This window comes from Centruroides vittatus, unplaced genomic scaffold (assembly GCF_030686945.1).
Source record: "Centruroides vittatus isolate TY-2023 unplaced genomic scaffold, ASM3068694v2 contig_742, whole genome shotgun sequence".
Lineage (NCBI taxonomy): Eukaryota > Metazoa > Arthropoda > Arachnida > Scorpiones > Buthidae > Centruroides > Centruroides vittatus.
The window spans coordinates 367,869-497,639 of NW_027122478.1; the positions used below are offsets into that span (position 1 = coordinate 367,869).

Below are 129,771 nucleotides of genomic sequence, written 5' to 3' on the forward strand. Positions count from 1 at the left end.
GTTGATATCGGGGCCGTGCCATGCTACGATACGGAGAGGTGGCATTTCGAAGACTTCATTCATACCGAGAAAACATACCGCACGGCCCCAGTCGATATATTCAAAACTTGATAAGCAATTCCACGTTTACTATTCTTGGAGAAAGAATGAAGCACTGAACTAATAAAATTTAGCATATTGAATAAAATAGAAATGTGGAATTGCCATTGAATAGGGTAGTTTGTTGTAGTATGTAAGAATAAATTGCAATAAAGTCTCTTTTTGTGGAATGCTGGTTAAGAACCGCCAACGTACAAAATCTGAAGTGAATTAAGTATATTTCCTTTCTTCGGATAGAAAGGAAATCGATTTTTTTTTTCACTTTTATACTCAAAACTTATGTACTTATAGGTGTGATAAACTATAAATTTAAATGATTTGTTCATTTTTCTTACCTAATATACAATTAGTAGTTTTTTCCTTTTTCTTTTTTTTTTTTAATTGAAATAGCTGTCATCTTTAACTGAGTTTATTTGTGTGAAGTTGTTTATTTTAAACGTCATTGAGGTTTTTCGTGGATGTTTGATTTGTGTGATTACTTAAATAATAATTATCATTAATATATAATTATGGTAATTATAAATTATAGTAGTTTGTGATTAATTTAAGATTTAAATTTAAAAGACTAAAGAGATTCAGACAAAAGTTATATAATATTTAAAGTGAAATGAATTGTCTGCAAAATTTTTTTATGCCTAACTCAAATTTTTTAGTGAATGATTATATATTATTTTGATTTTACTAATATTATTATTTTTTTAACTATAATATACTTTTAGAAAATGCAATTACAATAACAATTGAAACAATTAAAATTAATTTAATTAATTTAATAACCTAAATTATTTTATTATAACACAAAATTTAAATGTTTTAGATTTTTTTTTAATATAAAAATGAATCCCATATAAAAGTTTAAATAATATAGTAATATACAACTTTACTTGCAAATATATTCTGAAAGTGATATATTATTAGATCACTGATTTTGTAAATAGTTTATTTACCTTACTTTCATAATACTTTACTTTCAAAATATCTGGATACTTGCTATTATATCCACATTTTAATAAAAATTGATGATAAAAAATAAACTCTATTGTTTTAAGTACTTGAGATATTTGAATTTTGACTATTATAAAAAAAAATGATTTATTGGAAAATTAAGAATGGGACATTTTTAATTGAAAAGAAAAATTTATGAACAGTTTTTTTTAAGATCCCAAATACATTTTTAATTTGAAATACAAAATTCACATAATAATATATAAAATATATATACAGGTACTCCTCATTTTACAACCTATCTGCTTAACGACCAATCGAGTTTCGACCTGCAATTCGGGGAATTTCCTTTCTCAGCTTGAGTGTCGATCAGTGGCGAATGGTGACATGCGCACTAAGCGTACTTTAATAGGCTTGTGCGTACTAAAATTGTCTTATAGTACTATAATAGGCTAATAACGTACTATAATGGTCTTTTTATGAATAAATTTTGAAGTTTGTTGCATAATTTGTATAATTTTGCAACGATCCTATATTCCCGGTGCAAGCTCCTCACTTATCGACCAATTCGCTTAACGACGTAGTCGCTGGAACGGAACTCTGTCGTAAAGTGAGGAGTACCTGTATTGTAAAGGCATGTAATTTGATTTTTGTTCACATTGTATGATTTGTGGTTGACTTCTTCAAAATTCAGATTACGACTAAAACAAAATATTCTTATCTGAGTTTTGAATAAGTAAGAATTATATTTAAATTCATTTTAAAGTAATGAGGAAAAGAGGTAACTAACAAGAAATTGTCCTTTTTATTTATAATAATTTTTGAATAAGAAAAAGTAAATACTTTTTGAATAGAAAATACAGATTTTTTTTTATAAAATAAATTTTAACTGTTTGAGAAAAACAACAAGAGCATTATTTACATGGTTTTTCTTTTAGTTTATGATAGATTATTTTTAAAATTACAAAGACTATTTTATGTATAATGCATTTTATAATCTATTTGAATATGTATGCATTAAAATGGATATTATTTCTAACAGTTTTTGATGTTCAAACTGTTTTTGATACCTCTTCAGAATAATTATACTGAGTGATGATGTCCTTTTGACATAGCAGCATTTACACTATGTTGATGTGCATATAATAAACATGTAAACAAATGCATATTAATAGTAAATAATGCACACATAAGAAGAAACCAAAAATAAATAAATAATACTGAATTACACAAAAAAAAATCCAACCTACCATTGCATAAAAAGTTGAATAAAATTTGTTTTTTGCATTGAAAATAGATGCTATGTTGAAGGACTTCCAGATCATGCAATATAGGAGAAATTGTAATATATATATATATATATATATATATATTAAAATGTTTGACTTTTCTAAAGTATGAAAGCATTAAAAAAATTATTTCAAGAATTGTTTAAAATTTTTTTTCTTGAGGTTTATTTTTGGCAGATTAATTTAAAAAATCCAGCAATGAGTTGCTTAACTTTCCTAGCAACATTTGATGGTACCATCTACTATATTTTATTAAAAATTTTTTTATATTTTTAACTACTACAAAATGGCAAAAAGCTTAACTTTGAGGGTAGGGATGGGTTTTATAAAAAAAATTGTAAATGCTAATAGCAAGTAATATTGTCATTAAGTCTGACCCTACTGGAGATGCACATGACCCCCTTTATCTCCCCATCCCTTGACCTTAATCACCAAATTTTAACAGCATCAATCCCCTAATGCACAAACTCCCTAATACCTCCCTGCAAAATTTCAGAAATTTTCAAACTCTGAACAAAATCATGCCCCCCACATATATGCTAACATCATCCATGCACCCCCTGAATATTTTTGCATTTCAATGTTTCAAGATCTGGAATGCAAAAATTAAAAATCTGGGGAGGTTATTTTTTTGACTGATTTCCATACTTTCCCTCTGTTATATATAATGGCCAGGAAAGTAAAATTATTTCTTTCCTTTTCAAAAGTTAATTTAAAATGAAACTCTGTATTAAAAAAAAATTCCCTTTTTCTTATTACACATATCTTCAATATATTTTTATGCATTGATGATATGGTTTCTGTATCCATTTTTGTAATATTGTCTAATATTGCTATATTTTTTTTCAGTTCATCATTCATATGACATTTAATCTGAGTGTTGTGATAGCTGTGCATAGCACTTTTAAAAAATTGGATCTTTTTTTTCTGTGGCATGTTAATTTTTCACAAATAATAATAAACAAGTATTATAATATGAATATGAAGTATAATAAAATTGATATGAAGTACAGAATATACATGTGTGATATTCTATATTCGAAAATATTTTTATGTTCAGTGCATTGCATTGTTAAAAAGAATTGTTTTGTTTTTAAGACATTTTATAAGTAAAGATGATTATTTAATTAAAGTAAAATAATAATATATTTATGTTTCCAAAAAAGGAAGACAAGTCGCAAATCACATCTAAACACAGATTTTCCAGCAAATAAACGTAAAAAACTTACAGATCGAACGTTTTTGGCCACAAATGATTTGCGACTCTATATGTACTGTTCCAGTTTTTGAAGAAGTTATATTTAGTAAAGGAAGGCAAATAGCTTGTTTTCCTTTTTTTCATTTTTACTTTTAATGACAGTTTTCTTGCAAGATAGTCTCAATGGTTAACCTCATCTTGGATCAACTTTTTGAAATTGTTGTCAGAAGCAGAGGCCTTCCTTGTTTTCAAGATATTGTATATTACCTTATAGAAAAAGTTTATATTTTGTGAATTAAAATGTTATGAAATTATCATAAAATCATTTTAAATAAGGAAAATTTAGCAGTTAAATTGCACAATGTCAAGCTGTAATTTTTGGTCATATTTTAATTTGAAAATAAACTTTTTGTATCTGGTTTCAATTTTTATGTATCTAACTTTATCCTTGAAGTTTTGAATTGAAATCATATGACCCTCTGGTTCAGACTGGAAGTTAATTGGGACTTCCAGTCCATAAAGTTTTCATATCTGGTATCTGTTTTTATTTAACTTTTTTCTAAAGATTAACGAAGGACAGACAGACAGATGACTGTTAGAATGTATAATTCTACAATTTGAAAATTGCAACCCAATTCAGAATCAACATAGATTTATTGTGTTATTTCTGTAATACAAATAAAATCTTATTCCACATTTTTTATTGAGTAGTTAGTGTCTCAAAATATATAAACAGCTAATGACCTAATAATAATAAAAATTTTTAACTTATAAGTACAAAACATGTTACATTTATGCATAGCATTATCATCAAGAAGTAAATTTTAGAACATTATTATTATTATTTTTTAAAGGCATTTTGATATATTGATTCAAAAGTGTATTTTGCTCTTTTTAAAAACATTCTTCATTGTGGTAGATTTATATTACAGGTTTATTTCATAAACGTGCAAAGTTGATATTTCTTGGACTGGACAATGCTGGTAAAACAACTCTATTAAGTATATTGAAAGATGATCGAATGGTACAACCTGTGCCAACTTTACATCCTAGTAAGTTAAAACTTAAATTTAACAAAACGCATGGTGTGTTTTGCTGCTAACATTTTATGCATTTTCAAACTGCCATTTGATGTTTGTTGGCAAAGCATGATATATCAAAAAAACTCAGCATCTGTCCATCACATTATATTAATTTTATGCTCTTCCTCCTTTTCACTGTTGTTGCCATTTAATCTCACTGCATGATTTTTCCTCCTTGCACGTCCAGGACTTTGGAAAAAGAGTGGTAAGCTGCTGTTTCTTGGTCTTGATAATGCTGGTAAGACAACCTTATTACATATGTTAAAAGATGATCGAATGGCTCAACACGTGCCTACATTACATCCTAGTAAGTATATCATTTATTATTAATCATTGCTTAACTGTTGACAATGTAGCTTTTTCTCTAACATTTCTTTTCAATGGCATGTTTTTCTAATAATTCTAGCTTAATAACAGCCTTTGATTTCTAAAAATAAATTTAATATTCCATAATTAAAAACTAAACTTTAAGTTAATCATAGTTTTTTCTTTTTTAATAAATACAAAACTTGTTTACTTTATTGCCATTATGTTTTGCTAATTTTAGCATCAGAAGAATTATCCATAGGAAATATGAGATTTACAACATTTGATTTAGGAGGGCATCATCAAGGTAAGAATACATTTAAATAAAATTTAAAAAAATAAAAATTAGGTAATTTTATTGTTATATTTCAACTGAATATTATATTTATTAGCGAGAAGAGTTTGGAGAGATTATTTTCCAGCTGTTGATGCTATAGTATTCTTAATAGATGCATGTGACAGAGAAAGATTTCCAGAGTCAAAAGTTGAATTAGATGTAAGTCAGAAAGTTCTATATATGCTAAACATTTCATTTATAACCTTTCTAGTTATTACTTTTTAGAGTCTACTAACAGACGAGCAGTTGGCTAATTGTCCAGTTCTGATACTTGGAAATAAAATTGATAGACCTGGTGCAGCTAGTGAAGACGAGCTAAGAAATTATTTTGGTTTATATGGACAAACAACAGGAAAGGTTAGGACTTGAATATATTTTGTTTTTATTTTATACATTCCTTAACGTTGAAATTGCAGTGCCATGAAAGAAATGTTCAGAGTTATGAAATTTACAGGAAAGATAGAGGTGTCTGATAAATGTAAATGATCAAAGAAATGAACATAAAAGATGCCAAATAAGATTATTTATTTAATGATGAGCATGTATACCACATGCAATGATGAGTCTATATGCTGTGACATACTAAAACAAAGTTGTCAGTGCTTAGGATAGAAGGTGCCATGCAGCATTTTATGTGAGTGCACAAAACATTCAGATCGGAAGTGGGAAGCTTCTGATGCAATTGCCAACTTGTGTCCCACATACTTAATGATTATAAATTACAGGCTTTGGACCATGTTGTCATGACCATATCATGCAGATTGTTCATAGAAACATGAACCATATGTAAACAGGTGTTGTCTTGCTGGAAGACAGCACTGAGAACATCTTCCAAAAACAGTTTTTTACTACAGGATCCAAAAATCAAATCAATATATCCTGATGTCGTCAAATGTCAGGAATGTGAATGAGAGATGCTTACCATATTTTATCATCTCCATACCACATTAAGAATGTTGGGACACTTTAGTATTCCTTGATGAAGGCTTCATCATAGTTATAGGATGTTGCTCCTAAACAATTGGTTCTTAAACTTTTTAAAGAGATAGAAAACTTTTAATGTAGAAAGGATACACCTTCAACACTTTGTGTAACTCCATACTAGCCTACATTTTTCTTAAGATGTATTTTATTGTAATACAGTGAAGATTTTCTTTAGTGTTTTTTGAAAGTACATCATATGTTCATTTTACTTTAGTTCAAAATGTAATTAAGGTAATTACTTTTTAAATTAAATCAAACTTTGATATGTAATGACTATATTTCAGCCTTAATCATAATAATTTTGTGTCCTACTAGGGAGGCACATCCTACAGTTTTGAGAACCTAAATTTTTGCTCTAAACCACTCTCTGGAATTGCTCTGACCTTAAGTAGCAGGGGAATTCATTAGTGAACAAAACTTGCCTTTATATCCAATACTGTTTATTCCTACATCAAACCAAGCATTGGATATGTTGTAGTGTTAATGATATGCTTTCAGCAGGCCAAAATATTTTGAGAGAGGCTAGGTGCTAACACAAATATCCCCTAATTGTGTGATCAATTTCAGCATTAGTGTGCTGTGAATGATCTCTGATGATTGTAGCAGCAAAAGTGGTCATTATAGTGGATTGAAAAAAGAATAAATTTTGGAAATTAATCACAGATGAATTTTAAAAAATTGTCATTCTTTTTTATATCAATTTTTATTAAGGTTTTGCATCTGCAAGAGCAATTTAGTTTTTATTTTTGAAAAATTACCTTGCACCATGTTCTTCATCTATATTATGGGAAGTATATCCCAAAGTATAAGCTAAAGTTAATTTGATGATCAGATTTATTATCATATTTCTTACTTTATGATTATGAGTCAATTTTTGCTAGAAGAGAATCATTGCATAACATCACTCTAGAGCGGTGATTCTCAAACTTTTTCGATCCACCGCCCCCTTTGTTCCATAAAGTTATACCCAACGCCCCCTGTGTGAGAAAGGATTGGAAATATTCTTAGGAAAACTTTTCTATGAATCTCACACTTTGTGCCCTTGCCGTACATTGTTCTCGACATCTGGAAACCATTAAACGCAATGTTTCCTCTTATCCGTTTGACAGAGGAAAGGGAACTTTTACCTTTTGATCACTGTTCAGTACCCTGCCTCCAGTGCCCCCCTAGATTAACTCACTGCCCACAAGGGGGTGTTATCGCCCACTTTGAGAAACGCTGCCCTAGAGTATAGATTCTTTGCAATACTTCAGTCACAAGTTTAATGAATTTGTCTGTCCTTTGATGCAGCATGAGAATTTCATCACAAAAACTTATTTAGACAGTTCTTTTGTCAGAACTTCAAGATGGGCAGGTAATCTATATTAATCTTATTGTAATTGGTTGAATGAGATGCTCTTTTAAATATTGAAGGCATTGTATCATACAGTTCCTCCACTCCATATTTTCTTCAATCTTAAGGTGATTTTCAAATAAATTGAATTTGAATTTCTGAAAACACAGTAATCTTCCAATGTTTTAGTGTAATATTCAGTGACAACTCATAAGCACTGTGGAACTGCAGCACCTCCAAAGAAAAATTGCAAAATAATGTCACAATTTTTATTTCATAGTAATTATGTAAATTTTACATAGTTTTATTTCATTAGTTTTGATAATTAAAATTGACTAGTTTTGATAAACTGTTTAATCAATATCTAATTTGGAATTCAGCATTAATTTTGAATTTTTTTTTCTGTGCTTTCTCTTGACATTTATATGATTATAAGTTTGCATTCTTCTCTGCGATCCATTTTGTTCACTATATTAGTGATACTCTTTCTAATATCAGTTCAACCTTTTTAGCAACTACTTTTAACAATTTATATATTACATTATTTAGTGATAGTGATTTGTGACCAGATGACTTTCAGGAATATCAGTTGCAATACCAAGTAAGGGATATTTCACTTTTTTTTAAGTCTTCAGCTTTGTCTTTCTTATTGCTTTACAATGATCGGTTTTCTTTTTAACCTATTTCTTTATTGAATCATTGTTTATTAGAAGAAATAGAAACTAGAACCATATTATTCCTATAGACTCTTATGAAAAAGTCTCAGAGCTCCAGTCCTGTAGTCAGGAATAAATCATTGAGGAGGCTACAGGGCAAGCTGAAAAATTGTGACTTGTATTTTACTCTCTTCCAGCCAGCACTAGTCGTATTGACTACAGTCAAAGTGTAAAAAAAGTAACAATGATCTAAGTGTATGTGATGAAAGCAAAAACATATATTAGCAGTGCCCATATGCAGTATATATAAGATTTAGCAACCTTTTTTATAGCCTGGTAAGCTTCAAATACTTTTATGGTTGTATTCACCAACCAAATCTCAAAATGCAATTCACATGATTTAAGGTTCAATCAGTCTGAAGTCCATGTCTTGTCTTAATGTATGAAAGTATATTTTTAATGCTAGCTTAACTGATTCTTCTCTCAAATCAATGAATTTTGTTAAGATTGATGTGATTTGATCAAAACAGATTGAGATTTTGTCATGTATTTGCCACAGTTTAAAGGGAAAAGCATGAGCTCTTTCTTTAGTAATTGTTATCTATTCTAGCAGCTTTATTATTGAAAAAAAATTTTACTACTAGTGGTAAAGAATTATCATCAGAGCATATTCAAAAATACAAGAACATTTACAGAGAACAAAAAACAAATGCTGTATCTAAAAGTATAAACTGTACTGACTTGTTCCTTCTCACTTTGAAGCAGATTAATATATCTGGTAATTTATTACTCAGCAGCAGTTGGCTAACCAGCTTATTCAGAAAAACTCAAATTGAAGAGCAATTAATAATTGCTCTTCTCTGGTGATAAACACTTCATTGTAAACTTCCCTCAAAAGTAACAAAAGTTTTTCACATAAACAAAAATCAAATCTCTGTTTAATCAATATCTAATTTGGAATTCATCATCCAAACTTTTTGATTCTGAACAGAATATTTTTTTTTTCAAGTGATGGTGGCAACAACCATATATAGGTTAATATTATTACTTAATTTATGTAATATTAAAAATTCATTTAAAATATCCATGTCCATCTTATTTATTCAATTAAATTTTACTTATGTATGCATTAAGCAAAAAGCTGAAAGTGCATTGAGGTTTAAGTTGCAATTATTGACAATTTGAAACCCAGTTCATTTTCAATAACTTCAGTCTTGAATTATGTTATGGTTAATATGAAAAATGGCTTAAAATGCAAATCATTGTTAAAACTCATTGTAATGAATATGACAATAAAATTATTGTATATCCTTAAGTTTGCACACGCCTTGATTGAATCCTGGAAGATAATGAAAACTCAAATTAGCTTTTTCAGGTGCTGAACCTTAATACAAATTGATATAACTTTGCACACTTTTACATGAAATGACAACTGACTTTTACTTGACTCTAGTTAATTTGAAAATCACTCCACTCTAGTGATCACACACTGCCATGTTCCTGATGTATTGATTCTTTATTCTGAGATTTATCTTCATGTACCACTGCCTTGTTAGCATGCTCATAGGTGTATTTGAATCCACTGTAACATGCAGCATTGCTTAGTATCAACATTAGCCCAAATGATTGACAATGGTGTGTGGTGACAAACTGATCTCCTTCAGTTTTGATAATCCTGTCTTGCATGCTTGTGATCAGATGTAGTATACCTTGTCATCACACTCTGGGCATATTATAAGCATCTGACAAGTCATTCTGCATTTCTTTTTTACATTTCATGAGAAAATCTTGCTATGTTTTAGTATGTTATCCATGTCACCATTCACTGTGATTACAAATGATCAGTTTTTTCCCTCTGACTTTTGTAATTCTGCACCATTTTTTTCTTTCATGCTGTTGCAGTTTACAATTGAGGAGTGTAGCTACAGCTGTAACCATTTAAGTTTTTTTATTAAAATTTTTCCAGGGAAAACTTCCAAGATCAGAATTACCTGGTCGTCCACTAGAATTATTTATGTGCAGTGTTTTGAAGAGACAAGGTTATGGCGAAGGATTCAGGTGGCTTGCCCAATATATATGATGATTTAAAACTAAATCTATAGATTACCCACCATCAATAACCATTCAGTAAATCCATTCTTGTTTTATAAGACTATAATTATACATAGTATTATGATGCAAAGGAATCTTTTCTGGAGACTTCCATTATTTCTGCATATTTTGATTTTTTTTTTTTTTTTTTTTTTTTTTGTTTTTCCTTAAAAATCAATTTATATTCTCAGGATTTTGTAGTATTTCTTCAAAAAATGAAAATACTCCAATGAAAACAAACTTTTTGTTTTTCTTTAAAAAAAATTGTGAATTCAAATTTTAGAACAATATGCATGTTTATTATTTTTCTGCACAATAAGTCCAATTTAACAAGCTTTTGTTGCATGTGGAATGTTCTCTTTGCATCAGTTTGGCTGTAATAAAAATTTGGAGAGATGTTAAAATTATTTATAGGGGAAATAAATATTTGTATAATCTTGTTTTTTCTGTTTTGTGCATGCCAGTTTATTTACATTTGTGTGTTAATGTTACCAAAGCAAATAACACTGTACATAGGACATTTCCCTTCTGGGCAAAAATTTTTCCATAATAAATTTTGTTTTATAAAGTGAGTTATCCATTGTTCTGTTTAAAACTAAAGGAAATAACTGACTTTTTTTACAATAAAAGTTCATCTCTGGTACTATTTTTATTCCTGTAAACAATCTATAAGGTTTGGAATGTAGATCAAATTTTCAAAACATTGAGCTTAGAGGTGCAGTTTTTTATATAATTCTCTTGTCTTATCTGAAATTGATTAAATTGTATTAATTCGTTCATCATAAAACGAATGTGACTCTATTGAAAAGGACATCACTTGATGATATAAGAAACTGGCATTATATTGAAAAAATTCTTTATACCATAAAGCTATTGTGAACAAAGTTGGGATAGACATTTTTAGCTATTTTAAAATATCTTGAACATACAATCTAAATAAATTTTTAAGTATAACTACAAAAATAACCCGAGTTTTGAAACACCTGATATTTAAAAACATTTTTTCCGCATTCTTGGATTTTCCAAAAATTAAAACAAAATAGTAATTTTCATTTAAGTTCTTTTTTACAAATTTTGTTTATATAAATTATGGTTGTATTTTTTTATGTGAAAATAAAAATTTTGAATAGAATAAAATCTCCTTTTTGTATTTAGTATTAATTTATTTATCAGAATTTTAAAAAATATAATAGCAACAAGTTTTTCACTTCCTCTTTCAATCCCATAAGCACCAAAGGGGGTTTTTCCCTTCCATACCCATCACGGGTTTGTTTGTGTCAGGATCCCCAAAAAATTGAGGTCACCCGAATTCAATCCTGGGTCCCCAAAGCAGTAGGCTGTGACATCTTAACCACCTTGGCCATGAAGTTCTGCATAATATCTTTCAATGAAAAGTCTATTACCATCTGAAAAAAGGTTAAATGTTTTTCAATTCTAGTTTTGTGACTAGAATATCGTGTCATAAATGACAAGTTACATTTTAATACTTTTTTGTAATTTGGGCTACTTATTTGAGATGTCATTATTATCTGAAGTGCTTTTTGAACATTAAAAATCTTTTTATCTAAGATAAAGCAGCTAAGACACTTTTTTAAACATTTGCGAGCAACATGTGGCTCCCAGGGTTTAGAAACAATTTTTCGTTTCCTGCCTTGTGCCATTATGCAACCCTTTTTAAGCTGATATTCATGATAAACATTTGAAATAAACTTGACAAGTGAAAAGATGAGAATAAATCTCATCTTTTCACTGGTCAAGTCCTATATTATTAATGCACATTTTAGTAGCTAGTGTACTGTAGGTTATCAAATATGTTTGTACTCAGCAGGCTTAAAATTCTATAAGAAAAATGCATGCAACCTGTCTGAAGCCTACAAAGTCCACTTGTGGCCCACATCCAGAAGAGGTTCTTCACTTCTTTGAAAACTGTCCCTTCCGTAATAAGTTTTCTCTTTTTAGCATGTATACTCCCAGCTATAATCTAAAAATCACTACAATTCACTATATAATGAAAGAAATAAAAAAAAAGGCATGACAATTTCTTTTAACCAATGGAATTGACTTAGTGATTATCTGATAACTTGTATCATAATTGTTTGATTCCCTCTGATCCTCATGCTTTGAGAAATTTTATCTACTTTCCAGTCTGTATTTTATTTCTGTAATAGTTTTTCCCATTCTCAAAAATAATAATAATTTTTAAAAATTTTTCATTGTATTATATTGAAAAAGAAATCAGGCTGTATTTATATTAAAAATATCTTCCCTAAATGTCCAAAATGTTGGCCAGAATTGGCAAACATGAGCTTCCAACAGGGTTTAATCATTTGAAAAAACCAAAAAAACAAATGCAAAGTAGTTAGTGTATTTATTTTGTATCTGAAATTTAGAAAATAAAATTTTAGCTTTTTAAATGCAATTTGCTGATTTTAATTCCAAAAATAAACAATGTAATAATATAAAATATATTAAAAGAAAAATTAAAAATCAACAATTTATAAAATTTTTCTATTAATTATTAATAACATAATAAACATCTTATATTTTCAAACAATAAGCACCTACTAAATAGGTGTTTTCTTATCACAACAAATGTTCAGTGTGGTTTTTAGGTGAAAATTATTTTTGATTTCTAACAAGTTTAAATGTGCCCTTTAAAGGGAGAAGGAGTTCTTCAAGTATATAATTAAATACTATGAAGAAGTTACATTCTTAGAAGGCAAATGTGTACTTGGTTGTATTTTTGAGATTTCGTTAGTATATGCGTCAATACTTCCTTTATCGTAAAGAACAAAGTATATTTGTTTTATCGAGCTGCTCATGACGACCACGAAGTAATCGGCAATAGTTTGCATTATTATTTGCGCAGCTTCTCTCTTTGGAAAACCGGCACTAGAATAAAAAATTCTTTGTAAAATTTAATAAATAAATCCGGTAATTAAACATTTTATAAATAATAATTTACGTTCCGCTTCCGATGGATGGTAAAGCCAAGGATCTTAAATTATTTTTGTCGGCTAAGGCCAGGCAATTTTTAATAGTTTTTTTTAGCACGTCCACGGCAGAACTGTCGTAACGAGACGGTCCGAAGCAATGAATGACTTGTCCCGCCATAAAATTGTGACCGGGACAAATTTCGACTGAAAATAATAATAAAATTGTTATTTTAAATATATTAATTGCTAAATTTTATTTTTTCAATGTTTTATACCTCCTGTTTGTTGTAAAGTGGTTTTGGATCTTAATTTATCTATTTCTTCTTCAAATTTCTTTCCACCCACTTCCATAAGTCTTTTGCCTGAAAGGAAACTCAAATTATTTTTGTTTTTTAAAAATGTAATAGAACAAATATTGTTACAATTCTCTCACCAACTTGTCCTCCCATATAAAATTTATTATTTGTAGGATTCACAATAGCATCTGTTGTCACATCAGTAATATCTCCTTGAATTACTGTCAACTGAGTAAATATAAATGGGCCAATTTATCATTCAAGCCTTATTTTTATTACGTAAAACTTTGAATAAACCTTTTGTCCTAAAAAGAGTTGTTTTTCCGTTAACACCGTAACCTTCGGCATATTGCCCAATTGGCATTTTCTCACATTTCCTTGCGGCAACTGGACGGAAAAAACAATTATCTCGGAAATCTAGTTAAACCAAACAAAAATGCGTTTTAACAATTAAAAACATACGATATTTGATTGGAGCACCACAACGGGATTTTTCATAGGTACGGATTGCTTTTTTACAGGAACACCTTTCTTCTTTTTCACTGGGATTTTATCTTTCTTTGGCTGAGTCTTTGTCTTAGGAGTCAAGTCTAGAGTGGAATCTTTTCTGGCTAATTTTTGTTTCAACACTACGCTGCTCTTTATCAAAAATGCATAATCCGGAACAAATCCCGCAGAAGGAATCGTAACGTCCTTCAGCATCTGTAATCCCGTAAAATGCCACATTATTGATTTATGTCTGTTCTTGTGATTTTTCTATTGTAGAATTATCAGACACACTCCCTCACTTCTCTGATCTCCGCATCATTAGCAATTGCCAAAAGAATATGGCGAGGATTTAGTCTCTTCTTCATATTATCTCTAGCTGCATTTCCTGCCAGTTCAAGAATTTCAGCTATCCAGAATAAACGAATAAAATTTGAATATTTTGGTAAGAATATACGAAAAAACTTTTTAAAAACTGTCAAGATTTTCTTTAAATAAACACATTTAGATGGCAGAGGTTACATTTAGTTAGATGGAAAATTGACAAATTGTTCCCTAGTTTATGGTTATTAATTGTTTATAATATATTAAGGATGCTTAGCTATTATTAAGAAATTAAATGCATTTTTTAAAAAATGAAATTTACATGTGAAACAGGAATCGACAAAAGATCCGTCGCCCTCTAGAGGAACGAGTTCGAAGTCAAATTACATCGATTGAACCTAACCAGAAAGTTAAAACGCACCAAAGACAATTAAGTTACTTTTCATCCGAATCAACAAAACAAGTTTTCATCTCTGAAACGCGAACGTCGAGCGCCGCTATCTTGTAAGCGGCGCTCGACGTTCACGTTTCAGAGATGAAAACTTCGGCCATAACCTCTCCATTATCACTTAAATTGCTAAGGAAACCTCAGGTCAAACTCAGTAATAGGGGATTGAAGGGTTTACAAAGTAGGCACACGTTTAGGAACCGAGATAGCTGATTTCGTGGAGCTCTGTTAACTTCCAACTACAGTAATTGTTTTACAAACTAACGAAACTTTAATCGAGGAATAAAAGACATTGTTAAGTTAAGAGAGTGCTTAGTAAGTCTAGCGAGTTTCGTTGATCCGCAACTTAAAGCTGATTTTTAGAAGGGACGAACTCACGGGATTTATAGCGATGTCAATTTGGATAAAATGCGTAAAAATGACGTACGTTTGAATGAAGAATAATACAGATGATGATAGCACGCTTGAATGTAGAGAAAATGATGATGCAAAAATAATTAATAAAATTAATGGCGATGACGTCAGCATGGAGAGAGTGACACAAAGTAAAAAAAATGGGGCTCGATTCGGAAATGAAACACTGCATTGGATAGCTAAGAGAGGGATAACTAAGCACAAGAAGTTTCGCTGATTCGCGATGAAAAGTAACTTAAGTTATGTCTTTGGTGCGTTTGAACTTTCTGGTTAGGTTCAAGCGGTGTAATTTGACTTCGAACTCGTTCCTCTAGAGGGCGACGGATCTGTTAATCGATTCCTGCATTTTGCCTGTTTTACGTGTAAATTTCAGTTTTTTTTTTTTTAAAATACATTTAATTTCTTTATAATATATTAAAAATGCTTAGCTATTACCAATTATATCCACTATACACGAGCAGTTAATGAGCATAAACTAGAGAACATGTAACCAAATGTCAGCTGTATCCATTTAAACAAATAGAAAGTTTGTAAAAATATAGTTTTACCTGTTATGTATTCCAGTACAGCTGCCAAATAAACTGGAGTTATGCCACCTATCCTGAAGTGATGAGTTCCTTTTTTCAAATATCTGTTAATTCTCGCAACTGGAAATACCAGACCAGCTTTACTCGATTTCGACCTGGTCGTTTTCTTCTTCCCTTTAGCACTACACATTCTCCTAATTTTATTAATTAAGAAATATTTGAATCAAGTTCTTTCTTATCGGCATACACCCTCGTTTGCCAAGTGAGGAAATCGACGTATTTTCCTATGACGTGTGTACTGCCGATGTATTCAATGTTTACCAATCAGAATCGTAAATTAAATTAAATTTGTTTCGTAGTAAAAAATTAATTACTGATAATTATAATTGCGCGAATAGATTTTGTTTCTCTGTCGAATTAAAAATTTCAGCCAATATTGGATATTTCGACAGACTTTAGTTGCGCCGTATACTTCTACAAATAACCGCCATAGATGATAAGGCAGGACTGGTCTAGACCCGTGCCGTCGCGGCTTAAAATCGTCACGCCTCGCCGATTTTTATTTTATTTTTTTAATATGTAGACTGATTGATTAATAACCCCAATAAATCATATTGTTGATTATATATATATAGATAGACAACGAATACACACACACATATATATATATATATATATATATATATATATATATATAATCGAGACGAGTTGATAATGATGATGATAATCAGTGCAGAGTCCAAACAGTTAGGAGTTGAAAGTTGGAATTTGGTGCACAGGGTACCAAATTTAAATACCAAAGTGTTAAGTTTTTTTTTTTTGTAACTCTTTCCGCCCAGTGGGCACTAAGAGGGCCTCTTATAGCAAGCCCATTATGGGTTCGGCCAGGCCCACAATGGGGCGGCCGGGTGGTGAGGGACGGGGACCGACATATCCGGACCACCCCCCGAAAAATTCCTGGGGATTTCAAGTGTTAAGTAACAATGGAGAACAAGAGAAAGCGACGTGCAAGATTTACGGGCTCTGGAAAAGAAAAAAGGGTAATATGTTAAAACACATTCGATTTTCAAATTTAAACAGATTAGTTTGGTTTTTCTCGACCTTTGTTCTTTAGAACATTCGATGAAAATCGAACGATATAATCAGAACACGTCGTGAAAATTGAACAATATTAGAACATTCGATTTTCAAATTCGACCTTTCTTTAGAAATACTTAGTTCGTTGATGAAATTACTCTTTTTCTTTTGTGACTATAACGTAATAATCTCAATCTTCGCTATCGTTACTTTTGCCCGAGCAACGCCGGGCCTACCTGCTAGTAGTAATATATTTGTAATTGGCAACATGTGTACTTCTCGGGTTATGTAGAGGTGTTTAGTTCCGGGTCTGTTCGTTCCGGATTCGGAACTACTAAGAACTGTTCTGCGCCGAGTTTCGAGACAGCTCCGGTCGGAAGTACTAACACTTTCTTCATTTTGTACTTTTATGAATACGATGAATTCATGAAAACGTACCGGAAATGATAGATTCGTATAGTGTAATGGTAAGAGAGAATAAGACTTTTGATCGGGTGAAGGCGCAAAGTAAACAACGCAGTTCTAAAATTAGCACAGATAATCCGATTTTGAATTTACGAGAAGCTCGTAACATAACAGATAAACATTCTTTTCAAAAGAAAAGTGCTAGCCAATATGCACACCTAAAAACTGAAATCGCAACACTACGAAGGAATGCGCGTAGCCACATACAAATTTCAGTACCGGTACAGGTGACGGAGATATGCAAGCGATTAAGTTTGCATATGTATCGGGTCATTAGGTACCCAGTTTCGGACTACAAAGACCAGCGGCCGGGTCGGGCCGTAAATGTTATCGGCGACGCTTCGCGACAGCCGAACTTTCGAAGAAGCGTAGAAAATGCCTTGAAGCCGAATGCCACCAGTTAACGGCTGGCGAACGAGACCATATCCTGGAGTTGCGCGACCTCGGTTCGTTGATGCGCGCATTTGCCATGCGTGTTGGCGAGACATGGGTACCATCCGGCGATGTGTGACACGATGGATGCAGGAACATTTGCGAATACTCCGAAGAGGGAGTGGATCGCACTGGCGCACAACAGAGCGCGCACACCGGCAGATTCGCCGAACGACCCGTCGGGACCCGTTCGCCAGGGTACGTAACTTCCGGACATCCGATGCCCCCTGTCACCGTCAATGGGTGCATCTATATCCATCCAAACTATTCGCAACAGATTTCATGAAGTCTGGCTGCACGCACAGCAACCAGCGACGGAGGTGCCATTAACAATAAGAATTATCGCTTTTAACCCATTCAAAATAAATATGAAATCGAAGAATTCTTTATTCGTTTTTCTGAAGCTTGTGATTCAACTGGAGAGGGTTGATAGAGCTTGTTCTGTTAAAGTGACTTAGAGGACAAGGCTACGACAACGGAGCTAATATGAAAGGAGTAAGAAAGCGTGTACAAAATAGAATACTTGAAAAATATCCAAGGGCGTTTTATGTGCCATGCGCGTGTCATTCTTTAAACCTAATTGTGAATGATTCTACAGAAACAACAACTTTTTTTCCTATTGTACAAGAACTTTACATTTTATTTTCTGGTTCTACAAAGCGTTGGGAAGTGCTAAAAAAATGTTTCTCAACTAACTCCAACACCATCGATGCTACTGGAAGGTCAAACAGAATAGATGCGTCAAAATGCATTGCGAAATCTACGATACATTATTCCAAATAATAGAAGACGTCAACAGAGATGCGGAAATTAAAGTTAAAGCAAGAGGGTTAGCAAAAACTATTAAAAATTACAAATTTATATGCGGTGTAATTCTTTGACATGATATTTTATTTGAAATAAATTCAGTCTCGAAGCTATCGCAATCTGTAACTATAAATTTGTCAGATTGCGTAAGGATGTTATCAGAAACAATACAAAAATTTCGAACATTTGCATCATACTGAGAAAATCTACCGCACGGCCCTGTGTAGCTAAGCGCGTTCAAAACTTCGTGGTGTTTCGTGTGTTACTCAACAGTGAAACTTTTGAAGAGTGTATATTTACAGCTCAACCTCGGGTGCTAAAAACAAAAACTGAAAACACTGTTTTAGTATAAGATTTTATTTATTGTGGTTTTATAAAGATTTGGTTTCATTCAACGAAGTAGGAAACGAAGGATTCCAAAATTTTGCAGTAAAATACAAAAAATTATCTCATATAAGAAGGACGTTTTTAAAATTTTCCGCTCTACGGACCTTAAGAGGGCCTTTATATCAAACCCATTACGGGTCCGGAAAGGCCTAAAATGAGGTGACCGTGTGGCGAGGGCAGGGGCCTGACATATCCTGATGAGTCTTTCACCCATCCGAACTGTCCTAAAGCGGTAAATCCCACCTTAACTGTTTGGACATCCGGCCGTCATGAAAAATGATTAATCAGGCAGAAGTACATTTAAGATGATGTCACTGAATGAGCTTTATATATTCATCATCCTTGCTGATTAGATATTCTGTTTTCACACGCTCCAGTATCAACACAGTTTCTTTTTCTTTTCTCCGTCCATTTATAAATCGCACTCTCGAGATCACTAAATAGTGCTCTGAGATACATTCAGCTCCTCTTATCATTCTTGTGTCCTCCACCATACACCGCAATCGCTCATCTATATCACAAAATCTATCATACAGTACACAGATCCACGATAAGATTTTCCCATATGTATTGATGGATAGCTTTCTTCACACAAATCTTAACATTCATTCGGGATCATAGTGGTGGGGGGAATAGAGAAACACTCAGGTGTTTCTCTATTCACACCACCATCCGTTCATGTTCTTGAGGAACACATGTATTCAGTATCAACCACACTTATCCCAGAGCTGGTACTTTTCACAGTAGATTCCATTGGTACATAGTCAACAATCACAATTACTCAGCATTTTCACGTGTTCTCACTCATCAAAACGTTTTATACCAGCTTTGGCTATCTCCTTGTGCATTCCAGATCAGATCATCACTTTGCCATTCACGTTATTATACCTCGTGTTTCTCATCTTTCTCACTCGTACAGATGATATCCATTCTACGTTTCACACACTAATTCTACATCAATATTTCTTTCGTATGTGATAAGACTGTCCGTTCATTATACTCATACACAGACCTATATATGTTAAAACTTAACGCAGAAAAATTATTTTGAGGGCAAAAAATGGCACGATAATTCATAATAACGTAAGTATTAAGGAAAATGCACGTCCGCGGCACATTGTCGCTTATTCAATTAAAAAATGGATTGCATAAGCGAAAATTACAACACAATTGCTCCACTTTGCACTCGTGCACTCACAAATGTAATTTACGTAACTTACACCCGTGTAAGTTACGTAAACACATTTCTATATATACACTAAGTTTTGTTAATCGTTTAATAGTAAACCTTTCTATTCTACGAGACACTTTATTCAATAATAATTTCGAGTATTATTTATATTTTAAATTATTGTTAAGAGCTTATCAAATTTATCTTTTTATTAATAATTCTCAACGTTTTATTTAAACCATAATCTGTATTAAATGTAAAATATTCCTACCTGAACAGGAAGAATTAGTATTAAGCTGTTCGACATTGCTCATCGATGACGAGCTACAAATTACTTTTTAAACTTAATCCTGAGAATTAAAGTGAAATTTAGAAACTTGATAGGCTTTTATTCTTACATTCAGACCAATACCGTGCAAGCTTTTAAACATATTTAAGCAATAAAACTAAATATGATTTATGTTATTTTACAGTCTTCCAGTTAAGTACCGCATTTTATTATAATTAAGGGATTGAAGTTAGAAATTTGATTTTCAAGTAACAAGTAACATCGATTATTTAAAACTAAATCTCGAAACAAATGGAATACCGTAAGCTATTTTCTTGATATTCGAATAAAATTCTATTCTTCTCACAGTAAAGTGTGTGCCTACTTTCATCTTGATCTTCCTCTATTCAAAAAGTATTAATTTATTATATTAGTCACGCTCCGTCTCCGAATTTCCGATTGTTTCTTCTTTTTAATTTATAACTTAACTGGTATAAAAAAAAGTATAGAGCTATTGAAATCCGGATATTCCCAAAATTAAAATTCTTGACCTATTTTTTCAAGCGTAGCAACTGTTGGACTCCAACTTCCTCGCGAAAATGACTAATATCACGGCTACATCTGTTATCTACTTTCATTGTTATCTATGAAATCGCATCCTGGTTGGATGTAATTGCCAAAAATTGAATTAAAGGCTATTATCTTATTCCGGATTGCGCTAAATGACATGTAACAAAAAACGTATGGCGAGATCGAAATCTCTAAATCCCGGTTGACTAAATTCAGAGACGATTTAGCGGTACGACACGTTAATAATAAAGGAAAATTTCCAAAAAAATATAAGGCAACAAAATAATAAATCTATTCTTAAAAAGTGGGCCAATAATTCGATATTTTTTTACGTTTCTTCGAAGGTTTTAAAGTGTACGTTAATGCGAAAGTTTACTCTAAATTAACGTTGTTTCAGTCACCTTCTATAGTTTTAGTGCCGAAACCTTATTGGTTTCGGCACTAAAACTAAATTCGAGTGACTGAAACCAAGTTTTAGTTTTAGTAAACTAAAACTACTCTACTCTAAATCTATTTCAATTCGAGAATCCAATGATATTTTGGCAAATGGCTCTTGTTTAAAGTCGGAGATGAATCAGCTGTTTCTAGGTTTATGTTTATTTTTATATCGACTTTCTCCGTTGTATGTAAATTGTAAGAAAATATTTTCTCGTAAAAATATATTTAATTATTCTCTTTAATTCGTTCGTCAGATTTAAACAATTTTAACGAATTAAAATTTATTAATAATTACAGTTAAAAAAAAAAATTAATTGCTAATAAAGCTTTTACAGTACGTTTTTGGAATGCGTGACGATATTTTAAATGGATTGGGAGGGCTTAAAATGGGACTAAATTGGCTGTAAAAATCTAAAGAAAAATAAATATAAATCAGTCAGATTATATGTCAACATTATACATTCGCTTATAGAAATATTTAGATTAAATTACGGAATATAATTGTCTAATACTAAAAGGGTGTTATAGCGATAACGATTTAGTACACTTTTATATGGCTACTAAAACATTGCAGTGCTCTAAAGGAGTATTTCACGTATTAAAATGTAGCTGTAACTTCATTTTAATCAACTACAATATTGAAACTATAAAATTGCTACTAATGTACTAAAGAATGAATACTCATCATTAAAAAGTGTTGCGAACGTGTTTCTTCTACTATAGCCGCTCCTCTTCCTGTAAATTTATCACAGACTTCTTCCGGATCCAACTTTTCAGCGTGGACCTCGCGCACATTCAAAATAGCCAAGTGATTCAATGAAACAAACGGCAGAACAATATCGTTGAAGTTCGCGTCCACGCAAATGATTCTAAATTACGTAGAAATGGATTATTCTTTGAGCCCAAATTAATGGATGGGGTCCATAAATCCATATAAATGGGCGCTACTGATTATAGCTGCTATCACTTCATTTTATTCTTCTCATAGAAGGCATTTTTATATTGAACTCGATCGAGAATTGCTATCCACTCTTTATTATCAAATTAATTGATTGATTAATATGTATAATAAATGAAGAAATAGTGTAAAATTCAATAAAAATATGCGTTATTTTAACAGGAAAGAACAAAATTTACGTTAGGAATTCGGCAGTTTTCAAATTCACATCCAATTTGAAATTATGACACAGATCTTAACACTATGAAATGTAGGCCATGTCAAAATTACACATTGACTATTTTATGAAAAGTATACATCATCGGTTGACTATTGAAAAACTGAAAAGGAAGCGAATTCTGTGTAATGTAAACAAGTTCGGTACTGCAGCTTTGCTGGATAATTTGTATACACTGTCAAATTATAAAATACGTTCTAGAAGCGGGCTTATTCCTTATGGGGATACAGATTTAGCGTGTAATGTACGCTGTAGTGAGTCAGTACTTATTTTACACTCGCGTCCCATTTCCAAATTCAGTTTGGAGATTCATCTTGTTTACTCATTTGAATTCTTATCAGAATTTTACCTTATTGGTAACAGACAACTAACATTATTTTCTTAACTTAGGGTGTGTGGATAAGGTCTTAAATTCCTCCCAAATCTGCATCCTGCATTGTAATACTAGTACCCAATTTTGACGATAGAATGTTATAATAGTATAAATAAGAAATGTTTAATAAAAATTGTTAAAAAGAAATTATTGAAACGAAGTTTTTGAATTCACCGCTTGAGAATCTACAAATTTCGAAATTGAACGTTTAGTTCTGTATTTTCTCTCCTTTCACACATTAAATTTGATTTATAATTTTGATACCTTGAATAGAAATAATATCCTGTATAATAAAGAATCAAACGATATAAAATTTATTAATATTTTCTTTTAAGTTAACGTGTTTTGCCTTCAAAATACTGTTTTAAATTCTTATCGGCGGTCTCAACTAGGTAACATGCCATTTAGCGGCGAATTACCCAATAGGCACACTAAGCGTCCCCCTAAGGCCTTGTTGTATCGACGAGCCTCAAGAATTACATAGTAGAATGATAATATGCTTCTAAAACTTTAATGAACATTTAAAATGAATACGTTTCGCACCTGGCAAGAACAGTAACTCATAAATTGACGATTTAATTGTCTTTTTAATATATAAAACACTTTTACAAAAAGGATCCTATAACAAAATTGTGCCTAGAACCTCGAGGAAACTTTCCGCTACTGACTAGCACATTCGGGGGATAAAGGCATTTGCACCTGTCGTTTTTCGGACAATATTACTTAGTTACCTTAAAATTGCTTTATTTACCTAGCCTTGCCTAATTGAAATCTTGCCGTATGTTATTACATTTATTTTTTATGTTAAAGTAACAAAACTGATTGCTTCGGTATCAAACGGATGCTGCGAGCACCCCATTGGATACGCCTCCGATTTACAGTGTTTTTGATTACTTTTCTATATTTTAATTAAATTTTTGACAATGCAAAACGGAGCAATAATAATTAGCATTTATTACGCAATATTGTATTGTCTTATTGTTAAATTGAAGAAATTAACCTTCTGTTCCGTAGAAGAGTTCGATTCGGAAACAGAAGATGGGCAATTTGTTTTCAAAACAGTATGCAGATCTTTCGATTCATTTTCCCCGAAGAATCAAATAAATTAAGTAATTTCAATACTTTTCAGATCGATTACTCAAGTTAAAGATGCGGGATCCGTTTGGGTAAGTTGTGATTTTCATTCAAATTTTGAAAAAAATTGTTACGTTTAAACACAGATATTTAAATTTCATCTGAAGGAAGATAAATCAGAAATTGCCATGGAGCACCATGATTCTAAAGAGGTAAGAACACGTAATACGCGCATTGCAATTTGAGTGGTAAGATTCTAAAGTAGTTCAGAGATGAGAGGATCCCAGCATTGTCGACCACCCGTAGACCAAAAAAGCCAAATAACCATAATTCGAAACGTAACCTTTCACGAGTCATACGTCTCCAAAGAGGGATCAGGGATTGACAATCTTGAAAGTCCTCCATCTCACTCAAAGCTGTGTACTATTCAAAATCCCGTGAGCAATGAATTATTAAAGAAATTTATAACTCGACATAGTAAATTATTTATTGTTATTTTACCGTCCGAATATTGTTTTTTAAGGATCCTAAAAACTAAGCCGAGGAACGATCCGCTGAAGAAATTTGTGACTTTGAAGATCCTGTTTCGAGTGTAACCGAAATAAAAGAAATACCACCAAGGGATATATCGAAAGAACCTCCAAAAAAAGAAGGAAAGTTCAGGTGATTATTCAAGATTCCGTAAGTTATTTATACCAGGACCCAAATTCTTTCTAAATTCCGCATTTTTAAATTTGGTTTTCAGGGAGAAAAAACGATTTAATGATACCAGAAGTTGCATCGACATTAAAACAAATTATAATTAGAACTAAAATTTGTTGCATAATAAATTATTCGTAAAAGAATAAATCATTTTGAATTTAATTTAGGGTTTTATTTTCATTAGTTTACAAAATTCTTTTTGATGATATAATAAAATAATATTAAACAATATTTGTAACGTATTTTTATTTCCAAAGTTATAATTATAAATACTCTTTGAATGAAAAATAATATCTTTATAGCATTTAATGGCTTAATATGCTTAACGCTTAATAATTAACAATTATTCAGGTAACTAGGTCCATTCACACACTAAGTGTATTGTTCAATGTGTAGCTCTTGAAGAGACCCCGCTTCAAGATGAAAGTCTGTAGAAATTAATAAGAAAAACCTAATGTTGCGCGAAGTTGACCCTAAAATATGGGTCCCCGTTCAGAACGAATCAATTTTTACTTCCCGGTTGTGTATTGTGGGAATTGGTGCTATTAAATTTTGGTGATTAAAGGTCGAGGGAGTAGGAGATAACAGGGGGTGGTATGTATCTCCAGTAGGGTCCTTAATGACGATTTAACTCGTTATTAGCATTTACAATTTTTATAAAATCTATCCCTACCCTCAAAATTAAGCTTTTTGTCTTTTTATAATAGTTAAAATTATAAAAAGTTTTAAAATGAAATATGACAACAGATGGCCCCACCAAAAATTTTAAATGTTGCCGGGAAAGTTGAGCAACTCGCTGCTCGTTTATTTGAAATTGATCCCTTCTGAATGTAGAAAACGAGCGCTCATTTCTTTTCGGCAACTTACCTCTTTAGTCACAGGAGGTGTAAAGTATGAAAACGTACATATACTCAAGAACGTATATACTTCCACATGGACATACTTACGTATCTTACTACTCTTATGAATACTTACATATGTAAATATGCTTAATAATTTTAGGGAAATTCTCACTTTTCTGGAATTATAGAGAATTAATTCATAGTACTCATTGTGCCATTAGGTTTACTTCCACATGATTTTTCAAAGACATTACGCTTCATGAAACAAAGAACACCGTAATTAAATGTTGATCGATTGAAAAAGAATAAATGATTTTTTAAGTTTGACTTATGTACTTATTTTTACTAATTCTTCATCGCCGTACCACCGACAACAGCGGTGGATTACCCAATAAGTTCACTAGGCGCGCGCCTATGCCTGATCATCAGGAGAAGCCCCAAAAATTGCATAGCAAAACGATATGCCTTTAAAAATTTAGTGAACGCTTAAAAAGCAGTGGCGTGCCGTGACATTTGATGATAGGGAAGCTGTGTTTCTGTAAGAAGCCGACTTTCAGGGGCAATCAATTAATTGCGCATCAGGGCCCGTTCGTATTCGTTTGTTCGATAAGCCAGTAAAAACCGTATACTTCTTTAAATGTATATTTAATAGATTATCTGACGTACTTAATAAATAAAAAAGTTCAATATAATTACCTTCCGTTATTAGATTCAATAAATTTCCTACGCCCTCTAAATGCCAATTCTCGCTTTGAGAAAAAACATATAACATCTATTAATTTAGATATATCTATTAATTGTAATTATCTTATAATTTTCAATATTTATTTTATATTGTCTATCAATGTTAAATTCTATTCCTCTTTGATTTCCAAATTGCTTCAATTTTACGAAAGAATCGTCATTCGTCATAAATTTTATCGTCAAAATGTCGAAATTTTTTTGTTGACGTATTTATATTTAATTTAGGCATTGGTCTTTCTCTTTTAATAATGTTTTCTTTTTCATTATATGGTCTTGAGCCAAAACTTTTTTAAAATAAATTTTTGAATCACTAGCCACGATATAAGGGCTAATATTACAATTATCAGAAAAACTTACTTGGTAAAACAAAATGTGTGACGAATACATACCTAGTACACACTGTACTGAGCAAGTGACTGGTTCGGTTAAGCTTTTGTTTAAGTAAAATTCTGGCTCTTTCAGTAGGGTTTTATTTATGTCCCCATTCCTAATCTCTTAATTATTTAACTACTTCTTAGTAGAAATAAGTCAAAACCAGTTACTTTGTACTTGAATATCTGTAATCTTGGGAAAACATTGGAAAGACAAATTTTTATGACAACCGATACTTAAATCGTACATTTAAGGAAAATAAATTCTAGAGCTTTTTTTGTACCATTGTACGTCTCATTCATTAAATTTGGTTGTAAATGATGATGCCAAAGTAACAGTTAATTTTTTAACATTATACAAGAATTGTACACGTTTTTTCTCCATCCCCTTACAGATGGGACATACTAAATCGTAATATCACCGGTTTAACATTGAAACCCGTAAGTAATATAAGATGGGAGAGCAGACTAAATACAGAATAAATATATCAAATATTTTAATGGATTTTTTAAAACTCCTGTCAACTATACAGAACTATCATAAAAACATGCCAGTAAACTCCTATCGGTTGGGTTAAGTTATAAATCTAGTCTAGGGTGGGCAACCTTTTTTATAACACGGCCAGAATAAATTTTACGTTTTTCCGCGGGCCGTAGTAGTTAATTGACGCCTTTTTGTGACTCGTAATTTTTTTAGTCTGCAAATATGAAATAAATAAATAAAAAGTTTATACTACATTTATTTCTCTTATCGTTTTCGAAAATTACAAAGAATTGGAAAATTAACTATTAATTAGTTATTTTTCCAATTTAATAATCTATTAAAGATCTCGCTGGCCGGATAAAACTTTTCGCGAGCCGTAGCTGGCCCGCGGGCCGGGGTTGCCCGCCGTTGATCTAGTCTACTCGTGATTCACGTAATCGGGCTAGGGCGGCCGAATATCTAGCAGGCAGGCGGCTAAACAGCCCACAACCGGTCCGGGATATAAAATTAGAAGCTTTATGTGTGAAGCATCCACCAGCTAAACCGGGTGACGTTGGTGTTCTGTAAAGCGCATGCGCCAATGCCTATAATCTGGCTGCTTGGAAGTTGACAGGCAGGTGGCTAACAGCCCACAACCGTTCCGGGATATAAAGCTGTACTCTTTACGAGTGTGTCGCTTCTACCAGCTAAACCGGGTGAAGTTGGTGCACTGTAAACCGCATGTGCTAATGCCTATATAATCTGGCTGATTGGAGACTGACCCGGTTTCGACATTCCTTCCGCCACCGAATTATTCGAATATACAATAGCAATGTTATCGTTTTTTTCATATGTAGTATAGAAATTTGTAAAAGATACATAATGCAGTTATAATAAAATATTAATTTTAATTAATTCAAAGTACGTTAAAATATGAAAAATTTATATTTTATAAAATACAAGGGAAGGTCATTAGAAGGTGGAATCGGCGCTTCCATCGCTTCCAATGACGGCACGCCACTGTTTAAAAAGTATATATTTTTTGCATCCCGGCAAGAACGGCGACATAACTCGTAAACTCGATGATGTTTTTTGTCTTTTTAATATAAAACATTTAGACTACGTAAAGGAACCTTATAACGAAACTGCGCCTAGGGCCTCAAAGAAACATAAACCGCACTGCATCTAGTGGCAAAATTTATAATTATCCAAAGTAAGGTTATGCTCAAGGTAACCAGACATTTCGTCATAAAATACACACTTTTACGTCAGCTCGACGTCATTATTTTAGCTTGTTCATTGTAAAACTGAAGAAGTGACATTAGAGTGTACACTTTTTTTGGACCAAACGAACAGGACTAAGGTGTAACCTAAAGCTCTATCATACAGAACCAAATGAATAAGAGCCTGCTATTGGCTACTAAACTGAAGTCATCGCAGAACAAAGCGAGATTACGTAAGATTACTACTGCTTCATTGAAATAATTTTATTTTACCTTATTCATTGTGTAAGTTCAACTTTACGCATAATAATTGATAAGATATTAACTAATTTTGATAAAATAATGATAAAAATGAACGATTTCGATGCAAAAAATTAAATGACGCAAGAGAAATTAAATTACAATTATTACAAATATATTATTAAAGTAGTTAGTCAATTGAGAATTTGTTCACAACATAATACTTTACTTGGACACTTTGACAGTATTTTTTCATTGATTTGTGGAACATCGAACAGAGGATCACGGAGAAAGGATAACATGGTTTATATCACTTTAATATTAAATAGCCTGTTTATATACATATACGTGAGATTAATGAATTAATTACCTATTTTGTTATAGACAAAAAAGTTATGAATTCAGATTTGTCCAATTATTAAAAATCTAAATGATTACAGTTATGCATACCAGATAATGTCACCGAAGTGTGTTAAAATTCCAGTATTTTATAGGAAGGCTCGCAGAGGCTCATCCTGTTCACAATTTTCACTGTACTTAATGTTGGAAGGCCCTTCGAACGCCAGGCATGCAATCAAACATAGAGGCATAAAACTGTGATACAATTTTATTTTTCAAAATTGTTAAAGTTGTTCGGTTTGTGCCAAAAGATAAATGAACATTAAACTTTTTCGTCATTCCTCTTTCCTTCTTTGCAGGAACAACAGCTAGCGTGTACCTGGAAATGGAGCTTTTTACAGCATCTCCACTGAACAAGTTGAGTGATTTTCTAACAAGATGGTGCATCACCCATCACATTGAGGATTACATGTTTCAGACTTTCTCAATGTCACATTTCCTGACAGAGGAATTGATCGTGACGGTTCGATGTCCCGGCTACCACGAATGCCGAAATAATTCCTTTTAATTTTCTAGAAGGCTACGTCAAGGACAGTGTGTATTCAACGTGTGTACCTGATGTCGAGATAATGAGAAACAGGATAACAACTGCTATTGCTTCTGTCTCTGAAGAGATGTTGAAGAAAACTTGGCAAGAAATTGATTATTAATTAGATACGCTCTATGTGATCCTGATGAGTATGTTTGGAAGTTTACTAATAAGCTACGTCAAAAAAACTTTATATATTGTCTTACAGATACAATAAACCAACAAACCGATTTTACCTGAAAATAATACACTCAAACCTGTTTTTGGGCGATTTGTTTTGTGCAAGTTTTTTTGTGCGGTATATCAATTTGATTGAAATTCATATACTGCACAAAAAAATCGCACAAAACAGGTTTGAGTGTAGTAGTTGTTTAATACAATTTTATAATAAGGGAAAGACAGCTGACGGAGGTTTTTCCCCTCTGCTCCTTTACGTGTCAGGGTAACGTATACATGCAAAAGAGAAGGTACCGTTAGGAAACACCATGGCATCCTGTGCGAATTAGTAGTCCGGAAACATCATACCTAAAGTTAAGATCAGCATTATACTTTATAAAAAAATATATCGGTGATGATTTGATCTTATGGGATTCAGCAAAGATCAGATTCACAGACATGGTTAATTCAAACCAATTTGGCGTAACTAAAGATAGAGTAGATAAGAAACAACACAAAGATGCACCATAGACAGATTAATTGCTACGTGTGTAACCACAGCAACCCGCCTCTAGTACTGTACCCTTTTCCCAGAAAAATAAACCACTGATAGTGGGCATGCAGTAGACAATTAAATCAAAATAAAAAAAAAAAAAAAAAAAAAAAAAAAATTCAAATACACGGCTGCCAAACTAGTATATAAATATAGTCCCACAGTGTATAATCTGTTACGACAATGGGAAAGACCCATAAATACAAACACGAACCCGGAATCTATAAATATTCATGCACGCGGAGGAATGAAAACAGAGTAAGCATATACATAAGTTACAAGGCAAGAAATGGAATCTACTCACTACAGTTAAAAATTATCAATAGGATGATTTTAAAAAATGTACGACGTAGTCTCCGATCTCCGGGATTTTGAAGAAACCAAACTCCTAAAAATTGCTGAACCACCCCTATATTGGTCGAAACTGAATCTTTACCGGTATAAGGGCGCTAAATATCTCTCATGCATCATCCAAAAACATGCACAAAGCTTATCAGCAGCTTGGAAATATATTGTATAAGGTTGCAAGCGATGATGGCTGAAAAAGAGAGATTTGTTTCGATAATTGTTTCTGTAAAGGTTTTTCTCTTTATAAGGTACTATACATAATAGAAGTAATAGAAGAGCAGGCTACCTTAGCTGCTACATCAGTAAGCTCATTACCTTCTATTCCGACAAGTCTTAATATCCAGCAGTAATTACAAATTGGCGTTCCACAAGATTAATTCTTATGATATTCACAGCCGGTGAGTGAGTCACAGAATACAACAGTATGATTTGATTTATTTTGAACTTATTTTTTATCCATGACATATTTATAGGTACCGAACAACAAAAATAATCATTTTAGTGTATCCAACGTGTTAGATGATGATAATCGATCTTCACAATACAGAGAAGTTCGGAGAATGATCAGAAGTTTCTTTTTCATTTGCATTTAACTTTTGTCCTATTCTTAACACCCAAATGTCTCGTCATCAGACCAGAACATCTTTTTTTTTCCGTCAGTTGCTTCCATTTGTCATCTTTGCTTGCTGAATGATATTGAAATCTCTTCTTTAAATCATATTCAAACCACTCCATTAATTTCTTTTTTTTATTACAATTTCCAAAATATCGTGTTCCCGAATTTACCCATCCATTCGTTTTCATTATCATTTTCAAGCCTTAATTTTTTTGCCTCATTTCTGCGGTGTTGTAAGTCATACTCCAAATATAAAATTTTATAAATCTTTCCTCTCGGGTCTGACTTCCATACAAGCTTATTATTATTTTTTAATTCGTCATTCCTTATTTTCGTATTATCTTCGTATCTTGTATTGCCACTTGTCTTAACTTAAATGCGTAAATACTTTCACTTGATATTCTGTACTGTTCAAATTTTAATCTAGTCTTATTTCCAAGTTTTCTGCCTCCCTTCACTGCATCATTATTTATTTATTAATATGATGATTACGGAGAACGTGGTTAAAAATAACTTTGCGATGTTTTTAATGGCACGTGGTGGATAACCACAAAACATAGCAAGATGAATCATCCTGTAATCTAATCTATTATAGTTCGGTTCTTTACTTATTATAGATGTGAATAGAATGCTTTAAGAATCGAAAGGATGGAATATAATTGGTTTGTTTTGGAATGCAAGAATCAGAATTAGTTATGTCATATTTCGAATTACATTCGGCATGTCCTAGAAATACACTATTCAAGGACAATTCGTGTAAAGAACTTTTAGATAGAAAACTTTAAATAATTGTGAATTCGAATAAAACTGCAAAGATTCTATATTCAGAGTAAGGACTTGCTCCAGAAATTTTAAATGAGGAATAGACTACTTTCGCATAATTATAACGTCGATAACAATTACATATTATATAATGAAATTAATTCTTTATTTTTTGAATTTTTGTGATTAATTATAAAACTTAAAAAGATTCGAGTTCGTTCATTTGAAGTAAGTCAAGATGTAAATCCAACATGTAGCCAGCTTTACGATTTGATTTTTAATGTGTCATGGCGCAGTTTAGCCTAACAGTTTGTTAGATTTGTGCCAAAAATAATAAAGTAACTACAAGTCTAGTAAGTAATTTAATAATGCATAATGTTGAAATTGTTTAACTATTATTTGTTATAATGTTGAAAATGTTTAAAAAATTTCAACATTATGCATTTATATTCTTGCTTTTTAGGTATTAATCGCTGAATGCCTGACAAAGATCTAAAAAATAAATTACGTATTATAAATTCGTAATCATATCGCAGTGATCCACCGTACAGTATCTACATTCGTTATATCATGTATTACCCATGATTTCCTTTTTTTTTCACAGTATATGCATATAGAAGGGGTCCGAGGGCCCCGACACCCCTCCAAAGAAAAAGGAACTAGAAAATTTTCCAACATCTTTTCCTAATTAAAATTCATTTTTCCATTATTGTGTACGATCCAAATATAGTAAAACTTAAGAAATTACTTAACAATTTGATTAAAATCTAAACAAAATCATTATTACGAATTCTTAGAATTTAAAAAAAGTTATGTTTCCAATAAAATGTGCAAGTATATTTTGATATTTTTCGGCATTCTCGTCATCCAAATCCAAATCGAAAAGTAAGAAGTTCTGGGATGGGTTCTTTAAGCCATTGAAGAAATATTCCGAGTGTAACTTATTTAAAATTCGAACAACAAAACACGACAAAATTATCATTATTTATTCGATAAAAATAGTGAAATTATTACGTTAAGGAGTAATAATGATGAATCTAAAACACATTGTTATAAACTATTTATTTTCTCATGCATGGCAGTTTCTAATTAGAAGACTCATATAAACTGACTATTCTAAATTTTCAAATGTTATAAATTAAGAAAATACAGCAAACTCATTCATACATTTTGATCAATTCAATACAGGAGGTATATAATATACTGTATATATATTATTTTATATATATATTAAACTTGAAGCAAATTTTGCTGTGCCATTAAATGCTATCAGGGAAGACAAATATTGCAAAAAATTTTTCATTTTAACAATTAACATTTTTTAAATGCTAAGACATATTAAAAAAAATATTTTTTTAACATTTTTTTTTCTTTCATGATTATCAATTATGAACAAAGCTTAGAATTGGTTGACATTTTGAAGTCAGACTAGCTTTATTTTGTAATAATGTCACTGTCATATTTGCAATTCTTGGAAGAAGATAGATTGATATGTCTGATATAAAATAATTTAGAAATGATGATACTTAAAAACTATACAATATAATACACACATACATGGCATGTGTTACTTATACTGCATAAATATATATAATATACGGACAAACTTATAGCTGTCTTAATTAAGAAATTTTTAAACATTTTTCCACAAGTTATAATATATATATATATATATTCATATGTTTTTTCCTTTCTTTTTTACAGAAAAAAATTGATAAACTATATTATTAAATAGGAACTGACAAACAACTCTTCCCATAATTTCAGCAAAATAATTTCACATTAATATCAATTAATTTAAAATTTCTACACCAAATGCAAATGCCTGTGTATGTACATGTTCCTCTGCTGCTGGGAAAGCTGACTTGTTGGGTGAAGTGAGACGAGGATACTCGATTTTATAAATAATCTCTTGATCTGCATTCCGCGTTTCTCACTTGACCCACCGAGCCATTTAGCACGAACTGAAGTGACCACAATATATTCGAGCTCCTATGTACATATCTACATTCACACAAAAGGATGTACTACCACAGGCCAACCCAAAGTAACAGCTTCCAGCTTCTGAATAAATGTACAGTCAAATGTACTGTATACTTGGCAGTGGTTGACAATTTTTTTTACTTGAGATGCAAAACAAGTAAATTATAAGAATATTTATTGTCAAATTATTAAGAATTTATCTGTGGTCATAGTTGTGGCAGAAATGTCCAAGATTGGTTTTGCATAGCTTGAGACTAGAAAAAAATTTCCGTTGAGAGCACTGAATATGTCTGTTTAAAAATATGTGTGCCCGTCAACAATGAGGTTTCAATTACACGGAATGTTACACAAGTTCTCAAAAAGTTTCAAATCTCGACTATTAAAAAAACACAATAAATTATTCTGGGGATAACAAGAATTTCAACCTAAATAAAAAATAGGTTATTCTTGGATAACATTAAACATTTCAAATTGCAATTACATCATGTTCACAATAAAAAGCATAATAAAGGATATTATTTGATGAAAGAATTTAAACAACTGACCAAAAGAAAAAAAAAAGGACAGCAATTATATACTGAATCATTAATTGATTGTTAGTCATTTTTTCATTAGACAAGATTCTTCACTAACTGTTATTCAACATATATTATAGACTGGAAATCGTTCTCATATTACTTTTGTTAATGAAAAATCTTGACTAAATTTATATGAACACAATTAATTAAAACATATAAACTTATGACATATATGTTATTAGCACAATAAAATAGAAAAAAAATGCTAACAGGATGTACATATAATAGAAGCAGAAACAGCATGACCTGAGAATAATCGGTCCAAGAAAAAACTGGATGTCGATAGCCTGGCAGCTTCATTACTCTGATATTTGGACATGTGGAAGAAAGACATCTCCCTTTTATATGGGTAGGATTCTGTGCAACAGTTATTTCCTACCACAATATTGGAAACAATGGAAGTTACAGGCACAATGTAATGGATTTTTGGCTGGTATACAGTCCATGTTACCATTGTGGCCTTTTATTTCTCACATCAAAAAATTCTCTCACAACTGTCTATTTTATGTACAGGTTTCCTCAGTTGTAACTCTCTAACCTCCTTTATTAATCTGCATGAACTCGACATGCATACAAGTTTCCATCACTAAATTACAAAGACAAAAAGCCTCTATTGATTCCTTCCTTGACTGATCATAGTTAATATGGGTAGAGATCGCAGAGGAGTTTCTGTTGATGTTCCTGGCTGAGATCCCAATTCTAAATCCTATAAACAAAATGAAAAATATTTATTACACTAATCTCTTAACTATTAATTAAGAATTTTGATATAAATAACATTTATACAATATTTTACACAAAAATCAAATTCAGTTGTAAGATAAAATGTAATCAACACAATTATCAACACAAATATTTTGTTTTATTATAATATCAGCTAAACTTGCTATACAAGTCCTTTTGTGGCAATATTACTATATTTTTAATCAATTGCAATTATTATTATTATTATTTGTACAATAATAAGTTTCACTTGATTAAATTTACTTATTTACTTCCAGAAAATGAAATAAATACCACACAATATCCATAATACTGGCACTCAATATCTAGAGTTTAAAGGTTAGTTACAGTTTATATGATATAAAAATATTAATTCAACAAGAGTATATTGTAACATTATTTAAAATTTTATTTATCATTTTTAGATATTTTAAATATTGGAATCCAGAGGATGTTTTCATATGTTTAAACTGAAGTTTAAAAAAAGTTGAATTTAATTAGAATATTCAATATACTAAATATCTTCAGAGCATTAATTTTCTATTATATATATATTCATTTGCACTTGCTACATACATGCACATACAGCAATTGATTCAACAGATAGGTAGCATTGATACGAAGTGCCAACAAGCAATTTATTTTGTACTATTCTACTTAAATTGTGACATTATTCTATAGTGCTATAGTAAATCAAAAAGTTGCATTTATAATGTGGATTACAATAAAACAGTTATTATAAAAACTATTAAAAATAAAAATAAAATATTAATTAGAATTTACTTATATTTAAATGCTGTTGTAACAAGTGGAATATATTTTTGCAAAAATGTAATTATTATGTCGTTTATTTTAATAATAAAATAATTTACATCATACAGAATCTTACCTTAACTACATGTAATAATTTTTAAGTAGATGAATGTAAATAATAATTCCAGGAAGTTTTCCAAGATTTGGGACATACCTAAGGCAAAACCCTTTTGTTAGATGTTAGAAAGCATACACAGAAAGTTATAAGTTAATTTTAAGTGGAAAATAGTAAATTAAAAAGATAAAGTCACAAAAGAAGATTAGAATAAAACAATTATATTAAAAGCTACAATAGTTTTTGAGAAATTTTAATGATATTGAATTTACTTTTTAACAGATCTAATAAAACAAATTGATAAAATACATTCACAATATTTTTAATTTCAACATTTTATGTCCATTAAGAAGCATTTACATTAGATAAAAATTGAAAAACAGTTGCCTATTCTTATTGTTATGTAATTTTACTCATTTATATTTATTCTGATTCCATTATTACTACTAAATTTATGTATGTTTGTTGATTAATCAATTGCTAAACAATGATAGAATCAAATCTGTAATTTGCAACTATTTTATTACACAACAGAAAGGAACAATGGTAAAATAATCAACAAAAAAAAAAAAAACACTATTAGAGATAAGTTATATATTAAAATAAAAATATATATTGTGGAAACTGTAATAATTGTAATTACCTATTAAGTAATTTGATTATAGTAGATTTAAGACATTATATAAAATAATAATTTATCAAACCAGTTTTAAAGAAATAAATAAATTAATTTTACTTTTGCCTTATTCAGAAGTGTTTCTAAATGAAATAGAAATTGATCCATATTTTAATTGCTGAATTTTCTGAATATTCTATTTGACACCCAGTGTTGCATAAAAATAAACACAGTACTTTTTTACACAGACAAAAATAACTACAGATAATATTCCTTTTCATAAGTTCCACACTTTATCAATTATTTGAGAGTATATAGGACACAGGCTAGCAACTGCATGACAAGACAATGTTCATCACTCTTGTTCATTAATACTTGTCCAGTTAAAATGCATTCTTTTTAAAGTAGAATTAAATCAAAATCAGAAGAATTTTTCAAAAATATAATTCTTTCGTTAATATTTAATTTCACTGAAAATAATAATTTTTATCTCAGTATCATTTGATGTATTTATCTATTTTATAAAAATCAAATTATCAGTGCAATTTACTGATTAAATATAATGTTTTAACATTAATAAAATGCTAGATATGTAATATATGTAAAAAATAAAATTTCTGAATATGGATATTTTCCCCTCGTATCTAACATTTATTATTCTCATTATGTATCCATATTTTTGATTTAATTTTAGAAAACATTAAATTGTTTCTTTAATTTCATGGTTTTTATAACAACAATGACAATAATATTTTTGTAATATTCTTATTCAATATATTTAAATATTTTAAAAAATTTTAATTAAAAAATTGTGACAAATCTAAATTATTTATTCCACAATTACTCTTATTTTTATCAAATTTTCCATAAATTTAAACTACTATAATTTAAATAATAGTAATATGAATAACTAAATTAAAATTTCTAATCTTCTATTTATTAATTAATTTATTATAAATCAGCAAAATAAAATTTCAAATAATGTCAAGAATTATGAAAAATTTCACTGATAAAAGGAGATATTTCCTGTAGATTAGAAATTATAATAAAGAAATCTATGATATCTAAAGTAGCTTTTTAAGCAACTAATTATTTCATTTTTTACATAGATTATCATTTTTATTAAGAGAAAGAGAAAAGTTTTGATGTTTATTTTTAAATTTTGTTTGTTTAAGGATTATTTGCTTCTTCAAAAAGACATTTTATAATTATTTTCATTATATATATGAATTGACAAGACTCAATCATATTCTGCATATTTATAGTTAATTTTAAAAAAATACTTGTTATCATTTATAAATTATACACTTGGTGTCTACAATAGTAAAATTTCAAGATTAAAGCAATTCTATCATTATATATGAAGAATTATAAAAATTCGTAATAAATAAAGTTAATTCAAATGTAAGATAATTTAATTATTTCTACTTTTAAGTGGCAGAAAATTTTAAACATATTAATTACTAAAATGCTTCAGAAAGATTCTATTACAAATTTGACTTAATCAAATAAACACCTTAATCTGAGAACAAAAATTCATTTTTTGGTATACATTTTTAAAAATTTGGTAAATATTTTGAATGACTAATCAAAACAAAAACAGCAGCATTCTGTTAGTTTTCTACATATTCCCTTCCTATCATCTCAGGAATGTCAAATAATAAATGTGTTTATCCATAATAATGTTATTTTGAAAATTAGATTATAGTTTTTCATTAATATTACATTTTCAAATAGATGAGCAAAAATGATAAAAGGTAATATATTCATGAAACTACTATTGACCAAAAAAGTTATTATCTGAAACTTATCCAGAGTTTTATTATTAATTAATTATTAATAAGTTGAGTGCATGTTAATTTTTTCAAAAATTGTATTTAAAGATAAATTTATACTGATGGATTAGTTTGTTACTTTTGACTGTTATTCATTAACTTCAAACATCCAAAATAAAACAGATTCTAAAAGTGGCAAAGTTGTTTTATATATATTTTAAAATAATAGCGAAATAAATTATAACACAGTTAACAGAAAAAAAAATAGTTATTATTGAAAGTAAAAATACATGTTAATATATTAATTTTCGATGTTATGGAGATAAATATTGCCTTTTTTCCCCGTTACTTACTAAAGCCATATTTAATGATGACCAAATGAATAATATCAAATATAATAATATAATAAAACACAGAACAAAACAAAAATACAATAGAATATAAGTAACAAATATAATCATACTTCAAAATAAGTAAACCAACAGGAGGATTAAAGAAACATGAATGAGGAATAAGGTTTGTAAGATTCATTTACTTTGAAGAAAAATTTGTAGATAAGAGAAAATTATTCTAATAGGAATAAGAGATTATTAATGCAATCTGTGATAATTTTGTATCTAGATGACAAAAAACAAATTATAAGACCATCAATGATTTAAGCATTTTTTCTGCAAGTGAAAATTTCAATCATAAAATACATATTTGAAGATATAAAGTTTATTTTAAGAACTTTTGTAAAACACAAAACTATAATCATCATCTAAAGCAACGTATTAAAATTATCTAATTAATTCACTAAACTTCTTTTAAACAACATGGATTAATGTTTCATATAAAGGATACAACAAGAGAAATATCAGATTTATAAAATATAAAATTTTTCAAAAATCTTAATCTCATTTTGAATTAAGTTCTAACACACACTTATTTAAAATCTAAATATAGATGATCTATAAGAATAGTAAATACTTCTTTTATAAGGGCATTCAATATTATAAAAATTTATGAATGCTCTAATTTTTAACTGGTAACAATACCTAATTTCATTTAATGACCAATCAATTTTCTTTACTAACTTTTCCTTCTTCCTCACATAATGCATTTGATAACATAATATTCAACCTAAATAACTAAAAGTGTCTATAATTTAAGATATATTGTTATTGTGGTTTTATTATACTACTGGTCTAAATTTACTTTAAATTTTAGATAAATCAATTTTTCCTCTTCTCTTACAAACTACTAAAAAATAATTCCAGTTCTCAGTAGTCTATAAATAACCAAATGAATTAATCAGTACCAAAGAAATGAATTTTACATACATTTGTTGGAGTAGTCTGTCTGTCTGATGAAGAATGTAATGATTGTGAACCAAAAGGTTTGCGTTCAAGTTCTTCTATAATTGATTTTTCTTTTTCTCTTCTTCTACAAAGAATATATGAAATATTAGTAATACATTATTAACTGAAAATAACTTCAATACTATATTTAAAAAAATATTATAAGCTATTATAAAATCTGATATATTTTCCAAATTCATGTTTAATTTATTTAAAATAAAAAGAAAATAAAAGCTAACTTTTAGTTCATATTTTTCTCTTAGTTTAAACTTAAACTATATAAATTAAGAATATCTATCCTGTCTTTTTAGTTTAAAAGTATATTTTAAAAATAAATAAAGATAATTATGATTACAACAGAATATTTGCTTAATTTGAAAAAAAAAAAACATTTAATTTATTATTGACAGTCATTAACAGAATTTTAAAATTTATATCTTTTTAATGTATAATTAATGTAATTAAAAATACTCAGGTTTTCTATTTCATATAATATATATATAATTTATTAAATAAGCAATGAAATTAAATTCCATTGATTATCCAAATTTTATTTTCTTCGAGAGTAATGGTCAATTAAGATATCTAATATTAGCAAGCAGATATTTTTACTGTCAAGGTGAAAAATAAACAATTTAAATCTCCAAGGCTCTTTGACATTCTAATTTTAAATATTTCTTGAAAAATCAACAAAATAATCATATAAATACATTTATATGTAAATTATATGTATATATTTTAAAGCATTATAAGGAAATTTTATAAAATTTGCATATTTTAAAATAATTATATTCCAATAAAATTTTAAAACTGTATCTAACTTAGTAAAACAAAACTTAAATGGTATCATCAAAACTTACCTGACATATACATAAATTACTATTGAAATGACAACAATAATAACAACAGCAAGAGAGACTCCACCTGCAATGCTTGCCCTTTCTATCATAATACTCTTTCTTACTGCTGTATAACAAAAGATAAATATTTTAATTTAAGAATAATTCAAATCATTTATTATATTAAAATAATATGAAATTTCAAAACATGCACAAAATTTTATATTCCTATTGTTTGAAATTAATTTTTAAAAGTTAAACTGATAAGTAAATCTATAAAATGAGAATCTGGAAAGTTTCATTTCTAATGATATACAAAGTGAAAGAAAGCAACTGCTGCTGTCTCTAAACACACTCTAAATATTTAAATGCACTTGGCTTAACTCCAGCATCAAAACAAGGAATTTTGTGTAAGAAAAAATTGTTGAAATACGATATGTTTTTTGCATGAAAATGTAATTAGTCTATCATTACTTATTTATGTCAGTAGAAAACAGAAATTTAAATAATTATACAAGAATTATATTAAATCTTTTATAATTTACTTAATCAATGTTAAATAATAAATTCATATCAGTACATGTATAAATTATATTCTATTAATGTTCTAAAAATCCTATTATTTAAGTTCGTAATTCAAAAATATTTACTCACGAAGATATGATCCAGCTAAATCCTTAAATTCACAACGTTGGCCAACAAAGCCATCTGCACATCTATAAAATCATCAAAAGAAATATTTAAAATATTTAATTAAGCTGTATTCATAATAGAATTAGCCTAAAAATAAAAATGGAAACTTACTCGCAGTTATATAGAATAGATTCTCCAATTCTTACAAAAAAGCATGTGGCACCATTAAGGCAATACCACTTGGCATAATCTTCAGGACAAGTATACGTCTGGAATGTTATATTGGGCCTCATTGTAGCCGTCGGCGGACGAGGTTTGGGTGTGGAACGCGACGAACATGCTCCTGAAAATAAAGACATTTGTTTCAATGTTTGTTTTTAAACTAAGAAAGTTTGTAATAATTTTAAAATTAATCTGTTTCAATTAATATAAAATTATTTTCCCAATATTTAGTCAATATTATTAAAAAAAATTAGGAATCTTGTTCTGGACAGTTATTAACCAAAATGTTTATCTCAATCAGTTCAATCAATTACATGAGAATTGTCAAGGAATACTTTTCTCACTAATTCTTTTAATCAAGTATCACAATTGTAATAATCACATTTTTGATAAATTAAAAATATATATAAATAGCTAATTACTTTTTCCTTAATCTCTTATAACTGAAAAAATACACATCAATAAGCCAAGAAATACTTTTTATATATATCAAAAAAGATTAAAAATGATGGAATTGATTTTTTTTATAAAATTTGTTTGTATTGTAATATCCCCGAGAAATTCTTCTCTTTCTATACCATCTTACGAGGAGTTAAAACCTTTTCACTATTATAGAAAGTTAAAATTAAAGATTCAAATGACACATATTTTAAAACCAGCAGAAAAAATCCCTTTTAATAAGCTATATTACCATTGGAGGTGACAGAGAAGAATTTCTCGAGTACATTATTGAATACAATTCAATTTTTTATAAGAAATACTTTTATACTCAATATATAAGTTTTGTATACAATTAAAGACATTTTTTATGTATGAGGCTTGACAACTATAGTTATCTCTTGAATTATGGAATTAATTGGTTCAAGAAAGCATTACATAAAGTGAATCACTAAAGTGAGTGGACTTTTATATGGGTTAAACAGAGATACATTCCCAAAATAAAAAATAACTAAATTTCTGAATTTTAGATATATATTTATTTTTTCCAATCACTTCATCTATAACTAGTAATTTAATTGGAATATGAATCAACTAATACAAAAACTGAGTCTGTATCATCCTTTCTTCACTCTTTTGAAGGTTCTAGATTGATAGAATGAATGTTTCTTTGACAAACTTTAAACTATCTAAAAATAAGGATCTATTCTGATTAAAAGCAATTTAAAACAAAATTATCACTTTGAATACTTATAATACCATTGCATATACAGTAGTTGAATTGTAGATGAAAGTGCAAGATAATTTAATTCAGGATCTATTTTGATTTTTGAAATTGAATAAAGTGAGATCACACAAGATATATATACCCATATATTCTAAGACTAACTTGTAAATCCATTACAAAAAAAGTCTATATCTAAAAAATAAGATATAAATAAATTTCTAGTAAGAACACATCAATCATTACATATAAAAATCTTTAATATCATATGTTATATTGTTCAGTTGTTATGATTTGTAGCGACAGATCATAAAGCAAGCATTAAATTTTGTGCAACATCAGATAAAAAAAATGTTGACCGAAATCTACATGCTAACAAAGAAAATGTGTAACAACAATGCCAACTGCACGTTTCAAACAATTCCTGATATTTTATATTTGTCACAAGTTTTTGAAAAGACAAATATTGAAGATAATCAGAAATGATTCAAATTTCAAAAGTGATCAAAAATATTCACAAGCAGATTCCATCGATCATCAAATGACTTTTCAAACAATAAAAGGTTTAGCTCACATGAAGAAATTATTTATAAAACTCTGAAAAATATAAAATGATTCTTGCTGCACAATTCTGAACTGCATTATTCCAAAGTAATGGATTAAGAAGTTTACGATAATGCATAATATTTAAGAAAAAAATCATTCAATTTATTTATGCAAACTATTCCTTAAAATCATATCAACACCAAAGAGAAAGCAATTTGAGAAGACAGAGATCATCAAAAACAACACAAAAGTACACAGCTTTTTGAAGAAATTACTTTAAACTATATTGTTTTAATATTGCAAAATATAGATATTCATTCTAGTACAGCATTTTCTTTAAATTTAAATTAGTGTGGAATTTTAATTACTAAGTTTTTTAAACACAACTTTAGAATATTATGCTTCAAAAGAACAGCCAAGTCCAAAGACAAAAGATAAGTGAAATTCCTTAAATATAAAATGTAAAATTTACAAATTCTTTTTACAGTAGATAAGACACTATATGCAATGATTCTTTGAATTACGTTTATTCAGAACGTACGAAAAATGTGTTTTCCAGTAAATATGAATTCGCAATAAAAAAGAAAAAGAATTCTTTTAAAATAAATATTCTGCCACGATTTAAGGTTTTTCAAAAATAAAAACCACATCGTGGTACGAAAAATCGATCGCAAAAATTTAATCTGAATTCACAATGGTTTCGTTGATACAGCATAATTAACGCCGGAAAAATTCACTATCAATTCTTATCACCCAAACCAAACCCAAAACGAAAATTATTTTCATCACAAAACAGATAGCCACTTAATTATATTATAATACATTTGAGGGCAGGAAAAGAACATCTGCCCCTAATTCTCCTATCAATCTCAATTCATCACTATCACCGCTACAGAACAAAGTACGCGGTGAAAAATCCACGACATAAAACCGGACACCCAAAACGCCAATTCGACCAACCTAAACGTCGATCGGGTTCACCCATCGTCGATCAGTCAGTCCGACCGACTGTAATCTCAACCGTCAAAATATTCGAACGGGAATATTTCCCAATTTCCTCCCACTAATAAAGATAAAACACGTAGCTTCTCACGATAAGATGCAATCTCCGACAATAGACGCTCGGACCACTCGAACAAATAAGAATACAAGATACGCCCACGCAGAGAGAGATTTCTACAATTACAGAATACAATAATAGGTGACACAGCAGAAACGAGAAGCGTTTTTCTATCTTTTTTTAAATAACGTTTTAAGTATCGTTTTTGTAACATTCAAGCCAGTAGAATTACATAACTATAGGCAGTAAAGCACTGTAAGGTGGACGCTAACGGAAATGCAATGAAAGTAAATCTGAATAGAGAGGAACGGGAAACAAGGTCCGGTGACTGCCGGAAGTTCGACTACTGTCCAGTTCTACTAGACCGCGTACAGTCACGTGACGAATCCACGTCGATTTCGACGGAGTCGATTAAAACCAAAATGGGAGAAATTTTGGACGGTTTTAAATCGCCAAGATCGAGACGGCCGAGCAAACACCTGACGGGATATCGACGGGAAGGGCGGCAGGGGCGACGGGCAAACACATCTGTCGACGGAGGCCGAACGCGCACGTGCCCGATCCACTCCCCCACCTGCCGTTTTTCTTTACAGCTGCGTGCCCCGGACCCCCAGATTAACGTACGAGAGAGAGAGAGAGAGGAGCATTACGACCGACCGACGAAGGGGTCGAATGGAAAGGGGACCGACGGGACGCGATTGCTTACGGCGTCGCGTTCTTCCGGTCGCGCGTCACTTCCGATCGCATTTACCGCACCGGAAGAAAAACGGGGGAGGCACAGGATATCTAGTGTGGCAACGGGAAGCGGGTAGCGACACAGGTGTCGACCGGTTCCACCAGCTGCGACTCGACATCGTTCCGAAACGTCGTCGAGCGACGGCGCAGCGCGTTTTCACGCTCCCGTTACCTTCGTAATTCTCCATCGGCTCGTCTTACTCCATTGCCGACTCCACGCGGCAATCATAACCTCGGAATAAAAAAAGAACATGCCGGACGAAGACGCAATTATATCGAAAAACCGTTTTCTTTAAATATCAAATTCGACGGGATACGGACGAGGGAGGGAATTTGTCCGCCGACGGTGAAGCGTCACGCACCGGACCGTCCGTTCCGGATTGGGGAAGGGGCGGCGCCCGTCTCCCACGGAAAAAAAAAACATACGGCGGGAGCGGCGTCCGCGATCCGGCGATTTCGTGACAGGAAACTCCTCCCACTTCACGTGCGCTTCACGCGCGGCCGACAGCCAAATAACCGCCGTAAAGACGAGAGACCAAAGGCGCATCACCTACCTGCTATCCTGAACAGTGCAGAAGCCAAGAGGACCAGTAGTAATAAAGGCGGACACGTGGTTCTGGGCATGACGACCGGAGTGCGAAGTGGCCACCGAAGAAGCCAGCTCTGACCTGTAATTAAAAACGTCGGACGATTAGCGAAGGGAGCGGGGGGGAAATCCGAGAAGAAAAAAAACACCGGCAGTAGTAGTAGTAATAGAAATTAATTACACGCGCTAAACGAAAGCGTGACGTCGGGCGTGACGAATCGGGATTCCGGGCCGGAAAGGACGCGAAATTTTGATACGGACGACGACGATCGGAGCGCGACCATCCGTTCGACCCCCGATCGGAGAAAAAAGCAAAAGCGAGAATGGAAGGGCGGCGCGGAGAGGCGCAGCACGCCTCCGACCGTTGGGCCGGGAAGAGGACCCGGGAGCGAGGTGACGGACGACGTCCGTTAACTTCTCCTCCGTCTCGATAACGGTTGGGCCGTCGGGACACGTGTCCGATCCACTTTCCGCATCCGTCATTAGCACGTTTAATTAGCCAGGGGGAGGCGTCGGAGGCGCGAGACGGAACGCGATGGCGGGGCGTTCCCCGTCCGAGGAAGAGAAACGGTCGATCGACCGAGCGGGTCCGAACCCTCGGCCGCTGGCCGGTCCGCCCGGTCGGACCGGGTCGAGTCGAAACCGGAGGCGCGACTTCGTAAGTAATGTTTAAAAGAGCGCTTACCGTTATGCGTTCGGCCCGCGAGCGGACCGTCCGTTCCGGGCACGGCAGCACCGGCATCTCGCGCGAGATGGCGCCGCGTCATATCGGTAATCCCCAGGAGAGGCGCGCACGATCCGACCGCGCCGCCGCTTCCCGCCGACTGAGACCGAGAGTAAAGTCGAAACCGGAACTATACCGGGCCGCCGAACCAATGGCGAAGCGTCCGCCGTCAGCCGCGGCCACCCAGGGGCGGCGGAGGATCGCGTCACGTGACGGTGGCCGCGTCTTCCAGGTCGGACGGCCGTCTAGAAGCTGGCAGGTGGGGCGCGCGCCACGCGCCACCAGATGGTTCCCCCTCTCGGCGGCATCCGGCGCGGAGAAGCCGGAGGCCCCTCGGCCTCTCGGGCCCGCTCTCCTCCGCCGACGCCCGGTCGGGCCGTCGATCCGCATCTGTCCGACGACAGCTGTCCGACGTCGTCCGCTCCTCCGATTTAAAACCCAGATTTCTGCCGCCGGCATTCCGTACCTCGAACAAAAAGGGGAGGTAAAAAAATGGCTCCGCGCGGGTCGGTCCGGTTTCCAGGGGAGAGCTGGCAGCTGGTCTTCGATCGGGGGAGGGAAATCGGCGCGTGCCGTCGGCTCCCCTCCGATGCTCCGGCGCTCCGCCATAAGACGGCACGAGCCCGCCACGCGCCTTCCGGGACCTCGGTCGGGCAAAGAAGCGTGCCTCCTTTCCCCGGATTACTTTGGAAAATCGGCGATAAAGGGACGCGTTCGACGATTCCGAGCCGGGAAAACGTCGGAATTCCTGGCCGTCCTTTTGGCTTCCCCCAACCGGACGAGGAAAGTCAATTTGAACAAATTCCCACCGGCAGAACGAGTGAAAGTTTTCGAAGGAAAGAACCAGACTCGAGGCGAGATCGTACACGCATCCGATGAAGTCACTTCTATTCATAAATGTTTGATTCAGCGTCCGGTAGGAAAAACCGAATGCTTGTATAAACGATGAGCGCTACCAAATTCTCGGAAGAGAAGAATTGAAAATCGATCCCGAAACCAACACGAGTTAAAGAATAAAGAGTCGACAGAAATCGAATCCGGACACCTTTTATCGTTACGACATCGGAAGCCGATCCTCGCCACTCGTTCTCCCCGAGTTTGTGGCGACGGCCAAACGATACAGAATAAGTAACAGAGGAAGCGGGCTTAGCCCGGAACGCCGATTTTTGCGTGTTCTATAAACCCATTTTTTTTCTTTTTTTGTTCGTTGGGACGGAACGACCTCGTCGGGTCCGAAAAAAGGAAAGCGACGCATCCGAACCGGACCCGTCGGACAAAGCACTGGATTCTCCTACCTCTACCTTGGTTTTCCGAGTCCGGTTGCGGCGCGTGGCGGGCTTACCGGGCGACGGCGGCCGGGACGGTCGGGCCCGCCGACGGAAGACGACGAACTCGAGCGGAAGACGAACGGAGCGAAGCAGAAGCAACCTCCGTACCCTTAAACCTACGCCGAAACAATAGACGGGACGACGATCGCATTGTTTACGAGAGCCGGGGCGGAACGGACGGCGCGTGCCACGCCCGCATCTTGCACCGTCACCCGGAACAAAATGGTCCGCGCGCCGTGACGACTGTAAGACGATTTCACGGTCGGAGAGGTGGTCTCGGGCCCTGGCCCGGGGCGCCTTTTCTTCCGACGCGCGACTCCTGGGTGGAAGCCCGAGACGTCGTGCCCGTTTCCGGTGGATTCCAGACCCGTTACCGCAGTCCCTGGCGCGGTGGAAGTTCCGTACTGCCACGCATCTCGTTTTTGCACGCCCCGCGAAAATTCGAATTTCTTCTCCGACCTTCGGCCCACTCCTTCTGTCCGAAGGTCAAAAACCGTTGGTCGGCCTCGACGTTAGAGAAACTTCCGGTCTTTCGTCTCTCTCTCCTCTGATCTTTCTTGTCGAAACTCCCGGAGACCGGACGAAAGGGGTGGAGATTACGGCCGCGTAGAAATGTCTCTGCACGCGGTCTCCGGTAAATCGCCGGTAACGCGACCGGTCCGCGTTTACCTTAATTACGGAACGGGGGGTTAAAAATCGTTGGCGCGGAGCAATGTCCAGATGTTCGTCTCGAGCAGGGCCCAGATGCCCCGACAGCTGCCGAAGACGACCCGGTGGCGGCCGGAGCGACGGGTCCCGATCGAGTCACGTGGTAGGCGCGTGCTCACCTGTCCTCCGCCAAAGAAAAGACCGAACGGTATCTTTTGTGTGCGCTACTCGGGGAGATGCCCGCGATCCGCAGCTGCGAACCGCTCTTAACTCTCCGCGGCGTGTTAATGCCGCACCGCGGTGCTTTTCTCTGCACGTTCGGTTCGGCGTACCGATTCCGGTATGCTATTTAAAAACCCGTTAGAAATCCGTTAGAGAAGAGAAATCGCTAGAAAATTTCTTTCGGTCGCCAGTAAACGTCGAAATAAAATACTAACGAAGGGATTAAAAAGAAATTCGGCCGTATCTTTACGTTTCGGTGGCCTATGTGTCTCCCGTACTTTGCAATTATTATTAAGATAAAATTTCCTGGAAGAACGTTCGTTATCGATTTTTCTTAGTGTCATAAATCATGGAAACATGTATGGAGTTCGAGCGTCGTTAATTTTTTAAACTTATATCCAGGCTTTTATTACGTGAAACTGCGTGAACAACCTTCGTGGAACAGATGGTCGCGCAGTGAAAGAACCGACAGAATTCGAATCCAATACGGACTCCTATAATTTATTACGGGCACTACGGGTTGAAGCATCGTTCTCCATCTCCTTGCCGTGCCGATCGATCTTATTGAGGGTCGGACCCGTCCGCAACATTAATCGACCGACCAATTCTTTAATATTTCATACATATTGACAGTGTTAGTCTTAAATGGAAGGCCAAATGTCTATCTTAACGAGACTATTTCGCCGATCTCTTAACCTCTCGAAGAGTGATTAAATTCGACGCTTCTTTCACCGGTTGCTAATAATGACAGAATTACGTCGTTAGATCGTCGTCCTCGTTTTCGAGTAGGCCCAACTGTTACGGAATGACGCTTCGCAAATTTCGGTAGTCAATTATCCATTGTGGTAAATAATACGAATTACAAAGCTTGTAAAAACCGTAGGGTATATTCTTGCCTGAGGATGGATGTCCCAGACAGTTACAAACTGTTATCGATTGTCGTTCTCGTGGCGGACACACCATGACACGATGCCGCATGGTCACAACGGGCAGACACCAAAAAACAAAAAAAGTAAAACTTAGGGTGTCGCGTATTTTGCTTTCGTTAGACGGTGCGGTAGATTTTGCGGATGCCGTGGTTATTAACGCATTCGTTTCGTTAAACAACATACTTTCTATTTTAAAAAAAAATTTAACAGGAAGAGTAATTTCTAATTTCTATCATTTTCTCCACTTTCTTTACTACAACGATTATCTCGAGGAGGATTGAGAACTTCCGCATCGAAAGGGCGTTCCCGAAACGCCCAGCGGGTGCGAAAGCGATCCGCGTCGCGCGAGTGTTTCCCCAGATGTCGGTCGCCTTCCTCCGGATCGTATAGGAATTTTACGAAACCGAACGATTTCGATGCGAGAGTTTGGCGGAAAGACTTTCTTCAAGAAACTGCGACGTCGCCTTTCCAGTCCGGCGCCTCTGTTCTGCCGTCGAAGCTCGATTCTCGATGGCTTCCGAACCGGAACGGCAGGCAAATTTGAATACCGATAGGCAGTGTGGATAGAACGAGCCTTCCCGTCTGGCATCTGGGAGATGAGCGTTTTGGTTACCCCACGCGTTAACTAAGCAATTATAAAGAAACCATCGGATACGACGGAGAAACAAGAAGAGAATGCAGACGTCCCCTCCCCAGCCGTCTGCATTCCTTTCGTTACGTTATCTATTTGCGACCATTTTACTCTTCTCTAAATAGTTTTGTACCTGTTGGTCGGATATTTTCTTCACTAGTTAAATCGAGCCGTGTCGAAGTTATCGTTCCGCAGAAACGAACGATAACTTACGTACGACGGAATCAAAGTGAAAATTTTCGCCTACGAATAGTCGATACGTTAACGTTCGAACAGAAACAGACAATGGCAAACAAGTGGCCTAACAGTTATTATGTGACGGATTATACGATTTCCGAAGTTTGGAATGAAATGTTTTGATCTTTTATTCGCGGAGAATGTCAATGACTAACGTGACACCCGCTGTGGGCACTGTCGCCATTGCGAGACGGCCTACTAAAGTTAAAAATAGTGATGTAAGCTTTACACTACGCCATGGAATTATATCGAAGGATGACTTACCAAAAGAATGACAAATATATATATATATATATCGATGGCTGGTGGAAATTTACTGTTCCTAATAATGCTTAGCTAAACACTAGTAAATCCGTTGGCTAGAAATATATAGTTAGTTTACATTGAAGTCACGTGGTCGAAAACAGGTGACGACGCAGTTTAACCTTTCGAATAGCTGGCCGAGAGAGAAAATAAACGATGCTATATCGCTGAAAACTACAATTTTCGAACCTACTAAGACTACATCTAGTTGGATCGAACTACTTTCGAACAGGGATGGAAAACACACCAAACTAGAATGGGATCGATCGGATTCTATTGGGAAACATCCGAAAGAGAGAATTTATCCGAAACCTAATCCCAGAAAGGCGTGAAAATCGTGCCGACTTTGCCCATTTTCTACAAAATCCCGAAACATGGGACGATACCTATCGGTCGAATATTGCCACTAGTAGTAGTTAGCGAATGCCAGTTTCCCACCCACACGCATAGACGTTGAGGTTTTTCATCTCCAGTTGATCTATATTTAACCTAGACAAACCCAGACAACATGTGATGCGAAGACAGAGACCACTTGTTAATACTGAGACGACAGCAACAACGCAAACTGCAATCAGACAGCAGATATAACAGATTAAAAAGAAATGATTTCAAAACCAAACAAAATCAAAACACGAGCCGAGATGCGGTCTCGAGCCTTTAAATGTCTAACTATCACTGTAACTTTCTAAAGCTCGTCTAACCATTAAGAAGCACTAGAAATCACGTTGGGAAGCGGCTGCGTATATAAAACTTAGCGTAAAGTAGCCTCGTACATAACGTCGTATACGCGTGAAACCTTATCGAGTGAGAGAACCCCGACCCCGTATATCCTTACCGAAATCATCGACCCAATTAACGCCGAAATTATATGCATTTGACAATCTAGTAAAATGCGAAAATCGGCACGTAGAACGGCGAGAACCTCCTTTCATCTATTGTTTTCGTAAGAACCAAACTCGACTCCTTAATTGTCTCCTTGTTATTTTTGGAATGCACAGTTACGCCACGGGGTGAGACTGAGTTATCATTTGACAATTCAACTTTGCGATACTTTCAAGGATGTTTGGCAAACTCCGACCGGTTCGGCATCGGTAATATTAGAAGGTATATATACCTATGCGTTTATCTACTTTAAAAAACTACGCTACAACTATTACTACTGCTACTACTACCACCACCATCATCATCACCACTATTATCTTCATACTTATCGATATCTTTTCTGGTCACGTGACCAGGGGGCAAAGATTTCTTCTCCAGCTTGCGTAGCCTCCCGCACGTATCCTGATCCCGTAACGACGACTCTGACGCATTACTGAAACACTCCCGAACGTCCGAACGAACCGAATGAGGGAATAAATTGCGATCTAACGTAAAATACACATGAAACAATTATGACCCCGATACGCCAACCGGTGGCCTACGCGTTACATCACGTCACGCGCAGTTTAAAAATTTCGTCACTCGACCAATTATCGGTCGATTGGTGTAATACGTCACGCATAAATTAAAAACAAAAAAAAAGTTACACGTAAGTGGCATATACACAAGTACCGTACACACAAAACAATAAAACTACTAAGGATTATTAATCACATAACTGTTTATATATATTTTAAGCGCAAAAAAAATAATCATTACCTCACTATAATAAATCGGCATTAAATACGATTCGATTAAATACATACGTCACAATACACGAAATTTAAATCGAGCCAATTACATAAAAATAAACAAGTCTGAACACGTCACACATCCAATACAATACAAGACTTATCAGGTAAATGAATTTTCTAGTGTTATTCGCTTTAATCGATTACCGAATACGATCGCGGCGTAAATTTCCCATTAAAGTAAGAAGTGGTGGTGACGAAAGACAGAAAATCGCCGGCATCTTTATTAATATATTTTGGCAAAGTGAATTTTTAAACTGACACGTGCACATCATTCGACGGTCAAGGAACCGCCTGATTTTTCTTTTTATTTTATTTTATTTTTTTCATTTATTTAGGTCTAATTTCGTCCTAAATACCTTTCGTACTTATCATTTGACATCCGCGAGAGTTTATACCACCATTTTTTCTTTTTTGTATTAAAGTACGCTCTCACACACGCCCCGGCCTTTACTTTTCCGATTTATGGGAATTCCGATAAACAGTCCCCTCGAAAAAATAAAAAAATTTCCGAATTTTCTAGGCTTAACTTTCGAAAAGAATTCTACTCACTTTTACGGCACATGACCTTCACGTGCGCTACGCTTTTCATTAACGTCGATGTTTCGCTTATTGTTCGTTTATCCTATTAAATCGTCGATGTCTTAATTGACTTCGAAAAACCGTTTTAAACTTTGGATACGTCGACGACTATCGTCTGCTTCCGCCATCTTGATAGACGACCTGCCGCGCATGCGTCACCTGGCGGTCAAAACTGAAAGTTCCGGCCCGATGAATAAGAGGTGCCGCCCTTCACGCACCTTTTCTTTCCTCCCTTCCTTTTAATCTTTAAAAAAAAAACACAAAAAAAATTCTGTTTTGTTTCTATCCCGGATTTTGCTTCGTCTAGTGGGAAATATCGTTAATAACGATTGAAACCGAAGCGAAATTTACGTATATTTTTGTTTTCCTCCTACGTCAAAAAAGCATTTTCGTCGAATGGGTTCAGCGTCCTTTCAATTTAGTGCTTTTCACACTCCATCGAAGTGTGCAAAATCATTAAAAATAACGAAAAATTCGAGATTTAATCAATACTCGACCTTCTTTTTTCTTCTCTAATTATTCACTAAATTAAAAAAATTTAAAAAAAAATCGAAATCTTCAGCCGGCAGAAATCGTTGCCGTTTTAGAACGCGCGACTAATAAAATCTTCTTCTTCTTCTTAAATTAAAATTTTATGTAACAGTTTAATTACATTTATTAATAAATTCCGAGATCAATGATCGCTTTATCATTAGCATTTAAAGGCTAACCAGTTGAAACACCTCCAACTGTAGCGGGAGGTAAAGTCAACTGGAAGAGTCGAGGTAGAGAGAAACGTTTTAGATTCATAAATTTAATAAAATAAAATAAGAAAAAATTATTACGACTATTTCCTTCGTGTTTAAAAGCTCGTATTAACCTAATTTTTAACTGGCCTGAATCCAAAATTGAACATCTGCTTATAGAAAAATGATACATCTTGATGTAATTATTAAAAATTTAAAAAAAGAAAAAAAATCGATTTAAAAGAAAAATCAAGCCAAAATGTAGAAATAATAATTATTATTTTTTCTTCCGTCCTTCTTATACAGTCTCCGATTACATTTGCAGCATGAAGTTTTATTAAAAACAAATGTTTGTAATCATAATTACAAAAAAAGGATTGTTTTTCCCTGCTCTATTTATATTCTTAATTTTGTTCCTATAAGCGCGAGGCACAAGTCTTCTTTGAAGGATTTTTTTTTAAATGTTAATTATTAAGTTAACTCCTCAAATTAGCAATTCTCAAATAAAAGTAAAATAATTTTATTTAAAGACAATTCAATCGAACGGTTTTCTCTCCAATGTATTTTCAACGTGTTCTATACTGTATTTTAATTATTATTATACTAAAAGGAAATGATTTCGTATTCAAAAAATGTATATAAAGTTATTTTCCTGGAAGTTACACATTTATTCCCTGGAAATAAACGTTGTAACTAAAAAAGCGGCATTGCGCGTTATACACGGTTACTTGACATTAACCAGCGGCAACGCGTGCTGCATTAAAATCTCGATCACATCATCAAACTTGATATTTTACTTAATACGAATTAAGACGAAACAGTTCTAAGTTTTAAACAGAGCGTGTAATCCCGTTCGCAACGTTAATCATCTGTAATTAATTATTTTTTAAACATGGTTTTGCATTTAAGAAATAAAAGAGTACTGGGAAAACGGGCGCGCAAAATGTTTAACTCGACCGTCATATTTATCTAAAACTGTTTTCGTCTTTAGTATATATTTGTTTAGCAAATAAAGCGAAGGAAATTAGCATAGTTATATGCTCTCTTGATAAATGCCGCTTCAGATAAGATCGGATTCGCTCACACGAAAGATCAAAGTACCGTCGATGCACTTTCCTGAACATTTTTCCAAATAATTCTGAAATGTGATCGTATCGAGAAATCTCTTTCCCTCTCTCCTAATATGTAAATAAACGAAATCAAGCGGAAATCAATTACACTTGTTGGGGTTTGCTAAATATTCAATTAAATCCACGCTTAACAGATCAAGAACTTCGTCATTTTTGGGCAAAAACCTATAATAATAAAAATTAAATTTGGGTTAGGATTCGTTTAGTCTCTCGGGAATTACACAGATGATTCGCTTTTCAGTAGGTCAGTAGTCCATTCTACTGACCACCATCTGTCCTTCACAATAATCAATACGTCAACAGGAAGGGTATAATGTCGACGAATGTGGCCAAGGTTAGAAGTTTCACAGGCTGACGGTTCTCACCTGGCATGGTCCACTCAGGTGGAAATGGCTAGCTAGTCAAGGTTCAAGGACGTTCAGTATTGACAGCTGCCTTGCTGCTAAGTTCTTGAAAGCATTATTATTATTTTTTTTTTTCAATTTTTTGTTTTATTGTTTTAATCATGTCACTACAGTAGTTCTATTATTGTAATTACGTAATTATTAACTTTTTAAATAATAATTATGTAAGTTTCTTTTATGTCCTTAGTTATTTGCGTAATATGTAAGAGTCTAGTGGAGTTCTATTTAATAAAATTTGGGAATTTTCGATGTTTCGACCTTGAATGATAAGGTGGAATTTATTATACATAATAACCAGAGGGGATTAAAGATATGAAGAGTGGCATCAACCGATTTTGGCCATTTAAAAATAATTTGTGAAATGCGCGCTTGCGGCTTTTGCTGATCTATATATACTTGCGGGTCTTTTTAGTTTTTTTTTCCTGGTTTTTTAAATTTATACGAAGGACAGGTGTTGCATGCCATAAGTTTCGATGCATTGCAGGAAGCCAAATATAGGAAAATAATGCAAAAAATCGCGTTTTTGCACCAGAAACTTTCAAATTTAATAATATAAAACGGATCGCAAGGTTACGAATTTGGGACAAGAGTTATTTTACGCTTCTATTCTCATTATTACGAGTGCAAACCGTAAATAACGCCGCCTCTTGCTGAAGCAGGTAGAATGTATAGTTGAAGAGGAACAGATAACATTTCTGAAAGGGGTGAAATACTTAGCTAAGATGGATAATATCTCAAGATGAGTAAGTTCTAGTTATGACATACAATCATGCTTCCATTTTTATACTACGATAAAGTAAGTTGCATCAATTTATCTTTTTTGAGGTCGTAAGGACAGGATTAGAATAGAGTCCATGTTCATCTGCCAAGAACGAAATCTTGATTGGAAAAACAGAAATTTCATTAAGTTATTGTAATTTTTACATAAAATAAAAATTATTTTACCAGTTAATATACATATTAATTAAAAATATGATATAACGTACTGTACATATTAAATCATCATTATTCTAAAATAATTAACAGATAAATTTTAAGTTTGTCAGATTTATTTCTGTGCATATGACTCTGTTTAACAAGAGAAGCAGAGTAAATCTTTTGGATTTAATTCTTTTCTAGTTTTTTTGTGTGTTTCATGGGTGTGACAGCAGAAAAAAACAGCAGTGGTTACTAAATATGGGATCCAGTTCAGACACACCACATGACTCAGTGCAAAGAATGAATCACAGGCAGACATATTTACATCAAGGCAGATGGGATACTGATTTTTGTCTTTAAAATATTTTATAGTGTCAAAATCTCAGCCAGGAATTTATAAAAATATTTATCTTGTCAACTAAAATTAATAACTTTTTATAGCTGTAAATGTAAACAGGTTGAGAAAAATCTTTAAAATGTCAAACTATTTAAAAATAAATAAATAGTTGGCTTCATAGCAAATAAATATTAAAACAAATGGACTGAATTATTAATATTTAATTGGAAGTTTTAGTTATCTTACAATATAATGTAAGAAAAGCTTTATGACAATATATTTTCTAACATTGCATTAATTAACATTGAGAAGACAATGATTACTTCAGTAATAAGTATAAAATACAATTTTGGTGACATAATATAACAAAATAATATTAACAATTATAATCTAGAAAAACTTTTGAAAGTTTCTTTAGATACAAAGGCAAATTCTAATTTAATCATATACTACATCTTCACAGTATGAACACGTATTATGGTCTCTCAATAGGTTTTAGTAAATAAATATAAAATTATAGCATTACTTAACCCTTTGAGTATGTTTAGTACATATTCAATACATTAAAAAGTGACTTAAATTCATAGAATATTCTTAAATAATTATAAACTGTACAAGAAAAGAAAAAACAAATATTTCTTTAATGTGACATAGCTGAAATTAGTGCAATTTCAGTTAATTAGTCATTTAACTCTCAATCACTACTTGAGCCAAACATTTGTTTACATTAGACAAATGCCAAAATATATGTACTAGTTTCTCAAAGGGTTAATAAAGTTATGAAAGCAAACAGCTTTTTAAAATTCAAAATCTACAGAATATAAAATTAATACATGAAATTTTACAAATATTCATAATTTATATGAATAGCAAAGTATTTATAAATTCCATTAAAATTTTTTTAACATAATTCAATCAATTTTTCTAATATGATACTGATTTAAACATATTCTTATATAATTTTCATTAATTTTTAGCTATACAAAAGTTCATCTCAACCCAATTATAATACATTGAAATTAGTTTTGAAAAATTAACTGATTTATTTTTAATAACAACAGAAACTTTTCAGTTTTTATAATGGCATTTAAAAATATTTAAAATATAGTTTAATATTAACAATATATTTTTTAAAATAAAACAAACATCATCATTGACTATTAACTCATATTGTAAACAATTTTTTGAACAATAAGTTTTAACTGCTTAATTTTTCTGAAAAATTTTCAAGCATATAACATGATAAAAACATATAATAAAAGTTAAACTTTAAAACAACAGTAATTTATTTAATTATATAATAAATAAATAATTTTTCATAGAATAAATAAAATAAAATTCAACTCACTGAAAAATATTTTTTGCAATTACATAAATAAGACATTATACCAACAAAAATTAATTTATTTAAAAGTAATCATCATCTAATTTAGAACATATTTTTTTAAATATTTCAGATTTTCATTATAGTTCAAAGAACTTGAGACAGATAAGATATTAAAAAAATTAATTACCTGATTATTACATTAATCAAAGTACTAATTAGAACATAGAATGAAATTTCCATTAAGTGATTAGTAAAATCTACAGCATTATAACATTCTATCTATATAAAAGCTACTGTGCTGTGTGGTCATCGTCAAAATTAGCTGAGTGAGTTTATGTATTTTAAGAGTGTTCTTTTCGACTGTCATAAAAATTTAATTTAGCACTATAAAAATGCATAATTTGAATACTCTTTTTCTATTTTAATTTAATTTATTAAATTAATATTTGTATAATGTCCTTAAAGTGGGATAGGGCTGCAATTAAGTCATTATTGTACACTAAATGATATTTTTCTACTGGTGCATTTTTGATTATGATCCTCAGATGGCTTTGCTTGGCAATTTTTGCCAAACCTGTATAAATATTTATATTAATGTTTGGAAAACACCTTTAATTGCTGCATAAAAAAATACATACATCAATTTAATTTTTATTTTTTATAATGTGAAATATTTTGTTAATATTCTAATTAAAATTTAATACTGCACATTCAGAAAATATATAAGTACTTACATTTAATAAATTAAATCTGCACTATATTTTATAATTAATAATTATTAATAATATTTCATAATAAAAATGTTAACAAATAACTTTTAACAAAAACTTTATATTTTGAAAAAGTCATTTTTTCTGATTTAAAAAAATTAATTTTGCAATTTTATCATATTTATGTTATATTCACTAAAACTTAAAATTAATTAATTTAATATAATTTTGCATAAATTTTATCAACAATTAGATATTTCCACAAAAAAAACATATATATAATTTCCTTAATTTGTTAGAATTCATCAAAATTACTTCCAATAAATAAGAAGGAAGTGATAAATGATTATCCTTCTTGTAAAATTTAAAATTCAGAAATAAGTCATACAGATTTAATGGTTTTTTGATAGCATCATGTTAAATCTTGATGATAAACTATCTGTTCCAAGAATCATTGATCGTCATCAAATATATTCAGCAATTTTAAATTATTTTTGGATTAATTTTTATGATAAAACAACAATTATTTTTCCTTATTAAAAAAAATAACAATCTAAATATTTTATTAATTTAGTGAAATCATTTTATAATTTTTTTAAACAAATCTTTTTGATAATAAAAGAAACTCTATAAATAATTTATTTACAAATGCATTGGTAAATAAATTAATTATAAATACCATACCATCTGGATTTAGAATAGTGAATTAGAACAATTAATTCTTCTTCTTGTATTTTGAATACTTGAATTATTCAGTATTACTTAATTACAGTAGCAAAATGTTTTCATTGTAACAACTATTGCAACACAAGTAGCAATCTCATCCATAAATGTAACAGTAATAAATAGACTCAACCTTAACCATCAATAAATGATATTAAAACATCTAAAATCCCAATATTAAAATTGTTCCCATTGTTAGTAGGTCTTAATAAACTTATTCAATAAATATACTACAGGATAAAAAAGAAATAACACATCAATTGCAGTAGCATAATTAATGTAACTGTAAAACTAAACAATTGGTGTATGTGTGTATGTAGAAAAGATTCATTATATTTTCTGAATATGCAGATTTTTCTTTTGCAAAGAAAAACAAAAATGCTTTAAAAAATCCTAAAAAAATAAATTATACAAAAGCTATCATTATTTTCATTATAATTAAATATAACAAAATAAACTTTTTTATCTTAGTTTTTCATATTAGAAATTTACAGCCAGCAGATTATTAATAATCTTGCAATTATCATTCGTATTCTTTATTGATTTGATAAATGATGAAATTATATAACATATTTTAAACTATTTCAGTATATAAGCCAGTCTAACAACAATTTTTATATCATGATATGCATTTAATTGTTAGATAATTGTTTAACTGCAATGTTTATAAGTATCATCAAAAATATTTTGACATTCAATTAAACGAAGTATTAAATTATTACAAATAATTCAATTTTAAATTAATCAATAAAGCATTATTAATGCTCATTAAACAATAATTGTATTTTAAAATCTACTTGAATACACGAAGACTTAAATTGAAGACAAAAAATTATTACGAGAAACAAAGTTTGATCTATGGCAGTTATAAAAATTTTTCGTAATTCAGAGGCACATTTATTATATGAAAATCTGTTTTAGGGAATAGACACTTCATAGCACAATACTTTTATTTAAGTATCCAATTAAGAATTTTATAAACTCATATCACACAAATTACAAGAGCAGTTTCATAAAATTTATCCACCTACTGTGGTTATGTAGAGAAATGTAAGAAAAATCATTTAAACAGACTTTATTTTTTAAAATTCTATAATATCTATTTTCCTATCACATTTAGCAGCTTTATACAGAAGCTATATTTTTTCCTTTTGTTCAAAAATAATTTGTGAGTTAAAGTATGAAATAACTAAATTCAGTGGTTTTTTTTTTTATACAAGCAATTTCTAAAAATGATGCATACGTATTTACTGTCTAAGCATGTGCAAATATATTGAGAAAATTATATCACTTTTTGTAAATTTCAACTGTTGTCATATAATATATATATATATATATTTTTATTTTTATTTATTTATTTTAGTTATATGTAAGATATCAAGCTTATATTAATCAAGACTTCCAATCTCATTCAATATTCAAATGACTTATCTAATTTGCAGTTATAAAGACTTTCAAGGAACCTTTAATAAATTTAATACTTTCTGTGCTTTGTCACAGATATTTGAGTTGCTGTGATCTGTTAAAGTTGTTATATCATCACAAATGCTTAATTTCTGCATTTCCAATTTCATCATTTCTAAAAATAAAATATTAATACTATACTTTGTCATCTTATAAATACATTTATTAATTATTACTTTTAAAAATTAATATTTAAAAATGTTTATATTGAATAAATATCAAAATACCATACCTGAAGAAGCTAAAACAACAAATAAAGCTAAGAGTTTATCAAGTATATCCACTGAATCATTAGAATGTTTTAACAGTTGATGTGCCATTTTTAATAGTTCGGCTTCTCTCAACATTTTTTCTGCTTCAGCTAATTGTAGGGAGAAATTAAGCAAAAATAAATATATTTTAAAATTATTTTATTAATTATTACTACAAGAATGTTTTATATTTTAATATATATATAAATTAAAAGTTTTAACATTCAAATTATTACATTTTCTTATATTAATAATAGTTGAAATAATTTTGATATACAATTAAATATAATCATTCAATTCATTTTATTCTTTCAACAATAGAATTGAAACAAATCATTCTGGGTAACTTTAATTATACAACCAGTATTTTCTATGTAGTCTGTCAAAATAGGAAGAACTTCAAAAAGTTTATTTTGGCATCTAGACAAATGTAAGGGAAAAATAGGTCACAGTCCTTGAAAATGCTGTTACAATTTGTTATTTTTCCAATAATGAAACATATTTTAATAAAATGAAGTTTTCATAAATATTTTAAACAATAATATTAATTAATAAATCATAATAATAATATTAATTAAAAGCAACTAAATAAAAATCATAACAAAACATAATGAAAGAAATTTATTTATTTCGTAAAACATATTACTTTAGATATTTTAACATAAAATAAAATTTCTTAAATCCTGAAAGTTTCTTATTAAATATTTACCTTAATCTAATAAAATACTATCTTTAATGACAGATAACTAGAGATAATACTGAAGAAAAAAAAATTTGAAAAAAATCTAAAATTACAACAGATAATGAGTTCAAAGTACAACGAATACATATTGTAATTAAAAAAATTATTATACAGTAACTGATATGACTTATGAATAATTTCAAAACTGCTGCAACAAAATATAAATAAGTTCTTTTAAAATATGTTTTGTTTTGAATATTTTAAAATGTTTACTATAATTGTCTGTTTAAAGAATTAATACTTATATATGTTTTAGTAAAACTTTACATATAAGATAACAGGTACTTAATCTCTCTAAATTATAAGAATGTATTTTAAAAATAAATTTAAGTAAAACTAATTTGAAAAATATTTAAGATATTTGTTGCCAAAATATTTTATCATAACAGGAAATTTAATTGATAAACATATGAAATGAATATTTATATTTATCTGTTTTATATATCTTTTGTAAACTTGTTTTACATATATTTAACTACATTGAAAAATAGCATAAAAAATGTACAAGCTTTAAACTTTTTTAATTTTCATATTTGAATAATTTTAAATATGTATTCACATAATCAAAAGATTAAATATGTGATACAAAATAATGTTTGCAAATTTATACATTGTAATAATTTTCAAATTGTCAATAAAATTTAAAATATTCGTTACTTAAAAATTTTTATAAATTTATGTTTTCTATATTTATTTTTAAAGTTAAAAACTTAATCTGAAAGCACAATAAATTTTATCCTATGCACAATAAAATACAAATTTAAATATGCATTTTATAAATTATTGTAAAGAAAAAAATCAAACAAAATCAGCTCTAATATACATTAACAAAAATACAATCCAACTAAAGATTGTAACTAGATATTTTGGTGAAAAATACATGCATCTTTTAAGAAGCTACTATTCTAGAAATAAAACTACATAAATCTATTTCTATGTGTAATTAAAATTTTATTGTATTTTACCTGTTTATATATAGTAACCTGAATTTCTTTATATAAAAATTATACGGAGTTCTCAAATTGTGTTTGAAAGACATGATTTTAAAATAATTTAACAAAAAAATTAGTATACATTGCTTTAAAATCTAATAATGATTCAAAATTATAAGTATAGTACATAAAGCACACTTATGTTCTTTGATTGTTAATGGTAATCTTTACATAACACACTGTTCACCAACACCAACCATTTGAAATTTGTATAATGAACATCTTAAATAATAATTAAATTCTTCAACTATTCTCTTGATGTGGTCTGTGATCACTGATGAGTTGATACAAAATTTTCCTTAACCTACTTTTAGTTTGAAGTAGAAATCACGCTATGAATAACAAATAAAATTTTAAACTCAAAATGTTGAAATAGAGCTAAATTAAGTCTAATAATTCTCTTTTTTGTCTATGGAATTCAGCTCTTTTCTTCCTCCTTCCTTCTCAATTTATACCTAAATTTCATCATCTTGTGTTTTCAAGGACATTTCAAGAATTAATCTTTTCAGAAAACTTCTTTTATTTGTTCTTAATTTTAGCTTATCCAAAATATTTTCATTTTATCGATGTTAAATGTTGTAAATTGAAACTATTTAGTAGTATAATATATCCCATCATTCATATCTTTATTGTTAGCAGGGTTAAACTCACATGCAGAGAATGCAACTGTTGCATTTATCATCAGTTTAAATGGCAAAATTTAGTTCAATTACGTAAAATATAAGATGTGTGTGATTTCTATAGAATGAAATTCTTGCATAATTTGAGAACTCCCTGTATATGAATTTTTTATGTATATACCACAGCAGTTTTAATAAAAATACTACAAAATAATATTTGCATCTATATATATTGTCTGTTTATATTTTATTTATACATATATGAGTTATTTTAAATCAAATTTACTTTAATTCAATTATTTCAATGCAATTCTTAAAATACTTTTTATTGTATTTCTTATATTATGTTAAAAAAATATGATTAAATAATTCAAAATTTAATTTTCTAATACTGACACAAACATTTTAATATTGAGTTTTTTAAGTTTTTATTGTTCATTCATAATAAAATTTGAATTCTTAAATTCTGCAATCATCATTCAAAATTGAAACTTACACAATACATCAGAGGCCACAATAAGTAATGCAGTAAGGGCTTCATTTTGCATGACTTCATGCTCAGAATTCAGCATATTAACAAGATATGGAAGAGCATTTTCTTTTAGCAAATTCATTAATACTGTTTTGGAACTGCAATTTTTTACTAGCCAAGCCAATAATCTTGTCGACTCACCTGTATATTAAAGTATATAAAGATTGATTATTCTTAATATTCGAGCAAAGAATAAAGTATTCGTTAACATCTAAACATTTCATTACTTTATTTGGAATCAGCAGTCTTAAGTTTTACTAAGTTACATCGGTTTAGTTTTTAAATTCAAAAGTAAGAAATGTTTTTATTGAAACTCAATAAATCAATTAATGTTTCTATTTAAAATTACTAAACATATTTTCATCTATTTATTTGCTATTAAATATTAAAAAAAATTAATACCCTTAACACCAGGATGATCTTCTGTTGTACACCAACCAATTAATCTTTGAATAAATGGAATGTTTTCACCTAAACTATTAGCAATTTTATCTGAAATTAAACAACAATAGTTACTAATTTGAGACTAAAATTTTAATAATTAAAATGAGGATTGACACACAGAAAATGAAAGGTAAAGAACCAAAGACAAGTACACATAAACATTTGTCTTTGGTAATTTTGGAAAAACTGTGCTGGCAGAGGAATATGTCTGGGTGCACATAGAATTTATCATATTTTGTAGAAATGTTTTTGGAAAGTTTAGACAAAGAGAAAGCTATCTACTGTATCATAACTGCAATTTAAAACTGGCATATAACCTACCCCATTGCATAATCTAAACCCACTTTCAAATTATCTTTTAAACAAGGATAACCTGAAGGGTATCTACACAAAATTACAATAATAATAAAGTTGTTAATTAATTACCTTATTTGATGTTGGCTGAAATGTTTTAAATTTTTTTAAGACAAAATTCTGTTTTGGATTATCTTAAATCTCTTATCACAAGTTTAAAGTAAAATTTTTAATTACTTTTCTTATAGTCATTAACAGTCATTAAGAATTTATTGGAAAGATTATGAGAGGAATTGAACATTGTAAGTTCCAACTGAAGGAAGTCTAAAGAAAGCCTAAGAAAAAATAACACTGCCTGAAATACATTTTTAATTCTGTTTTTGGGGTTTATTAAGTCCTCACAAACAATTTTCTATTGGCATCATGGATTATTAATTAGGCATTTTATCAAGATAAAATTTTTTAAGGGGCCAATTTTACATTTGACTTTGCAATGGCTTTTGCCATTGAAACAAAATGATATATCAACAACCACAATCAAAAGATATAGTAATGGAATGTATTTAAAAATTCCAGGTATCCTGTATATATAACTTAATATGTTTACAGATATTATAGTAATGCAAGTGCTCTCCTACTTACAAACAGGTTCCCAAGATTTTGACAAAAGTCAAAAACCAAACTAGAAAGTACATTTATACACAGAATAACCACTTATTGTTAGTATTTGCTTCTTCAATTTACATAATAGAATACATTATGCTCATTTTCCTGCTTGCTATTGCTTATTAGATGTTTCAAATGCACTTTTTTCACTTAACACATTTAAACTAAACTTAAACTAAATGTTTTATAATTCCAGTTTAATTTCCATGGCAATGAAGTGACACTTGTTGCATTTCTCCCCACTGCTAGATTTACTATTACATTTTTAACACATTTTTGAAGCAGTAATCATAAAAGCTTATAAAAAATTACAAACAATAGGGAAAAATGCTGTTACCCCAATATTACCAACTCTAATGCTGCCTCACAAGCAGCAAATATTGAGGTTGGATCTTCAGAATTTGCCAAAAAGAAAGCCACTCAAAAAATTATGATATGCAATAGAAGTAAGCCTACATTAATTATTTATTGCTGTCTAAAGACTGACTTTAATGCCACCCCACAAGTGATAAGAAAATTTCAGAATTCATATAAAATTTAAATTTTAGATATACAATCAAATTGTTTGTAAATATGAAAGTTTGTACATTGAATGTTCATAAGTAGGGATGCATCTGTATTCCTATCAGGTGATTTGATGAAAAATTACTTTATTTCATAACAAAAATAAAATTTAAAAAACATATTGTCAGATGTTTTTACTTATTCTTGCAACTTAAACTTTTATGGAGCTTAAAAGTACATAATATTTGATTTCTTAAACGAAAACATTTATTGCTTTCATGATTGTTAGATTCAATAAATTTATATTTTCCATCTGTATGAGAGTGAAGAATTTTTTCCCTTACAGAGTAAAATAATATATTTACTCTGTAAGGCAAAAAAGTTATATGTCAAGGATAATGCTTATAAAAATCAAATGAGCAAACCAAATGTACAAAAAATAGTATTAGATGCATCACATTAATCAAATCAGCTATAGATGCACCAGCGTGTCTTAGCACTAAAATCTGTACAAAGAAGGGAGATGCTACCTTTATATTTGAAAGTTGCAATAACTGAAGCTTCAGGATGTACCAAAGAGAGAATCCTTTCAAAATATAGTAGAATCTTTCAAACCTTCAAAATTCATCCAATGTTCAAAGAATCAATTATAATGCAAAAAACTGATTTAACACACATCCAATAAAATAGCCTTTATTCGAAAAAATTTTCATTTTTTTAACCACGTACATATAAGAAATATCTGTACTTGAATTTATTCAGTCTCTTGATATCACTATTCTTTATTCTACAGAAACACCTATGTTACAAGATTGTATATTATGCCACTTGTGTGTACAGCAAAGCTGACATAAACTGTATAGGCCTATACTATAAACACAAAAAGAGGCAGAGTGCATATGCTCATCAACAATTCAACTGACTTCACAATTTTGTTAAAAAACTCATCCATCTTGGTTTGTTTCAATGCTGCTTTTCTGCTTATTGAATATAACAGCTGCCTGATACTAGAAATGTCATGTACAGCCTGCTCATTCCTGCTAAAACACATCAGGAAAGTCTTCACAAGTTGGAAGGACTCAATGGGCTCACTAAATTTTGGCACTACACTTGGACCACAGTCAAAACTGTTCACCAGGTGGCTACTCCTCAATTGTATCAGCCCACTGACTCTCTTCATATAATTCTTCAATTGTACATATCCCATATGTAACAAGTGCATCATCAAGCTCTACAAATTCCCAGAAACACCCAAATATTAATTAAATAATGAAAAAAATGCAAAGTTTACAATAGATGAAACTAGAAAAAAAATCTGTTATTCCAAGTTACGGATCTGCTAAAAGGAGGTTAAATTACGTTGATTTGGTGGAATCTGGGAAAAAAGATCCATTATTTTGAGAAATCTTTTGTTCCAGGGTCCATTAAAACAAGATTCTACTGTATTATTGCTAATGTGAATTCAGTCTGTTTGCTCAATATCCTGAATACAGGTTTATCTAGATAGAGAAGTATTGCTGTATTCTTCTGATAAAGTACAGTCTATTGGTCATTTTCAACATTTTAAGAAATATTACAAGTCTAAAAGTGTGAAACCAATAAATGTTTTTGTCTCAGAAATCAAATATTATGGTACTCTAAGCATCAAATAAATTTAAACTGTAAGATTAAATAATTAACAATACATGACAATTTTAGATTTCATTTTAATATTTGTTAATAAATATCGTTAATGCTTCACCAAATGGCTTGGCAAGAATATTGCCATCTATAAAAAGATTGGATCATTTGATGAATGGGGTCATTCAAATATAATATCTGCACTAGGGAAGAAGATGTGTAATACATTTATTATAATTTTATAAGAATATATACTGTATATCTCGGCAGATAAGATGAGGTATGAATTTTCGTTGGAAATTTTATAGTTTTAGCATATATCTGTCCTATAAGACGACTCCTAAACTATCAATGACCTATGAATTTAGCTTAGATCAGCAACCATCATCTGAATAATAATACTGTATAGTGTATACAGAATTATGTCCTATTTCTAATTTTTCGAATAAACAAATTTTATTTTCTTGCATCTGGCAGCACTGCCTTGCAATTGTTGCAAACATTTGCACTGATTCAGAATTTGGGTAATGACGTTGACTATTCACATTGTATGGGCTATTCTATTTTGTGCACATACCCTACTCTCTACTAGTAAATAATTACGGTTTGTCCATTTTTTTAATACTGGTTTTAATTTATATAAATTTTAATCTAATTTTTTTTTGTATCTGTCCTATAAGACAACCCCGGATTTTGGTGGCCTTTTTATATGATTCAACTATTGTCTTATCTGCCAAGGTATACGGTAATTTTGTGACAAGGATATTAGTAGAACGATGTCCAAAAATTTTCCTATTTGCAATAATTTTTTACCAAAATCATTATGCAAAAATATTGTGATCAATGATTGCACAATTTAATTAAATAGTTTAACTTTAATAGAAGAGCTTTATTAAATAAGTTTTGTTGCAAGCACTCAGTTAGAACTTTTAAAAATATGAAAAAACAATGACAATAATTTAACCTTAATTAATCTGTACAATTACAATTACAGATAAGCCTAAGCTTATCTGTAATTGTAATTGTACAGATACCACTGAAAGATATACAGATACAGTGAAACAGTGCTTAATGAGCACCTCTCATAACAAGTAATTTGCATAACGAGCAAAACAAACTGTAAAAAAATGACTCGCTTTACAAATGACGTTTCGCATAATGAGTGATGAGAAGAGGGGAAGTCCCGGATTGTGCACCTGTTAGAATGCATGTTAAACACAGACTGATGTGGCAGCATCTTAGTGTTGCTTGTGATCACACATTTTTCCAAACTTGTGTTCAGACGTATTATGTAGAAACATCAACAACCATAGCCCCCATTATACAATAAACATGCCAAAACATATGCCAAATCCTTGGGCTATGTAAAAGCTATAATTAAATATTAGAAATTAATTTATTTGACTACAGGTAGGCAGTTATGCTGCCATCTTGTATTTTTTATGACCAATTTAATGACCAATTCCAAATTAAATTTTAGAAATGTCTAAATAAAAATTATTTATTTATAATTATTAAGTTAAATGTAAGATGGAAGCATAACTGCCTACCTCTAGTCAAATTAATTAATTTCTAATATTTAATTATAGCATTTGCATAGCCCAAAAATTTGGCTTATCATTTGGCTGTTTATGAGATATATTTTTTCGATTTTTCATTTTCTGCAAATCAAATTTGCATTCAGGTTGGTTCGTTCCGCACTAGAAGAAAAGATGATGAGGATTCACAATCCTTGACAATGTATATTGTATAATTTTCTTTGAATAAATGTTATATATAAAATATTTGAGTATGTTTTTTGACATGGAACACATTATCGTATTTTACTTAATTTATATGGGAAAAATTGTTTCACTTAACGAGTGTTTTGCATTACAAGTAAGATTCTGGAACAAATTATGCTCGTTAAGTGAGATTTTACTGTATATAACAAATTAATTTTAATCTAGGATTACTTAGTACAATGTCATTAGTCATCAGACTCTTCTTCTGTGAATTTCATTTTTTTTTTCCTATTGACCTATTTTTAAAATTAGCTTCATTTTGACATGAAATATGAATAAATTAATATACTATTAATCTGTTTTACAAAAATACTCGATTTTAATATCAGGAGAGTTGAAGATAATGTGTGATATCAGTATGGCGGTGTCTAAAGTTTGGTAATAAAATGTGAGAGGGAGAGGGTAGGTCATCAAAAAAATCTTAAAATTAATGACATCATATTTGAATGACTCCAATTCACTTTTTTATGCTGTCTAACAATAACAGTCTGTATATAAACAGCATGCTTGCCTTATATCTTTTTTAACAAATAGCCTGTAACATATACAAAGAAAACAAAGTTAATAAAAAAAAAAAAAAACAGCTTTAAACTTGAAACTGAAGTTCTGAGATAAAAGTTTTGAGATTTAATTTAAAATTTATTTTGTATACTAGTACTTTCTATATATTAACAGGTGAACTAAATAAAGAACATTATTTTTGATCTGTAAGACTAAATATCTGCATCCATATTTTCCAGTATAATAAGTCCTGTTAATATATAGAAAGTACTAGTATACAAAATAAATTTTAAATTAACTTAAAAAAGGACACAAAGGCATAATAATTAGTTTTGAGATTTAGTTTGGAGGATAAACATAATCATAATAATTCAATAGTACTGAATGAAATTTTTGTTTGTTTATTTTCTTTTAATTTTAATCTCATTCTTTTAAAATATATTTGAATTGGAAGTATTTTATTCAAAATATTTTAATTATAAATACAGATATACCATTAATTTTTCTGGCAGTTGAGAATGTGACACTTCCTGTAATCTGAACAAAATTATAAGAGAAATTGCACTTGAAATTCCTGCAACTGCCAGAGTCAATTATTGGATAATCATATATGGCATTGCGTGTGGTGAGTGTTCTTTTAGGACAGTTTATTAATGCTTTAAGTAGTCACTTTTGAGAAAATTTTCTTATAAATAATAAACTAGTGAATTAAATTGCTTGCTAAAAATATTTGGATTAACAAGATACAAATATTTAGTTTAATTCTTATTTTTTCAATTGTTTTTACAAAACAGAGTATTTCTAACAGTCTATGATGCTTTAGAGACATGAGATGCACATAATTAATGGTCAAAGGTGTATTACTGAATCATTATTATGTTATCTGCTGATAAAGCAAAGCAAACTCTGAAACTGAGGATAAAAGAAAAATTGATGGTGTATCTATATTAGGATTTCTGTTTATTTTATAAAGCTAATTTATCTTGCATCCTATTTCTTAAAATTTTTATACATTTAATTTTTTTAAATTGAATATATTAATTAGTATAATTACTGAAAAAAACATATATAAACTGGCTTCCATACCAAAAAAAATTCTCAAAAATGATAATGATATTATGCATAAAATACTAGTAAAAATAGGCACTTAAACATATATTTTTAAGAACATCAACATTAAAATTTATATAATGATATAGAAAAAAATAATAATAAATTATCAAATATAAAAATAATTCTTATTAAAACTGATATTAAAAAAATAAGTTAATATAAAAATGGTTAGACAAAAAACTGGCACACAAACTGGAACTATAAACTAAACAAACAAATTCACACCTAAATGCTAATTCCAGCAGTAAATGAACAAGTAACTTTAATGCTCAAACACTTTCAGCCGTCTTTCATAGGCCCTCATCGGGAAAAATGCACAAAACAGAAAAAACAGTTCTATCTTTTGAAAAGTTTTAGCTTTCGAATATAGCTGTGTTCTAATTTTTTAAACATTTAACCGATGTTCAATACAAAGATTGTTACATATTACAACATATAAATAGATTATTTTTTAAATAAAGCTATAAATAAATTCATTAATAATATAATATATGGTGTTGTAAAAATTAGCCTGATGTTTTAACATATAAACGATGTTCGATAAGGAAAATTGTTTCCTTTACAATGCCTAAAGCTAAATGCCTAATTACACATCAAAAATTATCATTATGCTTTGTGGCATTGTAAACAACACTTCCACAATTGTGGAACCAGAATATAGTCAGAGTTAATGCAACCTCCCTTCATGCCAGTTATATAAATTTCAAAAGCCTCCAACGAACTTAAGTCATGTCAGTCAATTAGCATTTAGGTGTGAATTTGTTTGTTAATAAAAATGGTTACTTCCACAGTTTTTAGTATTTTTTTTTCAATAAATGCTTTGAAATAACACTTAAATGTTGTTTATAAGATGTACAGTACTGTATAATAACTCACTTAAAGTAATACGTTCCTCAGATAACTGCTTTAAGTGTGAAAAGGAACTACTCTCTAAGCTCTAAACTCTATGACACTCTAAAATATTTCAAGCATGCTCACTGGGAGTAAAGTTAATAAAATGAGATCATATTAAAGTATTTTTAGCTGGGCTTCAATTCAAAAGTAATTACAAATTTTGTCTAGTAAAATTTACTGTGAAAAACAAATATATTCAGATAAATATACTATCATCCTTAAACTGTATGTTTTAATTAATAGGTTAAAGTCTAGATCAAGAATTTATCAAAAACATTGTTTCTTGCAATAAATTTATTGCATAAAGAAGTGTGTGCATTTTCAAAATGTATATAATTAAAGACATTTAATTTAAGTACTGTTCAACTAATTTAGCTCATGAAGATAGACATTATTCTGTAAGATGAAAATATTGGAATATATATTGGAAAAAATTCTATATTTTCATTTGATCTTTGGATTTTGCATTGTAACACTATTGTAGCTTTTGATATGCTTGCTGTTAAGAAATCTTTTAGACAAAATTTGAGTATTCACTGTATTTATCTGATCTGATTTCTAAAACAAACAATGTCACAAAGAGCATGCATATTTCAGGATAGCTATATAGTTATTTAAAGAAATGCATGACTAAAACAAAATATTGCCAAAAATATTACTCTGAATGATATTTATGGAAGTATTTCTCTAATTTTCTCCAGAGAAGCCACTCCTAGAAACATTTTAAATGACATCTAAACTTATTAGTAAAATTTTAAATCACAATTTCATTGCTTATGAATACAAATTATGTAAAATAAGCATAAAATGGCATGCTTCTTTCTTGGACCGATGGATTGACAGAACAGATATCAGAGATTTCCTAGTATAAAAATTATATTGGCAAATACTACTGTATATTATAAAAGATACATACAGTAAAGTGCTTATACTGAAAGATTAATTAAAATACAATTAATTTTCAGTTAATTATTGATTTTCAAACAGCTTATTCCTTGATACCAATTATACCTTGTGGTTATAAATAAGGTTGCTCTTCATTATATCTGAGATTTTTTGTTAAAGTCACACAAAAATTTTTCTTTGTGGAAAAGTTTAAATGAAGTCATCTGATTATTCATTCTAGCTTGAGTTTGAACATCTTCAAATTCTTCAAAGTTTACATTTTAGTTCATTTATTAGATAATATCCTGATCAATAAATTTCAGTGTAAGTTCTAGATTTTATATCCAAAATTATTCCATATTAATTTGTCACTGATAATGAAAATCAGCTGCAATAAAATTTTTTTTGTTTTAAATATTTGGACATTTTTTCAGAATTCACTTTGATTTTGAATTTATGGAAAACAATATGTAACAATTAATTTCCTGAAATTTTCTGTATAAGTTATACTATCTCGCAAATATTTTCTAGCATCTTTCAAATAGTTTTCTTGTGCAGCAAGAAAATTATGTTTGATATTAATGATAGAAAACCATGTTTACTGAGTCAGTATTTCTATTGCTCAAACATTTCTAAAATTTTTCTTAATGATCTTTGGAATGGTATAAAAATGTATGGACTTTCAGAATAGTGTCAGTTTTGGAAAATTATGTAAGGTCAGACCAGGTGAATATGGTGCATAATCAAATTGTCTAAAAAATTCTCTGACAGCAAGCATCAAAAACTACAATACAATGAAAGACCCAAAGAGTAAATTAAAAATTTTGGATTTTATCTAATATATATTCCAATAATTCCAAATAATATTATTATTTGCTTCTTCATTTTGTTCAATGAACTTAAAGATAAATGTCCTAGTGTTATGGCTCTTGTGCCAAAAAACATCAACATGGTCATATCTTTGATTCTTAATCAGTGCACCTCAATAGAAAGTAAAATATAACAAAATAATATGAAACTAGATTATGTACAAAATGCAACAAAACAAAAAATATCCCAACCAGGGGAAAAGAGTTATTCATGTAAAGATATAACAACAAAGAATGATCAGAAATTAATAATTCTCTTAATAAAAATATAAATAATTTAATTCAGTTCTCTTCAAATTTTTTAAAATATGTATATGCTCACTGTACTTCTAATTGATTAGGCAACTTTCTGCAATAGTAACAGACTTGTTATTAATGTCTGTCAATATTAAAAAACATTTGCATATTTTTACTTACACTGTTTCAATAATCTATTAATCATTTTTTGTATGAAAAAACTACATGCTTATATGCTTATTCAAACTCCATCAATGCATTATTGTCATTGTCTTACTGTCTGATTTACCTCACAAATTTAAAAGATGTAAACTCAGACATTACTCACTGTTGTTTTTTTATAACTTGATGGGACATTTTTGAGAACATTCCAAAAAATTCAATGAAATTTCATAATAAATTCATATATATATATATATATATATATATATATATATAAATAAAAATACCAGAATGATATTTTTATTAATACATTTTAATAATACATTTAATAATTAATATAATTTATTAATACATAAATACACTTCAAAACATTCATAAAAATTAGAAATGCTAAATTACCTTTATGAATACAAGGTAATCATAAAGTAATTTGACCAACTAACAGCAATCATGGTGTGCAGAAAGCAAAAAAGCTGTTGAAACTCTTGCAGGATAAGTAGGGTGATATGCACTCATGATAAACAAAATATAGATAGAACACATGTCATGATTACTGTTAATACAACTGTAGATCAAAGATTTCCAATATAATGTCATGATGTCATGAGATTCTGCATAAGGCATTGGAACTGTATGTAGAACAAAAAACAACAGATACATTGGTGTTTGAACAATGGGAAGCAGGCAAGCCAATACCTGCAACAGAATACCTGAACATGTTCACAGATGAGGGAGAAAACGGGAGAATGCATTCTTTGTTGAATTCCATTTGACAGATACTTTTATACCATGCAGGTGACATCACAGTAAGCTTCAGAATTCATTGGCTTGCCTGATTGTTCAAACACCAATACCTCATTTTTCATTTTACACACACCATACCAATGCCTTATGCTGTTTTCTGCTGCACATAATCTCATGATATCATAAATTTCTTGTGTTTGTATTAGAAATTTGTGAGTATGGTCATATTAACTGTAAGTACATGTGTTCTACCCCTATATTTGTATATCACAAGTGCATATCACCCTATACTTATCCTGCAAAAGTTTCAATGGATTCTTTGCTTTCTAAACTTCCAAGATCAGCCTTAGTTCGTCAAGTTACTTTTATGATTATCCTGTAAATTAAAAGCATCATCACACATACACACACATACATATACAGTAAGACCCCCTCTTAACGCAGGGAATGCGTTCCTAGACAACAAAGCACTAAATGAAACAGCATTAAACAAGGTCATTTTAACATAGAGTAAATAGGGAAAGGGAAATACACGACCAAAAATAAACAGATTTTACTTTAATTTTAAGTTATTTTTATATTAATTTGTATAATAATATACAGGGTGTTTTTTTTTTTTTAAACTGACGGTACTCAAAGACATCTGTAGAACAATCTAACAGCCAGACTGTTGCCAAATTTGGGAGAGTGACTAAGGATGACATGGGAAAGAGATTCCACGAAGAAAAATGGTAGTACCCAAATTCGCCAATAGGGGTGGATTTGGCACTGTTGTAGCGAAACAGCTAAGAATTTGTTGAAGGTTTACAGGGGACCGTTGCTGGTAGTAGCAGCGCCTGGGGAGTGGCACGACAATTGGAAGTTCTTTAATGGTATGGCAAGTTCTGTGTAAAGTTCTCAAGTTCTATCCATACAAGATAAGCCACCTGCAAGAATTAAAACCAAATGACCATGCTACACGGTTGACATTTGCTCTGACATTTTACCTAAATTCAGGTAAAAATGGCCCTCAACTCCCCAGAGAATTATCCACGGCCAAGCATCTATTCCTGGCAAGAAATGTCAGAGCAAATGTCAACTGTGTAGCATGGTCGTTTGGTTTTAATTCTTGCAGGTGGCTTATCTTGTATGGATAGAACTTGAGAACTTTTCGCAGAACTTGCCATACTGTCGAAGGCATCATTTCCAATTGTCATGCCACTCCCCAGGCACTGCTACTACCAGTAACGGTCCCCTGTAAACCTTCAACAAGTGCAGTCTGTGAACCTTCAACAAGTGCAGTCTGTGAACCTTCAACAAATTCTTAGCTGTTTTGCTACAACAGTGCCAAATCCACCCCTACCGGCAAATTTGGGTACTACCTTTTTCTTCGCGGAATCTCTTTCCCATGTCATCCTTAGTCACTCTCCCAAATTTGGCGACAGTCTGGCTGTTAGATTGTTCTACAGATGTCTCTGAGTACCGTCAGTTTAAAAAAAAAACACCCCTGTATGTTAAATAACACATAAATGTATGCACACAGAAATGTAAAGTTCATTTTTTGTGATGAAGGTCCTGGCTCTTCTGAAATTCTTGTTTTTGCAATAAAGTCGTATAGTTTCATTTGTCACAGTTTTCTTTCCTTAAGTAAACGTCGGTAGCAGGAAAACACATCCAAAATGCCTCGTCTTGCTTTTGCACTCCTTTCAAAATCTGGATCATTCGCTACAATTTGATCAACAATTTTGATTATCCTTATCAAACTTTTACTAAGGAAATTTGTAGAGAAATTCTTTGGGTTCTTCATTTTCAAAATCTCCATTTTCCAGTTCTACATGAATTCTTTGTTCTGCCATTTCTTGAAGGTCATCGTTGGTAAGGCTATTGCCAGAAACCTGCAGCAATCCTGAATATCCTGCTTGTCTACATCTCCTAGTCCTGCTGTATCAATTAGGTTGACAATTTGGTCAACCTAAAGATACAGCGATAGGCTTTTCTTGTTGAGAATTCTTGGATACCTTCAACCATAACTTCTTCCACATTTCGTTCATGCATTTATATCAGTTAATTCTTGCCAAGCCAAGTCAATATTGCCTATGGCATATGGCTATGATGTTATATTTTTCCCAAAATGGCACCAAACAAACATAGATTTAGAGGAAGTACAGTGCTATGATGAATTGCCACCTTTTGTGGATTGGTTCGTGTTTGGGAATAATCAATGAAATGCCACGATAATTTAAATCAGTGTAAATTTTGAGCTTTCTTTTTAGGCTTCAAGCAGACCACGTAATATCAAATCAGTGTTAAGTGGAGTCTTACTGTATATATATATATATATATATTTTTTAAATGACACAGTACAATTCCTTCATTACCTTGTTTGTCAACTAACATTCGAATAGTTCCTAGTAATTTAAATACAACTGGAAATGTTTCTACATCAACCATTGGAAGAATTTTTTCCACTACACCAAGTTCTATCAAAAGTGGTTTGTTTTGTACTGTAAAATTACAAAATATCTGATTTAAAAATATAAATTATATTAAATTTAATAATAATAATATTAAAAACAGTAATAAGCAATAAAATGTTTTATCATATTTAAAAAAAAAAATCAATAAAAAATTCAATCACATGTAAACTTCAAAAATTGTATAATTGCAATTTACTTAATTTGACTTAAAGTAATACACAATCATTTCTTTCCATCTTCATACAGTACAAAACACTGAAATCTTTATGTTAAAACAGGAAAAAAATGACTGATATTTATAATGTTTTATTTAAAAATATTCATCAAATTAAATTTTACCACAAAAAATTACAGGTTTTTTTAAAAAAATAATATTCATTTATTATATAATATTTTAATTACTTTTATTTCATATTTTGTAATAGGCCTACTAACTAAAACCAAAAATGAACATCTATATTTATATAAAGGAATAAGCATCAAAAAATGTCAAACATAGCCAATCAGAATCAAAGTTTCATATATGGCACATGATCTATATTTTGCCAATCATGCAAGTCTAAAATAGCACTCATCACAAATGACTGAATTTCTAAGATTCTTAATCAAGAATAATTTCTAGATATTTTTTAGGTTTTAACTAAAAGAGAAGTAAATTTTCAGAACTGTTTCAAAATTTCAGTTGTGTTCAATTAAATTTTTCAAAATAATCACTTCATATATGTGAAAAAAAATCATTGATATAATTATTCTCTTTTAACATTAATGATCATGTTCATGAAGTTCTCATTAGCCACATTGTCACATGAAATGGTATCATTCTATCATCATAGGTAAATCTGGTTTGAATCCTATCTAGATCCTATCACTTAGCACAGTGGTTTTCAATTGAGATGCCGTGGCACACTAGGGTGCTGTAACTTCAAGGGTGCCAAAAGAAAAAAATTACCAGATTGAATGTCATTGTTAGAAAAAGGTTGAAAAACACTGACTTCGGAGAGCTGTCCTTAAATTATATAATGCAGATATGGGTAGATGGGTATGCAGATAATTATGATGCACTGCAAGAGAAAGGGTGTTTACATAAATGTTACATAATGCTAGAATCTCAATATTTGGGTATAATTCTCTTTTATTTCTGAACTGTTGCATAGTAAACTATACCATTTATGTCATTGCTTCATATGTTATATATTTAATTAATAAAATATTGTATGAAAAATGCTGTTTATTAATCCTTAATACAATAAGGAGATTGACTAAGGATTTGCATTGGTTATATTCTGATATTTTTAATATGGTTAAATATGTTTTTTCATATTAAAGAAACTGTTTGAAAAAGGAGCTTACGAGAAAGGATTAAATCTTATCACAAAAATTAAAAATCTTCCTTGTCAGGTCCTTTTTCAAGTAATTTGCTGAAAAGAAAATATCATACTCTAAGAATCATTATATTTATTTTTAATGAGTGAGTTAATAGATGGAAAAGGAAAATGGGGCACATTTCCATCATCCAATTAGCTATCAGTATATTCCATTCCCATTGAAGTATATTATAGTCACACCTTTGACAGCTAGAATGTGATCGGTAGATTTATGCATTGGTTGAAAAACAAAATCGGAAAAATTTGACCCTGTTGTTCATTATCACCTTAATTTTTTCACATGAAGACATTCTTCTTAATATCTCTTTGATATAGCTGATAAAACCTCAAGCACAATGGATATCATACTTGAATCTAAATTTAAATTCCCAACTGGCATTTTGTAATAATATTTGTGAATTATGCAGGTAACTTTTCAAAAGCCTATATTAATTTAAAAAATAGAAATCTAGCAAACACGAGTGGACTTATTTCACTTTAATTTTCAAAATATAGTAAAAACCTTACATGGAATTGATAAATTTCTAAGTGCAGATAGTATGGCATGCTGAAGTCTAATATCTCCATCCTTTCCGGAATGATTTTGTAAAAGTAATAATAAATGCTTTGGAACACCATCTTTTACCATTTGAATACAATGTTCATCTAAAATGATAGTAATATACTTTAATTAAAAATAATAAACAATTTTTGTATTATAAAAATATAATTCACAATTTTAATAACTAAAAGAGTTAAATTACAACTCTTAGATAACTAGATACTAAAATATTTAGCATATTTTCATTGACAGACACATGAAAAATGATTATTATTCATATATAATAATTTGACTTTAATAAATATATATGCATTTTGAAAAAAGTTTCACTTATTATTTAATATTAATACAACTATATCTGATTTAAAAAAAAGTTTTTATTGAATGGAATTACTGTATATTGTATTATAAGTACAATTATAAAAAATAAAAGCATTATCTAACCTTTTCTAGCAAAATTACCAGCAGCCAAAGAACCTGCTATTTGTAAATTGTCATCAGTAGACATTAACCACATTAAACTTTCTTTATAAATGCTGCCTTGACCTTTATTATATAGATAATCCATGCTAGCATCTAAAATTTAGAATTATTATTTTTTTATAAATAAAAATAATTTTTAAATTTGTAATTCAATTATATTAACTAAATATAGTGTAAATAAAAAAAGGAAAAAAGTTATGTCTTTTGTTAACAAAATGCTTTGCTGGAAAGAGAAAAAGATTATATTTTTTGATATTTGCAACCTGTTCCAATTTTGTTTTACATTTTATTATGTAAATATAATGTAGATAATCAGAATATAAATAATCATAATGTAAAAAATTGGAATTTATGAAATGAAAATATCAAAAACATTTTAAGTTTATTAACATAATGCTAACAAAAGAATTCTGTAAAGAAAATACATTATTAATATATGTATATACATACATACATACATACACAGCTGAATCCTATTTATGTATTTCTCACTTGTGTATTTTTTGCAATTATACATTAGAAATTTTCTGCGTGGTATTTTCTCCCTTTCTCAATTACAAAACACTTTAGCTTTGCGCTTATGTCATATTTTTTGGTACCCCAGAGCACCTTTATCTCACTATTCACTTTGAAATGGAAACATTTAAATTGATTATTTATTCACTTATAGCAGTGTTTTCCAATGGGTTCAGTATCAATCTCCTAGGTGTTAATGAAAGTTCGAAACAGGGTTATAAGCAAATTATATACATTTTGTATATGCATATATAGTATAATATTTTAATATTGTTTAATTATTTAGTAAATATAATAATTTATAAATCCTTGAAAATATTTTCACTATCATATTCAAAACTTTCCAAGTATAAAACTGTATTAAAAAATAATATGTAAATAATAAAAATAGCCTATACTAGAGGCGGAAAACCTATGGCATGTGTGCCCAAAGTGACAGATAAGGAGAAATCATCTGGAATGTAACATATCATACAATTTTGATTCATTATCTGTGTTTTTCAATCATCCTTTTGGTTTATCACCCAATCATTCTTTTTACAGTCAGCTTTTTTACATTTATTCTAATAAAAACATATTTGTTTAATTTATTTAAATATTGGATATGGCTAATCCAATAAAGATGTTTAAGCTTCCATGTTCAAGCTTCAAAGATGTTTATGCATGCCAAAGTCTAGAACTTTGGCATGCATAAAGATCTTTAAAGCTAAGTATGCTTACTATATGACATTGAACTTAAAAATGTTCACCACCCCTGGCCTACACTGATGATATCAAATTAGTAAATCAAAATCCTTCAGTTTTATAATCCAATCTTAACATATTATCATCAATATTTTCCCAAAGTTAATTTAAATATTAACATTCAAAAAACAATAGTATTGTGCTAGTCACTTAAATGCAATCCTTATCTTCCCCCACTTAATATAAAAACTGATATATTAAGATATGTTTATACATATGGCAATCTGGGAATACATATAGCAAATTGACATTTAAACATCATGTCAAAATGCTAGCTAAATATCTCTCAATTTGCCATGGGATATTATGGCAATTTTGCAAAACAATTTCTTCCAAGGTTGTCCTAAGAAGTATATTCTTTACAAATTTTCAGTCTATTATAGACTATTGCCTTCCAATACGATCAATGACTGCTCCATAAATCCTTGCCAAGGAAAATCATAAAGTACATTTACTGTTAAATAAATTCAGTAACTTGCCATACACTTCTAATTCAGATGTAGTTCATGTTAGAGTCTGATTATCTGAATTAATGGAAAGAATAAAATATTTTGATCGTATATTATGTTTTAAATATTTAATGAAATAATAAACAATTACTGGTTCAATCTGTGAATACCTGATAGGAGAATGCATAATACAACATGCCTATACTCCTGTTTACTGATTAGCCATATCCCATAGATCAGGGCTGTCCAACTGGCGGCCCGCCAAATTATTTTTACGGCCCGCGAGTACATTTTACTATGAATAAATTTATGTTACTAAATTATTATTATTAATATTAAAATTATTTTACTATGTGAAAATTACGGCCACAATGTTCTCATTAATATATTACGAATATTTTAAAGTTTTCTTTTCAGTATAAATAAAATATTTTTTTAATTAACATAAACTGACTTTTCATTTATCAACCTTCTTGGCCCCCGAAATGTTTGGTGAAGAAAATACGGCCCACGGGCTATGATAAGTTGGACAGCAAAGCCATAGATCATATTTATACTGTAATGCATTTAATTTTAATCCAGTGGACCATATCTTGCACTATAATTTTTCACAATATAAAAGAATTTGTAAATGTATTTTATATAATTGACCAGTAATATAGTATGCTTTTTAATTTTTTATTTCTTAAATTTATGAATTTTTTCACATGTTATATTTTACTTTTACATTATTTTTATTATATTTTAATATAAATACAATAAACTTTTATATTATTGATTTTACAATTTTATATTTATATTGTTGTTACTATTTATTTGCCCTTTTATGTAATGTAATTTTGTATTTAAGATGTGAATTATAAACGTAGTTGTTTTTTGTGAGACTATGTCTTGTTTATAAAATCATGATGCCGTAACAGCTGGACACCTTAGAGGTATGAAGAAGTAGATGTCAAGAGTTGCAATTTGGCACAGAGTATTTGGTGGCCAAATCATGTGCACATAAAAAAAACCAGACTTGTAGGTACTCAGGGGACCAAGAACTGAGTCAAAATAAAATACAAAATGGCGACACTCTTTCTACAACAGGCACTAATGCGAGATTTGTGCATGGGTTGCTCATTGGAAAGTTCAAAATGCAAACGTTGCAAAATCGAATTTTGACAAACAAATCTTTGAAAAAACCCATATACCCATCCCGTGTTATTCCTGACATATCTCTGGCTGCAACGTGCTGACCTTGACCCAAGATATCTCATTTCAGCATCGGAACGTTTTTGAAACTAGATGGCGCTAGTCATTATAATTTTATATTAAAACTAATTTCCAAAATATAATTTTTTTTTTGTTTTTATGTTTATTAATATATTTATTTTGTTTCTGCAAAATAAAAAAATAATTTTGGACGATACAATAGCCACAATTATTTTTTTCAAAAACGGGAAATTTTCATTAGACACCAACAAAAATTCAACCTTGGGTGACATGCAGCGGAGAGAAATTTCGACATTGGTTTGGTTAATTTCACTGAAAATGCTTTGTGGATGACCTTGTGGTTGTGGCCATGGCTGAAGCCAGCGAAGTTTAAACAATTGCACTGAAAACCAGTGATACCAAAGAAGATTGGAGAATGAGAACGAGACCCACTGTGAGTGTCGAAGTGATCCTGCTTAGTAGTGAGTCTCTGAGGCACAGTCTCATCCCAAAACTGGCCTTGCTGTTTTACTTGTTTGTTATACATATATATATTAATTTTAATTTTTCTCAGTTGTTTTATTGTAGAATATGTGTGGTTATTATTTGGGGGGTGGAAATCAAGTCATAAGACTTTTCCAACTGTTTGTAAAATAAATAAGAAAAAACAAAATAAAGTAAGTGTGAGAATTGGAATGAGAAATAAACAAGTAAATAATAAAATGTAGAGTTTAATGAATCGATCTGAAAAACGGCCCTAATCTGCATCATAATCCAACCACTTCCTTCATCTTTTGAAGGAGAAAACAAAGAAATACTGCTTTCTTACATAGTAAAATTCTTTTTCTTTCAAAAATATATTGAATTAACATGGGAAAAATATATGTGGTATGATCCAAAAGTTTGGGGACTGCAGTAATCTATGACAACAAAAGCATGTATTTGAAGTTACATTATGAAATGAACATGAAATGAACATACACATTTGAAGTTACAGCGTATGAAATGGATTCTACCAAACCACCTCCACGTGTTCAGGTTAATTTCACCCATGTCATGTGATTAAACCGCGAGCGCTGCTGTTTTTTTCCAGAGATGGTTACCTTTGTTCTGCGACATAATAAAAGTGGAGTTTCAAGAACAATCTCCAACATTTCGACTTCGCCATGGTAGAATCACCATACACCTTTCTTAGCAATTTTAAAGTCTTTGTAGGTGTTTTACCTAAATGCTGACAAAATTTAATGTTGGAGGTTGTTCTTGAAACTCCACTTTTATTACATCACAGAACAAAGGTAACCATCTCCGGAAAAAACAGCAGCACTTGCGGTTTAATCACATGACATGGGTGAAATTAACCTGAACGCATAGAGGTAGTTTGGTAGAATCCATTTCATACGCTGTAACTTCAAATATGTACTTTCGTTGTCATACATTACTGCAGTCCCCGAACTTTTGGATCGTACCACATATGTATCTTTTCATATTGTTTTCATTAATGGAAGACACATCTGTCACTTTTGTGCCAAAGAGGGAAATCGAACTTCCTTTCACAAGAGTTTATCTCTAATCTTAACAAACATCTGAGTATCTAACCCATCTGTACAGCCTGTCAGTGGAAGTAAATCCATAATTTCTATTGGACGGGACTTACGATAAAAGAGGCAATTTCCTATAATTCAGGGAGTTCAAAACAAACTTTCTTTGGTGCTGGTTCTGATTCAAGCTCCTTCACTCAACATCCTCTTCCTCAACCTGCATCTGTTGAATTTCACTGCCATGAAGTGAATCAGAAGACAGCAACCGAGTTCTCCAATTGAGATAGTATGTTTTTACTTGATGTAAACTCTCTCTCGCATACGATCAGAATAGTGAGTTAGAATCTCCTTGTATATCTGTAGGTTTATTTCATTTTTGTTCTCATTAAATTTTGTTTCATTGCTTTAAATGATCTCGTTATTGGTCTCAATTCTCAGCCAAAGTCTTATCATGTATCTACAATCCCTCCCGCTTGGAAAAGTATATAATTTATTCATTAGTGTGCCTAACGCTCAAATTAGGCTGGTGTCAGGAAAAAGCGACAGGAAGATCATAAGAACTTCCTATACTCAAATTAAATATTACTAAAATCCCATCCAGTGACTCTGTAAGCAAATCTTTCTGATCTGAAGCCAAATACTGATGAGAAACAAGCTTTCATAGCCCTAAATTCCCACATAAGAAAAAATAAATTTATATATGCACAAGGGTGTCAATGAAAAAAAAATACACAAAAAAGGGTCTTAAAAGGGTCAAGTCAATACACAAAAAAGATTGGGAACCCCTGACTTAAGGTTAGTCTACACTCAGTAAATCACCAGCAAATGCAAAAAGCAAAGCAATTTGCAGTTTATCAAATCATTTCACCAGTCTAATATAGTAAAAATGTTTACTTTCTGCATTTTTGTTATATTTGATTAGTATATTTTATATATTATATTTGTTATATGTAACTTTGCACTTTCTGCTTTTATTAGCATTTTTTCATAACTGTCTAATATGTTATTAAAAGTGCAATTCATTATCTATAAAATTATTAGAAAAAATTTCAATATTGTTTTGTTTATTGAAATATATCATTTATCAAATGATATATTTTAATATTAACTGAATATAAATTATTATGTATGAACTATAGCAAATAATCTATATATATAATCGAGACGAGTTGATAATGATAATAATGATGATGATAATAATAATAATCAGTGCAGAGCCCAAACGTTAAGGAGTTGAAAGTTGGTACACAGTTAGGGTACGTCATGAGGACGCACACTAAGAAGGGATTTTCCGAAATTCCTCCCCACAGGGGAGAGGGACAGGATTAAGTCTTAACACTTCCATCAACAATGAAAGTGTTAAGTAACAATGGAAGTGTGAAGTAACAATGGAAGTGTGAAGTAACAATGGAAGTGTTACATAACAATGAAATTGTTAAGAGAAAGCGACGTGCAAGACACAGATGCGGTTTTTTTCATTTTTGCGGGAAATCAAACATATTTTTAGACCCATCTAACAATTCTCTAATTAGTCTAGAAACAGGGGACCCAATTCTTGTATTCTGTGAAAATGGCTAAGGTTAACTATAACGTAATAATCTTAATCTTCGCTACCGTTACTTTTGCCCGAGCAACACCAGGCCTACCTGCTAGTATAAATATAAAAGAGAATAAATTTAATAATAGGAATTAATTTTGTAAATAGTAAGAGAAGTAAAACAAGAAATCAGTGATCTACTTTATTAGAGATAAAATAAATCATTGGTTCTTTTTCATACTTAGTTGAAATTTTCTGCTTTCAATAATAAAGGAAGTATCAAGATTATTAAAAAAATTTCTTCAGAAAATAAAATATAGTAGGAATAAAAAGTATTATTTAAATAATTTAGTTTTAAGCTGTTTAATTAAAATTGAAACATACCACCAGTTAATATAAGCACTACCAGGTCACAAACCATTTTTACAATACTTTGGTGTTCTTCTCCAGGTTTACCTTGACTTCTTTTTAAAATAATTAGTAAATGATCACATAAGCCTAATTCAGCTAATTGTAGTTTAACACTATCTGAAATTTTAACAATTTTTCAGGTTATATTGAAAAATAATTTTAACAAGCTGACATTTATAAACAAACTCACCACATTCAGCAAGATTACCAAATAGTTCTAAAAGTGATTCCATAACATCTTCAGTTATATTTTTTCCAAGAATATTCATTAATGATGATAAAATTGGTTTCTCCATTAATTTATTTCTGCCAGCATCTACAAAAATAAACATTCAGTTATTAAAACAAATTATTTGTTTATAGCTAAAATCTTTTATAAAGCTACATTTCTAATGAATAACTTAATTATCTCACAAAATATTATTTTTATTGAAATAAATACATAACAGTTGCATTTTCATATAATGATTACAGAAAACAAATCTAAAAAAGTTTTGATTATATAATTTATAATTAGAATTTATTTTATTTTACTTATAATTACTTTTAATGTTCATTCAATGTGTTCTTGTTTTATTATTTCTAATATATTTGTAAGAAATTTTTTAATGAAAGAAGTTTTTTCTATATTTCATTAAAGAGGGAGCCAGAAAAAAGAAGTAAGATTAGAAAGGATAAAAACTACTAATCCAGAAGGAAAGGATTCAGAATAATAAGTTGTGATAGATGTAATTTTTAGTTCATCTTTGTATAAGAGTATCATGCTCAATATGGATCTGAAGGAATCCTAAGACTTTCTTGAAAATTAGAATAAATGGAAATAATTTCCTTGTTGGTCATGTATTGCTAGAAAGTGATAATAGATATTCCTGATTTGTTCTAGTAATTAAAAAAAGGACATGTCCTCTGAAGATTATTGCTCTGAAACTAATCCAATTTGAACTGAGATTTCTACTCTCTTTCCTAGCTTCCTTGAGAAGGAACCATTCTGTCTGAATCTAAACTAATATGCCTCAATTGTAAATTTTGTATATATTGTGTAAATTTATGTAAATAAATTTGTAGACAATCATATTTATTACATATGTTGAAACAGAATTTTCTGTGAAGTCCATAATTCATTGGACAATGAACTAGTTTCAAAAACATCACTGATCAATTCAAAGATTATAATAAAATTACACATCAAATTTAATTAAAGAACATACATACCACAGTCTGCAAGACAATTCAAAACAAGCAAGCAATGTGTAGCAACATCTTCATCTTGATGAAATCTATCCAAGTAATTCAATAGCACATCTAAAATTCCAGCTTGTAATGCACTTTCTTGCACTTCTTCTAGGTTTGGCCCAAGATTTCATTGATAGCAATTACACAAATAAAAATTATAAAATAAATATTTATATAAATTCATAACAATTTTATAATCAAGTAGTTTTAATTTTAAAATATTAAAAAATAAATAGTTGTTTCATAATAAAAAATTATTTAATTTGAAAGTATTTTATCATATGCAAACAAATTTGCTTTATTCATTCTTATAAAAATAAACAGAAAAAATGTTTAGAAACACTGATATATGGATCATGATATTAATATGTTAAAAGTTCCTGTACTGAAAGAGTTTAAAATTAATAAGAGTATCAAGCTCAATATGGATTAGAAGGAATCCTAAGACTTTCTTGAAAATTAGAATAAATGGAAATAGTTTCCTTGTTGGTCATGTATTACTGGAAAGTGATAATAGATATTCCTGATTTGTTCTAGTAATTAAAAAAAAAGGACATGCCCTCTGAAGGTGAATGTTGCACTTTCAATTCAATAGATGTTTTGACTATTTGCATACAAAAATATTTATAATACAATAAATATTTGAAACAAATATGAATTAACAATAAAAACTAATCAAAACATAATATTCTTAACACTTTATATTCTTTATACAAAAGATTCTTTACTGCCCTGTGGCATTAAAGAATCTTTTTCTCTATCCAGTATAGCTTTAGCAAGATCAATAATATGAGCAAGTGGGATGAGATGAAAAATAAAGTCTGAGATATCCTAAACAGATTGCCCACAAAAAATACCTGATGTTATCAACCTGGATCTTCCAAACAGTCTGACTTTACCGTCTTGGCCATTCAGCCATCTAGCAAAAATTTTTTTGTTTTATATTTAAAATGAAACTTTGTGAAAGTTTGATTTTGCACATAAATAACTTGCATTATCAAATATAACATAATATACAATATAGTAAAATCTCTCTAGATAATCATCTGTTTAAGTCAATCACCTTTTAGTTGACTAAATTTTCTTATAACAGAATTTTTGTGTTAAAGGACTCATTGTTTTTAATCCTGCTTAAGCCAATCACTCCTTTACTCAATCAAAGACCACCTACACTAATAATCCTGTATGGGATGATAAAATAGAAACCATATAATTCTTCAAAAATTATCAGTGTTAATTGTGGCATATATGCAACACAATGGAAAAAAGTATCTAAATTGGTTGGTATGAAAATTCAACAGATAGCAAAATATTTGTGTATTGGAATAATTAAGCTAATTTCATTAAGTGAAAAAGCTTTTTTTTTATAAATTCATCATTACTTTTTAATGAAATATATCATTATTCATTAAAATAACTGATATCTTAATATATGGATAGCAACTTCACCTGCACAAAATAATAACTAAACTTTTATTTATTAATTCATATGAAAATAATTTACTACTTCATTTATTTGAAATATAGAAGAAATGCCTCTTTATTACTCACAAATCACAGCATTATACTACATTTTATGGTTGATACAATTTTGTTATTTCCTCTTTGAAATATAAAAAATAAAAATTGAAGCTTTGTTGTAAAATATAAAAATACAATGCATAATACACAAAAATTGATTTATTTTAATATTGAATTAAATATCAAATCTAGACTGCTTGATATCTTTTCTTATTTCTTTAAAATAAACTAATTTAATACATAAATATGCAATCTAAAACATTTAGAAATTACTTTATTCTAAATGTTTTCAGACTTTTTTCAATACTCAGATAAATTTAAATATATCAAAATGTTCTAGAAGATTTCTGTAATCATGACAGTAAATAATTTATTATTGAAAATTTCCTTTGTAAATCAGTTTCATTGTAACTATTGAAACATTTAAACAAAGTATATAACTTCTAAAATATTTTATCAGTGTGATTTATATAGGTTTTTAACTAAAATAATTTGTTTTAACTATCATCAAAGTAATTTTTTTTTATTTATATTAGTATTCTTTTGAGCATTGAGTTAATCTAACATTTTAGCAAGTTTAAATGTTGAGGATAAGATTTAAATACTAAAAATGTATTTAATTTATTAATTAATAATAAAAAAAATTTCAATTTCACACAAATTTACAATAATGAAAATTTTCTGTAATACAAAACAATACAGTAATTTAAAACTTCAGTTAGTAATATAAAAAATAAGTAATTTCATTCAAAAAATAATGTTATGCTCGAATTTACAGAAAAATGATGAAAAGTATTAATTAAAATCAACATTAAAAATCTCATTTATTATTTGCTTCAAAAGCTCACTTTAGCTTTATCTATTTATATGGTGATGGTATAGTATTAAAATGCTTATTGTCTAGATGTCAGCTTCATGCAGATAACAGACTTATCTGCTGTCGGTATGAAGTTGTATGACAAAAACAGTCTAATTTGTGAGAGACAGGACTGGGTCTTTTACCATGACTTTACTTGTCAACATGAAAAACTCTGTTCTATTCTTCATATCAGTCAGTCCTAGTCAATGAAAGACTGGCCAAAAAGAGCATAATAAGGCTTCTCCATTCCCCTATTCTCCTGATCTTGTCTCTCAAACTTTTATTTGTACTCCAAACTAGGAGGAAAGTTGAAATGCAACACACTTAAATAAGTAGCAGAGATTAGAAACTACAGCAATAAAAGCTTTTAAAGACATCACAAAAAAAAAAAAAAAAAAAAATAAGACTGTTTTAACAAGTGATAGATGTATGTAGTTGCATAATGTGCTTACGTTAAGTGGTGTGACATAAAAATTTGTGTGTTGTGTAATGATACTTATGCCAAAAGTTCAGTTCATTTTTGACTCTATCTTGTATTCAGGATATTAGAATGCAGCTTAGAATCAATTCTGTATGCTTTAGTAATATTTTCATCTACTTTTGTATTAATGAAAAAATGTTATCCTATATCAATCCAGTAAATTACATACAGATTCATTAAATTATCATCTATTGACTTGATAAATCCAACTTATAATGAAAAAAAGGTTTACAAACAAATTAAATGAAAACTTATTAAATTATTTCAGAGTCTGCATTTGAATCAAAGTTCTTATGACTATTACGTAATATTCTAATTATTCAGAGATTCATTTTGCTAATATCTCCTCTAGTTCTAGAAATGCAATTTGAAACCCTTTGAAAAGCAATACACAGTTGATTCCACTTAATTGGGACATGTTGGGATTAATCCATTTTGGCCCAATTAAGCAAACTAATAATAAATTCTAAAATAAAATATGTAATATGTAGGTAAATAAATAAGTAGGTAAAATAATAATAATTAGATACCTATTTTAATGCTTTATTAAACAAAAATACAGAAAATATTTGTACTATAAATTTGCCAGACTCACAACGATAGATAACTGATTTGCATCATGCTAGTGTTGCCAAATACAGTGGACCCCTGATATAACGCACATGTCGGGCGGGAAACAACACCCACGTTATAAGATGAACCGCGTTATACCGAGCGGCGCAGTGTAATGCGGTTCACCTCTTCACTTTAGCAATAATGTCAAGCTTTTCTTTCACACTGTAAGCTTTTCTTTTACTCATCATGCAAACAATAATTAAACACTATTCAAAATACATGCAGGAACTCAATACATACACAATTACACTCAAACCTGTTTTTGTGCGGTTTTTTTTTTGTGCAATTTTTTATATGTGCAATGTGTTTTGTGCAATTATTTTTGTGCATGTGCAATGTGTTTTGTGCAATTATTTTTGTGCAGTATACCAATTTGATTGAAATTCATATACCGCACACAAAAAATCACACAAAACAAATCGCACAAAAATAGACTGCACAAAAACAGGTTTGAGTGTACTCAATATGCAGTAACAATAAAATGTGCTACTCACTAACGCCACACGGACCTGTATAAACGTGTTTGAGCTTATCGTGTCGCAAACATTGTTCGCGCTATAACCAAGTGCGCGGTATAGTGAGCAGCGCTATAACGAAGGTCCACTGTATTAGTAGTGACAGTGACATACACAAGGGTTGACTATTCAATCTGTTCCTGATTGAATGATCTTTTCCTTTCTTCCTTTTTAGTTAGAACATGTTCAGGTTTATCCAAAAGTCACCTTATGACCTTTCTTTGGGTACAGTTTCCTTTACTTGGAGATGGGCCACTTTGGCAGGAGCATCTGTAGAATCTGGAAGTTCCAAATGCTGGTCCCAATAATCTGATGGCTGCTGTCCGAGTCTAGACATAATCATGCACACAACACCTTCCAAGCGAACTCTAGCTGCCTTCCAACTTGGTCAAAAAAACTTGAAAAATTGTCCTGAGTGTCTTTGCCCCTTCACTTTTAAGGGGATTGTCCAGTCCAATTCAGAGAAGGGTCACTAGCTCACATTCAGGTCTGCTTCAGACAGGATCCTGGTGTAACATGTCCAGCTATGCTGATCCCCTCCAAAAAAACCAACCCCCTGAGCAAAAGACAAAATTGCTTTGTTTCCACCAACCGTTTGGCCTATACAACATTAATGTACAGTACATAGTGTTGACATATATGACATAGATCCCTAAAATATATCAAAAATTGCTAAATTCCTTTTCTGCTAATGTCCCAATTAAGCAAAAAAGTTGTCCAAATTAAGCATTTAATTAAATTATGTATTAATTTATTAGTTTGGTTTCTGTTCTTTGAGATTTGGCCCAATAAAGCAGCTGCCCCAATTAAACAGAATCGACTGTATATATATTGTTCTTTAGATTTCTTTAGCATATAATTCTGTTTTTGTCAAACATATCTCAGAGATATTTTAAAATTTTACAAAATCAGAGATTAAAAATCTTAGAAATGTTTTTCAGGAATTTTAAATTTACATGAAAGTTTACATTTTGTAGTGGTCATAAATAATTACAAATTAATTACTTTCAATTTATATAAGTATCTTATGATTTTGTTAGCATGTTATACAATTATTGCTTAAGATTCATAATTCAAATAATATAAATCTTCCATTATTTTAAAATTAAATAGCAGATTATTTGAAATTTATTTTTAAAAAAGTTGTTTACATTGTTAATTTTTTTTTATAATTTGTAAAAAAATTACTATGAAATTCAAACTCAAAGTATGGGAAGGAAATTATTCAAATAAAATTAAATATATTATTACCTCCATAAATGATTTTATTCTTCATCATTTAAATCTTTATATTACTACATTTAAAAAATAAAATAAAAAATAATAAATTAGAAATAAAAAATAAACTCAGAATATTTTTACCAAATAAAATTAAAAATAATAAATTATGATATTGCTAGCTACTCTTTTCAACATAGTAAAATCAATAGTCAGAATTGCTACCTAAAAATCTATTTTGCTTTAAAATATTAATGTGCTTTCTATATCTTTTACAATTTAATAACATTTGAAATGAATATCCAAAGTAAAAATTTAAAAAAATAATCTTAGATATAAATAATATCTTACTGTATACAATATAACATTAATAGTGCTTTTCCAATGATTGATTATTTCATAAGTTAAATAACAAATTCATAAATTTAAACATATCATACAAACTGCTGATCCAAAATTAACAGTTTATATGATAATACTCTATTAATTATAAACTGTACAACAGTTTGTAATTAGTAGACTATTAGTACATTTAATCTTTCAATGAATGAAACTCTAAAACTAATTTTTATAATCATTTCCTAACCATCTCTCTTATAACATGTTACATAAAATAATCAGAATAGATTTCAATAAAAAACATTAAATTTTTATTTTTGTATTAAAATATTTCTAATATAAAGATGGTTATAAGGTTTTTATTATTTAAGTATAATTAATCTAAAGTTAGAATATACAGTAGAAGTTCCATATTCATGATGATAGTTATGTTCTGTAAAACTGCCATAAATATGTAAAGTATAAATACAGAAAAACAAAATACATTGAAAAAATATATAACTAGAAAATAGATACATTTTTTCCCATAGAAAATTGTTATTGCATTTCTAATTTCTGTCTCTTTTCTCCTAATGTATATTTTGTTAGAATTCTGTGATTAAGAACAAGCAAATTACTCCCAAATATTCTATGAGTAATGAACTGATAACATTGTTTCAACTCAAAATTTTATGGAAATTAAGAATTTTATATTATTTATAATAAAGTGCCATATAATTCTTTGTTGCACTAAAATTCTAATTTTTCTGTACTTTAGACAAAGGCCATAGCAGGTAGACATAGTGAACTGACTCCAGTCAGATAATAAAATAAAAATTTTTAGGAATCTTTACTTTATTCTATATTATACTATAAAAAATTACCATCTTCTTTTGCCAAATGCAATGTAAACAAAATTAACTACATAAATAATTTGATTCTTTCGGTGCAATGTGATTAAAAAAGTGAAACTCCTAAACATCAAAACAGTGAGTAGTTTTAAAAACAGAAATAAAAACATTCATTCTTAGAACTGTATTGGCTAATGTTATCATGTGATTATAATGTGTTCATACTTTTAACAATATATTTGCATTGTTTGGTTATTGGTGGATAGTGTGAAAGACAATTTTTTTTATGTTTTCATACAAAACATATGATATAAAAGAATAAATCCAAGAAAACTGTTAAAAATGACATATTTTTTTACTTTGCAATTTGATGCAAAGAAATAATGATATTTTTTAAAACATTCAAAAATCATGTTTTCATAAGTAATTTCAAAATTTGACAATCATTAACTGCATTAACTGATACTTACTTTTGAGCCAATTTTTATCCCATTATTTAACTGGAACTGATTTAACATACTGATTCTGCTATGGCCTTTGCAAGAATTTAGATCTGTTTAATTATCTATTTTCTGTTGTTTCCTCGAGAAAAATTAAGCATACTCAACATTTGAAATAGATTTTAAATGTATGCAAAAACGTACTAAAAATTTTTCTACTAGTCTTAGATAAATCAGTATTAAAAAAACAGCTTTTAAAAATAATATTGTAATTCATGAAGAAAGAAATAGACAATGCACATAATAAAGAAGAAGCAAATTTTAATTAAAACAGCATTGTTATTTCTTTTTTAAGTTTCCTGATAAAAAAATTAGAAAACAAAGAATCTAGCTGAGTTGTTCAATATGGCATTGCATTAGCTCACTTTATGAAGATTTTATAATCTGTAACTGAAGAATTAAAGATCATCACTGTACTCATTCAATCATGCACAATGAGAAGATTTTTCTTTTATTTTTAAATTAAAAAGAGAATGATTTCAATAGATTCTGATCTGAACAACATATTTTACTAGTATCAATTAGTCTGTGACATGCTCTGTGATAGGCCAGAGATACTGAGATGCTCAACACTTGTTATACCCCAATTACAAAAGTGATAATGTCTTAAGTCAATCACTTTTATGCAAGATAGAACACCTCCACATTTCAAATGCTACATACAGAAATTCCTGTGACATTTTGCTATTAACAGAGTAAATAGTTGTGCATTTCCTACAATCTGGCCACTTCATTCCTTGAATCTTAATCCATGTGATTTTTAGTTGTAGGAAAACAAAAAGTATGGATTATTGAGAACATTTACAAATTTAACAGCTTTGAAAGATTGTATCACCAAGGATCAAGTAGTCAGTGATTAAGCACACTGTTTATTGCCAATACTGGTAGGATACAGGGAACATTGTTCAATGTGATCTCCATTCTGAAGGTGTAAAACTTTCATAATGGAGAATGTTGTTGAGTAGTATCTCCTGAATATCTCTGTATAACATGAGTGTTTTGTGAAAGTAAAATGTTAGACAGATACTGTTTGTTGCATGCAGTGCCAAAAATGCTATTGTGGTAAGTTTTGATACTAATTTTTGTTTTTTACAAAAATATCCTCCACGTCTTAAAATGTCATTATAACAGATCTGGTTGCATTTGGACTGCTGAAAATCTCTACAGACAGCATTGAATAGAGGTACTTTAATTACAACCATCTGGCAAATCCCAAAAGTATCTTTGAATTAAAAATAATTGAAATACTGGAAATGGAAGGTAATATTTTAAAAATACTTACTGGAAGGTAATATTTTAAAAAGCAACAAAAATCAATTTTATTTTAAATAAATAACTTATTTGAAACAGGTCTTATTACTTTCAAACTACTAATCATAGATAATAGTTATAAAAAGGATTTATCAAAACTATTTATTAGAAGAAAGCTTATAACAAAACATTTTTTAAATGCTTAAAAATACTATAAACAATTGCAATGTTAATAAAACTTATAAAAATATACATAAAATTTACAAAAAGAAAAAAAAACTAACTAGCATCATAAGAACAGTGAGCATAGTTTATAATAATTTTTTTTGTTATTTCAATGCAATTAAGAAAAACTAAGAAACAAAATTTTCTAGAACTTTTTGTTATTAGTAAGATAAAAAGAAAAAGATTTAAGTAACTCACCATAAGTATCAGTCAAATTTAACAGACATCCTGATGCTACATTACGCAAACTATCTGGAATTTCTTCTAATTTTAATAGCCTTCTAAGCAAATCAACCATTTTTCCAACTCCATGTTGTTCTTTCACCAAGTTTCGAGCAACATCTAAAATATTTAATATATTTCTAATTTAATTTAAATAAATAGCTATTCATATGTTTTTCTTCTAAATAAAAATGAATTCAAATATATATTTTCAAAATACAATATCTTGAACAATACATATACACCCAATTCTGTATTTTACACAGAATTGGGATCATATCATTTTGGGATCATATCTTGTAAGGAACTGAGTCCGAGCGTTATTTTTATTTTATTATTATTTTTCGTTTTATTATATTTTGTTTGGGGCTTATGTTTATTTAGGACGAAGGTTCTCCACCACTCTCTTATTAGTAACGAAAAAATAAAATAAACCAACTCACGAAAAAAAACGAGCACTGTAGGAAAAAAATCTCGCACACTTGCACTGCCCAGCAGAAATAAACAGTCCGCAGAAAAAAAATGGAGGGGGGAATCCCCACACTCACTAGTAAAGAAATACTTACTAAACCATAATAACATCCCAGAAAATTGTGCTAAATACTTTGTAAACGGTTTATAAGCTTTTGTCGGAAAATTAAAGCTGCCAGAAAGAAACTTAATGTTAGAAAACTAAGTATGTAAATAAGGGGAGTAACCCAGCTGAATTGTGACGTCACCTCACAGCATAAAACCAGTACGCTAACCGAAGAATGACGAGGTGATTTCCAGAGCGAGGTGATTTCCAGAGCGAGGTGATTCCTGGTCGAAGTCCAGATTGAAAATTAGGCGATCCAAGGTGTTAAAGAGGAATTCGATTGACGATAGCGAAAAGATTGAGAAAACAGGTTCCTAGTATAGTGAGGTGACGGATAGACGTTTAGTTCATAAGAGATTTTGTTCATAGTTCCTAAGTATTTGATTTGTCGAATTTTCAAAGGGGAATTAAGATTAAGTTAAGCTAAGTAGCTGAGTTTTATTGTCGGGTTGACTTGTTGATTTTCGTTAATAAATTTTGTTTTGGATTATAGACAATTGTACATAGTAAATTTGTCGTTATTCTTACTAATATTTTCGGTGCACGCGTAAAAGCTCAGGCCTGGCAAACTAATCTCGAATCCGCGTAAAGTACCCGTTAGGTTAACGGAAGTTTTACCGGCCGCAGTTAGTGTCGGTTTCCTAAGATACTAAAAATAGTACTTTACAATCTATTCTGTAAAAACAGAATTGGATGTATACATTTTTATTTAGGATATTTTATAAAACAATAGCGAGGTTGAGGCCAAAGTTTTAAATGCGAAAATGTGTACGCTGGATGTTCAGCGCCGCTTTCATGTAAGCCTAGAAGTTTGACAATGGTGTTTGGAACGTTGAGCATGATTCCACTGACTTTCCAAACACCATTGTCAAACTTCTAGGCTTACAGGAAAGTGGCACTAAACGTCCAACTTACATATTTTCGCATTTAAAACTTCAGCCTCACCCTTGCTATTATTCCATATATCAACTTATAAAGCAAAAATTTTAACGCAAGAAATTTAATAGATATTATAACATTTTTGTAACTAGATTAAGATAATTTAATATACAGTATTAATCTATCTAAATTCAATTTAAAATTAAATGTAAAAAAACTGAAAAAATAAAAATATTTAAGTGGTTATAACTGAAATATAGTCAAATAAAAATGAAAAATATTATCTTCTAAACAATCTTTTTCTCAATGCATTGTAACTAGAACTTTCAATCTTCAAGAAGTCAAAAACTTTTCATTGAAATGTTTTTGGAATTATGTTGCTAATGGTGCTGCTGGTTCCAAAAGTATTTCAATGAACAGTTTTTGACATCCTAAAATAACTTTTAAAGTTATGGTTATATCCATTAAATGACTTTTAAAAAAATAAAGTTAGAAATCTCAAAACATGTATATTACATTTACCACTGTGTATTTCATTGTTTTATAATTTTATACTTAACAATTATCCAAAGTTTAAAAAAATATATATATATCCTATAGTTCTTACAGCTTAAAATTTATATAATAGTGTATTTACATAAAATATTCTGATGCAACATGCAAATTCCTGTCAATGGAAACATTTCTTTTCTTTTTGAAAAAAATGTGAAAATAATCCTGGGCTCATGATTTCTTTTCTTTTAATTTATCAAGACAATTACAACTGACATAATTTCTTTTCCATAGTTAAACTGATTGGATATATCACTAGAAGAAGATTTTTTCCATGAATATCTTAGATTTTGTTTCATGTTTTGTTTAATTGACTCATAAAAAATACTTTTTTTTTCTAAATTTTTTAATGATTTTCACTCCATGAAAAGATTTGCTCACTTTGTCAATCAAAATTCTATAACATATCAAAAGACTGATGGTGCATCCACATATCAGCAAGTGAATCAATTTTTGATATCAAATATTCACAATTCTGGCTGGCTTCTTTTCTTTGTAACAATTTTTTGTGGACTTGTAAACTGTTTATCTTCAATGAGAACTTGGATTCAAAACCTGTTTTTAAGTGTCTACAATTTTATATTGTTCGAAACCAGCAAATAAGTGAACACAGCCTATCAAAAAGTCATTTTGCATAAACAATATTTTGTACATCAGTCCATCCACAATACAGTATTATCAATGCTTTGGTAATATCAATTTTCAGAAACTCAGTTTTAAAACAGAAGAAATTCTGTTATGTTGAATACACAAAATATTCTATTTTTTTACTTTAATAATGAAGTTGTAACTTGCATTGTACAGGATAAATTTTCATTACAAATAAGATTAGACTGAAGTCTTTATAATAAATAATTTTTTTCTATCAATTCTATTACATTTGATACCAAATGCACTTGAATAATTCATGCACTTTCTGCAAAAATTTATGACAAAAAGTTGGAGTGTACAGTTTATTTGAAAAAAATTTGGTTCAACCTACAAAATCCAGAATGGTCCAGTTACTGAAATTTTGCTTACTTTGCTAGTAGCAAATTTTACTTATCAACTGGATGGCTTTGCTTAATGACCAACTAACTAACTTAATGACCAACTTGATAGTTATGAGCATTATTATTGATTTTAAACGTTTTTGTGTGGCTACTTTCATGAAAATGAGAATAAAGTGTCAACTATACAACTGAGATTGATTGTAAATAATCTTTATAACTATTAACTCCTTGGGACTCCGGCGAATTAAATACTTTTTAATTTTAATGTAGTTAAACATAAAAACGAAAAAAAAATTATAGAAATGTGTTAATTTTGAAGAAAAAGCTTCAAAGTATAATTTCCTTTGTCTCGCCTTAGCGCGAAACTTGACACCGATGTGTCATTGTTTACACAGCTGGATGACCTTGAGAACAGCTGGTGTCGTCTTTCGCGGGACATTCTCATGAAACTCTCGGGAGGAGAAGGGTAAAAAGTAGGGTGAATACTAGATGGCGGTATATTTCTAAATATTTTTTTAAAATTACGATTTTAATTGAAATTTCCGACCCCCCCGACTTAATTAAACGTATATATAATAAAATCTATTAATTAAAAAAATTAAAAAACTATTGGATGCTGTTTTTGACATCAGAAAATAGCTTTAAATAACTTTACCGAAGTAAAATCGACGCACTAGAACTTTAGAAAGATGAATAAAGTTTTATAAAAAAATCCCATAAAAAAACCATTAAGCGTTAATTGCGTGTCATTAAAGGTTAATTAAACTCGCAATAAAATTTTTTCGCGCGGGTAAAAATTTTTCAAAAAATTTGGAGACTTAGAAAACATCCGAAAAATCAAAAAAAAAAAAAAAAATTTTTAGGGGTCCTAAAGGACCCCATTTTTTGTAACGCTATACAACTTGCCCGAGATTATCTCGGGCTAAGGCTGAACGCGATTAAGAAGACTTATTTTAATAAAGAATATCTTAAAGAACACTTATTCTCATTTAATTAGTAAGTTAATTCATTATAAAATACATTACTACAAATTAGATAATTTATATCTATAAGATATACAAATAATTTAATTTTTCTCTTGATATATTTTTTATCTTAATACTACAGTGGACCTTCGTTATAGCACTGCTCACTATACCATGCACTCGGTTATAGCACAGGAGATGTTCGTGACACGATAAGCTCAACCACGTTTATACAGGTCTGTGCGGTGTTAGTGAGTAGCGCATTTTATTGTTACTGCGTATTGAGTAATTGTGTATGTATCGAGTTCCTGCATGTATTTTGAATAGTGTTTAATTATTGTATGCATGATGAGTAAAAGAAAAGCTTGACATTATTGCTAAAGTAAAGAGATGAACCGTGTTACACCGTGTCGCTCGGTATAACGCGGTTTACCTTACAACGTGGGTGTTGTTTCCCGCCCGACATGTGTGTTATATCGGGGGTCCACTGTATTTGGACTTTAAACTGAGTAGTCATATTGAAGGCTACGAAAAAGTGAGAGTGAAAGTTGCAATTGTGTTACAACTATAAATTAATAAAATTTGTTAAATATGCAATAAATTAAATTAGTCGAGTTTCTCGTTTTTTTTTTAAAAACCAGTATCTTAAAAAAAATAGTGTGCATGGATTACTTTAGAGAGTGGTGTCAAATTGGCGGCCCAACGTAATTTTTCATGGTCTGAGGCCATGATGCTCTGAAATTAAATAAAATGGCTTACAGATCAAGATTAACTAATAAACATCTATCTGCCATAATGAAGATTGTTCTGTCTTTGAATCCAGATATTGGAAAACTAGAAGGAGGAAGATAGTACTGGCAAGTTTCCGGTGAAAGCAATTAATTTTAGTTTTATAAATATGTACGTTAAATAAAATAAATGTTTAAATAAAAGCAATACTATAGCAATTATATATTGTTGAGTTAAATTCACTTAACTACAATAATGTGTTTTAAGTGCCCTATCTATATTCCTGCTTTCTCACTTCAAATTATAATTTTAAGAAAATTTGTAAATGTGATGTAGCCTGCATGAATTTTACCAGTCACATTAATGGCCCATTATTTAAATGAGTTTGACACACTTGCTTTAGAGCATGGATTATCAAGTAAATATGGTATTAAAAGAGAGGAATTCAGCTATAAAAGAATTTTGTTGGAGCAGTGATATTATACTGTGTTTAATACAGTACTAACATATTCAAAATATAAAAACATACAATAAATTAATAACAATATATATTTGTAATAAAATTTTAAAATTTATTTTTTCTTTAAATATTATAACATTCAAAACTGACTGATTAGACAAATTAGATGTTGCTTAATCTTAAAAATTATTTTATCAACTTTCTAAGCTAGCTTATTTATAATAATCATATTAAAAAACTGATGCATGTCTTACCATTGTCATAACAGATATTAGCCAAGGCACGACACACTTGCAGAACTGTCTGATTATCTTCACTAGATAAGAGATCCACAAGAGGTCCAACCATACTTACGTCTGTACATGGTTTTCTAGCAATATCTAAATTACAGAAAAATGTTTATGTAATAAAAGTATTTAGCTAATCAAATAACAAGTTTGATTAATGTAATAAATTTGTGTTTTCATTAATAAAAAGTTCATGATAAAAAATATGTTTTTTAAGATAAAATCTAAATTGCAATTTTACAGTAAATAGTAACAGTAAACAGAAACAGTAAAATATACAATCTATCAAAAATACTTGGGATATTCCTATTTTATACTAAAGGTATGATTCTTGTCTCCTCAATTTGTTGTTGGACCAACTCTTGCTATTATCATGGCTACAATCTCCTAAATATACATTCCACCAGTACAAGCAATACAGGTAACTTCATATTTCACCACTGTTCTTGAAGTAAATTCATGTTCGACAATTTAGTACATGATGTATTGGACTGGCCTGTACTCATGGCACCTGTTCATCCTACAAATTGGATATATGATGAAGATCAGGGCGTGTATATCATATGTGGGGAGATCAGGATTCTGGGCTGGCTAGTCTATCTGTTGATTGCAATTCTTTACATAAAAGTATTGTTATCCTAGAAGTAACAATCCTCAGCTTTTTGTAATGAAATGCATTCCTGCATTTCTAATTCAAGAGAAAAATCACACAAAAGGCATTAAGGAGCATCTTAAAGAACTTTTTATTTTCTGGTAAGCACTTTCAACGTAGTTATGAATGTCGTCCTCAGGCAGTTATAAAAATGAAAAGATTTCAAACTCATATTAAAATTAATAATTATAAACTGGAAGAAAAGAATCGGCCTGAAGCGAGACTCAAACCCACAACTCCAGCTTACCATGCGGATACGTTGCCAGTTATGATACCAGGACTTTCAGTCTCATCGCCTCCTCCAGTATACATAAGTTTAAGATATAACCATTGATGGTTATTATGGTGCTGACAGGGAACTCAATCACACCCTCGGCCAGAAACATCTACTGAAGGCACTCAGTCAGCCATTGCAACCCCAGCAAGATATAGATATACAAGGTATAGATATATGAGTGTGGCACCTAACGCCACACTCTAATGCCAAATTCATTTCTAATTTATAATCATTATATCCAAATTTAGCCTGTTCATTTACAGCAGTTGTGGGAGTATATTTGCTTAATAACAGGTTTTCAATTGGTGTGTATATTTGTACCTCTTTGATTGTGAAACTTTTAGTTATAAAATATTGGATTTAATGGATAAATATAATTAATTACAAAAATATTTTTTGATATATTATAACTATTTCAAAATGATTACATTATTTATAAAGCTTCATTTCTTAAACTATGTAAAAATACATACCTACTTTTGCCAATTCAGCTATGAGTTCACCAATTTTGGCAGTAAGAGGAGGAGATAATTTTTCAGATTTTAAGAGACAAATAACAGTGCTTACAATACCAGACTGTATTAAATGTTCAACAAGTGCTTGTCTATTAGAACCTAGATATCAAGAAATAAATCATGGTTATATAGCATCTAAACTAATAATTAAAAAAGTATCTGATAATGATATCCAGTTGAATGTCAGTTAATTTCACTCAGCTGAATTAACATTAAATGCAAATTAGTTAAATTAACTTTTATTAATTTATTTGTTATGAAATTCTATCAAACAAATTATTAAAATAAATATTATGAATCTGTTTATATCTATATCTATAAATGAGAATGTTTGTTTGTTCATTCACTATACACTTCTAGACTGCTCAACCAATTGCTACGAAACTCAGCAGTTACATTAACATTCTTCTAACTTAAACAATGTCATACATCACAGCCCAAAATATTCATTGGATTTTTATATATCAATTAATTTCAGTTTACATTGGATTTGCTGGATTTACATGTAGCGCCATCTGTTCAAAAATAAATAAATAAATAAATGCTAATTGTTGGTTTGTTGATAATACATTATTAACTTTTTGATTGTTATTGCATTTCACTTTGTTACTGTGACAATGATATAATGCAAAGTAGACATACTATATTATTACTTTGATGTGAGGTGAGTCAAAATAGCAGCCTGTTTCCATAAAACTATCCATAAAACTATTCCCATGAAGCATCCCCTCAGCAGAATGGCCACATGTCGCATTGCCTTAACCAAATAAACCAAAATAATTGTAATACAGTGGAACTTTGCTTAACGAGACCTCTCATAATGAGTAATTTGCATAATGAGCAAAACAAATTGTAAAAAAATGACTCACTTAACGAGCGATATTTCACATAAGCGATTGTGTGCATGTTACATCAGTTTGTGTTTAGCACTTGTTCCACTAGCATCTTAGTGTCGCTTGTGATCACACATTTTTTCAAACTTGTGTTTGTACATATTACATATAAACATCAACAACCATAGCCTGTTATATAATAAACACGCTAAACGATGTGCCAAATTCTTGGGCTATGTAAAGACTATAATTAAATGTCAGAAATGGATAATTTGACTAGAGGTAGGCAGCTATGCTGCCACCGTGTATTAAATTTAATGACCAATTCCAAATTAAATTTCATTTTTTTTTGTTTTCTACAAATTGAATTTGCATTTCAGGTTGGTTCATTTTGTGCTAGAAGAAATGATGTATATTGTATATACATCACGTATATTAACAATGTATATTGTATAATTTTCTTTGAATAAACCTTATACATAAAATATTTGAGTATTTTTTTGGCATGGAACACATTATCATATTTTACATTAATTTATATGGGAAAAATTGTTTCACTTAACAAGTGTTTTGCATTACTAGTAAGATTTAGGAACAAATTATGCTCGTTAAGCGAGGTTTTACTGTAATTTAACTACAACGTGCTATTTACAAGGACATACTTCCACATAGTCTATGGGCATTCTGATAATGTTCTTAAAATGGGTTTTATTATGTACATTTTTTAAATTTATGATTAATAATGCCAGGTGTAACAATTACTGCAAGGGGTACTATATAAACCCAGGCAAAGCCGGGTGTAATGGTTAGTCTATTATGTATTCTAAGTTTAAGATTATAATATTAAATTTAACTTATTCAGAAATATTAAAAATATTAATTAATATGATAAACTATATTACAAATGTTTTGATAAAAATATTAATTTCTGTATTAATGATGAGAAAATAACTAAAAAGTTATATAATGCAAAATTTCAATTGTCTGATTATTTTTTTGAAGCATAGTAATTTACTCACTTTGAATTACTTTGCAAAAAATAAATAAATAATTACACTTATATTTATTCATAATTCTTTCCTTTATTAAATTTAGTTAATTTAAAAAAATGTTTATATGATTTACTTAGCAATAAAGTAGTAAACTTTAATGTGTTTTACAATGGTTACACCTATAAATTGAAATCTTTTAAACATAATTATAATGTAAACTATTATAAATCAAATAGGGCCCAATATGTTTTTGCAAACTCTCTTGGTTTCTCAGTAGATATTCAGACAATACCAAAAAAATTTATTATTAAAAATTCTCTGAATGATATATGAACAGATTTTTGTTAGCCTACTAGGGCAAACACTCAACAAACTAAACACGCAATAGATGTTAAAAAAATTAATTTATTTATGTGTGATATAACTATATACAGATTCAATCAAGGATGCCAATGTAGGATGGTTACCCTAAACCTGACTGTCAAACAAACAATTATAAAATTAATAAATGACTACAACACACCAAATCATAATAATACTAATCCATACAATAGACAAGAATAATTATTACAAAAATAATTTTCCTTAAACTAACCCTTAATACTAAACTTTCACTAATATGGAAAATTGAAGTTAGGGGCAAGTGGTAGCAAAGACAGAAGATAGGACAGAACAAAGGTACTAGGGTCCTGCAAACATCTTTCAGTTCTCACTTTTGTGTGGGCAATATGGAACTTCTTGCACAGAATTAACACTTTCTTCTTTTTCTCCTCAGCTCCTGAAGATTTTGTTAACCAATCCATCAGTCACTTATTCAAAACTCGCAACTGGTCAAGTTGATATCGAATCCCACACTAACTTTGACCCAGGAATTTCAAAGATTCCCTCTCGAAGTTATGATCCACCCATATACTAGGGTACCAAACAAGTTCACACACCTATCCTCAGTTCATCCTCTCTTTGAGCACCAGCTCAAAAGTGATCTTTCTTCACCTTGTAAAGCCCTCAGGTGACCTCTCATTCATTATACTGCTTATTTCAGACAGTGTCCCTCATTCCCAAAAGGAAGAATTAAGGAGATTAGAAAGTTCTAGAAAGTAGAAAAAACAAAGAACGATAAAAATGAAAGAAGAACAAAAAGACAAAAATATGTCATATGTAAGGCATACTTCACATCAGTTTGGTGAGACAATAAAAAATAAAAAATTTGAATTAAGAAATTTTAGATCATCTACCTAGTCACTTGATCAATGTCTTACAATTTTCATTTATTTAAATCATTTTAAAATTATTTAAACAGTAAAAAAATTTTAAAGTTTTGAAGAAGTGAAATATGATACAATCATGTTTTAAGTCAAAACAAAAAATTCTTATGCAGATGGAATCAAAAATTTTGTAGAATATCAAGAGAAAATAATTACAACTGATAGAAATTACATTGCTGACTACATAAATATATTTTATTTTTAACAATCATTGCAAAATTTTCCAAAAAACACAAATCCTTCATTCAACCCAATGCAATTATAATAAAGTTAAAAATTTATAAATGTTTTTATTATTATTTTATTTAAAATAATATTGAGTACCTTCTTTAAGAAGAGCCTGTAAAATTGAATCTAGGTTAGATACAATTTCTTCATCTTTTGTTCTGGTTTCACTAGATGATTTCAACTTTAATTCATTGAGTATTTTTGTTAGTTCCTCTAGAAAAATTAAAAAAAATATATATATATATATATTAATATAAAAGGCATTTTTATTTAACATAGGTAACAAAAAACAATTTTAGCATTTCTCAAATAATGACTTTTTTTCAAAAACTATTATTACAACTTTCATTATACATTCAAACTAACTATTTTAACTTCAAAGATAAAATTCTAATAATTTGAACTGTTTCATAAAATGATTTTATTACATTAAAAATAAATCAATTTTATTTATCTACTATATAAAAAACATTTTGGACTTTATAGCAGATATTCTTTTATCAGAAATGTTTTCAGCCTAATTTACAGGTTTAATCATAAAGAAAAACAAGCAATTATTTATTGTGACATCATCACAATGCTAGGCTGCAATTTTTCATCACAATGTTCTCAATTTTATTAGTATCTTGCCCCTGTACATCTTACTTTTCCTATTAACAATAGAGTCATGCCAGTCATGTATATAACTCTGTTTGGGGGAAAATTTTAAAATGGAAAAACATGACTTCCAGTTGAATTTCATTTATCTAACATCATTCTCAAGATTAAGAAAGAACAGACAGACAACAGATAGATGCCAGTGGGAATTTATACAATAGGTATACAATTTTTTGAAAATTGCAGCCCAAATAAAATTAGAGATTTTTGTAAATGTTTTCTCAGTAGTTGCCTTATAGATTATGTAATCCAGGGACCGGCAACCTATGGCACACAGATGATTTTCAGTGGCACTCTGATTGAATAGAAATGTAGTAAAAATTATATTTTAATTATTGATCACATATTTAAATGGAAGTCATATTTCAGCAAAGGTTGTGGTACATCAAAAACAAATCTCTTGTTTGTATATTTCTATTACAGAGCATGCATTTACACTTTTGTGTTGACATCTGCATGTTATGCAAGTGCTTCACATGTACGAACATAATTCAATTAACAACTCAACTTTAAAATTATACATTTTTGAAATCTGTTATAACCAGACAAATTTTGATATCATATACAATAGACTTGGTAAAATCATGTCGGCATTCAGAACAACACTATAACTTAGGTTTCGGCACAACACTGCTGAAAGGTTGCCGACCACTGATGTAATCTATAAATGATATTTTGCACAACACATTTTGCCATATATAATATAGTACTGTACAAAACTTTATTAAAAAAAAATTTCTTGTTTGAAAATAAAGTTTTCTTACTAAAGGTCATCACATTAAACTTTTGTATTTTATTAGGAAATAAATTAATTCCAACAGAAAATTTAATGAAACATAAATGTTTTCAACCTAATTTGATAGGTTTTTATCAGTTGAATATTTCAAAATACAACATATTTGAATAAAAAGGACATTCAATAAAATAAAACATATTTATTTTCTAACATTTGCTCCAGTTTCTGTATTTTGTTATATTTAGATGTTATTTATTGAGTTACTATTAATTTTATTTTAATTATTCTTAATGTATTTTGTTCTTTTGGATTTAGATTTATTCTATAATACTTGTAGAATGTTTGAATATAGAAAACTATATTCAAACCTGATGATAGTTGCTAAAGTAGTTGAGAACATTTGTTCATAAAAAAATTGATGCTGGATTTAAAAGTTTATTTATTTTTTCAAGAAGTTATTAAATAATAAAAAGATTATGTAACACAAATCAAAACTTAACTGATTGCTTAGAACAGTCCTGGCAAACCCAAATTGTTTTGCGGGCCATTTTGATCATGCGTAACATTACGGTGGGCCACAATTTAGGCAAACATGCTTTTAAAAAAGTAAAACAAATACAAAATGAATAAGATTTTATTGTTATACCAAGAGTTCGCACACAATTTAACGTGATGGGCCGCATGCAGCCCGCAGGCCATGGGTTGGCCAGGCCTGGCTTAGAATTATCTTTCAAATTCTTTTGTGAGTAGTAATTTTGCATTAAAAAAAATTAATATAACCAGTTAATTTCTATAATCTCCTAAAATCAATCTAAGAATTGTACCTGAATACAACTTCAGGTAACAATAAATCAGTTTAAAAAAAACTAATGACAACCTTTTCAACTCATTTTTCAAAGAACAGTTGAAAAAACCCAAAGATGATCAAAGATTTGAATGTTCCTGGAGACTGAGTTACATGCTTTTATAAAATTAGAAGAAAAATGAGATTTTAATGAAATCTCATTTTTCTTCTAATTTTACGATCTACGATAAATGAAGAAAATTCAAACCAACTTTTTCAACAATCTACTAAAAACATACAACAAAATGATCAATGACAATTTATATCATCTAAAGAGACACTGAAATCTTTTGAATTTATTTTCATAATTTCCAAAGTGAAAGATCATTGTTTGAAATCTCAATGCAATCAATTGAGAAGATTTTTGACTAAAAGAGACTCAAAAGATATAAATGGAAATGAGCTGTTCTTCAAAATAAACTTTTAACATTCAGAATATATATTAGAATTCACATTTCAGAATTTACTTGGATTATAGGAAACTGCAATATAGTAGTCTTGTTTTACAGAGGGGTTGCATGTCAGCAGTATCATATCTACTAGCAGGTCTACTAAACAATTTATATTATTTGATATCAGATCAGACATATTGCTTTATTTTATGCAATGTTATGTGTTCATAAAGTGACTATAGCAATGGTTCCTAACTTATGTTCCATGGAACCATAAGGTTCTGCCAATAAAATTTGAGACACCACTATAGAATTGGTATTTGAGTTATAATTAATAGCTTAAAATATGCATGAAAATTTATTTAAATAAAGTTTAAAATATTTATTAAAGTTTAAAAATTATTAATATTCACAGAGAGAGGGAACAATGCACAGACTGCACATCTCACATTTGTAGAAAATAAAATCCATTGAGTGTAGTGGTAGGAGAATTGAATCATCTATTCAATCCTTTATATTCAATTCTTTGTAAATTTTTTTTTATCAAGATCAAAAGGTTTTGCATTTAAAATAAGTTGAAAACTGCTATACTTTAGATTTATATTTTAATTTTTTTATTTATTAATCTGCAGACTATATAATGTAATAGAAATTATATTGAAATTACTTCTATTTTTATTAGTTAAATCAGCGATCACCAAACATAACTGAAAGAATGAAGAGTGCAGGCCACATAACCATTTTGTTCAATACAGTACACTGAATAGACAAAAAATAAAGGCAGCCAACATATTTATTTACACAAACACGATCACTGCAGCAAGCTTGTAATTGCTTTTCTTAGAAACTGCATTGCAGCTACTTACACAAAAAGCACTTTGATATCCAAAGTAGCAAAAAGTTGCTGAATTTTTTAATTCTCTGATTTTCCTAAAAATTATATTATTGTCAGATGCAAAAATTGGATTGGACTAATTTTGGCATTTTTACTTACACTTTTTTAAATTTTTTCTGCATAGTAAGTTTATCTACAATCTATGGTATTTCCACATATATAATTATACTTTAGCTCATTTGTGGCACAGCGTTGCAGTGGCCGCATAAGCTGACTTGCAGGCCAGATCTGATCCGTGGACTGTAGTTTGGTGACCCAAGTTAAATAATTTCTGTTTAATTATAAAGAGAAATTATTTATTTATTTAATTATAAAGAGAAATTAGTTTCATTTTTCAAGTGCTCCCTTACTTACAAATAAGTTAGGTTTCAGAGATTTTGTCATAAGGTGAAATGTTCGTAAGTCAAAAACTAACCTAGAAAGTACATTTGTACACAGAATAACCACTTATTGTTAGTGTTTGATCCTTCAATGTACTTAATAGAAAACCTTACACTCATTTACTTGCTCATTACTGCTTAGTAGCAGGTGTTTCAAATGCAATTTTTTTCATCTAACACACTTAGTTTTATAACGTCCAGTTTAGTTTCCATGATAACAGAGTCACACTTCTTGCATTTATATCCACTGCTAAATTTACTATTATGTTTCGGATGCATTTTTGAAACACTAATTGTAAATTGCATAATTATAAAAATTGCAAATAGCAAAAAAACACTTACTCCAATATTACCAACTTCAATACCACCTTACGACCAGCAATGGAAACTCAGAATTCATGTGAAAACAAAAAATGATAATAGAGAATAGAAATAAGCCCTCATCAATTATTTATTACAGGTCAAAGACTGACTTCAATACACACCAAATTATATTGATCTACTAATAAGATAATTTTTTGTGTCATAGCTTATAACTGAAGTAACATGCTGGCACTTAGTTACAAGCTAACTGTAACTGAAGTACAAAATGCCAGCAATTTAAACTACTATAAAAAAAACATCAGATAAACTGCATGGTACTACAAAAAACAGCAGACAAACAACACTGGATGAATTACTACTAATTAATAAATCTTTAAACTTTTACATTTGTTAACTGTTTTAACATGTTCTTTTAATGTAGGTGTTAATAAAACTGTAATTTCAGTTAATTGTCTTATTTACTAAATCAATAAATAATGAAATTATATGTTTTTAAATAAAATATAAAGAATACATTAATTTAAATAAATTAAGTTTGTAAATATATAATTATCACAACTGATAGTTTAGGTAAAATTTATAATCTCTAATTTTTAAAGCAATATTTTAGTTATAAATTTTATGATGTTAAATATTAAAAAGTTTAATAGTTATTTTTTGTAGTCATTAATGTGTGGCAGTTAATTATCTTAACTTATGCAAAATGTTTAAATCTGTGCATAATTATATTGTGCAAAATTCTTTATAAAATGAATTAAACATAACTAATAAAATTTTATTAAAAATTTAAATTTTTAGAGAAGTATCTACTATTTTAGTCTGTATACTAGATCAATCTTTGGTTCTCTTGAAAGGCCATTTACAGTAGATTATGCTTATTGTAGTCACTTTGGACTGACCTACATTGATAACAATAAAATGACTGATAACATTAAACAGGCATTTTGGTCCCACTATTCTCAACAAAGAATAGTGGGACCAAAAAAAAAATCATTAATTTTTACAATGGTGCTATGGACAAAAAGACAATATACAAAAAGGGTACAAAGCAAATTAATGTGGAGCTCCAGAAATGGGCTATAACCACACTAAAAATATAAATAAAAAATTTTGTAGAAAAAATTTATAAAACAAATTAAGCAAAGGGTATAAACTTCACGCCCATATAAGGACATGTTTGACAGAATTGTTAGAAAAGAGAGAATCTCATGTTAACACAATAGAAGAATAATGTAAGTCCTAAGATCGAACATCTTCAATGGAGATTGAATTGTCAGTCGATGTTGACTCATCCCGTGATCTGGGTTCTGATCTCATTACATTTCGTAATGAGTGGGGACCAATCAGAAAGCGGAGGTGAGTCAGAATCAATCTATCAGAATGTTCGTTCAGGGACCAGGAAAGGTTTATAGAAAAACAAATTTGGAACAAATGGGGCTTCTCTCTTATGCTTTTAGATGTGCTGTGCCCACCTCAAAAGGATTATTCTCGTTGAGAACTAAGTGTCCTCTTCAAACTTCCTCACTATGCCCCGGGACTGTCAACTCCTGCAAAAACATCAGAGAACTTTCCTCTTTGGACCTCCATCATCAGGAACAAGGGACCCAGAAGATTTGGCCTCCGCTGCCCATTTAAAGTTTATTAGCATTGTAAGATATTTTTTTTGTGTCATAATAAACCGGGTTAATTTCTTGTAACTGCGGAGTTTGTCTCTGTGACAAATGCACCCACTCACGCTTCGGAGTGACTCAGACATCCTGTTGATACGTGTGATTTGGAGACATCACATTAATACAGATTATATACCATACATTTGAGCATATGGTTAGTAATCATAGATGCAAAATAGATGCAATTATTTAATATTTACATATTAAATAATTGTGTATCTGGTGAAGTAAATTATAATAGTAAGTAAACAATTACAGACAGCACACAAAGTAGAAAGACACAAAACATATAAGGACAGTCCTTTTACCAGAGTCCATGATCTGATGCAGGTAACACCAATTTGAGTATGCTGTAGAGAATGATGTCAGCCCCACCAACAGGGAACTCCAAACCTATGTTTTATAAAAAAATATTTCCCCAAAGAAAAAGTCTAAAGTTACTGTACATGGAAGCCCGTAATTCAAATTTGTCTGGATCCCCTAAAGCTATAACATGCTACTGATTTTCAAAAGTATATGTATCAACAAAACTTTGAGATTCATTTATGAAAATGAAAGCATTTATAGACATTTTATTATTAAATGATATCATCATATAAAATATGAGAAATTTTATTGGATTTTAGTTGAAAACCAATCAAATCATATAGCTGACTCCATTTTTAAATACCCCAAAAACATTAAGGATGAAAGAAAGTTTTAGTAATTATATACACACAGTATATTGGATCAAATATGAAAATAACACTCACAGAACCAAAAATCCAGCACATAAAACAAAAAACGAGAGGAAAACAAATGTTTTCAATTGCATTGAGCAACAGTCTTCAAGTTAGATGAACAAATTCAGAAATTGAACAAGAAATGGAATACTACAGTTTAAAATATGAAAAGAACAATGTCTGAAATAAATTTTTAGATGATAAATTGCTTTAACTTAAAAACAGCTTATAAGTTAACTTAAAAAACAAATTAGATCTTTTAGATCATTCACAAATTACATTAACATTAAACAATTGGACAATATAATATTTTTCAATGAAACTGTCATAAATATACTACCTCTGGAAAAAGTTTGGAATCATATAAGGCTGTGAAAAGGAAGCTTCCGCTTACCCGTTTAAAAATACGCAAACCTAGAAAAATTATGTATTGCATATCTAATGCAAAACTATTTAAGTACCTAAAGTTGCTTTGTGTGTCTTAACTGCCCTCAGTAATTCCTGACATTGGCACTTGAAATGGATCCAATGCTGAACTATCTGACAACATAAAAAATTGTATCACTGGTTGCTGAAGAATGGATATTTTCAACATTGTGTTGCCTATCCAATGGGTGTTCACAATCCACTGTAAGATACAGAAGAAGTATACAAAATTATTTATTGTAACATCGGGTTGCATTTTTTTGTCTCATTGCACTTGATTTTGATAGTGTCTTTTGCCTGTACATCATACTTTTCCTTTTAACAATAGTCATGTCAGTTGTCTAACTTTGTTCTGGAAAAATTTTTGAACTGAAATAATGTGACTTCCAGTTTGGACCAGAAGTTCATATATAGTTAATTAGGGCCTCTTGCCCCTAAGCTTTTCATATCTGGTCTCAACTTTCATCTATCTAACTCCATTCCCAAGATTAAGGAAGGACAGACAGATGCCAATGGGAATTTATAGGTCTGCAATTTTAAAAAATTGCAGTCCAAAACTGTAGAAATCAATCCAGAAGTGGGAATCCATGGCTAACATCTGGATGCCAAGACGACACAGTGCTGAATTTGTAACATGATGTAAGCAACCTCAAAGTGTCTGAATGCTGTTTTGTCCAAGATTAGCAGAACACAAGTCTCTGACAAAACAGTAAATTTTTATATCCATTCCATGGGTTGTTCCGATATAAAAATTTAGGCAAAGTCAAGGTTAACAAAAATATACCAATGGAAATAACTATTGTAGTCCAAAAAATGAAAAAAAAAAACTGGACTGTAGAAAAATGGAGTCATGTCATCTTCAGCAATAAATCAAAGATCAACTATAAATATAAACTTCCAAATCCAATAATTATATATTATTGGGTTTATATGTTTAACAGGCAATAGGCATCATCTCTTGCTAAATTTAATAATTATAATTAAATTAATATTTTTATAATTAATTTAGAAGATTCTGGAAGAAAATTACTAGTCTCTAGTGTCAAATTACTTAGCATTTAATTAATAATAGTAGTAGTATTAAAGCTAAATATAATCCATAAATTGTTTGGCTTTAATCAAAGATCAACATCAACTATGGAGATGATGATGACTGTTCATTCATTTGGCAAAAGACAAGACAAAGACTGTCAAGACAAGTATGTGAAATGCCGTCAAATTTCCTCAGTCTCTCATGATACAGTCATGTATCTCAGCATGAGGATCTGGAAAATTCTGTGTTATTCTGTCATTATAAATGAAGAAATCAATATGGAAATGTGGGGACAGATTCCTTACCCCTATATTTGAAGACCAAATGAAAATTCAAATGGAACATTATCTTCCAAAATGACAACATATCATGCCACTGAGTGACATTAGTTGCAGAATTCTTCATTCAAAGAAATTAGAATAGTCCAGATTCAAATCCAATTGAAAATATGTGGTGTTTATTGAAGCATTTTGTGAATTTTTAGCATTCATCAAACAAGAAAGGGATAAAGAATGCCATCATACCTGGAGTAATATCAGTGCTGAAACCTATAAAAGACTTGTGGAATCAATGCCTAAGAGTTATAACTAATTAAAGCCAAAGGAGGCCATAAAATTATTAAATACCAATGTTATGTTTGTGATTCCATACTTCCTACAGCTTGTATTATACCAAACTTTTTTCCAAGATGAGTTTGTTATGTTTGTCTTAAATAAATTTTTCTTTTGCATTTAATCATTATTTTGTTGTTTAGGATTTGCATATTGGAACTTAATTTTGTTATCAGTTGGTTTCTGTAATAAAGCATATACAAAATTCTAATAATGACATGGTAGAATTGTTAATGCAGAAAATGCAAGAGGTAATTCTAAACTTTTTCCAGGTATAGTATTTGTTACACAAAATCTTTTTAAGTTTAGTTTTTAGTATTTTGAAACAAAGAATCAAGAATTATATGCTGCTATAATATGTCAAATATGATATTAACATCTTTTATGGAAATTACAAATTACACAATTAATGATTTTTATCATTTCAAATATATATCAACAACTTCTGCAAATGATTGGGCTAAATTTGCATATAATGATTATATCCAAATTTAGCCCAATCATTTGCAGCAGTTGTTGGTGTATATTTGCTTAATATTGGGTTTCTATTGATGTGCATCATTTCAAATCAATTAATTTCATTTGTATCTGAATAACTGAATTTATGCATACACTATTATATTGCATAGTCTCCATATACATATATATGTTATAAACAAAGTGATTAATACAGGCATTATGAATAATGACCAACAAAATCGGGCATTGTAATAAATTTCAATAATTTATCAAATTGACCAGTCATTATGAATACTGCTATCACCTAGTTGGGCAAAGTGATAATAATAAGTTGAGGAGTGATCATACGACATACGCTAGCCAATCGGCACTCAGTCGCGCTTGCATATTGCATTTAGTATCGAATTTGGCGGCAGTCACGACTGTTTGTGCTCCCGACAGATTCCTCCTGGAGGGGAGCTGCCGGCAATTGTTTAACATCACTAGTTATTTATTGACGGTAGTTCTTGAACACACGTATCAATAACTAGTATGTATCAATATCTAGTCACAACCACCTATGTTCACCTATGTTCAATATCTAGTCACAATTTTACCTATGTTCACCATCTTGGCGGTAGTCACAATCACCGCCAAGATGGTGAACATAGGTAAAATTTTGCCATTTAATTAATATAGTTAATAGTACTTAGTTTTAAAAGATTACATGTTCTTTTTAAAATACTTTGAAATAATTCACAAAAAATAAATATTTCTAAATGAAATAAGTGGAGGTTTTTTAATCAAATTTTAAATTCGGTACTAAACACGATATGCATGCACAACTGAGTACCGATTGACTAGCATATGTTGTATGATCACTCCTCAACTTATCAGGTCAGTCCATAAGTTCATGCATATTTTTATCTACAAAAAAAGCAGCAAAAAATTTTAATTAAACTTTATTTCAATCTATAATGTATTCACCATTATTTTGTACAATTTCTTGCCATCTTGATGGTAGCTTTTTAATCCCGTCTTCGTAAAATGATTTCGGTTTTGAATCAAAATATTCAGAAATAGCCTTTTTTACATTGTTCTCATCCTCAAAAGTTTTCCCTTTTAAAAAATTCTGCAAACTGCGAAAAAGATGATAATCACTGGGAGCAATATCTGGCGAATATGGTGGATGAGGTAAAATTTCCCAGTTGTAGCTTTCAAGTTTCTGTACAGTTATTTTTGCAGCGTGTGGTCTGGCATTGTTATGCTGCAAGAGAACCTGCTTTCTGTTCACTAACGACAGTCGATTTTTTTTCAATTTTTCATTTAAACGCTCTAATTGCTCACAATACATTTGAGCTGTAATTGTTTGATTAGGTTCTAACAGCTCAAAGTGAATTACACCTGACATATCCCACCAAACAGACAAAAGAATTTTTTTTGGATGCAACCCACCTTTTGCAGTCGGTTTTGGCTGCTCGTCGCGATCCATCCATTGTCTTTTTCTCGTCACATTATTATAGAGGATCCATTTTTCGTCTCCAGTAACCAGCCTACCAAGAAAAGGTTCTAAAGCAATACGGGATAAAAGAGACGTGCAAATGTTTACACTGTTGTCGGTTAGCTATTGATAGTTCATGTGGTATCCATTTTCCTAGCTTTGAAACTTTTCCGATTTGTTGTAGGTGTCTATGAACAGTTTCATGGGATGAATTTAAACGTTCCACAATTTCATCAACTGTTAAAGATGGTTCTGCTTCGACTAGTGCAGAGAGAGCATCATCATCAAAGTCAACGGGTCTTCCAGTACGAGCCTTATCCTCCACACTAAAATCATTGTTTCTAAATCTTTCAAACCACTTCTGCGCAGTCCTTGCACTAATTACAATTTGATTATGTACAGTATTTATTTTTTTGGCTGCATTTGTAGCATTCTCACCACTTAAAAATAAAAAGTATAAAACATGTCTTTTATATTCATCCGGTTACTTCCATTTTAACCGAAATAAACAACTGAAATGTTCACAATTCTGAACAGTATTATATGAATGAGATCCAATTTAACACTTCAGTGTAAAAATTATCGCATTAGACTGACATTTTTAACAGCAAATCAAGATTTTTCTCAAGGTCATAAAAATGCTCATGGACTTATGAACTGACCTGATATTATTATCACTTTGCCCAACTAAGTGATAACAGTATTCATAATGACCAGTCAATTTGATAAATTAATCAATATTTATCACACTGCCCGCCCTTTTTGGTCATTATTCATAATGCCCGATTAATCACTTTGTCCATAACATATATATATGAAAATCACATGATAGAAAAATTTCCATTCTGTCATGTAATTTTCACAACTGACTTTAAATATTAAATACAATACTATTCAATTTTTTGAAAAATTCATTTAAACAAATACCAAACTGGATGACACACAATAACATGTTCTATTCAGTTGTACAGTGACTAGTTCTCATCTTGAGAACTAGTCACTGTAGTTACTCAGCTGAATTAATCAATACAGCTTTAACAGTAGATGACATTTAAAGAATGATAATATTTTTGACCTGGTTAACGAACAATCTTCGGGTGTGACAGTTAGAAGTAGGATTTGTCACTTTCAACTACTCATGTCCGATGATAGCCAATTAAGCTGGGTCAAAATGTTAGCATTCTTTACTTCACCCACTGTTAAAGGTGCAACAACTAATTTAGATGATATGCTATTACACCTTCAACTTCCAGCAAAATAATTTTTAACAATTACCAACATTTTATACATTATATAACCATTAATATTTGTAACATTCAAATTTACAATTTATTTCTATTTTTGTTTGATGTAACCTGAGGAAGGCCAGTTAATCATTAAAAAATTGCTGACGATCATTTAATTTTAACTTTTTAATATACCATAAGATTATTTTTCAAAGGAAGGAAATATCATCACCTTATCCATCAATTTTACAAATATGCACAAACAGTGAATTTTGATGCCAATTTATACGATGAACGATTTAACACACATACTGTTACATAACACAAAATTATTATTCAGATATGTAATTATTTTAATAACATGAAAAATTCGTAAATTTCTGATATAATATAGTTTAATATCAAAACATTTCCATGTTATTATTTGTTATGTATTGCATCTTTTTAATAAAATTGATTTGTAATTCAAACAGAAGCAAATTTTTCCAAATGGAAAAAGATACTCATTTGATTTTAAAATCAATAAATGCTTTATTTTAAAATCATTTAATTTTAAATGTTCCAAGTGAAATAATCATTAATTTGTATGCAAATTTTACTGTTTTAATATAAATTCTGTTTTAAACATGCAAACATCTTTAATGAAGAGAATGGTGGCAATTTATAAAGAATATGTAAGAATATGTATCAGAGGAATTGTGGAATGTATAAATATGCTCAATAATTTGAAATAATGTTTATTTAATTTGCTGGATACATCATTCATAGTGGTAAGTAAACATAATTATACCAAATACGTGATGTATGTTTATACTTACACAGAAAGAAAAAGAACATTTTTGGATACGAATGCAAACATTTAATTAATTTAATTAATAAATTTGTCCCGGTAAATGAAAAATGGTAAAATTCAGATTAAAACGTCACCACTTACCCATGTCGAATTAATGAATTTTTACGGAAGATCTTTTTTATTATTTTAAGTGATTTGTATTTTATATCACTGGAAAATATTTTTTTGATCGAAATTACAAGAAATCGAAGCTTTTATCATTTATTTTCTTTACGTTGTTTACTTCATTTCCGAAAAGAAACATCCTCAATGCTTCTATCAAAACAGTCGAGCCGACTGATAGGAGTAGAGGACAGCACTAAAAATTTTTTTTTAATAAAATTTATTTTATTTATTTATTATTAAAATATTAATTAAGAGGATAAATTACCGAATTAATCCGTATATTAATAATAAAATGTTTTCGTTTTTATTTGAAGAATTCTTAAACCGAGTAAATTAAATTAATCATCAAATATTTAGCGGCCGGATGGCCGAGCGGTTAAGGTGGCGACCTTACCGCTTGAGGGAACCGGCCGCCCCATTATGGGCGTAGCCCAAGGTCCTAGATTTTCACACTACGAATTCTTCGTCGTAGTATGAGAATATACAGCAACCAGGGGCGAATCCTGACCAAAATTTTTGGGCATGCTGAAGGTTATAATAAGAATAATAGACGCAAAACAATAGGCAGAAACGTTATTTGGTGTAAATAAAAAAGTATGGACTATTATAAAGACCATTATATCTAAACATGAAATATATTATAATAAACATGTGCAGCCCTGCACGTTGCGCAGGGCTGTGCAAGTGAAATACGTAGCACCCGTTTTATGGATGGGTAGAACAATTGCGTTTCTTTAACTAGTGCAGCTAGTTCTATCTCCTTCAGTTCTGTATTTGGCACGTTTTTTTTTTCCTTCCATTGGTTGTACCAAAGTTCAGCTTCGCCGAGGAAATCATTCAAATTGTAGTAACTACAAAAAATTGTAGTTTTTTAGAAAAATCCTTATACATCATATCAAGCATTACCTGAGGGTGCAACTTAAGCAATGAAAATGCGGGCATTCTCCTTAGAAAAACGCTGTTCCAAAGACATTATTAAATGAATCTACGTACGGAATAATTAGTGATCTTCTCCAAAACTCGCTAGGAGTCTGTGCTGGTGGATTCGCACGATGTTTCTGATGACTCGCGGGATATTAAAATCGGTTCCAAGATGCTCGGCGATTGTTTCAGCCTCTGCTATAACACTTTGGCTTTCAACAATCGCTTTTCCACGGTGTTTTCTCATGATGTCTGCGATTTTTTTATGTGATTTTTACTTTGAAGTCCACACTTTTTGACTGAAGAGCATTTTCCACCGGTTGCAGAATTTATATTCGAATATACAGTAGCAATCTTATCATTTTTTTCACATGTAGTATAGAAATTCGTAATAAGATACATAATGCGGTTATAATAAAATATTAATTTTAATTAATTCAAAGTACGTTAAAATATGAAAATAATCGCACAATATGTATATACCGTATTTTACGGACTATAAGACGCTACGGATGCAGCTTAATTTTTATGCAATTTTTTAAAAAAATACCTATAAGACGCTACGGACTATAAGACGCGCCTGAATTTTGGAGGCAATTTTTCGAAGAAAAAAGTGCGTCTTATAGTCCGTAAAATACGGTATATTTTAGAAAATACAAGGAAGAGGTGCTTCCATAGCCTCCATAGCTTCCATGGACGGCACGCCACTGTTGTATTGTTATCATTACTATTTTAAAAATATAACGGCAACCATTTAAGGATATATGTTTTAAATATCTTAATGATCTTAAGGCAAATAATTAAAATACATTTTCAATTTTATGTAATTTTTCTATCAATAATCTTGGATTAACTCATAACAAAAAACAATCATTTTACTCAAAAATTCATAGTCGTTTCCCCAATTAGTCATAACAAAAGACCTATTATCCAAAGAATTTCTGAAAGGCGTTTCGATTTAAATCTTACTAAAACTGGACTTCAAGTTTAGTTATCGTAATAATCTGACATCTTTTAGGCTAGGCCTCCATTTGCAATTACTAGCCGCGCGATTTTTCAGTCGGAAAAATAAAACTCATTGTTTCCAATACAAGTGCATACACTTGCAACTAAACAATCGCAGCGATTAAAAAATTGTAACCGGTCCTATTTTCGCTGCGACGCGACTGTGGCTCCACTTAATAAATCATACAGACAGGCGTGGACATGCATAGTCTAGTTGCAGTTTTGAAACAGTAAGTAAACTTTCTCCACGTTGTGTCATTATGTGTCATTGATGGACCAATTATTCTCAACAATTCGTCAAAAATACTTTTTGTCATTCGGTAATACTGGAAAAACTTTGCAGAGTGCTCACATAAATCTTCAAATAACTTCTAAAACTGTCCTTTCAATAATCATTGACTTGTTATTGGATGTACCCAATAACGATGCTTTCGCCGTTTACTTCTCGCCGGAAGCAAAAGAGCGATCACACAAGTAGTTTCAATGACATTCATTGGAAAACTGTTCTAATTCAACGATTTATCTATCGCAGTGTGAGCACCTTGTAGATTTTCTGCGGCAGCGATATATTGGTCGCCGCGACTAGAAATCGCAAGTTCAGGCCTAGCCTTCTATCTTAGTTTAAGATATAAAACACTAAAAAGGTTATTCCTATTGTCTATGCCGGTGCCTAATCATTAATAATAACTTATTATCGTTTATATTCTTTCATTTAATGCAATAAAAATCTGTTCAATTTAATGTAATGAATAAAAATCTCTTCGATGTAAAAACAGAAGAAATTATAATTTACAATTATTGATGGACAAATTTCTTGAAACTTCCAAATATTTTAAATTTATAGAATACTGATTTCCATCAGTATATTTTGAGCTATACTGAAAATTGCTTCGTTCTCATTCTTAATTTTGTTAGATTAGAGCAGTAGTTCTCAACTGTTGACCGCGGAATATTGATGTGCAAGAACTTCTCATAGGATGCCACAAAATTTCAAAAAATTATTTCAATTGAAGAAACCGGAGGATCTTCATTTATAAATAATAGAATTAGAATTATGTAAACATGACAGATTAGAATTGTGTGGCCGAGTGAATGAAGTCAGTGAACACTGATTGCAGGTTCGATCCTCATCAATGGACGAGGAGTTTTGCGGGTTTCGTCACGTGTCTTACACCTAAATAGGGGCCACGTTCCCGTAGGAACTCCTCCCGAGGCATCTCTCCTCAGCAGATCGTCACGATATATTCGATACATTTAATGCATTGTCTTTTCTGTGTAGTTTTTAAGAAAGTGACAAAACACTACTTGAAAAAAATTATTTTAAAATAATTTTGAAATTTCTGTCGGGTGTACTTAGTCTGCGGAAAATATTATCTGTAAAACTCGATAAAATTTTCACACATTAAGCCACAAAGCCACGTCAAGGCGACACCCATTTTGTGGTAGTCTTTTGGTTTCCAGAAACTGACCCCGATTGCTTGACAGAATAACAATCAGAGAATAAAACTGGATATTCGTTGCTATTCGATTAATTCAATAAACTAAAATCATTCTCAGAAACTCCAATTTTTATAATCAAATCTTCTTATTGAAAAAAAAAGAAAAGATTCTCGATACAGATTTGTCATTTTAAATTAAATTTAGCAACGAATAAAAGATTACTTTAAAAATGTAAGCAATTCATAACATTTTTGCACATTTTAAAAATAGATATTGTATACTAAAATATATAATATAACAGTATAGAGAGTCGACAAATCGGCACCCTGGTAATCGGAATCGCCCGATAATCGGTCACGATTTTCAGTCGGACTGTGTCGTGCTGAATCGAACGTTTTTGATACTAAATTTACTTCTAAAGTATAATTTTCATGTTTTTATATTCTTCAATATATTTATTTTGTTTGTACAAAATAAAGAAATAATTTTTAACGATACGATAGCCTCGATTATTATTATAAAAATTTTCGTTAGGCTTAAAATCGACGAAAATTCAACGCGAAGCGACACGCAACGGAGAAAAATTCAACAGGAAGCGACACACAACGAAGAAAAATTTGAACATCGGACAGGTTAATATATTTTTTCGTACATAGACCGTAATCGGAACAAATCCCTAATCTGAACAACCCCAGTCCCCAATTGATGCCGATTTTCGACTCTCTACTGTAATTATAATAATATATACACTACTACATAATTATTATAATATATGATATCACCAAGTTGCTGATTAATTTCCTCGTCATGATGTACCTTTACGAAGTTTGTCACCATAAATCGTTAATTTTTTCTATCACTTGCTTTTCTTTTGGATACTTAGTAGCTAGGAATGCTAGCCCAATCTTTGAAATTCCGAAACGAAGTTTCTCCTTGCATTTAAGTTCTCTTTTAGTAAAACTCTCCACTGTTAAAAGTGTGTTTTTGCCAGAAGAGCCTCTTAGAACATATTCCGAAAACTCCATTTTACGCTCTTTAACAGTCCTGAGAAGACATGGAATGGCGCGAGATCTCGTCCATACTTTTTCATTAGTAATTTTATCAGTCCTACTAATTTTCAGAATTATATGACAGAACTTGTGATCATCGGATGTCATCGAAATTCCCTCTCTTCATCAAATCCTTTTAGTTGATCCCAAGCTGAATATCAGTTTCATCAAGACTTTTGATTTAAGTATGTAATGCAGGAAATCTCAGAAAGTCTTAGGCATTGTTGATTTATTTAGAAATTATTACATTCAAAAGCAAAATAGAATTATAAAAAATGGTATAAAAATAGATTCAAATACTGTAGAATTTTTATGTAGAATTTTAGTAATGCTTGACAGTACGCATGAATATCTTTCTACTATTACGCCAACGTAATAAATTGTCAATTGCTTTTGTTACCGGTTGGATGGGATAACAGCAAAAAATGATAAAGAATATTGCGGAATTCATAATAAAACTGTTGTCTTATTTAATAAATTTGACTTTTAAGACTGATACTTATCCGCGTATTTTAAATACAATATAGCATATCCTACACATAAAACGAGCAATTTATATGTCAGTATTATTGGCTTATTTCAGTTTTCTCCGCTTTTGGAAAAATTACCAATAAAAGCATTCTCATAGTAATAGTAGTAGACGACATGTTTCATACAAGGGAGAACAATCCCAAGATGTTACCAATGTTCTTTAAGATAAATTGATATCTGCATTGAATAAGTCCTACTTTGTTCTTGAGATCATTGTCGATTCGTCATCTGCAATTGATTTGGTATATTTCAAAATTTTAACCGAAAACGCCTCACGTGGAATTCCTTACTTCCTTCACAAAATCTCAGGATTCCGTGAGAACGCAGTTTGAAGAACACTGATTTAACACCTTGTATCCAATTGCAATTGCATAACTTTGTTTTTATATTTTAGTATATTAGAGTTTGTTGGGATAATTGTTACTCATTTTGGACGAAAATTTCTCATATCCATAGTCATCTCCATAGTCAATTGCAGATATAGAAATTGCACTGATTTATAGTAACTATTTATTTGATAAGTTACTTATTATAGTGTGAGAATATATCCATTCTGAAAAAAAGTGCTTTCAGAAAAAATAACGAGAGATATTATTAAAAAAAAATGTAGGAAGTATACTGATTTGTCAAATTATAATGTATAAATGCATAAATGTCAAATTATAAATACTATACAATCTAAGCTTATATACTTATTAAATTTTGCAAAAAAATTATCATATTGAAGATATTAGAAATTACTTATCCCGATTCTTCCTTCTTGTATTACGACAAAGAAATGTAAAAAGAAAATTCTATTCTGAAGCAGTACAAACCAGATGATATTCTTGTCAAATATCTGAAATTAAATGATGAATGACGTAAATATATATCAAAATTAACGAATTAGATTGCTTATGTGAAAAAATTAAATATTATTTTCAGAAATAAATAAATGTGTAGTAGATAAAATACAATGCTAATTCGTTGTTCTATTTATTCCAGAGAAGAAACTGATTTGAGGAATTCGCTCAATATTATTTCTGAAAGATTTTCTGATATAATTCTGAATGTTGTCTGATTTAAATGTTACAATTCTATGTGATAATATTCATTTTCCTGTTTATTTGACTTTTAATACCGTCAAGTTTTCTGTTTAAAACATGAAAATCTCGCAAGACAATTTTGGTTTCTGTATCGATTACAACATGTATTAAGAAATAACTTACGAGTTAAATTCTTTATAGATAAAAATAAAGAGATAGTCTCATTTATGTATCCCTCACGGCCTATTGATATTCAAACATGAAACACCACTTACAGATTCCGAAATGTAACTTCTACGTATATAAAACTCTATCCTTCATACAATATGTTAAAGGAAATAACTGGATCTCTAAACTGATTTCTGTTAATAAAAATTCTGAATTTAAAATCGTTTGAATTTACTTAAGCAAATTTTGCATTTTTCTACCGTCCGTTGATTTTCGATTGCATCCCTCACCTGCCAATACTTAAGCAATAATATAATATCGAATTTTTTAAAATAAGTTAATCACATAACCGCAGTTTATTACCAATATGTCCAACATCGACTGATTTTAATTTCTAAAACAAAAAAAAATTGATTAATATTGAGATATTCTAAATAGATTAATCACATACCTAAATTCATTTCGAATCCTCCAAAGTCCCGATTTTTGATTTAAATCCACGTCTGCTAAATCCATTTTGCAACAATAAAATTAATCACTTAACTGATTATTGCTTCCAATTCGCCCAATGACTGTTGATTTTTCATTTTGTTTTTCGTTTTCTGAAATATAAAAGTACACGATTAAAATTTAGATCTTCTAAATGGATTACGTGCCGTTTAAAGCGTTACATCAGCAAAAATTCCCTTTGTATATCCACTTCTCACATCAATACCAGTCCTCAGAAATCAGGAACCAGCCCTTCTGCTTATGTCCTCGAGCCAGAAAATCATTCGCAAATACATAGGAATTGGGCCTATTTTATGACAGTCGTATCTGTTTCTAACTGCTTTTATTTATTGTGATAGTTACAAACTGGCAAATCAACTAATTATTCGGTGCATTTTTTGAAGGATTCTGAATGTAGTCCTAGATCATCGCGATCTTTATTTTGCAGACTAACATTGGAAAATATAAATTCTTGTCGAAATGAACATCGGAATATAAAAGACTCGTAATATATAATATAAAGAAATGAAGTAATTATATTTTAACTTTTTCTGATTCGTAGACACTAAGAGGGTCTCTTTTAGCAAGCCCAGAGTTCGGCCAGGCCCACAATGGGGCGGCCGGCTGGTGAGGGACGGAGCCCGACATATCTGGACGGACCACCATCTGAAAAATTCCTAGGGCTTTTTCGACCCGTCCTAATTCGATCCCAGTTCCTCCAGAACGGTAGGCTGCCACCTTGACCGCTCGGCTATCCGGCCGTCTTTCAATAACCACAATAGTTGAGGGGATGACTGTCATCCCCTCAACTATTGTGGTTATTGAAAGAAAAATAAACGACTGGTGCAACCTTATGTCATCAAAGACTCCCTCCTCCTCCTCTGACGTTTGATTTTTCAATTTAACTGTACTCTGTTAATACGTTAAATATTCTAGCTTAAAATGTTAGAGAATTATTTATTACTCGATTAATTTAATCATTTGTGGGTACCTACAGACTTATGCAATTTGAACGAAATAAAAGCTTATATCTAACAAAAATCTATTTATAAATCAATTTAATTCAACAAGCATTTGTATAAAAATTATAAATCTAACTGATGATGTTTAAAGTTAGGAATTTATTCAATTTTAATCACAGACCAAGATAAGAAGTAATACCTTCTCGAGATATTCCTATTCAAAATAGCGCCGAAGTACAATGTAGATAAATCGGAATTTCTGGAGCGATCCTATTATTGCACGCCGATCCAATAATGGAAAAAAAACAATTGGAAATAATTGTTAGATAAATATGACGTCTCGCTAAATGTATCACGCATTACGTCAAAATTTCTACGTCAAAGTATTAATTCACTAGTACAGATATCCAATTTTACGTATAATTTTAGAACATTTCCCAGTTTTCCGTACAGATTAATTCAGAAATAAATAAAAATATGAATTTAAAATAATTAAATCGATGTCAAATAACGAGCATCTCACAGCAACACACTATCTTACAATGAAAAAGTCACTTTATCCCATCTCTTTTATATTAAAAAACAATTTTTGGTTAATGTGAGCTTAGGTATACAAAATGGCGGCACTTCGGTAATCTCGAATGTAATGACTAAACGACTTGCGAAGTAGATGGAGCTGCTGACGATTGTGTCGTGATATGCAAATTATTTTTTGAAACGCCCCTTGTGTGGAGACACGGTCGGAGAATTGCAGATTTTGCGTTGATACTGAATTTGAGTTTTTTAAAACTCCTAATTTTTGAATTTAGTTATTTATTAATAGTAATTTGTTAAAAATGGGTTCGTTTAATATTAATTCTGAAGCATTTTGGGCTGAACGCACCTCTCAATCGTTTTTCCAATTGTTCGAATCTGACTTTTCCGAATTAGGTATTGATACCAGAATTGATAAAGGTTTTAAACTAGCAGTAACGTTAGGAATACAGCACGTACAGGATGTGTGTAAAAAGTGTTCTAATTTATGTAAAATAATCTATCGAATTGACAGAATCATGTGTTATGCGATGCCAAACATGCAGAAGCAATTCTTCAGCTTTTGAAAGAACATTTAAAGGGAAATGCGGCAAAATCTCATGGAATCGAATTTTTTCGTTTATGTGGCATTACATTGGATAGACTACTCTACTACAACAGCCGCCTTAGCCTCAGGTATTTCTAATAGAGCTGGAATAGACTGGTCAAACCACATCCGTTTTGTAATGATAATTGCTATGCATAATTTAACTACATTTAAAATTGGCGGGCCAAACAAAACTATAGAAATAGACGAAACAGTCATATGCAAACGCAAATATGATAAAGGTCGGAAATTGAAAAGTACAAAATGGGTTGTCGGTGGAATATGCAGAGAAGACAGGAACTGCTTTATTTGTCAAGTGAATGATCGATCCGAAATCACCTTAAACTGGATCATTTCTAAATTTGTTAACTCAGGGAGTACAGTCCTGACCGACAAGTGGAAAGGCTATACGCATATAGACGATCTGCACGGAATCGATATTGAACATAGAACAGTCAACCATTCAGAAAATTTTGTTAATCCAACTACTGGCGATCACACCCAAAATATTGAAAGACTGGGGGTATTTAAAAAATAAAAAAAAATCTGCCGAAACATTATACCGACGATCTATCCGATTCGTACATGTATGCATTTATGTGCAAGAAGTTTTTAGATTGGCCATCTAAGAAACCCGGCGAAAGATTTTATATATTCTTACAACCTTTAAGGGTTAATTTGCACCTAGATAGTCCAAGATGGCGGCCTAACAGGTTGCGACTGCCGACGATCCCGACGGCGACTGTTGCGAGCGAGACGCGATCACGTGACCACCTCGGAAAACGCCGACGCCTAACTAAAAAAAATGTACGTTGCATGTAAAAACTAGTACTACTATTACTAAGTATACGAAAAAAAATATTTTACTCACGTTTCCGAAGGCTGTCATTTTCGTTTCTTTTTTTTTGGCAACGACGACGTGCTGACCGGTTTTCGATTCGGCTTGGGACGATTCTTTTTTCCTTTTCTTCGTCCGTTTGCCATTCCCACTTGTACTTTCCATCCCCTTCGTTTCCGTTTCCTCCTTTTTCTTTCGGGGTTCTGGGGCGGCGGGCACAGACGGCGGTTCCTTCCATACGGGGATCTTACCCGATCCAGGATATATGTAACTTAAATGTTTCGCGAACAGTTCGAATCGTTTTCCGGGCCGTAGTTGGTCCCATTTGAACTTCTTGTACATGAACATGTACAGATAAGAATCCGACAAATCCTCGGTGTAATGTTTGGGCAAATGCTTCCTGTTTTTTAAGACTTCCCATAGCCGTTCTATCTTCCGAGTGTTTACTACGCCGGTTTGAGGGTCCACGAAATTCTTCGAATGATTCACCGTCTTGTGGACTATTTCTACACCTTCCAGGTCGTCTATTATGTGATTGTAACCTCTCCACTCGTCGGTAAAAACCGTGCTTCCAGATTTGACAAATTTCGAAATTATCCAATTCAACGTCTCCTCGCTCCTGTCGTCGACCTTGCAAACAAAGCATGCGAGGTTATCCTCGCGACACACACGCTCCGCCGACTACCCATCTCGTGCCCTTCAGTTTGCGACTCTTTTCGTATTTACGTCTGGCTATCACGGTCTCTCGCTCTCGATTTCCACGGTTCTGCCGGGTCCTCCTATTTTAAACGACGAAACATTCTCCACGGCTATCATCATTACTAGACGGAAGTAGTTTGCCGCCCAATCGACAGACGTGTGACTACTGATAGAGAGCACGCAAAGGCCGCGTTCTTTAGCGTGCATTCCAAGCACAGCAAGTGCCATACGAAGGAAAACCCTTTGCCCCAAGAAATGCGGACGCATTTCTTACCCCTAAAGGTACCTTCGAAAGCGGAAGAGGAGTTCTTTTTACAATAGGCGCATCTCATTGCGACGGAGTTCCTGTCGACACGGTACACCAACTTCGACGCACGGGAACAAGCGGTACAAACGGCCTCGACGTGTTGCAAACCTAGTTTTACGGCCAATTTCACGTCGGACGGAATCCTCTCGTCCATCCCCAAATCGTTAAATTTGCTTCCAAGCAATTCAAAAAACATTAGCGAATCACACCTAGTCCAGAATTCTTCCGAAATTATCACTTCGGTCGACATTATTATTATTCTCGGGTTTTTTTCTTTGTATCTATCTAAATTTCGAAAAAATACATAAACAAACCAAATGCAAAATGTCAGGAATAAACCTCGATACGAAAGGAGGAAAAAAAAGAGGCACGTACCGTAAAAAGAGCAGTAGGAAAATTCTAAAGAACCAACAAAAAGAAAAACGTCTCGCATACGCTACGACCATGCGAAAGGAAACGAAAATTTGCATAATTTTACCGCAAGGAAAAAATCTACGACGAACGAAGCGATTTGCATACAAAAATTGCCAGATTTAGAAAAACGCCCTCTATAGTCGCCAGCGCCGAGATTTCCAACGGGTCGCGGGTCACGTGATTGCGTCTCGCTCGCAACAGTCGCCGTCGGGATCGTCGGCATCGCGTCTCGCTTCCAACAGTCGCCGTCGGG

The 129,771-nt window shown here is 30.6% G+C and overlaps 4 protein-coding genes across 12 annotated transcripts in view; 1 reads left to right on the plus strand and 3 right to left on the minus strand.

The window, feature by feature from the left end:
* Positions 1-10,892, plus strand: part of LOC136981037 (small COPII coat GTPase SAR1B-like) — an 11,491-nt gene extending 599 nt beyond the window's left edge. Inside the window, exons 3-8 of one of the 3 annotated variants that reach the window (XM_067277294.1) lie at positions 4,464-4,583; positions 4,801-4,920; positions 5,161-5,226; positions 5,312-5,415; positions 5,482-5,613; positions 10,196-10,892. In XM_067277294.1, the coding sequence (XP_067133395.1) occupies positions 4,464-4,583; positions 4,801-4,920; positions 5,161-5,226; positions 5,312-5,415; positions 5,482-5,613; positions 10,196-10,309 (656 nt within the window). In that variant the 3' untranslated portion in view covers positions 10,310-10,892. The remainder of the gene's footprint in view (positions 1-4,463; positions 4,584-4,800; positions 4,921-5,160; positions 5,227-5,311; positions 5,416-5,481; positions 5,614-10,195) is intronic. The other 2 variants (XM_067277293.1, XM_067277292.1) reach the window with 2 other exon arrangements.
* Positions 10,893-12,901: 2,009 nt separating this feature from the next.
* LOC136981039 (core histone macro-H2A.1-like) lies at positions 12,902-16,223 on the minus strand. The gene is made up of 8 exons (XM_067277295.1): positions 15,773-16,223; positions 14,341-14,447; positions 14,015-14,254; positions 13,850-13,939; positions 13,690-13,780; positions 13,532-13,618; positions 13,286-13,460; positions 12,902-13,212 (listed from the first exon to the last, which is right to left on the minus strand). Exons 1-8 carry the CDS (start codon positions 15,939-15,941, stop codon positions 13,014-13,016), a joined length of 1,158 nt encoding a protein of 385 aa, XP_067133396.1. The 5' UTR covers positions 15,942-16,223; the 3' UTR covers positions 12,902-13,013.
* A 16,756-nt stretch (positions 16,224-32,979) lies between these two features.
* Positions 32,980-53,038, minus strand: LOC136981040 (protein spitz-like). Of its 6 annotated transcripts, XM_067277298.1 has the most exons (8): positions 45,784-46,251; positions 45,571-45,684; positions 41,463-41,634; positions 41,313-41,374; positions 40,680-40,785; positions 39,802-39,904; positions 36,110-36,187; positions 32,980-35,203 (listed from the first exon to the last, which is right to left on the minus strand). In XM_067277298.1, exons 1-7 carry the CDS (start codon positions 45,884-45,886, stop codon positions 36,131-36,133), a joined length of 717 nt encoding a protein of 238 aa, XP_067133399.1. In that variant the 5' UTR covers positions 45,887-46,251; the 3' UTR covers positions 32,980-35,203; positions 36,110-36,130. The 6 variants fall into 6 exon arrangements, with proteins under 6 accessions (XP_067133399.1, XP_067133400.1, XP_067133401.1 ...); XM_067277299.1 differs by lacking the exons at positions 36,110-36,187; positions 45,784-46,251 and adding an exon at positions 52,850-53,038; XM_067277300.1 differs by lacking the exons at positions 36,110-36,187; positions 45,784-46,251 and adding an exon at positions 51,832-52,038.
* A 3,558-nt stretch (positions 53,039-56,596) lies between these two features.
* On the minus strand, positions 56,597-118,730 carry LOC136981050 (rap1 GTPase-GDP dissociation stimulator 1-like). 2 transcript variants are annotated; one of them, XM_067277323.1, is made up of 15 exons: positions 118,527-118,730; positions 105,834-105,950; positions 102,378-102,518; positions 100,943-101,068; positions 95,511-95,654; positions 86,938-87,063; positions 85,916-86,041; positions 85,699-85,842; positions 79,298-79,429; positions 78,820-78,957; positions 76,829-76,954; positions 64,157-64,246; positions 63,719-63,895; positions 60,850-60,978; positions 56,597-60,732 (listed from the first exon to the last, which is right to left on the minus strand). In XM_067277323.1, exons 1-15 carry the CDS (start codon positions 118,528-118,530, stop codon positions 60,608-60,610), a joined length of 1,845 nt encoding a protein of 614 aa, XP_067133424.1. In that variant the 5' UTR covers positions 118,531-118,730; the 3' UTR covers positions 56,597-60,607. The 2 variants fall into 2 exon arrangements, with proteins under 2 accessions (XP_067133424.1, XP_067133423.1); XM_067277322.1 differs by having other exon boundaries at positions 86,938-87,066.
* Positions 118,731-129,771: the final 11,041 nt, after the last annotated feature.

Excerpts from the sequence above, each read along its gene's own strand:
- LOC136981039 (XM_067277295.1), bottom strand. The coding sequence starts at position 15,941 with ATGTGTAGTGCTAAAGGGAAGAAGAAAACGACCAGGTCGAAATCGAGT. Across the intron at positions 13,940-14,014 it reads TGGTGCTCCAATCAAATATC|TTGCCGCAAGGAAATGTGAG; the intron begins GTATGTTTTTAA and ends TTTTCCGTCCAG. Across the intron at positions 13,781-13,849 it reads AACTCTTTTTAGGACAAAAG|TTGACAGTAATTCAAGGAGA; the intron begins GTTTATTCAAAG and ends ATATTTACTCAG.
- LOC136981040 (XM_067277296.1), bottom strand. The coding sequence starts at position 45,886 with ATGGTCGCGCTCCGATCGTCGTCGTCCGTATCAAAATTTCGCGTCCTT. Across the intron at positions 41,635-45,570 it reads TGCACTGTTCAGGATAGCAG|GAGCATGTTCGTCGCGTTCC; the intron begins GTAGGTGATGCG and ends CTTTATTTTCAG. Across the intron at positions 35,204-39,801 it reads GACAGACTACTCCAACAAAT|GATTTAGAATTGGGATCTCA; the intron begins GTATGTAAAATT and ends TTTTGTTTATAG.
- LOC136981050 (XM_067277322.1), bottom strand. Across the intron at positions 64,247-76,828 it reads AATGTTAGTTGACAAACAAG|ATAAAATTGCTAATAGTTTA; the intron begins GTAATGAAGGAA and ends GTTTAATTTCAG. Across the intron at positions 63,896-64,156 it reads AGATCATCCTGGTGTTAAGG|GTGAGTCGACAAGATTATTG; the intron begins GTATTAATTTTT and ends TTTAATATACAG.